We start from the raw sequence: 144,179 nt of genomic DNA, 5'->3' as shown, positions 1-144,179 counted from the left end.
TCCTCCATTTTCAGAATGATGTTGACATACCTCTCTCTGCATGGCACAAGGAACGACAATTTTTAAGAGTCTGGTAACCCACTGATGTACTTAAAAAACAGCTTTGAGAATTGATGTAACTGAAAGTGAAAATCTACTGTTCTGTAACACCTCGTTTGGTGTCAGGCAAGTTGAAAGAACACTTGACCACAAGTATGCTGCATTAAGCATAAACACACTGTAGACACACAAAACGTGTTTCTCGAAATGAGAACAGCTCCGGTGTTGATTCACACGTTTGTACACACACGTGGCATGGAGCGCAACTGTTTCTCTAGCCTCTAAATATAGACATAAGCCTGCAGCGGGGCACTGGTGTCCACGTCACGGGGAAAATAAATAGTTGCGCTAAGGAGCAGTGATGCAGACACACGCACATGGTGCCCATTGACTCACACCAGCCCCCAACAGATGGTTAATGGGGATTAATGCAAGTCACGTGACCAAAAAATCTGCTGTGGCCCCATTCTCAGCATTTTAAATTTAAATGACTACTGCCATAAAAGTTAGTTTTTATAGTCCCTCTTCTGGTGTGCCTTTTTATTGGGGGATTTACCAGCAGGCGTGATGTAATAGGTAAATGTTAATGGGGGTCAGGTGCCCATGTCTGCTTGAATATGACTTGGCTCAGAGCCTCAATAAAATGACCGGAATTAAGACCCCACTCAATACCCCCTTCATCCGGCTCGCTTCAGGTGTATTATCTGCCAGGTGTGTTTTCATGCCACGCAGGTTGCGACACTGCTGGATGTGGTCCAAATTACACCAATGGACTAGATGTTCTAGATGCTGCACTCACATGTGAATTTTGTACTTCGTGAAGTAGCACAATGCAATACAATGACAGAAGGCCTGGGCTACATGCCAGATGCAGTTAAGACGAAAAGTAAACGACGCACCCAAGCCCATCCTGATCCATTATGGGGTCATTTGATGCAAGAGAAGCACTGACTCCTCCCAAAGACGACATCATAGTCTTTGCACTGTCTAGCTAGAGAAAGACTAATCAATCGGATGATGGGCTACTTCCTCAAGGGAGCTGGGACATTTTTAACAACCTGCGTTTGAGTTCTATTCTTGTCCAAACACTTTTAGATTAGTGGTGGTAGGTCCTCTTTGACCAAGCATCATGCTGTGAGGCCATGTGTTTTTACATTTCCTTGACTCGTTCACTTACAGACTCAGAGCCAGACCAGAGGGCATAGAAGTCATTCGCAAGCGATGGGAGAATTCAACCTTGTCACTAATGTGATTCTGATTCTAAGGTGCATAAACACAAAGCACTGACACAAGATTCCCTCACAAGAAGTTGAAAGAGGATTGAGGTAGATTAAGTAAATCAGTGGTCTCAAACTCAATTCCTGGAGGGCCACAGCTCTGCAGAGTTTAGCTCCAACTCACACCTGCTTGGAAGTTTCTAGTAATCCTGAAGAGTTTGATTAGGGTTGGAGCTAAACTGTGGCCCTCCAGGAATTGAGTTTGAGACCAGTGAAGTAAATGGACACAACATCTATTCGATCGATCCGTGATGGAGTGCTGTGCGGACTAAAGCCCACCCTCAAGCCGGCCAAGAGTGAAAAAGAGGAGAAACAGCAGGAAACTCACCCCATGCAGGGATTCTGCAGGACCCCCATTATCCTCTGGATGCGGTCCATGGCCACACTCTCTTGGAAAGTGCTGAGGCCTGAAAAAAAAGAAGATGCAGCTTAAACTCTTCCTTTTACAAGCAATGCCAGCTTATTGCCTGTGACAGGCTTTGCTACGTCTACAAGGCAGATGGGTTCTTGTGAAGCACATTGGAGGACAGACTTGCAATCTCTGTGGCCAGGAAGTCCAGCGTCACCCAGAGCCCCTGCACTGACAGCAGTCCCAGACACAGCCCCTATAAACACTTCTGCCTAGTATGCAACCTGTTTTCTAGCGCATGTGGGGTTCTAGCCAATAAAAATTTTAAGTACCCAATATTGCTAATACCATCTGTTGGTGTTACAGCAATTTGTGTCCCAACCAGCCGCTATGCATCAGGATTTCAGTAACAAGTTATTTTTCTGTTCCACTTAAAGTACAAGCGCTGTGCAGTGTAACAGTCAATCAACCAGAATATTGCGTGGGTGGTTCTCGTTAGAAGGCGTAAAACTAATAACAGTACTGCCACACTTTTTCAGATGGATTCACTTTCACAGTTTTACATTTGACTTGACTTGAGGGATCCTTCAGATGTTTCTTAACTTCTACAATTAGTATCTCCCTGTCTACGTAGGTTTGATGTTTAATATGCATGGAGAGTGTGGTTTTAATGCTGTGTGGGCAGTGCTACATAAATGGGAAATGAAGTAACCTACAAAAAAAAAAAAAAAGTGTCCCTTGACTAGTTAACTAGTGACTTTTAATCACACTTTGTCATCTGTTTAGGACGCAGTGTGACGGTGCAGATTTTACAGTAGTTATTTGTAATAATAGCCACATAAAATGTTAGAATATTACCTCCCACTTGTCAGGCACACATAGGAGACAGCCAACCCAAACCCTTGAGCTTAGCTCTATAGTGCCTTTAGTATTTTAATCGAGGTCCTTGGGTATTTCTGGAGCTGTGCGGTTTGCACGGCTTAAGAGGTGCATATTTCAATCATACAAATTTTATTATGACTAAGCGAGGTAGAATTTGCCACCAGGAAATGACTGTGGTTGATATGAGAGCCTCATTTTATGTTTATTCATGACACATCTCAGTCCCAAATCTCATGACACACTTCTCGTACTAAGGCCCCCTGCCTCTAGTTTGGTTGTTCTCCTTGTACACTGATCTAACTAGGAAAGGTTTTAGATCAAGGCATATGCAGAAGACTAATACAAACGAATGAAGTATTACTCACGTTCTCTGTATCTGCCTGAGCGGAGGCCGTTGAGGATTGAGGAGAGTGGGTGAATGTAACACTGCAGCTCAAAGCACTGCAAAACAAAGAGCATCATTCAGCATTTCTCTCTTTTTTCAGTTATTTCATGATGAGCTTTTCACATTCTGTTTTTCTAGAGTTTTCCTTTTTAGGATGTTGACAGGACACTTTGTTGATTACCATAAACCAAAAATAACACGTTAGGACATTCCTTTGTACAGCTCATCATTTCCAGAAGAACAATTACACTGTGATACCAAACAAAGTGATTAATCTACTCTCTCACACATTTGAGCAAATGGAATGGAAAGATTTATCAATCGCAACTCTACAAGGTAGAAGAAAACATCAAATTTCTTCATTCAGTGGCCTCGTGTGACTCATTCACATTTCACCTAGTAAAAACACACAGAGGAGGGGTCTTCCTGGAAGTGGTTCTGCTTTGAGTCATTTTTTTTATTTATTCTGCTCGGGTGGAGATACTGTAGATCATGTTGTAGATAAGGGTGCTTTTCAGAACACCATGCCACTTCCCTGGCAAGCCGAAGATGAAAAAAGTGGCACATCTCACCTTGCATGCGAACAGCCGGTCTTTCTCCATTTGTTCAGGTGTGAGCTGCCTCTCCCTTTGCTCTGGCACCATGGGGCTCCGTGTTCTCTTCAGCGTCTGCCTCTTTTTGCCACCAGGGCTTTCAGGACACCGGCTGTAATTGGTCCGAGCCTCTTGTCCCAGATGAGAACGACCACCGTCCTCGCTGTAGTCGGTACTATCACAGCTGGAAGGAGAACTTCCCAAAGAGCTCATGTTCTCTTTGTCTATTACCTCCCCTCGATCTCCATTCCTCTTTGAGAATGACTGGCAAGTCTGGGCCCCCTGGGTGACCCTCGATGGTTTTGGCAAAGTGGTTTGTCCCTGCACTTTGGTACAGTCTGGTTCTAACTCACTATCGTTGTCCTCATCGTCACTGGCCAGCCAGTCAATGGAATAGTCCGAATCTGAAGCTGACATCTTAGGAAGCAGGGACTAACCAGCACGGACCATCACTGACCTGTGAGGGGGGAACAGAAAGTACTTTATTATCCAATTTCCATAAATGTTAAGACAATTTCCATGAAAACAAACACCGTTACACAATACGGCCTGAACTGCTGTGAAACTGTCTAAGAATGTTCTCTTTTTCACTGTATTCATTTGGCATGAACATAAAAACAAAAACTTAACCATCTGTTTCAGACTCATTTCCGAGGTTCATAATCTTGCAGATACCAGTGGTCCAAAATGACAACTTAAGAACACATCTCCAATCAAAACCTTTGGGATACTGAATTCATATAGGCTCAGACGTACTGCTGTTTCACAAACAGAGCAGAGAACTCATGAAACTGACATTTAGGATTAATTCTATCTAATTCTGTGCATTAACAGAACGAAAAAAAAAAAAGTTAACGTATACATGCTTTTGTAAAAATTAAATTAATGTTGTCGAAACAGGGGGAGACTGTCCTTTATTTATTATTCAAAGCTAAGATGTTAGAATGTGTTTTTTATTTTTGTTTTTTTGCAGTCTGTTTGGAATAAATGTGTGTCCTGTACAGCACATGCATTTGTTTGTTCTGATTGCACCTAATTACATAAGACTTGAAAATGTAGCCTTACAGGACTAGAATGCTGTGACAAAAAAATAACAATAAAAAGCCCTATACGTTTATTCAATAAGACCAGAACGCCAAAATCACGGTGACCACCAATTTATATGGAACAAAGGACCTAAAAATTAGCGTTTTAATAGTGCCAATTCCTTCTGTGGTCTTTTATTAATAAAATGCTAAGACTCATGAATTACCTAAATCCAGGTAGTGTTTGCTGATTACATCTAAAAGTAAATCATTTTATGGGCTTGCTTTTAAAAGAGGGTGATTTGAAAATAGTCCAATAACAGACAGCTGGGACCAGATCTTTTTTTCTGCTTGTATTATCAATTCCATCAGTTCTTGGGAATTCATAATAGACAGGCCTTGAGGAATACAGGAGTGTTTAGTCATCGTGTTAAACGAGGCAAGCCATGAATCTTAGTCACATGTCGTACAGAAGCAAATGGTTCTGATCACTCATCTTTTTAAAGTGGATGGCTTCTTATGAATCAACAGAATGTGTACAGATTTACATACTTATGACTAAATAAATTATAAAGTAAAAAATATATACATTATATAAACTGTATTGTCAGGAGACCTAAACCGTGCCTCAAGTTGTAACATATAAACTATTAATTTTTAAGGTTAAATACTAAAAATAGCAACACTGCATAACTGACCATAAATACTACAAGTACTTGAAACTATATCAATTCCTTGATTGTCACTGTACAGAACAAATAGATGTATACAGTCGTAGTGTTAAACCTAAATATATAGTTAGCCTATAGATAAATGTGCAATGCAATACATAAACTGTATATGCAACACTATATACATTAACAGTGTATAGACTCTCAGACTGCCAAAGCACATTCACATCGCTTGGGCATCAGTCCATCAGCTGCTCGGAATCATTGCAACACAAGGACTGCTGAGCCAGAGTTCTGCCCAGCCAATAAAGCCACATTATGTAATAACTCTACCTCAAGCACGCGACTTATTGGCTCCATAACGGTCGCAAAGATCAGCCTTTCCGAGTGGAGGTAACTGCTGAGCAGCTTTTTCTTCTCAATACCAGTTTCGCCAAAAAGTTTCATCAAATAAAACGACTGCTGTTGGCGAACACACTCTTCTTTCATATCGAAAAACTGCCTAACGTTACATCGGATACTTTATACAAGTTTTGCCGACAGCTGGGGACGCGGATGAAAAGGCCCTTTAATAAAATAAAAGGCCCGGTCATTTAACAAAACAATGAAAACCATTGAAAGCGTGCGTGTTTACGTTTTGCTACAAGTGTAAACGTAGACAAAGCGGGCACGCGCCCATTATTAAATAGCGACATTTAGCGCGACTACAAATGTAGGAAGTCGTGTAACAGAGACGTGTTTCTTGTAACGTTACGCCTGCCAGTAATATATGGGTTGCTATAGGCAACAGGGATATTAATATTAAAGCGACTGTGAAATAAAACAGAAGCCCTATGAATTAATGTACCTGTCTGATAACTGAGGGTGGGGCCCTGATGGTGACTAACACCTTAATACACCCTTCCAAGACAAGACCACCGCATTTAGTTTTTTTTTTTTTTTTTTTTTTTTTATATATAAACATGTTACATAAAACGAATACGGAGCGGATACAAACAAAGCCAAAAAAAATAAAATAATTGTAAATCTAATAAAAACAAATAAAAGTCCGAATCATGCATTTAAACTATAAATTATAGCATTTAACGTTATAAATACGTTAATGAGTAGCTATAAAATGATATTCAGATTAGAATAAGATGAAAAAATTGCTCCGTTTTACAATAATTCACGCAGCCGCATCTTAACATCTCATACATACAAATACATTGAACTTTATAATTAATAAACGCAACGGTGTTCCTTTATGTGTGATATTTTTACATCCCCAAAAATACAAAATTGAGAAGCGATCGCCGGGATTTAATCGTGAATCCTACCTCAAGCCGGATGGGACGAATGGTCGCACTGTCCTTTGTTTCAGCAGTATATCCAAACACAAGCGGAGCGCCGATCGAGCCTCTGTAGAGAGGTGTACGTGGTTTCAGTGATGCAGACCTGCAGTTGTGTGTGTGGCCCCGTGTTACTTCTCCCAAGGCAACGTGTCTGAGAGGGCGGGTGCAGAAACGCAGAGCTTTCCGATTTGTGCGTTCAGATCCGAATCTGACAAATAGAGTCATTGTTGGAAGCGAGCTTCGGCTGATTGGGGAGACGAGCTTACATATTAAAACGATATGCAAATTAACAAAACACGTGGACACGCGGATCGGTTTCATTCCAACAGCCGGACAGAATGTCAACTCCGAGCGCTTTTTTTTTGTTTGTTTGTTATTCACCGTTACTAACTTTTTTATACTTCATTGGCTCGGATGGGATGACGCCACAGATGCTCCTCCCTCTCGTATATTATAGGGTTGGGTCGCTCTTTAAAATGTAAGACGTTTTATCAGCATATGCTGCATCCCTGGTGTGAATAAGGGGGAGTTTGGGAGGGTCTGACCCCCCTAATTAAAGGGATCGCCCCCACGCCCCAAAATAAGTACAAGTTCATTTACGCGTAAAATTGTTTCAACAGGGTTTTCAAAGGTTTTGCATAGATTAGAGGGGAAATATTTCTTATACATTATACATATTATACATTCTGGAAATGGGAATTACAAAAAATAATAATAATAATAAAGTCAAGTAATTTCATGCTACATGAGAATTAAGGTGTGTGTGTGTATATACACACACACACATACACATATATATGCATACATACCTACATACATTGTTCCTTAAATAGCCTTCATTTCCATTTACAAGTATAATTATTTCTTTATTGGATTTTGATGTTTTTCATTATAATGACCTATGGACCAGGTATCTACGACTTCTAACCCATATTTAGGTCTGTTGATTGTTTCGCAACTGTAAACAGACCAGTGTGGAAACATTTGCATGTACCAGAAGCCAGTGGCACATGGGAGTGATTCAGTGTGTACATTGCTGGTGTCTCTCTCTGTATCACTGGATACGGAGCCCCACTGCGGGGCTTATCCTTATCTGCCCCTGACCGACTGCAATGTGCACAGCTGGTTGTACGTGGACCAAGTCGAATGAATGAATGAGACTCGATAAGACACCGCATTCTGTTTCGTGTTGGGTTGCACACGTGATGCCTTTACGCTCGGGCTGTTCTTGCATAGCTGGTGAAGTTACCCTGGTGAGGGGGGCAGGGCAGGAAAACATTCCAATGTAGTTCACTTGGTGTGTTAAGAATGTTGCACTCTAAAATGTTGCTTCTCTAAAAGCCCCACAGCAGGTGAGGTTTTGTGGCAGTATTCCATCACGCATTATTTGGTGCACTTTGGTCTTTTCAGACAGTGCGAATGAGAGAAAAAAAAACATGTCTGGTGGTCTGCGTCCACTGGTATTCTCACACTAATGCCGTAGTGCGGTGAGGAAGTTGGTGGCTGTGACGGTAAAGAGCAAGTAAGGACTCACAGTCACTCTCTCTCTCTTTGGGGGATGGGATCTCTGGTTGGGAGTCCAAACAAAGATTCAACGCCTGGAGCCAATGAGTCATATTCCTCCTCCCCGGAAAACGTGAGCGCATGTGAGAAAAAACCCCATCCATCTTCTGTCTCTCCTTTTGGCTTTGCACAACTGAAAATCATAATCGATGTCAACAGAGTGTTTCTTCCAGCTCTCTCCCTGTCTGTTCCTGCCGGTATTTGACAACCAGGAAAACATTAACAAAACATTGTGGGTTTTGAACTGAGTCAAAGAAGCCACCCAGATGGATTAGCAACATTGTACAAACCGGTCTGCTTTTAAATGCAGACTATCTTCTGGGAATGGACCCTGGCCAGTAATGGCATGTTCAGGTCAATTTGAAGGCCAGCATGATGTGACCGTTCCTTGATAAAGATCCATTCACATCAAGGACAATAACGACGTCTGTAACTATAAAGTTTTACTGATCGTTCTAATGCTACGAAAACAGTGAAGCTATAGATGCTTATATAGTTATTGTTATAGTTATCGTTATAATTATCTTTCAAGGTCCGTTCACACCAAGGGCGATAACTATAACGATAACTGTATATCTGCTGTTCTCACCCACTTACATTCTCCTTTCACATATATTTATACTAAGTTTTAATAAGCTTTCTAATTCTTTGAGAATAGTGACATTTACACATTTAACATTAGCGACAGAGAGGAACGATAACATTGGAGTCAGTTTCAAAACTGTTTTTCTCCAACTGATAAACGTTAAAAACATGGGCAGCCAATCAAAATCCAACAGACTTTAATGAGTCCAAGCGTTTAAAACAACAGATGAAAATTGCAGTGCATGCTTGTAATAAACAAAGTTATCGTCTGTTGGTGTGGATGCTAGTTGCCATTATAGTTAATATAGCTCTTAAGGCCCATTCGATAACAATAATGACAACTATAAAGTTTAAATACACTTTCCATTTCTATGAGAATAGTGACGTTCACTATAACTAACAATGACGACAGAGAGGGACAATATTGTTTTTTACATTGATAATGATACTGATCATTGGCAGCCAATCAGAATCAGAAAGAGCTTGAACATTTAATGAAAGTCAGCTGAAGTTATAATAAAGAGAATATCATCGTCCCTTGGCATCATTATCTCTAAAACGATTGTTCTTGGTGTGATTTCGTAGCTATTATACTTTAGGGGTTTATTATGCGCATGTCACAGATTTTTGTCTTATTTTTTACTGTCATTGCAAGGGGAAGGTGCAAGCGAGGCCATATCTGTGTCTCCGCTTTGGTGATTCTGTTTGAGGTTAAACTGAGAGGCAAGGAGTAATAACTCTATTTCACACCATCATCCCTTTTGGTTGCGAAGAAGGTGTGTCGCAAACACATGCTTCCCTTTTGGGAAGGAGACGACGACACTGATAACCTGCACAATTCATCTTCACTATCTAATACTTCTCTCATTGGTACACAGTGCAGTCACGCTCTACTCTAATGTCTGTGTGCACAAGTTCATATATAAACCCAGATATATGTGCACCTTCTTTACCCATACATTTAATATGTGTCCAAACCTCCCCGCAGATATTCTCATAGAAATGGAGAGCAAACAACTGGATGTTGTTTGAAGATGGGGTCTTCTCAGTGTACTCCGCTTGGCTGCTTTAGAATATGCAATATGATGAGAATATTTAGTCCAATGCTGAACCATCATGACAGGCTAAACAAAAGACACAGCTGTTTAAAAAAAAAAAAAGAAAGCATGAAACTTCAGAGCTGATTCCTATTCTCTCAGTCATTTCACAGTTAGGTCAGCGATGATATAATGTTTCTCCGAAATATTTATTGAAGACATGTTCTAGTTTCTAATTGACCTTATTAAAATATACATAGTGTTTATAGATAGCAAGAATACTTGTGGAAAACAAACTTATACTGGTGCATATGAGATTGCATATTCTGATTACCATAAAAATTTCTTATCCTGTATCTATTTTAATGCAAACAACAACTAAAATTGGTTTGTGTTGCCTTTAATTTGATTATTATTATTTATTTATATATGATAATATTTATAATTCATATTTGAATGAACTTTATGGTTTTCACTGGTCTCTCTGCTGTATGTTTTCATACAAGGCAATAATGCTCAGCCGCTCGTCCTTGTGTCAGGCCTGCGATGAGTCACAGGTGAAAATTGGCTCGGTGATTTGGAAGCACTGTCTGACAGACACTGATGATTCAGTGGAACGGAGGGTTGCGGGGGAATGCTGGATTTCTCACCGCTTTTCTTTATTCCATTCATAAAAAAAGAGACAATAACACTTGGGTGCCCACATCGCTTCCACCCTCGAATGTCATCTCCACAGGAGGCTAGAAATAATTGCTGCCCTCACTCTAGAGAGAAGAGTGACTTTGTGGATAAATATATGAGTGAATGTATATATATATATGATTTGATTAAGATGAAGATTTGTATATGTTTATTATCTATATCTAAATAAAAGTTACATTATAAAGTATTTAATTTGAATATTAATGTATAGGTTTCTGCACTGTGCTTAATTATTGTTGAAAATCAAAATATTTAATAATGTTTACAATTTACTAATACTAATAGTTACTATAATACTTAGGATTTTAAATTAAAATAATTGTTTTACAGTGATGACAATCACCATAATTAAAATATCTGTAAAATATATTTTTAAATAGCTAATTGGAATATTGAAAATGTGTGTGTGTGTAAAGTGTGTAAATAAACATCGATAATATATATTGTACATCTATTATATATAATATATAATATATATATATAATATATTAATATATAAAAAGTACTTCTTTTTTTTTTTTGAGTGAATTAGACATCTTGTTCTTGATGTATTGCTACATTATCCATGTGTTTGTGTCACCTATGGTGACCTCTCACTTCATTTGCTGTAGGGAGGTTGAAAAATAGCAGCTAGACTGCAGTAACTCTTACACATGAATTTTAAATATTATGAATATTTTTGGTTTTCAGTTGTGCATTTGATGTAGCAATGTGCCTTTGTAGCAAAAAAAAAAAGATGGTTAAACTGCATTGGCAGTTTAAGTGCGGAGGACTAAATTAAGTGTGATGTGTGTATCTCAGTAAAGCTCCTTTGAATATGGCCAGAACAGATGTTTCCGACCGTATCTGCTTTGTGTTTCATGTGTTACACACTGATCAAGAGACCTCTCTTTCACTCTCTCTCTTTATGTGTGTGTGTGTGTGTGTGTGTGTGTGTGTTTGTGCTTGTGTGAACGTGAGTGATGGCAGATGAGGACACAGCCCGTACCCCACATTACAAGCAATCCTAAAAAACACATTCAGCTCGTGCTTTCACAGAAATAGTGTGAGAAGCTGAAATCATGTTGAAGGGTAAGAGAACATGACGCTCCAAGCACAGAGTTTTGTGGTCAGCAACAGGCCGATTCTAAATCTAACAGGATTATTCCAGACAGAGACGTTGTTCGTGGTGGAAATCCATGTGCGGTGTTTATTGATTATGTAACTAAGTCAGCTGTACATAACAGGCTTTGAGATCTTCTGCTCTTCTGCTTTCAATCCTTCTATGTGTTTTCTGTTCTTCAGCTTTGGGCTCCTTTATATAGATTTTTCATACAAAGGTCATAATACAACTGCAAACTTGCCTCTCTTGTTTCCTTCTGAATGCCTTTTATATATTGTTTTATTGTTCGACCTTAGTCCCAGTCCCAGAAAAGCTTTAACTATTAAACGTACGTAATTTGAATAATTTATTAAAACATTTACTTAAAATTACTTCAACATAAAGTAGTTTTTACACAAAGTACATTTCCAAAATGACAAACAGCTTTGCCAACCTGAGTTCATGAGAAAACATAACTATTGTACATTTTGACAAATTAGTGATAAATTTGTATACTTTCAAATGATTTGATTCAAACCTAAAATTGTGATTTTTAGAAAAGACAAAAAACGTATACAAGGTCCACCCCTAAATCATATGAATGTGCCACCAATTCAGCAAAACTTACGTAAAAGTTTTTTTTTCAGTGTTTAGTTATCGTTTAGGGGGCAGGACACTTGGGATTCTAGCAAGCATTTGATTGGACCGAAAATCTGACGAGAAGCTGAAGTGCAGGGTGATGTCTTCAGAACCGCTGAACCATATTGCCGGAAATGAGAAACTGTAAGTTTTGAAAGCTTATCTCTTCTAAATGCGAATTCTGTCATGGTTTTATAGCATAATAGCTTACAGATAACCTTAAGGCTAACATACTCATAATAAAGCCCCCAAAACTTTTATTTAGGATTTTTAAGATGAAAATGCTAAAATTCTATCCATGAAATTACCTATAGCAAAGAAAACAAAATTCCTCTTGTTCCAGAAATGTTTTCACCACCATCATTTCCACCACAAACCACTATTAATTGTTTTAGATGTGGAACAAATGACACTGTTATGGAAAAGACCATCACTTTCAAAAACAAAGGAACAGTTTCCTTTTCTGAAGCATGTAGATTCATTGTCAGACACTGGAACACACAGGGCTGAATACACCGCACCCATAAATTAAATATTAAATACACTTGCATAATTGATAGATCTGACCATAGAATGACCAGGTGTTATAATGCAGCTGAATTGGTGATCAGGCTCATATTGTGCGACGGTTTGTGAGCTGCCCCAGATGGTGAGATTGCATCTTTTCAGACAGCGCCGGCCAGATGTACCCAGGCCATTATGTGGCTTTTAACGTCAACTCCGCTCCTTAAAGAGATCAGTCATGGTTGTCTTTCACCAGTCTGTTGAAGTTATGTTGAAAATGGTGGGACGACCTCGCCACCCATTAGCACCCTCAAAAACACACGGCCGCATTGCATTTGGAGTTGCATGTGCTCAGCAAGAAGTGAAACCCCGCACGCTTTCAGGAATCCTGTGCTGTGACTTTAAAGGGCTGGACGTCCTGCCCATCTTGTACCTCTTTTGTGTGTGTGAGTGTGTTTTCTCATAACGCTCCTCTGTGAAGACTCCACACAGTCACACGTGCTGGGAGGGAGAGCTCTTGGCTTATTTTTCCAAAAACAGTTCACATGCAGGCAGGGCACTGAACCTCTGGCAGCGAATCACGGTTGAATCTTTAATGGCTTTGTGTGTGTGTGTGTGTGTGTGTGTGTCTGAACAGCTGCCAGCACAGTCCTAGCGGCAGTAGGATATCTCTCCACAGGGCTGAATGCTACATGTGACTGGGGGAGTATTTTAACTGGATTATGTAAGCGCTCTGGCCGAGTTCTTGCACTGCGCATGGATAAAGATTGCTGTACATGATTCACAGGCTGCATGCTCTCTTACGCAGTGTTCATTTGCAAACAGATGAAGTGATTCCTGCACAGAACCGTCAGTTGCGGCAAACTTCGGTCCTTGTGTTTGTACACCTGCCCTTGTGCATGTGCACAAATTCTTTTTATATTTACGCTTTCTAGGAAAATCAACATAGAAGTGGTTTACTTGTAGTTGACTTACATACGGTTAGACAGTAGACTGGCGTAGCAGAAATGTTTTAACATCCCAAAAATGACAAGCTTTAACTTTAATGTCTGGTTTTTAGTGTTTGGAAATTGATAAATGAATCATTGTAAATGTATGGATTTGGTTTAAGCTTTTATTTGGGCTCTGTCATTTTACATTTATATTTTCTATTCTATTTTATTTTCTGTTGAGCTCGATTTCTAATGATATTGAATGTTTCCCCAGTATTAATAAGTATTAATAAGCTTAATAATTGAAGTTATTTTTGTAAATAAGTGTAATTTTATTCACATATATCAAATTTAATAAATGAAACTAATTTAATTTAGACTGGAGTTCATTTAATTGACACTTAATTTCAGTTATACACACACATGCCATTTCTGTTTCTATTTTTAGGCTTCATACCCCTATAATTATGTGGCAGGGCAGGGCTTGTCCTGTGGTGAGAAGGTTGTGAACTCTTGTGTGAAAACTGCAGAGTCAAGTGAAATGAGCCCAGATCAATTAGACGTGTTTCTGCTTGACTGGCTGCACCCTCATTCGCTCTGTCTCACCACGCAAAAGTGATGACTGAATGCTATCAGTGCACAGCACCAAGCTGATACCCCACAATCCTTCTGCAGCCTGAGCCAAAGGCCTCATTCATAGGTCTGGTGGACTGATGCTGTGGACACTAACTGTAGGAAGGCCTGTCACGTCAAGTCAAGTCATGGTTTTATGTAAAAATGAAGAAACAAACATTCTGAATGGGTTATTAGTTATACTGAATACTAAACAATATACACTGTAAGCCAGATATTACTAAATAGTAATACTGCTACAGTGTTTTCACATGATATTATTATGTTGCATGACATTTCAGTGTCGAGTTAAAAGTGGCATCCAGGTTAAAGTAAATTAAAATATTACATGGAAATTATGGTCAACTTAAAATTAAATTTAATTTAATATAAAATGTCTTGGCTTTGGAAGCCCTTTTCTATGAAAGTTTGTTTTTGGCATGGAATAATAATAATAAAAAAAAAATTATAACAGTAAGGAATAAACTCAAAATTCTGATTTTTCTTTTCTCACAATTCTGACGTTTTTTTTGCGAAAGCCTTGGAATAAAAAAGGAAATTGTGACTTTTTATCTCCCGATTTTTACTGTTTAAATGAAATGAAATTGTATTTATTATTGCATTAATTGTTTTATTTGTGTAAAAATTTATTTTATGTGGAAGTTTTTTTTCACCATGGGATTAAAAAAAAAGGTTATTGTGTTTTTTTAATTTTTTTTTGTTTGTCTTTGTTTTGTTTTCATTTTATTTGTTTTAAAACAAAATCTGTCCAAAATGTAAAAACAAAATGTGGATGAAATCACACTGTAAATGGAAATCGAGCATATTGTGTTTTGGTATAATTTTTTTTAATGCAGTGTCCAAAAAAACACACAAAAAAAACAAAAACAGTATGCTATAGTGCTATTCTGAACACATCCATTAGCATTTTAATATTTTCACCATCAGCACATACAGCCATTACTGTATCAATATTCTCACATGACATCTATTCATATTACGCACAAAAATGTTTCAGATTATACAAGAGCCAGTTCGATTTAGATTTATCTTTTTCAGTTCCCAAAGTTATTCTGTTCTCAGACAGGTCATCTGATCTGAACATCACAGACCTGTTTATAAATGCATTATGAAACAGGATGTGTACACACAGAGACTCGTGTACACCATATCTCACCAGTTCTTCCTCGACTCAGATCAGAGCTGAGCTGCACTGGTTTATCTGACACCAGCAGCATAAGGTTGCACCCTGTGTTCCCAGAACCCTGAGCTTCAGCAGCCTCCACAGGACGCAGAGTACACATTAAGGGCTCATGCTCATGATGCTTACTTGGGTTTACAGCCTGAGAGAGAGCGAGCCAGAGCGAGAGCAGCCTGCAGACTTTACAAAACTTTCCATATAGCTCGTAAAAAAGCATGTTCGTAAAAGAAATATGTCCCATGCTGTTTGAACTGGGAGGGTCGTTGTGGATAACAGAGGAGTCTGTGCCTCTTAAAGAATTTAAGAATTTAAACGTTATATGAAAATTCATTTCATATCAAGCCATTTTAACATTTAATGTCAAAATGGCTGCTCCTCTCCCTATTATAAAGGTCATGCATTCAAAAATTATTCAGCCATTTGAGAATAAATGTAATAATGAAGGTTTTTCTATTTATTTTAACATTATGAATACTCATGGTGAATCAGCTTCATTAAATCTTTCTTTTATAGTGACAGTTCAGAGTTATTTTGTGGCAAATATATAATTCTAACGACAAAATATATCAGTTAGTTATCACTGAAACACGTTTACAGCTTTTATTAATATTTAAAAACGTTATATTTGTAACTTTGAGTAAATGCATTGTTTTTGTTATATTGTTTTATTAATTATGTCAGTCTTGGTTTTATTTTAGGACTTCACATTAATCTAAATTAAAATGAGAAATGTTGCACTGACAACTACTGTAGCTAAAATATTTAAAAAGCTTTTTCATTTTGTAATTTTATTTAAGTTAATAGTGATTTTATTTAAATTTACAAAAAACTGTTTTATTGTTTTAGTTTGACTATAGTTTAGTTAACTATGATAACCTGGATATATTATAAAAATGTATATAAATGATTAAAGAAACAATTTAAATAGTCATCAAATTCTAAAATATCAATATTATAAAAAAGTTTTTTTCTTTACCTTTTAAATGAGAAGTTTATATAATCATTTTGAATTAATATATAGGTGGCATGGAATGCAAAGTCTGTTATCTAAAGCCATGTTAATGATCTTACTATAAAAAATTAATCAATAATTTTTTCTTTCTTTTTTTTTTTTTTACACATACTTTTTAAGCAAAATATCAGAACTCAGTCTTCCAGTAAAAAGACACTCTCTGGTGACGTATGCCAAACTTATCATCATTTTGTCCACTTAGTAAATTATACGTTTGTGTATAGATCTGCCTCTATTCAAGCAATCAACTGATTGATTGAACCCTACATTTTTTTTTTCTGACAATCTGTTTCACATTAATGTTCTTCCTTCTGTTACATTGTGATTTTGATCTGGTAAAATATTTAATTGCATATTTTACTTTTTAGTGCCTTGCTTTAAACTGTGGACACAAATGTCCCTCGTTCAATGAAACGTCAGGAGTCATTCAGCTCTAGTTGAAGAGCTCCACATCCCCTCTTCACTGGGCATGGCAACAATAATGAGAGCTTTACATAAGTTTCTACTATTTTTTTATTGGGCTGTTACTCTCATAGACTTGCATAACTTTAGGAGGCCCGCACCAGGGCTGTCTTTCTTTGTTTGGATTTCATCCCAAATTTCAGACATTAAAAACGGCCTGGCTCAGATCCAGTCCTGGGTTCTGTGGGATAGCCTTGAGACTTGGTGGCAGAGAAACCAAACAGGAGTTTTCTTTCAAACATTGGTCCTGCCGAGTGAATAAAAAAAGGAGAAAAAAACACATTTCATAAAAATCAATTAATTAATGTTTTGACTCACAATTCTAAGAAAAGAAGTCAGAATATACATCTTACAATTCTGACTTTTTTCTTCTTCTCAAAATTAGTTTAACATAAAAACTTGCAACTAAAAGCTCACAATTCTAACTGTATAGACTCGTAATTTTAACTTTACATCAGAATTTTGAGTTACATTTCATAATTTGTGTTCTGCTATGGAATAATTAAAAAAAAATACTTTTTTCCTCACAATTCCTAGTTTACATCAGAATTCAGAATTTACATCTTTACATGTTTTTTCTGCAATTGTGAGTTTTTATCCCACAATTCTAGAACTGTTTTCACAATCCTGAGAAAACATTTGGAACTGTGAGATAAAAACTCAAGATTATATTCTGTGTATATGCAGCAACTCTTTTTTTTATTATCTCGTATTATATCTAGTATGCATGTGTCGAGCACCTGTGTGTGTGCACACTATCAAATGTCGTGTACTTTGAAGGGCTATGCATTGGGCTGTACACATATACTAACGTGTAAAAAAAAAAAAAAAACACTCTGGCCTTTATGTATTGGAATATGTGCAATGTAAATGAGTAACAGCTGAGGAGGTGTTAATTAGCGTATTACTATTAACTTAACAACTTTGCACACAAGTCATATGACCAACTTTTATTGAGGGTTTGTGGAGCCCTTGTTTACTTTCACTTTATGGATAAGAGCATCGCTTTAGGAGAAACATCTGATTCCACAGTGATTTGCTGAAGTGATCTGATTAAGATGAAGCGTATCGGGGGAGGTGTTAGGACAGCGTGTGGAGAAACGCATGCGGAGAGACGTGACAGACGTGTCTGCTAGTTTGAATGCTGTGTCTAGGGACGGCCCTGTGAGGGGTTATGCACTTTCTCCAGATACACGTGACATGTGGTCCCTGTGTCAGTCATCCCCCCTCTCTTCCTCCCCATGCTCTCTCCTTCTTACCCCAGACGTCTCTCAGAGTTGATCTTTTCCCTCTGACTGAAAACAGTGCACACATGCATACATACAAACACACACACACACACACACACACACACACACACACACACACACACACACACACACACGCTATGCTAGCACCAGCACACTAGCCTCACTGGTGCCTAACTACAGTACATCAGAGGCTCGAGTGAAGCCAGGGAATGTTAAACTTGTACAGCTTGGAAGAAATTAGTTCACTTAATGTACAACACATTTGCTTTACCAGCCTGAGACGCCTGGCTTTGTTTTGCTAGTCTTTTAAATAGCCCAGATTATGAAGGTTTATAACATCGAAACGTGTCTCCACTTTATCATATATATATATATATATATATATATATATATATATATATATATATATATATATATATATATATATATATATATATATATATATATATATATATATATTATACAAGCATATATACATACAAACAGATGTATTCATTCTTTCATTCACACATTTCTATTCATAGACTTAATAGTTTTTTGTATTGAAAAGTTTATACACATTTATTTATTTTATAAATGTGTATAGTTTATACACACATACACACACACTCACCCAAGTTTGACCATGTGTGTGTATAAACTATCTGATCTGATGTAAAGTAGTCCCTATACATTTGCTTGTCAGCTGGAGTGTTTATTTATGACCCTGTTCGTACTCTTTCAGATCTGCAACCCAGCATTTCCCAAAACACTAACCTACTAGGTCAAGCTGACCCAGGAGTTGCAGACGGAGCATAAAAGGAAACTGAAGGTCAGTGGGGAGGGGATGCCGTTGCTGCTGGGGTCTGGTCTTGCTGCCCAAGGTAAGGACAAACTCTCTTCTTTGCGTCCCTAATTTTATCCTCGCCCTGCACCCTCCTTACATTAACCCTTCCATTAGTCACAAGTCAGCGTTCCCCAGTGGTTTTACTCTACCAATAAGGCATCCACAGACCAAGCAGAAATGTTTGAGCCCAAAGTTAATCATAGAGGACTTGAGCCGTTAACAAAGCTTTGGTTTTCCATCCTTATAAAGTTCAGGATCTGCTTAAGTTTGTTGTTCATCAGTCTGTATATCCTATTGAGGTTTGGTGTGGGGAGGATGATGACCGGTTGGTTTTGATGGACTGTGGTTCAGTCTGGCCCTAGACAAACCTCATTTCTGGAGAAGCGCTGCACCAGGAGAATGTGAGAGTTAGTCATGTGGGATTAGGACACATCTGTCTTCAGAGCGAGAAAGACACATTCATGCCAGTAAAAGCTTTGGTGGGCTGAATTAATTAAACCGCAAAAAATGTTAAAATTTTAAAGCACATTTCTAGTCATCAAATGAAAAAAAAAATTAAAAACTTCAAGGAATCATTTCAAAGATGTTTTCATCTCATAAAAAAAAAATGAAATATTTCGTAGTTGCAATAATGTTTTTAGTAATTGTGTCTATATCTTTATCTATCACACAGTGTGAGTTTTTAGTTCTCATAATGCTAACTTTTTTAGCAAATTGCGACTTTATAGCATGCTTTATGTCTTTATATATCATAATAACAACTTTCTTTGTAAATTGTTACTTTTTATCTTGTTTGTCTTTATATGTCATTATGGTAACTTTTTTTCTCGTAATTGCAACTTTGTTTCTCATAAATTGTGACTATATTTTACAATATGGCTTTTTACCTCATCTCATAATTTCAACTTTGTAGCTCACAATGTGACTTCAAATATCGCAATTTGCGAATTTGTTTCTTGTAAATTGCATCTGTTTATGTCAGAGTGTTTTTATATCTCATAATGACATCTTTTTTTTTCTTGGAACTGCGACAAATCTTACAATGTTACAATCTTACAAGTGCGACTGTATATCTCGCAATGTATCTTTATATCTCTTTAAAGAAACAATGTTTTTTTTTCGTAATTGCAACTTTATATTTCACAATTGTGACTTTGTTTCTTGTTAATTATGACTGTATATCTTACAATGTGTCTCTGTATCTCATAATGGCAACTTTTTCCTCATAATTGCAACTTTATATTTCACAATGTGACATTATATGTCACAACAATGTGCCTTTTCTTTTCCCAACTGACTTTACTTCTTATTTTAAACAATATCTTATATTTAACTTTTTATTCGAAAAAGGAAATGCTTTAATATTTACAAAATGGACTGATAAGGTTCCAGTTCTTAAAGGTGTAGTGTGGGTTTAGATACAGGTTTAGAAAGACTTGAGGTTAGCAAATAACATGAGATTATTTGGCCACTTCTTATGATTGAAAGAAGTTACGATGAAACATTTACTTAATGCAAACTGCTGAGTACTTTGTATCTAGTCTCCATCAGTTATCTTGAAGTGGCAAAGGGCTAAAATCATAAATCACGTGCAGTGGAAATTCCACACTTCAGTTCACTAAATGTTAGAAATGAAGTGTGAGAGAGAGGCTAAACTTTGACTTTGTAATCTGATTTTTTTCGCCTAATTGCAGGGGCCAGGTCAGCTGGGTCAGGGTCACTAGTTTTAAATCAACACATAAAGCTGCAGATGACCCAAATAGCCAGCATTGCTTTGTGAAGAATAGCAAATACTGAAGAAGTGATGGGGGATGGGGTTTCTGACGTCAATGAGCCCGTGCCAGAAATGTGCCTGTGCATGTGTGTGCAAGTGTGTGTACGTGGGTGTGTGTAGGCATAAACGCCTGAGTGTGTGTGTACTGTTTCCATGTGAGTGTCTGGGAGAGATAACACACATACGAGTCATTCTGTGACTCTGTGTGGTTCGTGCGTCTGTATTTGCTCCAGAAGCTGCAGCCTCAGCAGGAAACACAGTCAGATTGTAAGTACACCCTACAGGAATTTGAGTAGACAAAGCCTATTTTTCCTGCTCTAAACAAAACCTGCATGACGCAGGATTACACGAGACACCATTGGAGAATTCAGTTGTTCAGAGGGATTGTTGTTACACAGTTCGTCATAAGCGTAACTGTAATTGTACACCACTGTAACCTGTATAACTGCGTGATACAATCCATCTGATTACAAATGCACTTGACATCTCTTCTGTAAACGTCACCTCAAAAATGAAGCATATATATAATGTTTATTTATATAAACTTAAAACATTATATTTAAAATATACACTATATTAATAAATACTATAAATATCATTATTTATATAAATAATTATACATTTAATTTTAGATTTTAAATAAACTATATACACACACACACACACACACACACATATAAATATATATAAATATATGTATGTGTGTGTGTGTGTGTGTGTGTGTGTGTGTGTAGTTAATATATATATTGCATATATATACAGTATAGTGTGTGTATATATATATATATATATATATAGTGTGTGTGTGTGTGTATATATATATATATATCATTTCATATATTTACGATTTAACATTACTATTTAACTAATATTGTACATATAACTATATTATTTTATAATTTATGTTATGAATTTCTAAATTTTTATTTATTTATATTTTAGATAGAATTTTACGGTTTATAGACAACACAATACGAAGGCTATTTAAAAATATGTTATTTTGAAAATATGTTATTATCGCCAAATTCTTAAGCATCATTATATGACATTGCATCTAGTTTGGTAAGACATACTTTAAATATTTGTTTTAAATTGTATAACATATGATTATGTTGAAAATATATACACGTTTAAAATATACTAATATGTGATATTGTACATTTTTATAATCTTATAATCTTCATAAATGAAAATGTTTATATAATTTTAACTGAATGAATCATATAAATATGTAATTGCGTGAACATTTAAGATGCTAATGTAATGTTAAACATTATAAGTGGTAAACAAATATATATATATTTTTTAAAGGCCTGGACATTTATGATGCTAAATATTAAAATTATAAGTGTTTGTTATTTGCAAATGCACAGATTAGCGTGGGGGGAAAAAAGCACAGGAAGCGAGGAGATCTAATTACGTGGAGATAAGGAGTATCTCATTTCCAGAGGAAATGTGTGGAGGCTACTTGTGAAAGGATGTGTGCGTTCACACAAAGAAGAAAGAAGAAAAGGATTTAAACTAATCTGACTGCTGCGTCTTTCATGCATTGTAACCGTGCTTTTGTGTTCGTTAACTCTGCTAAATACAAAAAGTGTACAAAAGCATAGTCTACTAAAAGCATTTAACAGATCATGGTAAGAAAGCTGACTATTAGCACTCTTAAATGGTTTATGATCTGGAGGTCAAAGGTCGAGGACCTGCAAGTCTTACAACATCTAATACGATCCATTCAGCCTTTCAACAACATTAAAGTAGCACTTGTGCGACAGGAAGGCAGTTGTGGATCATGACTCACCTACGGCATCTGTGCCATAATACTCGGAATACACAATTGTTTAATCACAATAGAAGGAAAACTGACAAAAAAAATCTGTTTTTACCATGATATTAATAATTTACGACATTTTAAAGAAAACTCAGAAAGCTCTTCTGAAACAACCTTGGGTCAAATGCCTTGCTCACGTGATCGATAATGAAACACTGACTCTGTTCCAGATCTTAGTGAGCTGCCTATGTAGGCAGCACCATAGACACACTAACACAGTTAACTATAAAGCTCACTATAGCGAAAACTATATTATCATCTACACCAACAGAGTTTTCATTATAAGTGCATGCTGTCCACTGATTACTACTTTTTTATGTTGTGTGGATTCTGATTGGCTGTCAATGTTTTATCATTCATCAGCTGGAGAAAAAAATACAAATTCTCAAAGTGATTCTAATGATATCTTCCTCATTGCTGTTGTCATTGTAGTTGTAGGCGTCTCCACTCTAATGCAGAGTTCACAATGCACGATTTTCAAAGTGGTCGGACTGGAAGCAATCAGGCTTCTTTTAAAGCTTTAAAGCAACACCAAACCTGACAGATTGCATGTCCGAGAAATCTATTTTAGCCTCTCCTGACCTGACCTAAGACACCTCTGACAATCCCTGACATGTTAACAAGATACAGTTTGAGCTCTTGCAGCTTTTTGAGCTTACTTATATCAAGAACATGTTCTGGACATTTCACCAATTGACTAACTGGACCAGAACGGTTCCACTGGATTGTTCCAGTTCAGTTTGCGTGGCCTTGCTAAGATTTCATTGACTTAGCTGGTGCCACACTTCCTCTGCCCGGCCACTTCCTTTGCCATTAGCCATGAGCTTATGGGAATAGAGTGACGCAAGACTAAACAGAGCAGAGCTAAATGTTTTAACGTATCAGCCAGTCAGATGTATATCACATACAGATTCCTTATCTCTCCTCCCTACCTACCGACAGAAACATGTTCAGCCTTAGGCTTCAGAGACAGATGCAGAATCAACCCTTGCAAACCTCAGCAGCACAAAGCAGCTTTACAGTGGAAAGGGCTGACGATTGTGTCTGTGGGGCGGCACTTGGTTTTAGCTCTTGAAGGCTGATCGGATCGTGAGTCATTTGTTTGGAGTGAAAGCGTTGGTGACATCAAAGAAAAGTCATTTGATAAGCAGAGCACGTTATTAGATTTTGATGACAGATTTTGAAGACGTGTGACAATTTTGTATTTATTTTTTGTCTATACTTTGGAATAGTATGTGTTAATGAATTGTGCAGGAGGCCATGACCATGAAATGTAAAAAATGTATTTCATTTGACATTTAATTGTCAACTCTTTTTTTTTTTTTTTTTTTTTGCAATGAAAATATTACAATGCAACTGACCTTGTTTTTTTTTTTTTTTTTTTTTCTACACATCTTAAAGAGATTGCTTACATGTTCCAAACCTGTTCTTATGGCAAAAACAGAATATATTTTGACAAAACTCAACTTTGTCCATACAATGAAAGTCAATGGAGTCTAAAACAAAACATTGGACCCCATTATCTTTCACTGAAAAAAAATAAAAATAATTATGTGTTTTCAAAACTCCACATGCCATACTAACAAGAAACAATACTTCTAACCACAGGCAGAGAGCTTGTGTTATTACCACACAAGTCTACGATGCTGTTTGCAAATGCTTGGTGGAACCATGTTTTCGGGAAATGCAGAATGTTGGTAACAATGGAAATTGCAACCATAGTTTCACTAAGGAAAAGATGACTGTGAAATTGACTTATTACTTATTAGTCTTCTTAGAGACTGTTTACCCATTTCTTTTTTTTACCATCATGTTTTTTCGAAACTGTATGACTTTCTTTGTTCCTTGGAACACTAAAGAAGTCATTCTAAAGAATGTTGGTAACGAAAGTGTGTTTTTTTTTTGTCCATATAGAAATAAACTGAGACATTTCTCAAAATATCTTCTTTCATGTTCCGCAGAAGAAAGTAAGTCATTTGGAGAACAACATGAGAGACAGTAAATGATGTCAGAATTGACATTTCAATCATGAAATTGCGTGATGATATATTTTACTCAGTAGACCACAAGAACGTTTTAAGTAAAAATAGCTTTCTGTGAAGGGTTAAAGGGATAATTCACTAAAAAATGAAAAAGTCGGTCATCATTTACTCACCACCATGTTGTTCCCAACCTGTACGACTTTCTCTCTTCTTTGGAAAACAAAAAAAGAGATTTTGAAGAATATTGGTAACAAAACAGTTTACCATTTTGTGGACAAAGAGTGAGAGAGAGGGAAAAAAACATATCTTCTTTTATGTCATACAAGTTTGGAAAACGGCACAAGGGTGAATAAATGATGACAGAATTTTTCAGTCATTAAACTATTAAACTAAATATATTTTACTCAGTAAACATTTTAATGGAAGTTAATTTCCATTAAAGGGTTAAGTCTCATAACAGTTTCTCAAGAATAATAATGGTGTTCAGTCTCAGCATGGTTACCTTGACCCCCCGTCCCCCAGTAACCGTGTTTGTTGACGAGGCCCGGCCTTATCATTGCTTTTCATTACGTTCAGGATCCCATGTGCTTGTGGCGTCTTGGCCATGTGCACTTTGTACTTATCCTCCCACTCTCTTTTTCACATGGCATCTGCTCTGTCCTCCTCCTGCACCGATCGCGTCAGCAGCGCTCAGTCATCCGACCGGCATGAAGCACTGGAGGCGGTCACAGAGTACACCAAAACCCCTTTCACCCTCCTCTATCCTCCGCAAGCTCCTGCAACCATTCGTTTCTGTGCTAAAAGGCATTAGGCACCTGTTTGAAATCCTATGATGAATTGTTATTCATTTTTACTCTGTTCATTGGAAATCAGTATCTTTTGGTATGTTGTTCTTGCCGTAGTTTTATGAAGTCACTGTAACGCACAACCTTGAATGGCTTATTGCGATATTTTTTGGTTTAAACCCATCTGAACCGTCTGATCTGCATCTAGGCAGAAATTATGATGGAAGCAATAACAAACGGTTGGAGATAGAAACAGGTCCACAAATAAACCGTTTTCTGGATCCACAGGAGAATTCAAGTCCCATTTTATCACAAGCGTCTCTTATTTTGCTTGTGCCCCAAGCTAAAAAGGAACCACTGGGAAATTCAAACAGGAATTATTAGATCACTTACTAACACATGCAATGTAAAAATGAAAAAGTAAAAATAAATACGAATTGTTCAAAAAAAGTGACAAAAATAGGTTTATTCCATGTAAGTCATCTGGGAATGTATTCGTAAACTTGAATAGCAAGACAGAGACAAGATGTTTGTGAAGGTGGAAGACTCCTCATGTTGTTTCAAACCCGTGTGACGGTGTCTTTTGTGAACCACAAAAAGAGGATGTTTAGCAGATTGTCTTGGCTGCTCTTTTCCATGCAGTGAAAGTTAACATGGCAGATGTTGTTGAGCTCCAAACAAGCAAAAAATAATTCAAGTAGCATAAAAGTGCACAAGGATTTTTAGGCCAAATGATAATGAAAAAAGATTTGGAAAAAATGTAGCACTACTTCACTTGTTCACCAATGGATCCTCTGCAGTGAATGGGTGCCGTCAGAATGAGAGTCCAAAAAGCTGATAAAACATCATAATAACCCACAAGTAATCCACACCACTCCAGTCCATCAATTAGCGTGCATGTGCATAAGAAACAAATCCATAATTAAGGCTTTTAACTGTAAACCATCACTTCCAGCCAATATATGCATCCATAATCCATAAAAAGGAATAGTTTTATTTATTATTTTATTATTGATTTATGGATATTTCTCTCAGCCTTTTTCACTGGAGAAAGCAATATTATGGATAGATAATTCAATGAAATCTGGCTGACGTGTCTTTAAATTAGATATTCAAATGTGAACAAACATTTAATGAGATTTGTAAGTTGGGATGGATTTCAGTTTCAGCCTTTTTAGACTTCAGACATCTCGAAATGTAACAAACAAGTTTTACAGAAAGGTTTTTATATATATATATATATATATATATATATATATATATATATATATATATATATATATATATAAAATGACTAAAAGTGAGTCAGTTTTATTTTGAATCATTTTAATTTTTAGGTGCACTATTGCTTTAAATTCTATCTTTGTATAACAACAATACTAGTGAAATATATTCAATTTAATAATCCATCTTTTGCTCTGTAATCAAAATGACTGTTCATATTCAAAGTTTGGTTTGGTACACTATATCAGGCACACAATATACACGAAGTGCCAAGTGCAAGAAAAAAGTTCTCATGTGTTACAAAGCAGAGATTCAGCTACAAACAAAGATGAGGCCTCTGACTCCTCGAGTCTGTAGATAACAGAAAGCACTGAGATTACATTTCTACCCTCAGTTTCTCACAGGAAGCATCATGCGATATAGGCTGAACGTTTCCTAACCTAAATCTGCATTCTCACACAAAACACGGCTCAGATCACCACTCAAGTTAGGGATTAGTGCAGGTATAAGTTTTCCTAGTTCTAAGTATCCAACAGAAGCTTTCTTCATATAGATGTGGAAGACTGGTCGGGAATGACATATCAAAAGAGATTTAGTGGATTTCAGTATTGTGTACTACCTTGAGCTCGAATCAAATTGGAGTTTGCTGCTTTGTGCAGGAGAATAAAAACTATAATACCTCAGTCACACCGAGATAACACTGCTGAGGATGGATCTTATTCTTTTTTCCAATTTCATGAGTATATAAGCATTGTTTCTTTTTTGATGCAAGGAATAGTACACACAACGATGAAAATGATGTCAGTTTAATCAACTATAAGGCTTGACACTTGCATTCACATGTGTCAAAGGGCACCCGATCTCATGGGAAAATATTTTACGTTTTGGTGAATGGATGATGAATTAATTATACATATTTAAATTCATACAGAAAAGGCTTGAATATTTGGTAAAAACTTTTCTTTTGCCATTTTCTAGTAATGACATTTCATTGAATAAAATTAACAAAAAATATTTATGTAAAGAATTCTTTTTTTTTTTACTTTCCTTTCCTTTAAAGTTTGTTAAATGTAGCTTTATTTATAAATATAATAATTATTAGCCATGGTTCATTTTAGTTTTAGTAATTTTAGTACTTCAACTTAAACCTTGCTAAGGCATTCTTTTTTCATCCAATATTTATGTTTGATTTTATTTCAGCTTTATTCCAATAACCGAAAACTATTTTTCATAGTTTTAGTTTAACCCCACAATGTTTAAACCTTAATGATGGCAGAATTATTATTATTTTTTTGAGTGAGCTGTCCCTTTAAGATCTTCTGAGGTCATTCTGCTTATGAGTTTTATAAATTCCATTTGGTCTTGAGATGTAATGCTAGTTTTCAGAGAAATAAAAGGTGTGCGTGCCCGTGTCTGTGTTATGGTGATATGTGGGTGTTTGTGAGGGTGAATCACCGGGCCGTCTGTGTGTTTCTCCACTTGTTTTGTTTGGCAGGAGGATCAGGTTGTGGCAGACTGGCTTTTCTGCCTAGACGACGCAGCTGGCTTGTCCTTGAGACAACCTTGTGCTCACACACATACCTGTGTGTGTGCTTTGTCCACTGCTCGCCCACCATGTGACTCTGCTTGCTTAGTGTGAATGTAGTGTCTACAGTTAGATAGTGTCTGACTTCCACAAAGCAGCATCTGCTGTACAGGGGAGGATAAAGCGCATCGAGGGTCGCATCTCAGGTTACCATGAGCAGATTAAAAAAGAAACTCTGCATGAACTCGAGCCTGCTGCTCTTTCAGGGGATACAGACTTTGGCGAAGCTGACAATGCATCCTTAAGAAAGTCTGCAATGATACTGTGGAACAGTATCTAATTTAGCGCTAATACTTTATTAACTAGACATTATTAGCTTAGTGCTCTCTGTTTAGGTTCTCTGTCTAGTTTTCTTTCAATTTTTCTCCTTCAGTAGTGCATGTTTAATTTAATGTGTTATTAAAAGAAGCCCATTTCTGCCATGGAATAAAAAATAATTATAATAATTAATGGCAACTTTATATCTCAGAATTCAGACTTTTTTCTTGCAACTCTGAGTTTTTGTCTCACATTTCTGAGAACAAAAAAAAGTACTGAATTTTTGAGATACAAACTCTTAAATTGTGAGAAAAAAAGTGTAAATTGTGAGAAAAACTCAAAATTGCCTTTTTTTGTTCTGTGGCAAAAAATAAATTGTGAGATGTGAGAAATTAATTTTTTTTATCATTTACACACCCTCATGTCATTACACCATATAACTTTTTTACTTTCATCAAACACAAAAAGAAATGTTTTCGCAAGATGTCCTGACTGCCCTTTCCATACAGTGAAAGTCATTGTGGACGGACGTTGTCAGACTTATTATTATTTATTTTATTTTTTTAATCAGAAAAATTACAAGCCATTTGCTTTGTGTGTGGATGAGTGTTATTTTAGTATTATTTTTGTACAATTATAGTATGTATTAATGTTTTCAATTGCCTTTTTTGTAGGTGTGATTTTAATTAAAGTTTTAATCATTTTGTGCACTTTTGCTTTTTTTTTTTATCATTTTTTATATATATTTAGCTTTAATTTATTTTTATTTCAGTTTTTTAGTGATTGGAGAGAGAGAGAGAGAGAGAGACAGAGCAATTTATTATTATATTACTTATTAATATTTAGAATTAGCTTTCCTTTTATATTTTCAGGTCTTTTTTTCATTTTTGTTCGTTTTAGTCAGTTTGTTATGTGCTTTTGCCATTTTTTTAATCTCATTTTTGTATATATTATATATTTCAAATGCCAAAAATCATTTTAATAGTTTTTGTTTTAGGTAGCAACGACAAAACCGGTGTGAATAAGGTGAAAACTTATTATTCACTGAAAACATCTTTCCTTCTGTTTAGCTGTCAAATCTCATTTTCACTTGAGTACATTCAAAAGGTGCAAAAAGACATCAATATTCCAAAATAAAAATGCAAAAATGCACATATAAACAGACATTTAAATCACGTCATTTAAAATGGTTTTCACGGTTTCATTTTTAAGTCGCATCCCTATTTTGGAAGAAAACATGGGTGGACTGATGACCAGCATCAAACCAGTTTATTACATTCTGATGCAAAATATCTATTGCAAATAAACATTTTATAAACAAGAGCTCATGGCCGTGCGGGTTTTATATGGTATATAAGTGAATATGAAGTACACTGAATGCCCTGCTCTTTATTTCACACCCCGCGGTGTCTTAGTATTGCTTCATCAGGAGAGTGATTGACAGGAGAGCTGATAGCTGAGGTAACACGGCCCCGGGCAGAGAAACTGACAGGGAGATCCACGGGGAGCCAAGGAATATTGTGCACCAGGAGCAGTCGGCTTCAAAGCAGGCTTACTGTGCATTATTAAAAGCCTCCTCCACACCTGCACAGTCGGCAGGAGACACAACAGACGTGTGGTGAGGGCAGAAACACATTCATGTGGGCGAATGCATGAACATATACATCCATACCAGCACACACACACGTACACTCACAGCCGAGTGATTGACACACACTGTGCAGGTGCAAGATAAAGATGAAGCAAAGATAGAACTGAAGATGGAGCTGGAAGAAGACAGACACGCTAATTTAGTCTAGAATGCAGACACGACCTATTTCGCTTGCCAGTTCATAATGACTATATCATATAATTACTATATTTTGCACTAGGCGTCTAAATGAAGCACATGTTTATACTGCAAGGAATTATGGGGAATTATGATACGTTAGGATTTGGTAGTCTAGACATGGGGGAGTCCAAAGTCAGCCTGATGAATGTAGTCAAGAAGAGGAGTAAAGTTAAGTTCACTCTTGTGTTTGGGATCCAATTCGATTTTTGGTTGTTCTGAGTATTGCCATAAGGGGTGTGCGATATTTATCTTCTACGATAATATCATAATTGCTGTTTTAACAATGTGTGAGATGGCAATATAGAGTATGTATGAGTATATGAAAAAAAAATGCCTTGAGAGTCCTAAAGCATTGACTGCCTGATGAAACCTGTTAGGCAGTTATTTAATGCAAAAATATGAGAAATTATTTATAAAGTTATTTATGAAAGCAAAAATATCCTGGGTTTTCTGTTGTATATATTTATACGATATTATATTGTTAAGCAACATCACACACGTATTGTTAAGTAATATATTCAAAAAAGAATGTTATTTTCCTGAATATTGGCATACGAGCACAATTTTGAGTGTTTTATAAGTATAAATATAACTAGAAGTTCATATTGAGTATGGTCCATTTTATATACAGTATTGTCTTTTTTTCATCAATGAAAAAAGTTAGAATCATTTGAGCGTCTCAGTGCAACACTGCATTGTTTTGTTCATAAATTAGTTTGTTTTTGAATTAATCAGTCAGTGATTCAGTGATCCATTCATAAAGACAGTTGCTTGCTTCATTTTAAATGAGTCCGCTGTTTTGAACGAATCATTTGAATGAATGATTCAATAAATCACCCATTAAGACAGGGACTTTCCGCCACCTACTGGTGGATTTAGTTTCTTTTATTTGTCCAAGACGGGCCTCGCTGTCAAGGAACCAACACAAAAACATACTTGGCTTAATATTAAATTATGATTATCAGAAAAAATTTATAAATATCAAGATACCTTTTTTTTCCTCTTGTTGCTATATGGGTGCTAGGGTGTTCTGGTCGCCAAACACTAGATAGATTTTGTCATAATTTTGGAATTGACATTCTATATTCAACATCTGTTACTTTCAGAGAAGTAAATAATAATAAAAAAGAATATCCATTATAATTATCGATGTGTATATAAGACTGTATGTCATGCAACTCCCAGATCTGTCCTTTGAGAAAAGACTTAAGCCCTGTAGACAACAAGACATTATGCATTCAAGTAGGCTATTAGATGATATGTGGACCATCCTGTTCAGACAAAAGAAACGTCCTGGTATTGATGTTTCCTTCACTGTGGACATAAGAGATAACAGACAGATCAGATAACACACCCTTGCTCCATCCTCCACTCTGGCCCGAGAAACCACCACCAATCTCCATCCAGCAATCTCTCTGTATTTCTCTCAGACTGCCTTACAAATCCTCACAATGAAACCCAGCACTGCAGGAATTGAAGCAGAGCATAAAAAATGAAAAATTGAGGCTTGCTCACAATCAAACTCACTTCCCCATTAAGAAAATCTATAGCAGATGCTTGTATACTTTAACAAATGGACATTATGAATAAATCAGGAGGTGGCTCATCTTAATGGCTTAGATAGTTTTCATCATACTTTCCCGAAGTCCCTGGCAGTGTTGCATAAACACACATCTACACATACACACACTTCATCTCTCTGTTACCATCAACATCCTGTTCTTTGTCATTATCCACTGAAGGAGGGAAGCTGTTTTTGTTCAGCTGTGATAAAAACACATCTATACACGAATTTAGATTGCCTCAAAATCTATGGAAATGTATTTAAACCTGCACGGTGCTGTCATGCGAGTATGCTGATGCACATGAAATTACAAGACATCACACCCTTCAAAAAAAAAAAAAAAAACTTTCTCATATAGGGGCAGGCAAAGTGAGATCATCTGAAACCTGATCTTGGTAAGATTGGCAGCTCTTTGCGTTGTGAACATATAGAATTAACCACTATAGAGGAAAGCAAAACTGCTGGCCTAGATACCTGATCTAGCTCCACCATCATATATATATATATTTATATATGAGTCATAATCATTATGCAGTCTTCTTTGCATACTGTATAACAACTGATTTTGAGCGATTAGCCTTTTCATAATTCCCTAGCGCCTGGAGGCTTGCTGTCGCTCAATTTGATTTTCAAATGAAGAGCATGTTGTTGGAAGTAAGTTCTGTAAACTGAGCAGCCATGAACACGGCCAGGAGGCTTGAGCTGCCATTTCGTACAGAGGAAATCCAAGGGGGAAATGTACTTTGTGAAAAATGTGGCTGCCGTGGTAAAATGACCTCCATAAAAATCTTGAGTAAATTGGATAATGACTAGCTGTTGTCAAAACTTGTTTGCTTCAATTCATTTGCAAAAAAACAAGAGGTAGCCATTTCCGCCATCTGTGGAAGTGCAACCGTTTTATTTATTTTTTTCTTTTGGAGCTGCTCTTATAACTGACTAGTTGATGAACATGTATAAACTCCAATAAGGTAAAACCATTTACCTTGTTTTACAACTGCTGTGGATATGACTCCTGTTGCTTTATTGGCTTTTACTGATCTGTGCTTGACACGACATTAAAATTGACTTACTTTTATTTGGTCCCACTTTGTATTAAGTTTATAATTTATATTATACTATGTACTTTGTAAAACAAATAAGTACAATGTACTTATTGTCTGAACTTGGTTTAAGGGTGTAAAGGATGGGTCAACAGTGTAATAATAAATGTAATTACAGATGTAATAACATGCCGATATTTTTCAAATATAAGTACTGTATGTACACAGTAGGTGCATTGTACCAAATAATGAATTTAAATGTAAGTACACTTTTTCGTAATACACATTCCTGGTCTTATTGTGAATGATCCACAAACATAATGTTTCAAATGGAAATACATCCGTTTATGGTTTTTTATTTATTAAAAATCTCTATGTAAACATCTTAATCCATATAGATTACTCTGTAGCATATATATTTCAAAGAGGACGTGTCTGTGGAACTCTTGTTATGTTTGTATTGGCCAGCGAATAAACCTGCATAGAGCTAATGTGGAATGCGTCTTTAAGGACAGATAGACGCCTGTTTGATTTACATCAGTTTTTCCTCAACTGAAATGGAAAAGAAGGCAGAGCAGGCTCTAGTGGAAAAAACCTGCTGGCACCGCGAAGCTCCTTGATGTTTTTAAATAAATGAGATTCTTTCAAACCTGAATGCTGAACATTAAACACCTTTTTCAACGCTGTAGCTTTCTGAGAAGGCCATCTCAGTTCATGTGGTACTAAAACGCTCAACAATACGGCCTCCAGACTGCAGACATAACGCATGAAATAACACAGTCTGTCACTTAATTATCACATTTTACAAAAAATGTACTAACTAAACAACTAAAAGACATTTATGGTCGAACACTATATATAGCAAAGCTACTTGTGATGTGTTTGACAGTGTATATTATTATGAAGTAAACTTGCTTTGAACTCAGGCATCTGCTCCACTTTAAAATTAAGTGAAATTGTAAAGCTCTGTTTATTAAACGTGTCTCTTCGCACACATTTCAAAAACATCCTTATGTGATGACCTCTCACTGGGAAGTGAACTAAATGATTTCTGTTTCTATAAAAAGCCAAATCGTTGTGTGGCCAAATACTGTTTAACACTGTATACAGCACCAAGCCTAGTGTTTTAGTATGTCCATCATTCATGTTCTGCACTAAATCGCGAGACGGTGGGACCCACTCTATATTTTTTTAATGCCCACCCTCCCGTGAGATCTGCGATGGGTCCCACCATAGCGCCATTTTGGAGAATTTCCACTGAACGCATGCAGCTTAGGCTCTTCTGTGTCATCCATGCCACAAGGATGTGCTGTTTTCATTCAAATCAAAGCATAAATAAACATAGAAAACGTATCCTCTTGTTGCAGGCGGCAGAAAAGATCATGCGCAGTTTGCGTTCAGCTGATATCCTCCAAAATGTCGCTACAGTAATATGGAGAGACACAGAGGAGACGAATTGTTGAAGTTGTTATTTTTGTTTTATTCGCATACAAAAAGTAGCTTCATAACATTATGGTTGAACCACTGATGGACTATTCTGATGATGATTTTCTGGACCTTGACAGTGTAACTTACTTGGCCGTCAATGGGACAATCACAAGCCTCCCGGTTTTCATCCAAAATATCTTAAATTGTGTTCCGAAGACAAACATAGCTTTTACGTGTTCGGAACGACATGGGGTTTAGTGATTAATGACAAAATTCTTATTTTGGGATCGAGTAAACCTTTAAAAGTCTGAGAGAAAGTGTAAAATGTCCAAGGTGGAAACAAATCATGGAAATGTATTGTCCTTGTTATAGCAATGTATTAAGCATAGGTCACAAATAAAATCAGTTTCAAACCAAGCAGTATTCTGCTGGTCAATGCGGCGAAATTGCATGACTATCTTGAAACTGATGCAAAATGATGCTTTCACCCTCAAGTGAAATTCCCACATGCCTAGATTCCTGTTGAAATGACTCTGTTTGACCACAGAAATTCAGCTAATATGGGTAAATGTGGCTGAAGCTTAACACAGGTGAAGCACAGTGTCAAAAGTAAAATAAAATGATTAAAAATAAAATAATATAAAGTAGGAAATATATATATATATATACATATACATAAGTGCAACATGGCCTTTTTTTCAATGAAGTTCCTTTAGGCACAGCAGCTAAAAGCATATTTTACATTTTATGAGTTATAAAAGACCTGTAAAAATCCCAGGAAATGTGCAGTGCAGGACATGAGAGATGGCGTAGGAATTGCTACGGATGTGTGCTGGGGTCTAAAAGAGGAGCCAGCACACCAGCAAACATTCCTGGATGACATAAATCATCTCCCCCTCCCCTTCTTTTCTGCTCAGCCTGTGAATTTCACTACAACGTGACTTCCCTCCCACAGTTTTTACGAAACAGCTCGTGGCCTGAGCTGCCTTTGCATTCCTCCACCCAGAGGGAGAGAAAGTGAAGGAGAAATAGACAGTATGTTGTTCATGTAAGTGCAGATGTTATGTCACAACTTGCTCATGTGCTTCAGTCTAACCAATAAACATCCTCAATATAATTTATTACCTTTTGCAGTTTGGTTTATAGTTTTACTCATAACCTTATGTTTGGTTTACACGTCATATGAGGACTAGCATGTGAGGAGGCATATGTACAACATGTGATGTTCCCCAAGCAATGGGGAGATGTATAGGTGGTGCCATGGGTTTAAACACAAACATACATTACAGGCCCAAACTTAAAAAAAAAACAGAAGTCACCCGAGATTTTGCCAATATGCATCGATGCCACTGTTTGCAGCAACCATTCTTGCTGGTTTCCTGTCGAATGCATGTGTTTCTGGCTTACATATACTCAACTGTTGGTCAAGAACTGACACGTGGAGACACAAGTTAGGCTAATAATTCATTTCTATAAGCAGCCTGGAGGAAAGTGGCTCTTACATGGTTAAGCATCTGGGCCGACCTCATAATCCCACAAGAATGACTGCACCTGGCAAAAATGGCTGTGATGCATTTTAAGCGATTTGCTTTGAAGTTGATCTAAATTGCTGAAAAGCATTGAAGTTCTTGATCTGAGAGCAAATTCTGGTTTGGACTTTTTTTATTTGATGATGGAACTTAAAGTAACTTTTACAATTTATTTGATCATAATTGGACAAAGAAACAAGAGAAGTCCCTCATAGTACTGCTGTATCTTGCAAATATTTCTTGAGCATTTCTTCAGTATTTGACAATGAGGTGTTGATGTACAATATTGAGATTACCTTTTTATGAATGCATGACAAAATCTGGAATTAGATGATTTTTATTAATATCTCAATACCTTCCTTTCTCTTACGACCTTCTTACGAATGCCTTATAAAGGTTGCAAAAGAAAGAGACGATGTTAAGGTCTTTTGAACTTTGTCGCACATTTTTAAACAGCAAATTCTTGGGAAAACTATTTTTTGACCTTGCAACTTTGTCAAGCATTTTTTTTTTAACAAAGTTGTATGAGACAGCAACATATTGTGAGGGCAATGTTTCGGTCTTGCACACTTCATCTGGCATTTTTTAGAAGGTCATAAAAAAGGCAATGTTCAAAGACAGCAACGTTAGAAACTTACAAACTTCAGACATCTGTAAAAGATCATAAAAGATGGCAAATTATCGAGACCGCAATCTTTTGGCTTTGTGAACTTTCTCAGAAATTTCATAGAAGTTTGTAAAAGGAAGCAATACAAATACACCATTGTTAAAAACTTGTGAATTTCGGGTCTTTGTAAAACGATGGCAATGTATTAAATTGTCAACATTTTTGCCTTACCAGCTACATCAGGCATTCATACAAAGGGGTCTAAGACGCAGCCTTGAAGTATTGAGAAATCAAGATTTTGGTATTCTGAACTCCATTAGGCATTTGTACAGTCAAAATGGTGTAAGAGACAGCAACTTTCAGACTCACAACCTTCGTCAGGCATTCTCAAGAATGTCGCAAAAGATAGCAACATATTGAGACAGCTACATTTTGAAGGTCTTAAGACCTTGACCTTGTTGTCTTGTTGTCAGAATAGTCCATTTTACCTTGTTGTAAAATAATGAATATTTTGCCAGATCTAGCAACTTTTTGTCTGCCATTACTAACTTACCTGCTTACAACATTTCAAGTGGGTGATGGGTGTTTATTGTGTTTGATTGTATTCTATCAAAACAATATTATCTTTTTAAACTATGTTAAGCTAGCTGAAAACTAAAGAAGAACATTCTTAAAATATGCAGCATGTTTTAAGACCTCCTCAGAGATTGTGGTTGCCCATAGTAAACTACACAGTTCCAGTTTATAACTATAACCAGTGTATCTTCAGGCTGATCAGATACATTAGAGGCCCTTGCTGTCTACAGCCAACCAACACTAACCTTACTGTTGCCCCTGGGTGTTATCTAGTTCTCTGTTTTGGGAAAATACAAGGTCTAAACACTGGCATTAGTAACGTTAAAACTTTTTTTCCTTTGAAAGGCTACTGCAGTTTCTTGGCTTCAATGGCTAATTGCTTGCACGTTGCACATAAATAGTGTCTAATGTTTTCTGCCTTTCTAAATCTGTTTGCTGGACCCCTGACATTATGAAATACTTGGGAAACATTAACCAGATTACATAACCACTTGGAGTGGATTGACATCCACAACAAAGAAATGAATGGCAAAACATGATCAGCATGCCGTGATTGCCTAAATCCACTCTGCTCATTTGTCTTACGAAATGTCACGGCCAGTACCCTTTCTTGATTTCACAGGGCCGGGACGAAAGATTTATGGGTGGACCATGAGTCACATGCCCTCCTTGTTGTCCTGGTCATGGGAATTTTTATAGAGTATTGATCAGAAAGACGTTATCTCACAGTCTTCATTTCAAGTACAGGATAACAGACTTTTTCACAACAATAAGATGTTATATAATTAAAGACATTACTTGAGTTTTTTTCTTCAATCATTTGCTTACATAACTTGACAAGTACAAAACCTTGAGCAAAATAGATAGCGAGAGTTGGAAAGAGATACAGATAACAGAAATGAGAGGGAGGGAAAAAATAATCCCATTATTATTTCACCCTCCAACCTTCAATCCATCGAGGGGAACATCCTGTGGAGAACGTTGGCTTTAAAACAAGGGACTTTATGTTAAGACCCATTACAAATTATTTAGTTTTTCTAAGTTTAGTTCCAATAATGTTACAGACTATTTAGGGACAGAATGTGTGATTGTTCTTCATAAAGCCTTGATGATTCCCTCAGGGTTTGGGTGTTTGACTGAATTACTTGAATAAGGTCAAACAGGCATAGAACAAATTCTTTGACTCCAAGAGGCAAGAATATCTATTTTTGCTGCAATTACAATGCAAAATAGCATGGTCACATATACAACACAGACACTGGCAAAACCACTTCTACACTCCACAGCTCTTACATAATATGTTTCTAATCACAACGTTGGAAGATGTCCCAACATGGCCTCAAATAACTCTGTGCATGCTTCAGGTCAGAACTCTCCATTAAGACAAGATAGCCACAGCTCATTCTTGCATCCTCTAGAAAGACAATTATATTCGCTTTTAAATTTATATCCAAACCTCTGCATAAATTCTGCAAATAATGTTATCAATCACAAAGTTTCAGTCTTGATGCAGTGTTAAAGCTGTGATAAAATATAGCTATAAAATATTATTGCTGTTATAAAAAAGCAATATGATAAAATGCACCAGATTTTAATTTATTAATAGCTGCAATAACCTGTAAGTAGTTACTTTTTTTTTTTTTTGCCAAATTGCAATCCCTTTCATTTGAAGTATTTCAAATGAATTGGGATGTCAAAAAATGCATAATAGTTGAAAAATCCCCCACATTACCTTATGCATTCTCAGAGTTTATTGTATGGGTCAAATATCAATGCTAATATGCCATATAATATGTCCAAAAATGTATTTATATTACACATCTGATTATTCTAAAGTAACATTTTATTAAGCGAATTCATTAAGATATTGTGCTAGAAAATTCCTTTATGTAACTGTTTAATATTACGTCTCTACAGGTAGCTAGGTTTTCTTACACTAAAGAATGAATGAATATGCTTAATGAAATTATCTTTTGGATAAAACTATTCTATAAATGCATAAATGTAAATGCAATGAGGCACTTAATGCAATGGTGTATTGTGAATATTGTACCTTTGGTGTGTTGTCCCTATATATATTACATGATTTACAATATAGTACTGTACATCCTCTCACATGTTATTGCTTAATAAATGTAATGCAGCAAGGCTGTAAACCTGTCCTCTGTCAAATGTTGCTCTTGCATAACTAGGAGGAAGTCCAAAACCCGCAATGAGGATAACCATCCGTGAGTTGTTCCAGAACTAACCTAGATTATACAACCAAAACATGCTGTGCTTTTAATAAATACTGCCCTTCAGAGAATTTTCAAATGTTTTATTATCAAAACTTAAGATTTGGTTAAAGATTTGTAGACTGTGCTGCCCTGGATATTGAATACTTAGCTGTAGCACGTTAATAACATTGCCGTCCGTGATGTGCCCACATCCAGAAAGAGTCAGCGAGAGTAGATTTGGACGCCTAAAGAAACAAAAAGCAGAACTTTGTCATGCAAATAGACAGGAATAATAATTCAAAAGTTTAATATGCTGTGCATAGATGGTTGTTTGCTATTTGTGTAGACTGTACAGGTAAATTAACGAGTAACAAACAACTGTCTATTAAAGCGGACGTGTAATTTCTGTGCTGCTTGTTTTCAAACAGGTTTCCCAGAACCTGCCGTTTGAATGTCAGTGGTTGATTATACTGATAGCCCCACCACCAAACGCATGCCACTGGTTGAGTTAGTGTTGCTAGACAGACTGGTAAGGATAAAAAAGAGCAATGTTTTTAAAGACATTTGAAAATGTTGTAGGATTCGATATACAAGTGACTAACTTACGGATGTCTTTGCATTTTAGACTTGAATAGAATAATGTAATTATAAAACAATCCACATGTACAAAACGGTTACATTTGAAGGTAAGAATGAGGTGAGGACTCAAATGCAGAATGCACAGGTTTTATTAAAGAATAAAAGAAAACAAAAACAATCAAAAAAGCATCATGGGGGAAAACAACTGTGAAGCAAACACAAGGGAACATATGACAACGAACTAGCACAGGACAGAAAACACTGGGAGAATAAATAAGCAAACAAGGAGGGAAATGAGGGATGACAGGTGGAGCAAACAAAGTAATAATCAGGTAACAAGATGGATTGGGTTACACGATAAAACATGAGAACACATGGCACATAAAAACAGACCCATGTGCTCACACAAAACATAACAAGAACTCATGGTGAGGAAATGAACATTAAACGTGTGCTCACAACAAAGACAATACATAGATGAGAGCGCTCACAACCTGAGTGGACACGAACCACATGCTCACACAAAGACAAAAAGATACACAAGTGTCAGGGCTCTGTCATATAACCAAGAATAAACCAGACCAAAGTGACAGAACCCTGACACTACCCAACCCAGCTGAGGGCCAAGGTAGAGTTGGAGGGATGGACCAGGAAGGCTCAGATGTGTCTGGAGTCAGAGCCAGAGGGATACACAAGAAAGGCTTAGGCATGTCTGGAGCTGAAGGCTAGAGCAGAAGAAGGAGGGATTGAACAGGTAGGCCCTCGTGGAGCAGGAATGGAATGCCAGGGAAGAACCGGAGACTCTGGATGTTTGAGTGGCTCTTAGGCCAGAGCACACTCTGAAGCAAGCTTCTGGACTAGAGCAAGCTCTGGAGTGAACTCTTAGGGCTTCCAGACTGGAGCAGGCTCTGAAGTGAATAATTCTAAAGTAGACTCTGAGAACTCCTTGACTGAAGCAGGCTCTGTAGTGGACTCTGGGGCAGGCTCCTGGGAAGCTGGAGATGACTTTGAAGCAGCCCAGGCACACAGCCATGAGGTGAAAGGTGAAGATGGCCTTCTTGACTATAGCAGCAGCAGAGATCGGGCGGCTCTGTAGCAGCCTCTGTGGCCATGACAAGGTGAGCAGGTTGCTCAGTGATGGACTCTGTGGCAACAGCAGTGAGAGTGAGCTATTCTATGGCAGGCTGTTCTGGAGCGGCTTGCTTAGGGATCTTTCGGACCATCGAACTTGGTGTCACTGGAGTCAAGTCCTCCAGGACCACCAGACTTGGGACCAGCAGAGTCAGACATTCCTGGATCATTGGACTTGAGAGCATTGGAGTCGGATCTTCCAGGACCATCGGAATTGGGACCACTGGAGTTGGGTCCTTCAGGAACATCGAACAACTCATTATTAAAGGCCATGTTGTCATTTCAGGCTGGTTGGAATTCTCAAACAACAGAGAAATGTTATGAAAAACCCTTATAAATAGCCATTAGCCTTTTTAAAATTATTTTATATTATTTATTTATTTATTTAGAGATCAGTCAACAAGCAGCTTAGCTATAGTTGTCCCAGCATATTAATTTGGTATCAAAGAAAGTATTTTCATCAAGAAAAATACCTTTAAGTGATTAGACAGTGAGAAATAGGATATGATCTGCACATACGCTCTCCAGTAATTAACAGGTTAGAAAAGATGCTAGTTTACTGCATTATGAATGTTTTTTATTCATCGGAGGACACATCAAATGGAGGACTGTATCATAAACGTGCTGTCAATAGACAGTTATTGACACATATTGTAACATAGTAACTATAACCAAAGACTTTTTAGGAAGTAATTTATGTGGCTCCATCAGGCATTTGCATGGTATTACACTAAGCATAGCATAACAAAAACCATTCCCTAAGTCAGTGTTTGCTGTATCAGCTGTTTTTGCCACATAAACACAGCTGGTGCTCTTGCTAAAAGAAAGCCTAGCTGTTTCTCATGCCCTTACCAGCAAGATTGGGCAGCAGGAACCTTCCGTACTGGCTACTGGTGAGTCGCCCCCCTGTGTGTCCATGTTTCTCCTCTGCCGCAGCCTGCTGGTGGACTCACACAGGGTCAGCACTCACACACTCTCACACGGAGCGAGCTAATGGCTGTAGCTTTGAGATGTCGTTCACGTTTACTAATGCAGATTATATAAACTCTTACATAATCTTACCACTTAACCACATGTGAGACTGGCACATTCTAGCCGCCTGTAAGTGTTATGAGCACTGTCCCAATAACCCTGGCCATGGGGCGGATCTTAAACGACACGTGCTATTGCTTTTATTATCACAGATGGCCATCGGTGACATAGACGGTCTGATAAAGGGATCGGCAGCAGAGGAAGGATGAGAGAGGCTCACAAGAATTCAAAGTGGGAGGAGCTTTCAGAGCTGGCCAGATGAAGCAAACACGCCAAATATATGTGTCGCATCATCCCCGGTTACATAAGCATGCGTTCCTCTGGTAGCTCCGCCCTTCTTTGTGCAGATGTTTTGTTTGCTTTGTTTATTTTTAAAGGCATGTCCATTATGCAGGCTTAATGAAAAACTAACAAAGACTTAACTAAGTCTTATTTTACTTTGCCTCTGAGAATGAGGCTGGGTGTGGGGTCCAAACCCCTACTAATATTTTCCATAACACAACTTTGAAGGTTTCCCCATGTCGATATGGCCACTGTAGACATCCCACACGTGGCATGACGATCATTTACCAGGAATTCAATTCAGCTCTTTTTTCTTTGAACTCAGAGAGTCATCAAAGTGACGGTAGTCTTTCAAGAGACTAATGTCACTCTCGGGACGCTGTGAAGGATGTGTCTAGGGCCACAGCATTGAGTCTAGAGACTTCTTTTCCCTGAAGCGGCACTAATGACCAGTCTATGCCAAGAATGTCAACAGAAAAAGTTCTACACAGCAAATGGATGTAAAATATATATATATACTCTCACTAACTTATAATAATTATTGGGTAAACATAATTCATAATTTTATCATTTTATTTCTTTGTGGTATTTTTTTATTAGAAAATCAGGAAAATATTCTTGGTAGAAAACCATTATTTTTTTGTGCGCGTTCATTTTTGGCCATCAAATTTTCAGCTGAATTCATTTCTGAATTTTAATAGATGTCAAGAGTAAGTTGGCAAAAGGTGTTCAAGAAGGAATATAAAAGTTTTATTTGAAGAATAAAACTAGATCCCTATTTGAACTTAATGACACCATCTGAGACTGTCTCTTCCCCATGCGCTTAGTGTTTTATACATTTTCCTGCAGCTGAAATGTATTGCCACAATGACGTCAGTAAGTGTGTGTGTGTGTATGTGTGTGTGTCTTTGTAGGAAAGTGAGTGAGACACACACACGTGCACACACCACGCACATGTGCGTTCCACCCTCATCAACAAAGAACTGATTGTAGGCTCCACCTGCCAATGCAAATCACAAGAGGAGAGCTCACAAGGGAGGGACTTCACTCACAGGAACTCCTTTTCTGCTTCTCTCTAATGTCATCATCTGTTGCTCCAATTTACTCTGGTCAAAGGACAACTGTCACTATGCTGATGAACACAACCCTTAAAAGAACCCTCGACAAGTTGGATCTGGAGTTGGCTTTGGTTCTTTGGAGAATTTTGCACCTTGGTCATATCAGTACCTCTTCAAAGATCTTTGTATGCTCTAGGTCCTATCAGAAACTGACATATAATGAACATAAAGAATTTGGATATTCTTAAAAAAAAATTTTTTAAATATAATTTTTTGTCATCTTGGTTCCATGAAGAACCTTTAACATCCATGGAATCTTTCCATTTCACAGAAGGTCCATTCATGGTGGAAAAGGGTTCTTCAGATTATTAAAATGTTATTCACATTAAGAAATAAATATATTTTAAGAACTGTTCACTGAGAGGCAAAATGGTTCTTGAATGGCTGTGAAAAATACTTTTTGGTACAATTATTTTTTATTTGCCAACATTTAAATTGGCACCAAACATGTTTTGTGTTCTAAAAACAATTTCACTTGAGGATGGTTCTTGAGGAAACCATCAGTGCATTGTTTCATTAAAGAACCAACCAGTACCCTGACCCAAGGAACCCGTAATATAATCTCAAAAAACTTCAACCACCAACCACCAATTTGAGTTGCCTAAACAAGTTTCATAATACTTTCTTCAGTTCAGTCAATGTAGAGTTTGGCTCATATCTAAAGGGGATGCAAAGAACCACTGTAAAAAAAAAAAAAAAAGTTTTGCCAAATTTGCACAGTTTCTTTTTTTCTCATAAGTGAGTTTACAGTGCAAAACAGCAGCGGGAGAAACCGCTGAGCTCCATCATGTCTCCCGTTATTATTGGCTGCCTGGAAGAGGCTGTACAGATCTGCCTTAAAAACTCCAGAGGGTAATTCAGCTGTGCTCTGCGTGCTACTCCACAGACCTCGTGTCACTCAAAACTTGAGGCAGACTGCATTCCCAGCCTCAGCACGCTTCGAACACAAGCCGCATCTATCAGTGGAAGACTGTGATGACGTGCTTGCTTGAAGCTAAAATGTGTTTCGGATGAACTTAAACCTTTAAAAAACAAAGGTTTGAGCAGATCCCCATTAGTCAGACACTGGTGGAGTTAAATGGCTATGTGAGGGACGCTCATGCTGAAGCACTTTTAGGCTTTCCACCACTGACGTCTGTTCTTGAAAAAATATCACGCTACCTACTAAATGTCCGCGTTCCTCAAAAACAGATGTTTCTAATTGCTGAATGTTCTGTACTCATGTAAATCTTCTCAACTCGTTACAGAACCTGGTAAATGAGTAATGCTGCCACTCACAAAAACAAATCTTCTAATGAATGTAGTAAAACACATTCTGAGTCCATATGGGTGTTAGTCCCACAGAGACCTGTAGGCTGAGGGGTCTGCGGTGCGCCTGCTGTGGTGTAATGGACCAGTTGTTGCAAACAGTGTTTAAAATTGCAGTGCAGCGTCTTTGATTCAATTTACAATCTTTCATATAGGGATTTAATGAATTTATTTCACAGCCAAAGGCGTATTTGCTGCTTCCTAGACCAGAAAGAGTTCATAAACATTGAATTGTGACTTGTTTTCCCTTGGGTTTAAAACATTTTGATTATTTTGTGACTTGAAGAATTAGATCTTACAAAAATGTCTTTATTTTCTAACCCTAATGTTGTTCCAAACCTGTTTTACTTATTTCAGTTGGGGAACACAAAAGTTGATATTTTGAAGAATGTTTGTGCTGCTCTTTTCAACAAAAGCAGCTACCAGAGATTGTCTAGTAGTAAAGAAAACACACACAAAAAAATAATAGAAATAGTCAGTATGAAGTCTGTGTGAACAGGACATTGAACAGAAAATGTGAGTCTTTTCTTCCAAATTGTGATGTATATCTGAGCAAACCGCATCTCGAATGAGGAAAAAAGTGAGACTTGATTTTGTCTATTGGGAATTTATTTTATAATTTTAATTTGCAAATCGCTGCAATCTCAGGTAACAAGTTGCTGGAGGGGATGGATTTAAACACGTCAGGCTGTCAGTCAAACATGCCAGTTTACAAGTCATCAGAGATAAGACTTGATAGTTAAGCTGCAGTTGGTAAATTAATGAACTATGTTTTTGATTAAAGATGATTTCATGGTGACTTCAATTAGCTTTAAAATGGGCGGCAGTGGCTCAGTGGTTCATGTAGGTTGTCTACAAACCGGAAGGTTGGTGGTTCGATCCCCGGCTCCACCTGACCAAGTGTTGAGGTGTCCTTGAGCAAGACACCTAACCACAGCTGCTCCCGACGAGCTGGATGGCGCCTTGTATGGCAGACACCGCCGTGTGTGTGTGAATGTGAGGCAAATTGTAAAGCGCTTTGGATGGCCATGTGGTCTGTTGAAAGCGCTATATAAATGCAGTCCATTTAAAATCTAATTTGCTCTTGTGCATATCAACCTTGACAGGTCGTGATCAAAAATCTTATGTTATTTGGTTTCACCTAGAGTCAATACATCTTTATTCACATAAGCGCAAATTAGATTTAAGCACTATGGCAAAAACGACAAAGTTTTCAGTTTCTCACACAAATTTGTCATATTGCTTTTGGACAACATTCATGTTAATAATAGTTTTTGTTTTGTACTATTTTGAAAACCTACTGTTGCTTACAATGGGACAGATCTGTGTAAACATTCTTCTTTCAAGGTTTGGAAGAACACAAGGGTCAGTAAACGATGACAGAAACATAATATTGGAGCGATTCAATAGTCTAGTCTTCTAAAAATAAAAGGGGATGTGGGATTCATTAAGGTTACTTCGTCTGTCTAAATATCTCATGGTAGAAACATCTGCCTGTCCAAGATCAAACCAATGACAAAATCAATCTGGATGCCAAGACAAACCAGAAAAACTCACATGTGGCAAACACGCTCCAGGAAGTCACTGACGATGCTCTCGTGCTTCCTGCAGAGGTCCTTCTGGAATGTGGTCTTCATCCAGTCCTCAATGTTGCACACTTTGACCCCAGAACATAGTTGTCCCTCCTCAGCTCACACGGAGACCTGAAGTGAAGTAGGGACAGGTCAGGGACAGGCTGTTGCGACTGTCCATGTCAAGGTACGAAAAAAGGTGTAGCAAACACTCCTGATCTAGTTCTACGAGATTCATAGCAAGACGCAGGCCTGCTAACAACCACAAAGCAACAATTGGACAACGGCGTGTCTCGTGTGACCTGGATTTGTGATTCTCCCCCAGACTGTTGCCTCGCTGAGACCTTGCACATATAAAGTCGTGAGGACTGGGGGTTCTTTTGGGAGGACTGCTGCAGGCACGGTCAAAAATGGAAATGTGTAAGGCAAGTGGACTCTCCCGATCCATCTGTCTGAGACGCCTGGACAGGAGACAGTTTGAGGGATGTTTAGAGTGTGACAGTTTCTGTTTATCACTTGCAAGAGGCTTCACTTGGCAACCTGCATCTTGGGGGATGGGGAATGGCGAGACACACTGAAGTTTTTGTGCTATAAATGCAATGTGGTCACTTGAATTGTCAACCACCTTCAAATGCAGTCAAAAGTGGACAAGTGCAAATCAGTTTTTTTCTGGCAATTGAGACTCTGAAATAGTTGGATTTTGCCCGTTCAGACTGCTTGAGCTTTACTAAATTCACTGACACACATTTGATGGAGATTTACACAAAGCTATCTTGCAAAGAAAGAACATTTGTATACAGAAAAAAAAATGCAAATAAGAAGATAACCCTGGCTTCTAATTGGAATGATATCACAACCAAGGAGCTACTTGCCATCTAAACAAAGAGCAAAATGTATTCATCAGTTTTTGCGGTACCATATGCAAATGTTTAGATACCACAATGAATGAAAGAGGAGCTTATTTTATTTTGCTTCAACACACGTTTCACAGCATCAGATCTTCAAGGGTCTGATGCTATGAATTTTTGCATATTTTTTGCAAAAGTTTTTTGCCTTAGTTATGTAGAGACGGGAAGTGATACAAGAGAAGAGAGGGAATGGGGTCGGGAAAGGACTTTGAGGAAGGAGTTTAAGTTGCAACTAATGTCAAGTGCAACCCACAAGACTATGGCTCCAACTGGGATCCAGTTTTCCATGTTTCCACCTTGCATTTACACAAAAGGCTACCTGTGAACTTGTCAACGTTTTTTCAGAATCAAACCCATTGTAAATATGTAAAAATTTGTAAAGGCTGAAATGCACTGCACAACTTTTGCATAGATTTTTGCCCTGGTTTCAGTCTGGATGAGTCAACACTAGTTGCCTAGTGTTGTCAAAGTCAAAGCCAGTCTGCAGATTTTGGTCAGAGTTTCATGCAAGATTGCGTATTGCATGATGGGTGCAGATTCCAAAGTTTTTTACCTCAGACTATTGCTGTCTCATTTCAAAGCCCTCCAAAGATTGCAAAATAATTACATCCTTGATTTATGCTGCTGACAAATGTGATCTCTGAAGCTGTTTTCAAGCAGTTTTCCAGCTTATGATTCCAACCTGAGGATATCAAATGTGTTTGATTGGTCAGATTTTAAAAGTTGAGTAATCTATGCCTTAAATTGCCTTGCTTAGAGTTTTTCCAGTCGAAAGTTTGAACTTACCAAACTTTACTAAATAAATAAATTAATATATTTCTTGCAGTATTACAGATAGTGTTGGGGGTTAACGCATTACAAGTAATGTGAGTTACGTAATCTGATTACTTTTTTCAAGTAACTAGTAAAGTAACACGTTACTTTTAAATTTAAAAAGTTGTTTTTTGTAGTAAAAACATATAAGCAAGCCCAACACAGGTGACAAAACATAACTCAAAAGTATCTTATGCATTACTTTCCGTGAAAAGTAATGCAATTAGTTACTTTTATTTGGAGTAATGCAATTGTAATGCATTACTTGTAAAAGTAACTGATCACAGGTGAAGTGATCATTAAGCAGAACCAAACGCAATTACAAAAATCATGACACATCCCCTCATTTGCTATTGGTCAGCCAAACAGATAGCCACACCCCAATATTCTCACCATTGGTTGAGGCAGCATTGCTGTGTCAGGACCCTCAAACAAACAAACCAATGTTTTGGCATTAAACAGGGCATTCATTTTTGGCAGCCTGTTAAACTGAAGTGAAAGTAAAAACTGCAGTTCTGCACGACTTGTGCTCACTGAACAAAGTGTACTTCTAAATTAGCTAAGCTAGCATTCCTGCCTCCTTACAGGAACTATTCTAGACAACATCTACACTCGATATGCTATGGTAGCTGACAACAGCACCTGATATCATTAGATGACTCACGGCAGACCTGGCCAATCTTTCTTGGGTGAAGTGCGACTGTAGCTTGTACTATTTGAGTCACTCTCATCGAGTCATAACATGCCGCAATCGATGCAAGGACACTTGATAACACAAGCAACGTGATCTTTTTGGCAGCTGTGACCTATCTGGAGAGAGAAAGAATTAACTTTGTTGTCTTTTCTGAAGTATGACGACTTCAGACAGACACATATAAGCGAGCCGAGCAGCTGTTCCTCCTCGCCTGTTCTTCCTGCCTGTCAGGGACGAAACCTCAGGCACGTGGCGTAAGCCTCAGTGTTTATTTTGCCCCTGGGAGTTTGTGCGAGTGTGTGTGTGTGGGTGGCAGATAGATTGAGCGAGGGGGAAGGAAAATAAAAACTCACAATGGGAACGAAACACCCTTTTACGCTCTTGTTTTGGAGCGGTTTACGTCATTAAAAACCATTCAGCATTAATGTTTCACAGTGGGTGACTGTGGAATTAGTCCTTTGAAAAGGATTAGGGAACCAGTGTAGCTACTTGTCATTATTTCGAGCGGGGTTGAAGAGAGCGCTACTCCACCTGCAGCAATGACATGGGCAGAACAGAGGAAATACATGCGGTTGTGTAAATCGTGACACACTCTGACTGAACCCACACCCGTGTTTGAGAACAGCATGTACAGAAGCATTCAATTCAATGTCAGCACTTCATATTGAGCAACAGCATGTACTTTTGTATACAAAACACACCCAATATCGCTTTGAGATCCAAAATCCAAGGTGTTTAATATTAAGCAGTACAGTATGTACAGTATATACATAAAACCGTATAATTAAATATTTATTTAAAAAATATCTATAGTGCTTCATTTCGATTTAGACTTTCATATAATTGATAACACAAAAGGCGTGACATTGGCAATGAAAGACAGTGAACTGACATTTTTTTTTTCTGGCTGAATAGAGATCATTTTTACCCTATTTGCAATGTCTGATACAGAAGTGGGGCACAGCTAGCAGTGATCCTCGTGCTACTGCTCAGATGGCACACCCACGGACCATCTGATGCATATTTGAACACACACAAATGGCATGCACTTCCTCTATTTGGCAAGCCATAATCTGATTGGCTCGTTTTGCACAATTTTTGGAAACAAAATCAAGTTTACCAGGTAAAAGGTTGCAAGAATGAACAATTGTGAAGAAGAACAAATCACTGGATTTCAGCTTTACCTGGTCCTAAACAAACCAAGGTTGGTCCTCCGATATCTCAGTATGAATCAGTTATTATTAACTAAAACTAAAACCATGGAAGATAAAAAGAAAAAGAAAAACTAAACTTTTGTTCATAAAATTTAACTGACAAAATCTTTCAACTTCTTTGAATTCAGGCGACATTTCTTCTTTTCATTTGATGTACTAAAATAAAAAAATAAATAAAATAAAAATGCATTAAATGCAAAACGATTTTAAAATATAAAACAAAAAACTATATAAACATATTAAAAATAAAAACAAATAACAATGTTAAACAACAAAATATTAATAACTATACAAGATGATAAATGGACCAGTAAATACAATAAAGTATTATATATATGTTTTAATTTTGAGAGTATAATAAACACACAAATCAACTTTTGCACAATCTGCATTCCTTTAATTCTAAAAGGACAGAGAGTGTTCAAACGTTTTCAAGCGTAAAGGAAAAGAAACATGTGAGCTAATGGACCCTTCTTTCCAAAAGTCATTTTCACATTAGTGAGGTGATCTGAGTCAACCACTGCTTTGTGATACAAATTACATCTTGTTTTGTCACATAAAATCAATTGAATTCAAGTTTTAGATCAGCTATACCTCTGCATCATCCTCGATCAATGAACGGCTGGCTCAGAGGACAGGAATGAATTTCTGAGCTGAACAGAAATGATTTTTCCTGGAGCAGCGAGCGATCTTGGCGTGAGTTGGAGACGTCGGTGTCTGACACAGAAACGTGACAGCTGTCATCATTTCAGACCATGGAAAAATTTCAATGAGAGAAAAAAGCATTTTGTTTCTACAGTTAATTTGAGTTCACTTGGCAGGCGAAAAACTGGGACAGTCTATGAAACCAAAAGTCATCAAGCAGCTATTCGGTTTGTACTGAGGTTTTGTGACACACAAATCATAACTGGATAGCATAAGACGGGAGACAGAAGACGGCACACATATGAAAGTCCAACAACTGATCCGGAGGATGTCTTAAAGCTTGGCTGGACTCTCTTGATCGCTGTGCTCTGTGTAGAACAGAATGTAGGCCTTGGCTTTCAGCACAGCCTCCTCACTGACCAGAGTGACCCTGCTGTCGTTGAAGTGGCACAATCGGCCCTCGTGAAGCCCGTATGCTGTGTAATGTCCCGATCCGATGCTGTGGGAGAAGACAGAGGTGGAATATCGTATATATCTGATTCTCTGTATCGAGTGTGTATTGATTAAACTAGAAAGATCACCAGGGCTACTGATATAACATCCCCCTCTAGTGGAGGACAAAGAAACCCGACTTCATGCTTTTACAGTGAATGAGAAGCATACTACACAGAAGAACTTCCAAAATGAAACCTTTATCTATTAAAGAAGTGAAAAGCAATGTTATGGTGTTATTAATGGCACAAGGCAAGCATTTACTTACCTAGATCCATGATGAACCACTACTGCAGCAAGATCATACAGGCATCTGTCTGGCAAGCTGTTTTCAGGCTGAGATTAAAATTACATAATTTTTAACAAGATATCATATATAATAACAAAACATGTCATTTAATTATATAATATTGATATCATTATTTTAATCCTATACTCTATACGTAAAGGTATAAAATAACTTAATATTTACATTAAAAGGAATAAATGATTATTAAATTATACAATAATAAATCAAATTGTATATAATAGAGTTCTTTGAATAATTACTACATTTAAGTAAAAATACTTTATTATATTATTAGATATTGCATTTTATTATTATACTTTATATATTATACTTTAATATATATATATATATATATATATATATATATATATATATATATATATACATATATATATATATATATATATATATATATATATATATATATATATATATATTTATATTTATATATATATACTTTTTATAACATTTTATTTCATATTAATTATATGAAAGTTATATAGATTACATTATTACTGTATTATTACTTAATATTATCTTTAAAAATTTAATTATTATTAAATATTATATTAATATGTAGTTATTCAATTAATAGTAATATGAATATTTCATTTATATAAAATAATCAAACATTACAGATATTACTTTATATAAATTAATAAAATATTACAGTTATTTGAGTTTGTTTGTTTGTTTATTAAGTTTATTAATGTTAGCATCATGGCTGTTTACATGGCAAACAGGTTAAGTATCATCCATAAGATTTACATTATATAAAACATTTCAACTTAACATAAGATAGAACATCTAAAATACATTTAGGTGGTACATTTTCAAATATTCCATGCAAGCATGTTTCTGAATAAAAGCGTTTTCTAGCAGCATCATAAAAATTAAAATTCACAGTTATTTAAGTATTCAGTTACCAGTAAACTTGTTACAAAATGAACAAATGGTTAGCTCTCACCTCAAGCAAGAAGCTTTTCATGTCAAGGCCACGCATGGGAAACTCTATATAGGTGTCGATCTTCTTCCTCAGAAACGCTGTCCAGTGGAACCTCTTCAGATGCAAACAGAGCACCTGTACAGAGACAGCACAACATATAACCATTACAACCTAGATGAACAAAAACAATATCCTAAATATCTCTCACCTTGGGCAGTTGCTGGATCCAGAATTTCTTGGTTGACTTTTGTCGCTTTTTGCACCTGTGACACATGTAGAGCTCCGTTTCATCGAGTTCCTCGAGGTCTGTAAAACTCCGAAGGCAATCTGAGAGACAGAACATGTTGACTTAGTGAACAAAATTAGCCCAAATGCAGCCATGTAATAGTTTCAAACGACATCTCTTACCATTTAAAGTGCAAGTTGGCCCCGGCTCTTGGTCTTTTGTGAACTTGATTCTGAATTGGCTGGGAATGTCCAATGAGAGATCTGGAGGAGAGTGAGATTTAGTGTAACCGTAGCGCTCGAAGACGACAAAGCTTTTAGAGCTGATGGACAGAATTGATGGCTCACCTAGGAACGGATAAAATTTTCGAGACTCCGTGCCACATATCAAGCAGTAAACCTCGTTCTGCAGGACGCCACCAAACACAGATGTAACGATAGTGGAGGTCCCATTTCTGGAAAAAAGCTAAACCGTTCTATTAAATAAGCCTACACAAGTCCGATGAGCCAATTCCAGCCATCGCTACATTGTGAAAGCACGTCTAGTCCATCTATTCACAGCAAGATTAACCTGTCATTCTGTTCAGCGCAATCCACTGAGCACGCCACAACATTGCACTTCTTTTTCAATAACGCCGGCAAATCCAGTCAGGTCACCCTCACAGTTCTCGGCCGAGGGGCTTCCTCACTTGTCTGCAGCTATTAATACAAACACAACAGGGTGGCTCTGGCTCTAGCAGCAGGCAAATGTGGGAACAGCCGTGTCTGTGTACGAAAAAGACTTCCCTCTGTGCGCCGTAAAGAGTTATCTTTATCACCGCTGCCCACGTACTCGCTAAACTAGCAGGGGAGAAATGAAACGAGGGGCAGCCTGCTGAGATAGACCGACCTCAAATTAGAAATTTACCCCGAACCATCTGTGTAGGTCACTGAAGACAAGTTGTGCAGTTTAAAATTACTGTGGCGTTTTTGAAAAATGTGCCGTACGTTTTGGAAAGGAGATGGTCAAGAAGGTAACGCAGGAACTCGTGAGCATCCTGTTGTTGGTAACCCCTGCAAAATACATGAGATAGCAAGTCAAAATGCACTTTCTTAAAGACACTGTTCTTACTATTTAGAACAATTTGTCAGCACATTACTTTAAAGAAGAAAAAAAGTTAGATTTTTTATTAAGAAAAATCTGTTTTCTTTTCAGATGACATCACTTAGGCCATGAAGGCTATTAGATAACGTTAACCAATAGTCAAACAGATGTTTAAGCACTGGTTTAAGATATAAGCATGAACTTCATCCATCAAAAGAATCCATATCGACTGACCAATGTCACCAAAAATGTTCGAAATGCTTAAAAAATGAAACAAATTCCACGGAATTATGGTGAAATTTTTAGTGTATGTTATAAAATCTCAGGATGTCAAATCCAGGGAAAAACCGCAACAGATTATGTAACTGTGTGATTTTTATGATACCTGAAACTCGGCATGATTTTCCAGATGACATAAAAGAGAGCGTCTGTGCTGAAGGCAGTCTGACTCCCCTGCCAAAGTGAACAGACTGTTTTCCTGAACTCCTCGACCAGAGAACTGCACAACAGAGCAGAGAAATCCAGGCATTTTAATGGACATCACAGCAACACTTGTACAGTGATTATAAACTGATAGATCAGGCCTGTTCTGTGGGTGACGGATTGCAGAGAAGCACCATATTATTGTGAGTTTAAGATAACAAAATATATACACCGCCTTCATCTCCAAAAACCATAGACAAACTACAAAACAAGGTAACAACAACAAGACTCAGACTATTAAATATGGGTTGTAGTGAGGATAAACATGGATTGCGTCAATGGTCAACCACATGTTTTATATAGATTGATATGTTATTCATAATCACCATTTTCACATGTTTCTTAAGATATAATAATTTTTATAAGGAACAAAAACTATAACCATTCAGACTGGTATGTTATCGTTTATTTATGTGGCATATGTTACAGTAAGAGCTTATATTATTTAAAGTATGTTCTTCTTTTAAATAACAGGATTTCTTTCAAATAAAGGAGATCATTTTCAAACTCGGTGGAGAGGACCTTACACACTGCTGTCCCCCTGACTTCTGGTGTGGTACATTCTCCTTCCTGCGGTTTTCCCGCTTCGTAAGGCCACCGAGGGCAGCTCCTTAAAATAACAGCTGAACACCTGGATGTTACTGGAGACAGGGAACAGAAACCAGTGTTTTACTAAACAGAGATGCAAAATCCTTTTGAGTTATGACTGTTTGGTATTTCTTTCCAAATGCAAATTGAACATCAACAGTATGCCAGAATACTATAGTGCGCTTGCCAAGGCTTCCTTTAACATGGATCATGGCCAGCAGAAGTGCACAAATAGAAAGTTTGTTTTAGGTAGATTTAGTGTCTCACCCAGGCCTTAAAACCGATAACAGCTGAGCAATAAAGGACCCATGAAAGATTATATACAAAATTAAAATTATTAAAATTGTAATACTGTTTGATGACAAACTCTGATGTTGGCTTAACAAAGCCTTGTCTGAAAGTTTGCAATAACTTGGAAAAGAATGTTTTTAGTAGACAAAGAAAGTTACAAACGATTTTTAGCATGATTAAACATGTTACTTGCATGTCTCTAACATTATTTTAGATAGTGCTAGCATGTTTTAATATGTTGGTAATGTTTCTAGCTTGATTAACGTGATGCTAGCATGTTTCTAGCCTTTTTAAACATTGCTAGCATGATTTAGCATTTTGTTAACATTTTAACATACTAATGAATTAGCACATTGCTAATGTTTTAAAATGTTGCTAACATGATTTAACATTACTTGCAAGAATGTTGATAGCATGAATTGATAACATGCTACTAACATGATGTACCACACTGCTAGCATGATGTTAAAGTTACAAGCATGTTTAAATGATGCATATAAAACTAATTAGAATCAATACCTTGTTAACATGACTTATACCATGATTCAACACACTGCTAGCATGTTTAGCATGTTGATATCATTATTTAACAATGCAAGCCTGTTTCTAACATTATATAACCACCACTGGTATGTTCTTACTGCATGTTTTAACATGTTGCTAGCACAATTAAATACATTGCTAGCATATTCTAACATGAATTGGCATTAGCATGATTTAGCACAAGAAACATTTCATACTATTACTGATTACTTTTGAAAACAGTTGTGCTACTTAATATTTTTGTGAAAACCGTGATACATTTTGTTCAGGTTCTTGAAAAATATATATAAAGTTCAGAATGACAGCATATATTTCAAATAGATTTTTTGTGGTTATTAAATAAATTTAATGCATCCTTGCATTGTTTTGTTTAATCCTACTGACTATACACTTTTGAATGGTAGTGTAACTTCATTTCAATGAATTTTAGCCCTCAGTAGTTCGTAACAACGCAGGCTGAATGGTTTATGTGATATTTGGCATGAGCTGCTCACTGCGGTTTAGCCATCAGCCCAGCCAGAGTAAGGTTGGCTGCGGTGAACAGGCAGAAGGCCTAATCCTTCCCCTGGCTGCCCACCAACTCTCCTCCACCCAGCTCACTGGCCAATGAGGCACTGTTACCTGCCAACACATACTAGAGACTCTAGCAGAGCGCAAGGAGGCTTTCAACCTCCACCAGCCAGGCCACCCACACCCTGCCAGGCTACGCATCGCCGGCTGCCCTTGGCTCAGGGTCGTGAGGGTAGCTCTTACCTCAGGGACTGGAGAATGGCATTCATGAAGCAGGTGTTGCCCAAGTTGCGGAGGCCCGTGGCACATTGTGCTACAGTGCAGTCCTGTGTGGTGACATTAAAGAAAAATTATGAGATATCTGGATGGACATATTAAGTTATTCCGAACCATATCTTAGCACACCATGGTCTTTTACACACACATCTGAAATCCAGTTAAACTCACGCCGTCTTTCTTCTGCTTGCTGTCAGGAGAAGAACTGTCTGACCGTTTTCTCTTCCTCTGTCTGTCTGTATTAGACAAAGAGCTGAAGAGTATAAATAATTTTAAAGACAATAAAATAAACAATGTATTTATGAGATGATGATTGATGAATGGTTAAATACACTTCGATAAACACCAGACTTACTTTTCCAAACTCTGCAGATGTTCTCTGACCCTCTGCACATGCCCTAGTTTTGTGTCATTCACTACAAATTCGTCACATCTGTAACTACAAGTACAATTGGTATGATGGTCTAAAAGAGCATCATGAAAGATTAACCCTTAACATTGTTCACTGAATAATACTGTGTGTACTGTCCCTTTAAAACACTTTCATCTAACCTCTGTCCATTTAAAAGTATTTATGAAAAGAAATATAAAGAAAAAGTGGACTAATAGGGATGACACAGGGATGATGTTACAGTCCATACACACAGAGTGCTGCTGACTCTTCTCGCTTGACTTGTCTCGCTCCGGCTTCCTTTGACAGCATCCTGGTGCCTGAATCTCCTCAAAATGAATTTTGGCATGGCCGTTTACATACCTGCCACAGGAAACAGATGCAAAGTCATTTTAATATGTGAGAATTTTTCATTTTGTGCATTTTAATATATTAACACAGCTTATATATAATTCTAACTGATCCATTAGATTTACATCTAAATAATCATTTACGTGTAATATTTACTGTTTAAGTCATTAAAATATTTACTTAAGACTTAAGCACTCACCTTCCACAATGCACATTCAAACATGACAGGCAAACCCATGGGCTTTTGTTTGACCGGCAAACTACAAAACAGCAAAATATACGGTATATGAGTAACAACCACGTTTTTATTTGATTTATTTATTTATTTTTTATTTATGATTTTCCCTACACATGTAAGATAATCAGCTTCACGTGCGCTTAAAATTAAAGAATGAATATATAAATAAATAAGTAATTTTAAAAGTGTAAGTTATACACAATATGTATAGGGAAAATATAATAGACAATAAAAAATAAAAAAGACAATATATATATTTATTTTCATGCTAGGCCTACACAAAAAAATAATAAAATAATTAAATTATTGAGGCTGGGCTAAAAATATTATAATATGCTACAACATGTATAAAAAATGTATAAAGTGAAGTGACATTCAGCCAAGTATGGTGACCCATACTCAGAATTTGTGCTCTGCACAGATGATTACTGCTCTGGATGATTACTGTGGTGGTGGTGTACACTAAAAGTGCGTGTTAATTTACAAAAATAAATAAATAACGTGTTTTCGCTTTCCAGTTTAAAACGTTTAAATGGCGCGGCAGTGACGTTGGTCTGCTAAGTGATGTCATTGTGTTTGTTATTGTTGACATGCATGCTCAGACTCCGGCTGTCTCTAAATAGTCTAGCGTAATAGGGAGCGTACTGAACAGTCTAAGAAATCAATCATCTCAAATCTTGAGTTTGCTCAACTTTAATGGGACATTTAATGTATTAATCGAGGAAATACATGATTCATTCAGTATCAGGGCTGTATACTGCCTATAAACCTTTATTAGGGAGAGAATGAATGCTAGAGAGAGGAAGTGGAAATATGAGCAAATGGTGACATCACATAGTGTGACTGTTTTACAAGTCATAATATTGGAGATGCTCCGAATAAAACTATGAATAGAAATATAATAGCATATATTCTGTTAACTTGTATTTATTTAATTTGTATACATAAATAAAAGAATACACATATTTGATATAATATAACAATTATTCAACATTTTGTATAGTTTTATATTATTTCTGAAGTAAAGCCCTATATGACTAACAGTATAATAACAATACTGTAAATGTTGACTTATTTTGTGTTTAATATTGCAATTATTTATCAGTTTTGTAGAGAAACATAAAACTATGACAAGCAATATGATAACATTAATTCTGTAAATTGGCTTGTTTAATATATTTAAAAATTGTATGCTATTTTTTATTTTATTTTAAACCATCTTCTTTATCATCATCCACTGATGTTCTCTCACTATGATATTATATATACCTGGCCCGGGATTCATTTTCCAAGCACCGATAGGCAAACAGTGTCACACATACAGACATTTCTAATTTATATGTTTATTATAATATGACCAGTTTAGAGGACTTATAAAACAATGCAAATTAGAAATGGACTTCCAAACACATAAATACATAGGTAAATAAGCAACAGAAATATTATATGCAAGCAGATTTACCTGCACTTCTTTTCAAACAAAAGTTTTAATGTACATTTGTGGTTTAAAATGTTAAGTTTAAGAGATGGTAGAGACTTCAAGAGTGGCAGGCTGTGCTTCTCCCCTCCCATCTCGATGGACTGCTCTTTCAGAGGCTGCTCTGCTGACTTTCCATCTTTTTTGCCACGTTTCTTTGAGCTAGGCCTAGAAAATTCCACGTTAAAAATGTATTTACGAAAAAGAAAATGAAAAAAGCCAGTAACAAACAATAAACACACACACACACACTATATATATATATATATATATATATATATAGTAATGACTTACTTATTTTTGACAGCAAAGACAATCACCACAATGAAAATGATGGCACCAATAAGACCAAACACAACACCCAAGTTAATTCCTGATGGGATAATAACACATTAATATCACTGAATAAAAAACTAAAATGTGTTGAAAACATCATTAAGTTTAACTTACCAACTGGTACATCAGATTCACCTGAATGGTCCTTGAGGCCTTGATCTATTCAAACAAATACACATTAACATGTGCTTTCCCATATAGATCTCTGGGTAAAGTCACTATTAGCCACATACCTACTGCATTGTGACATGTGGCATTGCACGTTTAGTGAGAGGAATCGGTTTCCGTTGCCCTCACAGCCGGTCCAGTAGAAAGACTTGCATGTGTGATGCTCAGGACTGTAGTAATAACGCAGATAGTGACCAACACATTCCCCTGGCTTTTTTGGAAGATAGCAAGCTTGTCTTGCTGTTAAAAACAGTGAAATGAAAAATAAATAAATAAATATTGTTTCTACCACACGGTGGCAGTATTTTCTTGTCAAGCATTGTTTCTTAAGCAGAATGAGCAGGATTGAATAGATTGAATTGAATTGAATCAATCAATCATAATGTGTATTTCATATATAAAAGCAGTGATGCTGCATTAATTTAGACAAATGTGTGTAGAATAATTACCGTCCATAGGAAACAGTGCTTCAGCTCTGTGCGAACATTTCCTCATGCACTGCTTCTCTGTTATGAATCGGTTTGCATTCCCGCCACTCCCAGAGTATCGGAACGGATAACAGTTGTCTTTTTCTGCATTGTAGTACATATAAACTCTCATATCGGCTTTAGATCCAGTCCCTTCATCTGAATTTAGACTGCAGGCCTCTAGAGTAGATAAAAAGTGTTTTGCACTGCATTACATATTTGTCAAAAAAAATCACAGTTTAAAAAAGCATCATAATGATGCTGCATTATGCAAAACTAATAGAAGCAACCATGGGAGTTATCTTTTTATTTTGAATGAGTCATATGTAACTAGTGTGTAACAGTCCACACCTAGTTTTTTATGAGGGTTGTAAATCTCTTTTTTTTCCCCTTTTTTTACAGTTGTTAACGATTACTAGGGTTTTACATCTAGCCAGTGGCCTACAAAAACTCAAGACAATGGTTTCATTTCTACCTGTTACAGTTAAATATTCTCTTTAAATACATGTGGAGCAAATCCAAGGAAATTTGCAATTCTAAACAAAGACAAAAATCAGTTGCCTGAGTCTCTTTAATAACATCAATTGCAATACCCAGTGTCATGTCATTATATAGTTTACATCGTTTTTCATGAGTGAAATCTATTCACTCTGTATATATTCCGTATGTGACTGACACTCCTGTAAATAGTATGCAAATTCCGTAGAATATAAACTGCGATTCTGCATAAACGTTCTGCTTAAATACACACACACATATATATACATACATATATAGCCTATTCTCTCCCATTTGCTGAAAATAATGGCGAAATTACTTAATGGTGTGACTGTCAACTAAAAGTTCAAAGAAAATTTTTTTCTCATGCTTATATATATATTTCACTTTACCTCATTTCATCTCATCTCATGTGATTTTGTTCCAAATGACTCAATTACCAGAGACTGTTATTCAGCAGTAAAATGAATCTTTATTATTTGGCATTCTTTATTTAAAAGCAGTACTTAATTAATGGCATTTAAACCATGTGTTTGTAATCCATAATCCATAGTAATGCTTTCTCCAGTGAAAAAGCCCATCCCATGTGGTTGTCTCTCACATCAAAATCCACCCAAATATTTGTTTAGAGCCGTTTTGGAATGTTTTTGTTTGTAAACTTTGCATATTTCTCTCCCAATTCAGATGAGACGCCTTTTTTTCACTGGAGAAAGCAATAATTCAGTGCCTTAATGTTGGATTTTTCACTTCATAAGACATTAATTGTTGAAGGGGAGTTGTGTGAATTATTTGTGGATGATTGTGATGTTTCTGTCAGCTGTTTGCACTCATGTTCTGACGACACCCATTCACTGCAGAGGATTCCATTTTTGACCAAGTAATGTAATGCCAAAATTCTCCAAATCTGTTCTGATGAAGACCTGAGCGTGAGTACATTTTCAGTAATTTAAATGTTTTTCAGGATTTAATTATTTTTACCACATGATGACAGTATTTGAATCTCCTACAAAATTCATTTCATACTAAAAGAAAACCTTATTTTGTGTTCACAGGTAAACTACCATCCATAAGAAACAATATCATCTCTCTGTGAACAGTTTCTCATGCACTGCATCTCTGTTATGAAACAGACTGTACAAAGAAAAAATAGACGGTGAAAATTATTCACACTGCATTACAGCTGTGTTCAAGCTAAAATTGTAAACTATTAAACTATCAAGTAAAATCTAAACTATTCATCCTATATTACATGATAGACACATCCACGGAAATGTTGTCATGGAAACTGAATGTTTATACAGAAACTGTATTTTTAGCATTTCTTGTTGCATAGTTTCAGTATACAGAATAGTTTGTACGACATGTTTCAAACGCTGCCACCTCTGCCTTACAGAATTTGTTCTGGATTTGTCTTGGAGGAACACGGGTGCCCATTTGTGTCCATGTGCTGCCTGAAGTGACTTATGTGCACATGCTTCATTTGACTCTTGCAGTCTCCCTGGCTTGGACTATTCTCCATAAATTGTTATATTTCACATTCGCTACTGAATCCTCCTTTGTGTTCATGAAAAGTGAAGCCCATACCACAAGAAGTCTCTTGCATCAAAATGAATTCTCACTAAATTTCACAAATTTGGTGAAAAGCTTAATGGTTTCCTAGCATTTTACCTTTGGTCAACCAGTAACTACAGGTGCATCTCAATAAATTTGGTGAGGCATGGAGGTGATCAGTTTGTGGCACTGCTGAGGTGGTATGGAAGCCCAGGTTTCTTTTCTTTGACAGCTCATCTGCATTTTTTGGTCTCTTGTTTCTCATCTTCCTCTTGACGATAGCCCATAGATTCTCTATGGGGTTCAGGCCTGGAGAGTTTGCTGGCCAGTCAAGCACACCAACACCATGGTCATTTAACCAACTTTTGGTGCTTTTGGCAGTGTGGGCAGGTGCCAAATCCTGCTGGAATATGAAATCAGCATCTTCAAAAAGCTGGTCAGCAAGGAAGCATGAAGTGCTCCAAAATATCTTGGTAAACAGGTGCAGTGACTTTGGTTTTCAAAAAACTGAATGGACCAACACCTGCAGATGATTTGCACCCCAAATCATCACAGACTGTGGAAACTTAACATTGGACTTCAAGCAACTTGGGCTATGAGCTTCTCCAGCCTTCCTCCAGACTCTGGGACATTGGTTTCCAGATTAATTAAAAAACTTGATCTCATCTGTAAAGAGGACTTTGGACCCACTGGACAACAGTCCAGTTCTTCTCCTTAGCCAAGGTAAGATACCTCTGGCGTTGTCTGCGGTTCAGCAATTTCCTTGACACGTCTGTGTGTAGTGGCTCTTAATGCCTTGACCCCAGCCTCAGTCCATTCCTTGTGAAGTTCACTCAAATTCTTGAATCGATTTTACATAATCGGCATAAGGCTGGGGTTCTCTCAGCTGGTTGTGCATCTTTTTCTCCCAAATTTTTTCCTCCCACTCAACTTTCTGTTAACATGCTTGGATACAGCACTCTGTGAGCAGCCAGCTTCTTTGGCAATGAATGTTTGTGGCTCCTTGTGAAGGGAGTCGATGATTGTCTTCTGTACAACTGTCAGATCAGCAGTCTTCCCCATGATTGTGTAGCCTAGTGAACCAAACTGAGAGACCATTTTGAAAGCTCAGGAAATGTTTGCTGTTTTTTTAAGTTTATTAGCTGATTGGCATGTCACCATTTTCTAATTTGTGAGATCGTGAATTGGTGGGTTTTTGTTGCCTTTGCAGGTGTTTTGAGCTGATTAGCTGATTGACATGTCACCGTATTCTAATTTGTTTAAATTTGTTGATTGAATTGGTGGGTTTGTGTTAAATGTTTTTTATTCATTTATTTATTTTTATATATAATTTTGATTAAATAGAATGCTATTTTAGTATATAAAATAACAGTTACGGTTCAAGATGTGACCACACCTTAATACAAATTTTCCCAAAAAATTTTTGTTCTACAAATTTCCACAATAAACTGCCCATCTTCTGTTCTTTTCATTAGATCTAACACTGAAGAACAAAAAGAGAAAACCAATGGGTATAATATGGCTGAGAAAAAAGAAAACATTTCCATCTGATGAAACCTGAGCAATCCACTTTTCCATCATTTACGATTATGTCCTTGGTTCACAGGCCTAGTCGCTAAGAAACCATCTGGTTGCATGCAATATTTCGATCAAAATGTTTATTCAATGATCTGTTGTTTTTCAAACACATTCTAATCCAACAGAATCCGAAAACCCTTTGATGACACGAGAGGAGAATAAAAATGTAGGCTTTTTGGCATACAGTATGTAATTCACCACATTTGTATAACCCACCAGTCGACATCAAACCTGGTGCTTTGTGCAGCAGGAACCGTATACAATGATCTGCCAGGGTGCGTCAACCAGCTTGTGACATGTCTCCATGCATTGCCAGGCAGACGTGGTGGGAAAAGCAGCTTCTGCCCAAGGCAACGAGGACGTTCTGGTTCAGTATGGATATGTGGTGGCCTGAGATGGGTAGTGATGATGTCCCCACCCTTTATTTACTATTGTGACCGATTAGAGTAATGAAAGGGTATGTGCAGAGCCACGCTCTCGGTTCCCACTGAACACACCACAGAACTGGCCTATTGTTCCCCAGCTTGTGTGTAGGTTGACCTTTGACCTCTCGTTGCCTGAGCAATCATAAGACTTAACGCCCATGCAAACCCTTTAAACCTAACAAATATAATGTACCGAAACTTGAAGCTTTGAATTCTGAATGACATCAAGCAAAAACTCTAAATGAAAAAAATCAGTTGCTGAATATTGAGAATGGAAAATGAGAATAGAAGGCAGGCAGAATGTGATTTTGCACGTTTGCTGTACACTGCATATATTTGTTATGTAGGTGTTAGGTATTATTTTTAATATTTAAATTTTTATTTTAAAAAATTGTTTTGGTGTAGTGAATCTTTGCATTGTGATGTTGTTTTATTTGTGATGCCATTAAATTGACCTGTCAAAAGCACAAATTGTAGTATTTTTTAGTATTTTTAGTACTAAAAATTTAATTTGATATACTTTGGTTTTGAAATTAGTTTAGTTGGCAAACTTCATTTGCTATATACATAAAGTAATATCTGATTATATATAACAAATTAGACTATAAATATAATTTTATAGCATTTATGTGTCACAAATAACAATAATTAATATTTTAAACTTTTTGTATTCTATGAAATCCAAAACACATTTTGGAAATAGAATAAAAACAGGACAAAGATTAAAACAAGTTCTAAAAAGTTATCACTTTTGCTGTGATGTAAAGTAGCTAAAACAATCAAATGAAATATATAGAAGCAGAAGACAAATAAATTAATAATAAATATATGTATACTATTTGAGGATTATGAACGTTTTTTGTTTGTTTTCTGATATAAACTTTATTCATAAATAGTCCAATATATTAATATTATTTAATATTTTATATTAAGGCTTACTAATTACTAATTTTATATAAGTTTACAAATTATATAACTTTCCAATTAGTTAATAATATAATATATATTAATTTTATAAGTTGGGTTAGTTTACAAACTGCTATTCTTTACATGAAATTATACTCAATTATATTAAATTAAGTTGGCTATAATTCAATAGCATTTATATTTCCTAAATAACTACTAATGAAATAAGTGCACAAAGTAGGCTACAAAGTACATGAAATTATATCAAATCCAACTACAACCAAAATACAATTTAGAAATACAATTAAAACATTTGGACAAAGATATTTCTTATCTTTGTCTTTGTTTCTTGTCAATACAAGCACACCATATAACTTTTGAACAATTTAACGGGTAAAATAACTGTAGGACAAACGATTTTCACACATTAAATGTTAAGATGGTTTGTGCTAATTGTACTTTTTGATCATCATAGTTTTTCAGTTCGGTTTCATGAACCATTTAAAATCTGAACTGGGTGAAACAATGCAAAGGTTAAGCAGAAAATACCATAAAGAAAAGACATTTGAAACAAATCATGAAGGCACGATATGTTTCCAAGATATTATTATTTGTCCAAGATATGAAATATTTGTAATAAATATCCACTGTAACTAGAAAAAACTAACGAATATTGAAGAATACAAATACCTTGCGCCTTGAACTTTTGAACAAAACGGAATAAAAATACAGAAAGCAACAGGTGACGTGACGGAAGATCATGGTACTATATTTTGGATTGTGTGAAACATAAAGCAATGGCGCCCTCCAGTGTTCATTAACCGAAGCACTCGGCGTTTACAGCTGATTGTTATTATCAATGTACTTCCGGTTACAAGTGCAGAGATGCGTCTTGGATGTTCATTCTTAATAGACACATATTTGGACAGATACTAGGATAGGATACAGTTCATTTGCTGCTGCTCGAAGTCTAGCCCAGAAGTTTTTTTGCCCAGAAAAATGGGGAGTCAACACGTGGCACATGCCACTCAGGTAATACTCACGTGTCTTCTAAAATATTAATCAAGCTCTGCACCACAGAAATAAATGCTATTTTAAAATATAGGCTATTTAAATAAAAACTATTTTACTATATTACATTTTTACTGTATTTTTGGTCAAATAAATTCTGCCTAGGTAAGCATAAGAGGCTTCTTTCAAAAACATTAAATAAGTCTTACGAACCCTAACATTTTGAATTGTAGGGAGCATTGGCAATGTTAGGTCTTGTTGAATGTGTTCAGTGCTTATGAAGAGACAACAGGAAGTGTGTTCACAGCTGGGTCAGACTGATGGAGAAGAACCCAGATTTTGTCTTTACATGTTCACAAGTAAGTTTATGACCATGCTTACAGATTTTCGTTCTTTTTAGGCACAGTGAGAAAGAATCCCCTTCACCATGGCCGTAAGCCAATGGAAAATGCTTAATAAATGTACAAAATATTGGGTTAATTCACTATGACACAATACAGTTTGTATATTTGTTCTACTTTATTATCATTGTTGATGCAGGTGAGTGCAAGTGACTCATGGGCACAGTCGCCCAGATCTTGGATTCTCTTTAATAAAATCTGCAGTTTACTGGGAAAGAACAGATTAAGAAAGAAAAACAGTGCAATCTTCTTTCCGCCAAAGCGGAGGAGGTCTTCAGAACCTGAAAGGAGGGCACACAAGGCTGTATATCTGTTAGACACTACCCAAAGAGGGGCCTTGAGAAGAGATAAAGAAACAGCACAATGACAGAAAATAAACTAACTTAATTAATAAAACTTTTAAAAGAATTTGGAACAGATGTAGTTACGAAATCTGTTATTACATTACACATTTTGGATATTATAATTTAACTAATGATTCATTACAGAATAAGGCTGAATATTTTGTTTACCTTCACGTCATGTGAGCATTAACCAAGAACCCTGACCATTCAAAAGTGTTGTAAAATTCATGAATTATTAATTTAAATCTCAGGAGGTACTTCATTTTAATATATTAGAACCATAATTTGTGTATTTGTAATGTGATGGAAAGACAAAAGCCTTCTAGTAATACATGGGTGAATGACTCACTGAGTAATAATTCAAATGTGTGTATCAGAAGTTGATTAAATATGCAGTATTCCAATGTTGATGATTTCTGCAAATCCAGTCAGAGCTCTGTCATTTTATGTCATTTTATTATACGATAATTCTACACATTCATGAATTGTGCTAGTCACTGTTTTAACACACACACACACATTTCCATTTCTAAATCACTTTCTACTGTTATCTCACACAGTTCTGGCTGCCGGACACATTTGTCTACTCAGCACAGCTGCCTCAAATCACAAAGGATGTAGGATCTTGTTTTCTTGTGAACACATTTCCGGTATGTACCAAGTTCACATCCATCCATACATTTAAAAAAAAAACTTATTACGGATGTTTAAAAGCTCATAAATCCTCTTTCCGTCAACATAACACATTCTTTTGGGAAGGTATTGATGGGACGCAGGTTCTCACTTAATTTCCTCTGGGTAACTCCTATGAGATGAGATGAAGGGAAAAGTGGAAGATGTGTATCATCATGTGATTTGTCATTTGAGAGCTTCCTCTAATGAATGGCCATCTCATTTCTCCTTTCTTTGGCTCAACACAGCAGATCAACACTATGGAGAACAATAAAGACAAGGGATGAGCCAATCACATTTTTGTTTGGTTTTGGAGATGGGGAGATGGCGGTGGCCCAATACAGCTAATGCTGGACCGTGACACTTATTGTATGTCAAAGCCAGTTTCCCGTACATCTCTCTGAGGGTGTAACACAAAAACATTAATTTCCTGCTGTTGAGAAAATATATAGGCACATGCACTATGCACTTGCCTGTGATACAAGTGCATGACGTCAATGAATGACAATTCATAAATCAGTCTTCTTTATTTAGTAATGATTTGAGATCAATGTGATTGTGTCATCCAGAGTTCAGAGGTCAAGCCCCATTCTCTCTGCTGGAATCGGACTTAACCCTCCTGTGTACTCGGGTTGGGGAGCTCTTTCTTGAGCTACAAACACTACACAAGCAAAGGTGTGTTTCCATCTTTCAAAACCCAATATAGTGCACATCCAAAATGATTAAATTAGTGAACTTGCATCTGCATAAATTTTCATTATACAGTGCATGATTTGATAAAATAGATAAACATTTTCCATTTAAAGCATTTCATTTTGTTTCACATTAACATTTTTCATTTCTCTGACATAAGTAAACAGGCTGTTTTTGGTTAAGTGCATAAATTACCTCAGTCATGACTGGCTAACCCACTTAAAGGCGTAGTCCACAACAGTATTCATCAGTTGTATATAGGGAGTGATCAACGTCAACACAGTCACTTTCTGAGTGATCATCTTGCATGGGAAGCTTTTTATTAGATTATGTTTAAATTGGACTATTTTAACAAACAACACTATGAAATGCCCCATTTTTATTTATTTTTTTGCGGTTAAAATTAGGAAACTGCCCATGTGAAGCTCTGGTTCAAGTGACTGTGTTTTTATTTTAGATTACTTCTGAACCCTATGCCCATACTACTGTCTGCATATTTTCTTCTAACCATTGATTTTAGAAGAAGTAGTATTCAATGTATAGTTTATAATTCAGTTTTTGCATTGCTCGCCCTCATGTTGTTCCACCTCTGAATTAATCTCATAAAAGTATACCAAAAAGTAATCCATACATCCTGCATTGAATTTCAAGCCTTCAAATGTCATTTGATAGCATTTTGTGGTCAGTATATTGAAATTTATGTCATCAAAAAGTGTTGCCCTTCAGCAATCTCAGTAACACTTCTGCTCAGTGTAATTTGAGACTCATGAGAGCGAGCGGCACTCGGTATCACTGACCGCAAAACTATTGTAATGTATCCTTATATGGCATATTTGAGTACTTAAACCAGTTTTGAGAGCTATGGTGTAGGAATAAGGACTTAGGCTATATTATGAAATATTTATCTATATTACTAACTACTAGCAGATTTCTCCATCTGTGCATAAAATCTTAAAATACACGTTACAACAGAAACAAAACATATTCCCTCAAATCAGACAATCACATTTATTAAATGAATTCTCTGATGTGCGCAAAAAAAAAAAAAAAAAAACTTCAGATGACCCAATGAACTTCACTTTAGTGAAGGGTGCAGGATCCAGTATGTTTGGGTTGAATTCTTTACCTTGGGAGAGAACTGTAGTCATATCACTGCTAGCTGAGGGCGTTCAAACAAGATTAGGTACTTTCCACAGACAAAATACAGCATTGTTCAGATTACCTTATTTTGGGTGAACCTCGAAGCTCTCTCCTACTCATAATAGGGTATCATCTAATGATAGGGTAAGATTTCATTAACCACATCTACTATTATGGTCCCTACCTGCTTTTGCAGTCTTGATTAATGTCCCTAGCATGGGAAAAGCTCAAGTCACAGAGACTGCAGAGGCGATTCTGTTTCCGTCACAATAATGGTAATTGATTCCCTTGGAAATTTTCCATCATTACATGATTTTCTACGACCCACTCATCTTTTTTCGTTATTCAGTGGGTGCCCCTTTTGAAGGACACAATAGACCAAAGGGGTCGTTTGATGTCCTTGCCTTTACTTCAAACAAACAGGTGGGTCATAATGTAGGGCCTTCAAGAAAAGTGCAAAATCTTATAGGGCAGTTTTGAGTACTTCTACAGTACTTATCGCAAGAAACTGTTATAACTCAAGGAAAACTATTTTCGAGGGTTGCCTCAGAAACCAGTTTACTTTGTTTGATGTGCCTCTGTATTGGGATCCCTGGGATGTGATGGACTACCACCTTCAGACAAGGTGAGACTGTAAGGATGTGAGTCTGAACCAGTGTGAATCCAGCTTTGCACTCTGTATCTACCAAAGTTAATGTCATAATCTTGGCAATAACTCTTCCTTCTCAGGAGACCTGTAATTGAGGTCACTGAGCCTGCCAAGGTGGTGAGATCAGGGACAAATCAGGCCAGCGTCTCCTTCTCACTAAGTATTAGCGGAAAAAGCACTATTAGACAGGAAATTGTTCTGGATGTTTGTTGCCCCTAGATAAATTTCAACACCCAGGTAACAAAGATATTTTATGCTTGATATTTAATCAACTGATTGATCAAGACACTTGGTGAAACGCAATGGATAACTTGTTTCCAGGTGGACTGGGAAGAGTCACATAAGTTTCTGAAGGTGGAGTTTCCTGTGCAGGAAAAGCTACCTATGAGATCCGGTTTGGACACTTGCAGAGGCCCACTCTTAGAATACACCTCCTGGGACTGGGCTTGCTTTGAGGTAGTGAATACTTGTATACTAGTGTATATCCCATTCTCGAAACATCATGGCCAACTATTTTCAGGTCAAAGATATACAGCCCCAATCTTCCTGAATCGAAACCTTCAAAAGTGGTCCAATCCAAAATGTCACCCTCGATCATTGTAGTTCTACTCAAGCTTCCACAGGCTGGTAGTCTCTCGTCATGTTTCGAGGCGTGGAAATGTTGCCGTAATAACAGGCCGCTGTGAAAAACTCTCCGACGTATTTTAAAGATTTTATGCCACGAACTTTAAATATTTCACATACTTTTGAAAATCACAGTGTTTAGTTGATCTTGATAACCGCTTTAGTCACTGTTGTAAACACGGCAGCCTTCGTCTTTCTTAAGGGGATTTGGCGCCATGTCATCCTTGTTTCCAGGCGGAACGTTAAAGAAAGTGACACACACGTCTCGCGGAAATCCTGTAGAATTCAACCAATCTGATGACGACTTCGACACTCGTGAAGTTTCCACTTTTGTGTCCCATTTCATCAGACGTTTAGCCAACGGTCCATGGGTGTGACGTCTGAGGCTGAGGCAAACATGCTGGTAACTTTGTAGTAGTAGAGTAGTAGTCTACTGTGTCCTCACTATTGTGGGTGTGGCAAAAGGGCACAACAATGGAGCCTGTTGGTTGAAAAGAGGTGGTTTTTAAAAAACAAAATGATAAATGGGACACCTTCCAGCAGGGTTGGGCAACTCTGGCCCTCAAGGTCAACTGCCCTGCAGAGGTCATCTCCAACCCTAATCAAGTCTGCAGGACAGTGGAGGAGCTAGAGTTTCCCAGACCTGCCCTATGGTCTGTAATCTTGATGGACTTAGTATAGCTAATACTTTTGTCAAGTGTCCCAAACAGAGTACTTGTTGACTTTGAAACTGAATCAGAAGAAAAAGAAAAGGTAAATCTTTTGATTCTAGCCCAAATCAGGCTAAAAACTGCATTTTTTCTAGTTGGTCCGATGAATGGCCATGCACGTTCTAGGCCAAAAAACAAGAAAAATGTCCTCACCAATAGGACATTTAGCTCTTTTAATTTGACTTAACTAAGAAGACTTTACAACACCCCAATACTGAATACTGCAGTTTTTCCTATGGTTTTATCTGCCATTTATCATAACATCTGTGGTTTTATGTTCTTTTTGAGAACTTACATCATGTATGAACTTATGTTTTAAATAATAGGTGTGGGGACACAAATTGGCTGTGGTGTGGCTCTAATTAATGACTCAAAATATGGCTACACGATCCATGAAAACATCATGACCATCTCTCTGTAAGCTACCCACACAGAATGAACAAACACAGTGTCTTTCTAACACAAGTACAGAGAGGTCATTAAAATGTGTTATGATTTTGCTAAAATCACAATTTTTTTTTCCCACAGATTGCGGGCTGCACAAACAGATTGGTACATCTTGAATTTTTTAATTATTTTAAATCATTTTCAGACAACCATATATAAAAGCAATGCATTTGTTAAGGCCCCTTCCAGGATGCTTTAGTTATCCAGTATGCCTACAACCTGAACTTCCCACTCCATGTCTTTCATGGCGTCATTTCTGAACCCTGGAGTGTGTTCTCTGTAAATTCCCCTCATGTAACCTGGAGACCATAAAACATGTACCCATTCATTAAAAATGTCAGATTTTGCACACTGTGTCTAGCACAAAGTCTGTTTCCTTTTTCCCCATGCTAGAGACAATGCCCTTCTTGTTCGCTTCATGGAAGCAGCGTGACTATGACTTTGTCACCTTCCCTTCTAATGCATAAAGAATGACAATGAGTTATCAATCAGCACCAGTGTACTCTTGTTGAACTGTTAAGAACACTATTCTCATAGCCAACTGTCTTTAGAGTTGTGATCTCCTGGAGCTTCTAGTTCCATTATTTCATTATTAAAGACCACCTCTGGAATGTCCTTAACATTCAAACCCTTTCAGATCAGATCTCTCCTCTTAATTATACAGTGATTTATTCAATTGCATATCGATTATGATGCGGGTACCTAAGTAGCTGCTTTCACTTTGGAAAATTGTGGTTTATGATATTCATACAAGTTTTCACTTTTAAACTGTTTCGTTGAAGTTTTTTCATACAAACTTTTTTTTTTGTAAAAATTACAAATACAAAATAAAAACCTTTCAATATAAGATGTAAAATTGATTACTTAGTTGTTGTTTTTTTCCAACTCTTGATATTGAAATCTTATGAAAAAGGTAGTTAAGGCCAAATGCAGGCATTTTATACAACAAAAATAAATATATTTCTTATTTACTTTTAAAATAAGGATTATGTAATCAGTACTGAATATAAAAAGTCTGGGTGGTCCTTAACAGTAGCTTTTGCGATAATTTAGTCTGAGTGACATCATTTGGAACGGCTTCATCTTGTGAAACTACTTTTCTGCTTTGACTTTGCTACAATAAAATCCAGAGAATGATTAACATCACAAGACACAGCAACTGACTGAGCACAGTCGCTTCTGTATTTTTACCTTTTGTTGTGCTTTTCCTGCAGGTTACAGAATTTATTTTGGTTTAATCACTTCCTCCACACATTAGCATTTGATTGTGTTAGTTCCAGCTTTTGGAGGAACTTAAAAAGAAAACCTCTGCAATGTAATCAGGATCTGAATACTAATGATACTTCAAGTAGCTATAAAAAAGGTGAATGTGATATTCTGACCTTTTGAGCTTCTCTTTCCTTGTGTTTTCGGCTTGTTCTTGTCTGCAGGTTCTGCATTGACCTTCTCTGTGCCTTTTCTGTTTCTTTTTGAAGTATTTTGTGTTGTAGGTGGCATTTTCTTTCTTTACCTTTATGTTGTCCTTTTTCTTAGTAGACTTTTCTTTTGCAATGCTGTCGGTGCGTGTCTTTCTGGCTTTCTAGAGTGAAGCAGATGTTCAATGTTCTTGCATTTGTTCATGAACCCAAGTATCAGAAATGCACCGGCATCTCACTTTTGAATCAGTGTAATCCTGATCACCTTTCTCCCTTTTCCACTTGATTTTGTGAGGTTTGGTACCAAATGCAGGAATGTTTTTAGTTACATGGGACATTTTTAAGGTAAAAAAAAAAAAGTACAAAAGCAGATGCATTTTTAAAACTAAAAATGAAATGTCTGGTATTTTGTACAATCAGGTCGTGATGAGTATGCAAGTAACATCTTAGCATGCATGTACAACTCACTCAGTTAATAAATCCCAGCTGGATTCAGTGTAAACCAACCCAATTTCACCATCTCCAAGGGAACAGTGTGTCACAAAGAAAGAAGGTCGGGAATCTCAGCCTTCGCCCTCTTCTTCCTGGTTTTATCTGTTGACTGGATGAAACAGAACAAAGCCATGATTTATTCCAAAGTGCCTATTAATACACTGACTCAGACAAGAGGGTTGTAATCCTTTATCTCTACAACAGTAATCTTCTTTCTGACCTTCATTTTATCCCCGTCTTTCAGCACAAGACTCTAGAATTGTCTGTGCCTTCACAAACGAAGCGCAATTGTAATCTGAAAAGATTAGATAATTAGATTTAGATTGACACGACAGTAGGCCATCAAAGAGGAAATGTTCAAGGGCTTCAAGTACAATTATTACGTAAAATAATGGCAGATTTTTCTTCTAAACAATGTGATTTTATTCTTAAAGTTGAAATACATTTTAATTTAGAAATGCACCCGTTCATGATTTTTAGCAAATCGGGCTTACTGCGATAGCGGCTTCCTTTAAGCAACAGACAAAAAAGAATGAAAGCGTATATGAACAAAAAATGCAATTAGAAATAGTTTTTGTTGTTTTGTTGTAATTTGAGCAAAAAACATAAACAGAATGGTTTGACTTCAGCTTTGTAGTATTACATTCAATTAAAATATATGAAATCCTTTAAAATATGTTATGCAATCAATTTATGTAATGAGTAAAACAAAGGCTACGACAGTATTTTTTTTTAATCAAATTATGTCAATGTAATTTTACCACAAAAGGACATTGACATTCTCTTTTCAGACAAGATATCTTGCCCCCTTTACTAAGTAAACTTAAGTAAAGTTCAAGTATATTTTTAAGTGTACTTTATGTAGCAAGTAAACATATATCAGTGTTTTAGTAGTATACTTGTAAGTGTACTGTTTCAATACTCCAAAGGACTAAATTGGCCCATTTTCTAGTATATAAAAGTATACTTTTATACTTTAAGTGTAACAGTAGCAAACTTTGAGTACACAACTATTTTACCTCTAAATCGAGGGAACTCAATAATCGTGTGCACGTTTTAGTACATTGAAGGAATGAATAAGTAAATCATGCGCTCAATTTATTTATTTTTTCTTGCATGTCATGTGCAGGGCTCCGTAAAAAAGCTAAAAAAGACTCAGAATGTCAAGTCGATCAACACCCCAAAACTTAACTGTTAAAATTACCTCTTCATCGGTCGACATTTTATTCCATAAAGTTACAGATTTGGTGCTGTTTCATGTCAGATGATCATGTTACATGTGTTAGTATCTGGTGTTTCTTTTTTATTCTTCACTTGTGTTTTTTTGGAAATTCTGTACAGATGTGTACTAGCGCCCTCTACTGTATAATAATGAAAAAAAACAGATTCTAGGAGTATAGCTCTAATACATTTAGACTTTTTGTAGGTATAAGTCAAGTTTACTTAAATGTCATTTTAAGTATATTTCTGAGGAGTACATAAAAAGTAATACTAAAAAAACACTTTTCCTATTTTTAGTTTAAAATAAGTATATTAATAGCACACTTGAATAAACATAGTTTTCGTAAGGGGCATTTTGGGTAATTATAAAGACTGGACAAAATAAAGCAAAAAAGAATGCATGTTAGGAGCAAAAAACAGCCGTTTTCAATTGATGGCCAGTGGACCGTTGCATCTCTAGTGATTGAAATCTGGAAAACATTAGAAAGTAAGTTACCTGAACAAAATCTCTGCTCGAAGATTTTTGCGAATCCTGTTGAAATACTTCTGATTTAAGAGCACCTCACAGGTGGGTTTGTCAAATGCCTTGTCAGACAGATTTGAAAGAACACTCTCCCTGAAAGAGATAAATATGCCGTTTAAGGGATCACAGATAAGCCAATAGCACTGTAAACTTACACTTTCATATAAATTCCAACACCACTGAGAACAATGTAACCTATAAAACCTGTGTCGCATTTTGCCCAATAACAGCACTGACCTTAATTCCCATGACATAACATTATATGAGTGGCGCCGGTCAAACTAAGAGATTATATATATTAATATCTAAAAATAAAACACAACTTTTTAAAACTATTTTTTACAAATTTATATGGAATATTTGATGTTTACAATATGACTGTGGTCACAGCATGCATGCATGGGTCCATAGTCTCTTGTCAACAGTGTAGCTATGAAGCATAGTACATGAAGAGTTCACTTTCAAACAAAGCAGCTTTCTGTTGGTCAGGGTGGTGCATTCAAGTGAAAATGGGCAAAGTCTTAGGGTAGCTGAGGTCTTTCACACTGATAGGAAACTCCCGATCCCTATTGGAATGAAGCAATGGTAAACATGACTGCCTCTTTACAGTTTAATGCACTGTAAAACACTGTCACAGTTAATAGTTCTCCCTCACCTAAAGCTTTCATACTCAAACATGACACAAGGCCCTCTGTCTTTTTGCCAGATCCCATTTGACTGCCAGCCACCAAATTTGAGGGGTGTCCTTAAAACTCAACACTGCGTGGGCTGCAGATGGGCATGTTTCGGAAGGTCATCTACTGAGGTGGAGTGGAAAAACACTGACATACAGGCTGGCCAAATGAATTCATGGCCTTCTGGCATTCTTGAACAGGAAATGAAGATAGGGAATTAAAAACCTTAATACAAGAAAGCAAGGGTTCAGTTGTCGTTACAGAAAATCATGTACAAAATAACACTTTTTTTCAACAGGTGACAAGTGGACAGAGGTGCTTAACCTTCAGATTTTAAACCTCAGAATGTCAAACTAAATTGTTTTCAAACTAAATGTCGAACCCCAATTTGTCTAAAAGTCTAAATGCATTTCAATACATTTTTTTCTAGGAATAATCTTTACATAAACATCCAATATGAATAGACATAAATTATAAAAAGACTGAAAGGAACGCTTTTATGACCAAATTGGTAACAGCCTCAATCTTTATGAGTTTGTTGAGTTCACTTGTTTGGGAGAAAAGGATTGTTAGTAACTAATATATTTATATTTTCTATAGGTTTATGAGGGGAAATTGAGCTTAATTCACCTCTACAGCCTGTAAATATTTAGAAAAATTGATTGATTTTCTTCCCGCATTTTTCTAATAGGTGTCTCAGCTGCGTGGCGTGTCTGTTTTTAATTCGGCTCCCATGTTAACAGGTTAGAGCTTGCAGACTGCCTGCGTGAGACGCGCGGAAAACACGTGCATGCTAGAAATAGAACCGACGCCTATTTTTCACGCGGCACGCGTGCGTGTTGGAAGCGTTTCCAGGCAAAATATAATAGGAAAATATGTTTATATTTCACTTTGTACACAAATACATATTAATTCATGACATTTTGATGTTTGAAAGTCCATAGGTTGACATAAATTCAGATATAAATGTAATTAAAAAAATAAATAAATAATTATCGATTTTCAAATATTGCACCTGTCAAACAGTCTATTTTGCCGTCAATACTGTTGACGGTGTCCTTTATCAGTAGGCGTAGGTGTAGGTGTGTAAAAAAAAAAGAAGTTTATATTGTTGTCATGAAGAAGTTTTGACAGCAAAATAGACTGTTTGACAGGTGCAATATTTGAAAATCGATAATTAGTTTTTAAATTACATTTATATCTGAATTTATGTCAACCTATAGACTTTCAAACATCAAAATGTCATGAATTAATATGTATTTGTGTACAAAATGACATATAAACATATTTTCCTAGAATATTTTGCCTGGAAAAAGCGCGTCGCGTGAAAAATAGGCGTCGGTTCTATTTCTATCATGCACGCGTTTTCCGTGTGGCTCGAGCCTATGTGAGGACTGCCTATGTATAGGGCCCAGGATCTTGTGCAGCGCCCCTTCACGCAACTGACACGCAGAAGAAACGCCACGCTCGCGCCACGCAGCCATTGTGTAACCGGCCTCAGTAATAAGTGGATAATAATCACATTTATACTCATACATACATATATGTGTGAAAACTAATGAAAAGAATCTGACAGGCGTTCTGTGCTAGATTTCAGGAAATCTTTCCCTCATGCTGAACAATGCTGTTATGAAAAGTCTGCTGCAAGTGCTAAGCAAGTAAATGCATAGGTTGCTACATGCAAAGTTCATAAATTGATGCTTAATTGATGATTAAATGAACTGAAGCGAATCGTACACCAACCTTTGCTCCTCAAGCTTGTTTTATAATCTGGCTACTCATGCTACTCTTTATGAAACTGACACAGGAGGTTCATGGGATTTTTTTCAGTTTATTTATAGGTATTTCTTACTCTGGGAACCCGTGAACAGTCTTAATATTTGTGACCCTGGAATACAAAACCAGCCTTAAATGTAAATTTGGGATTTTGAACTTAGATTTATTTATTTCGAAATTGAGATTTAAACATCATCTTAAAGCTTAATCTTGTCAGATCCTAATAAACCATACATCAATTATTTATTTAACTTTCAGAATAAAAAATCTTTCCATTGATGTATGGTTTATTAGGATCGGACAATATTTGGTCAAGATACAACTATTTGAAGATCTGGAATCTGAGGATGCAAAAAAATTAAGATACTGAGAAAATTGCCTTTGAAATTTTCCACATGCTTTCTTAATGCATATTAATAATCCAACAATTATGTTTTGATATATTCACTGTAGGAAATTTACAAAATATCTTCATTGAACTTTACTTAATATCCTAATGATTTTTGGTATAAAAGAAATATAAATCATTTTGACCCATACAATGTTTTTTGTTTTTTTTTGGCTATTGCTAAAAATATACCCCAATGACTTAAGACTGGTTTTGTTGTTTTATTCAAATGGAATAAACTCTAAATAGCATTTACATTTTAAAGATAGGCTATCCCATAGTATTCTCATTTTATTCATTAGTAGAAAAAAAAACACTAAATCAAATAAATCATAAGTATCTTCGAGGGTCCAGAAATATGCAGCAATATGATAAAAATACACAATTTTAATTATGACTTTATTAGTATTTTCATTTTAATAATACATGTGTAAAAATGCACATTATATTAACATATTTAATTCAAATACATGAGGTGAGATGAATCACTAATAGCAGTTTATTCGCTGGATGACACAGATAAACAAGTGACACATTCCATTTACAAGATTCAACAAGATTCCATTTATAGTGACATTTGGACCCCCCCAAAAAAAGGTTGCTCAATTTGAGCAACAACATTAGTCAACATTTTATGTGAAGAGCTTACAAAATGCATAAATGTTAAGATTTTTTTTTTTTTTTTTTTTTTTAGAAGCACAGTTTATAAACACGAACAGATTCTGTACACATTTCAGCAATATAATTCAACAAATGCTGACTGGTTCACTGTAGTGCATTCATCATAGTCTGTGCTTGTTTGAGTTCTGGAAAACAAAAACAAGGACATTTACAATATGCATAATACAATATACACTCAAAAACATTTAAGTCTAAATTAAAGATTTATGCATTTGAATTGAACACAAAATTTCCATCCAAACATGCAGCTTTCACGTCTTTGATTACGTTTTTTTTTTTTTTTTTATCACTACCTGTTTGGACTCTCATCCTGACAGCACCCATTCACTGCAGAGAATCCGTTTGTGAGCAAGTGATGAAATGTGAAGTGATTACACCGAATGGATGGAAATGTTAAATGCAATTCAAATATATAAATCTTACTGATTCCACAAGGAGAAAGACTCCGTCACCTGTTAGCAGTACTCTGAACTTGTCAGCGGTGATGGAGACAGTGGTGGTCTGCGTGGAGTCTGTCTCGGGGTCCTGAGCCTGAAGTCTGAGCTGAACTGTGGGTTCATTCACTTGCTTCAGTTCACTGGAGCTCAAGGTGTAATCGACCCGCCAGTTCACTGCTTCCAGACGACCCACTAACATGGATCACAATATTACATTTCAGAGAATGATCTGGACTGTATTTCTGTTTTCTTCCATTTTTCAGTAATACTCACAGCGCAAACTGATCTCCCTTAACTTTTCCTGTAGAGCGCCGTGTTTATCCTCATATGATTTACACAGTCCAGTGGTGTGCTCTAAAAACAGATATGTAAATGTCTTAAGTTTTAAGTATAACTTTGCAGCTTGAAATGGAGATGGACACCGTTTTTGTTTTATCCAGCTGTATTTACTCAGTGTAACTGATAACATTCAATTGAAAGATATTACACCAACACGTTTCACAATATTTGTCCACTCTTCTTTGCAGAACTGCTCAAGTTCAGTATTTGATGGTGTCCATTTGTGGACTGCAGTCTTCAGATCATTTCACAGATTTTGAAAGGAGGTTTAAGTCTTGGCTCTGACTAGACCATGCAATGACATTCACCTTTTTCTCCTTCAACCACTGTGTGCTCAGGTTTGCTTTGGGTCATTGTCATGTTTGAAAGGTAAACCACCTTCCTGTTGACAACTATCTGACAAGTACTCCAGTCCCTGCTGCAGAGAAACACCTCATTACAGGAGATCACCACCTCCATGCTTTACTGCAGGAATGCTGTCATTTGGATGCTGAGCTTTCAAGAGTTCGTGCTTACATATAATTAGCTGAGGTATGGTATGCGTATTTAGCGTGCGGTCCGGGGAAGGGCTCCGAGCTCGGGAATGGCCGGAACCTAGAGTACCCCCCCTTCCCCATCTATTTATAAAGTGAACTCGAAGTGAGGAGATGGGGTGGAGGAGGGATGCTGATAAACTGTCAATAGATAGAGGTAAGTCAGCGATATTTATACTATGGTATTGATTACTAGATTGTGGTCCATCTTTTTTGTTTAGGCTAAGTATCTGATGCGCTCCTCCCTTCTTGTTACTAGAACATAATTTCACGAGTACATGCTTACATATAATTGGCTTAGGTATGTTATACGTATTTGGCGTGCTGTCCAGGGAAGGGCTCTGAGCTCGGGAATGGCCCGAACCTAGAGTACCCCCCAAAAGGCAAATGAACAAGGAAGACATCCGCCAGATTAAGAAAGCCCCCCAAAATAGCATTGAGTACTAGCGGGGGCTGATTTTATTTTTCTGAGAAGTCATCTTGTTGGCAGGCCGGAAGAGCCTACGTACTCCAGTGGGAGCGACTTAAGCGTTGAAGGGTAGGCCCTACAGGTTGCAGGTACTGGACTATGTGGTTAGAGGCGCCCAGTCAGTAGGGCTCGAGCCAATGCTCAATGGTAGCTCACAGCGTTGGAACAGTGAGCCCTACGGGCCGATGAGGAGGAGCAGCATGGTTGTATAGCCCGACCGAGAGGGCCCGAGTTGCCTCGACTGGAATAGGTCACGGTGTCGGCGTACAGGCCCTATTGGCTGATAAGCTCCTGCTATTCAGAGGGCGAAGGGCAAATGGCTGACCGAGAAAGCCCATGAAGCCTCCGACTGGAGATTAAGACTCAGGACAACGGACGTCTGGGTCCTCTCGGTTTGGCAGATAAGGTTTTTTGGGCTGACCATCAAGGAGACTCTTGCGACATCCGACAGGAGGTTGATACTCACGGCATCGGATGGATGAGACTCGCTTGCAGGCAGCAAGTGTGGAACCCGACTGGGAGAACTCTTGCTGATATCTGAGGGGAGCACACGCATCAGACAGGTAAGCCTCACCAGACGGGGAGAGGAAAAGAAAACCAGTGCGGAGAGGCTCTCGCTGCATCCGATGGGGTATCATCTCAGAACATCGAACGGCTAAGCCTCGCCAGGCGAGGGGAAAAGATGTGAGGAGCTGGATAGCCCACAATGGAAAAGTCGGCTGTAAAAAGGAAAGGTTGTCTGACTATGAGGTTCTCACCGGCATCCATTGGGAGCACACGCATTGAATGGGTAAGCCTCGCTGGCCGAAGGATGGAAAGGTAAGTTTGTCTAGCCGGGAGGTTCTCACCGACATCCGATGGGAGCTTCCTACTCACAGCTACTCAAATTAGTAAACCTCTCCGGGCGTAGAAGGAAAGGTAAACGTTTTGTGGCCGCGGTGAAAAGGCTGAGTGACGACGGGAAGCGAGAGAGGCTTGCTGCGGTGAGAACTGGGGTGCGGCCCAGGCTGGTTGAAAGCCTGTTGCTGCTGCGATCCAGCGCTCAAGGAGAGCCCGGTCTTGAGCGGGAAGATCGTGGGCTCAGGGCTTTGCGCGGTCTATTGGCCACAACGTGTGGCTTGGCGAGAAGAGCAGCTGTTGTGATAATGCTTAATGGTGCTGGGCGGCTGTGTTTGGCGAGGTAGGAGTGATCATGGGTCCGGCAAAAAGTGGCAGATCTGAAAAAAAATCCCCGGTATAGATCTCTTCGTTGGAAGGAAAATTGGGTCTGTGATAAGATGACAGACAGAGCGAACCAGCTGATAAACTGTAAATGGATAGAGGTAAGTCAGCAATATTTATACCGTGGTTTTGATTACTAGATTGTGGTCCACCTATGTTGATTAAGTATCTGACGCGGTCCTCTCGAATCTTGTTACTAGAACATCATGTATTGGATTTCTGCCAGACATATCGTTTGGTGTTGAGGTTTCTTATAAACCATCCCATACAAGCCAGATTTGTGGAGGATTTGTGATATTGTTGTCATATGCACACAAAGAACACTCTTTGTCATTAAATTGTTGAGTTGCTGTAGGTCTCTTGTTCTCCTCTCTGATCAGTTTCCTACGGCTCTTTCATCCAGTTTGGAGCAACATCTTGATCAAAGCAGGGTCTGTGTTGTACCAGACACCTTTCACTTCTTAATAACGGACTTCATTGTTCTTCTAGGCATTGATTAAGTATTTTGTTCGTATCCATCTCCTGACTTGTGCCTGTCCCCGGCTTTATCCAGGAGATTTTCTGACATCCATAGTTGATTGTTTGCTTCAGTTGCAGTTACCAAGGACTGAAATGCTCCAGAAAAGCTGTTTTCATGCTGAGCAAATCAAAATTACCACAGCTGATCTAAGCTGAAAGTCAGATGCCCCTGTGTACAATTTTTAGGAGGAGGCTGATCCTTTTTCCAACTCAGCGATTCTGTTTTTTTTTTGTTTTTTTTTCTGACATGTTAGTGTTATATATTTCACTTAGTGAATACAGCTGGGTAAAAAAACTGTGTCCTTCATTTCAGGCTGTAAAACAACAAAATGTTATAATTTTAAAAGGGGGTGATTCTTTTCTATACCCACTGTATCTTTACCTTTAGGGAGGCCGAGCTGCTGAAGCTCACTGGAGAGAGATTCACTGTCCACGTCATGCTTAGCAGCACTGGACAGAATGAAACTCAGCACTGCTATACTGGCTTTAATGTCTCCGCTTTCTGGAAAAAAAAAGAAAAAATAGACAAATTAGCAAGATATAAAGCATAAAATACCAACAGACAAGACATTTATGTAAGAATGCATAAAATATTGGTACCATTTCAGTTATCAGCCAAAATTAAAGAAGTTATCGTAATTATCAATAAATTATTCATTTACCTATTTTATTTATAAATCACTTTTAAAAGTTATATCATGGATATTTAATTGTGCTGCTCATTTCCTTAATTTTTACATTTAAATTACCTTTGACATTATCTAATGTTCACTTAACACTAATAATTTAATAACATTGTTCAATGTGTCTTTAGCAAATCTCAAATATCCTTTTTTCACAGTGTACATTATAATTTTGTGATTAAATTCACTTTTAGACTGACTGATTGATTAACTGATTGATTGATTGACATCAACGTCAAATAATTCATGGCAAACTCAACAATAATAAGATTTAAAATAGTCTTAACAGTATTATTTCACCAATAAACAAAACTAAAATAAACAATTCAATAAAAAATATATTTTCCCAGGAGTCATTTTTCTTTAAAAAAAAATAAAATAAAAATCCATTAATGTACTTGGATTATAAATGTTTCCTAGTATTATTTAAAACATGACACTCTAATATAATTCTTTAGTATTAAAAACTACTCATTTTAGTTTTTATATTTGATTTCATATTTCATTATTTAATATATATAATATAAAATTTTGGTATCAGCCATAACAAAAAAAGGTAAGCTAATCAGTTCTGGCCAGAAACATATTGTGAATACCTAACTTGATTTATAGTCATACATTTTATTTCCAACTGAGATCCCATGAACACTGAGATCACATGAACCTAAAACTGTGATTCACTCACCAAACTTTGCGTCTGAGGTTAGCTTTGAAACTTTGTCATACTGGAAACAGATAATTATAGGTCAGTTAGAGTAATATCTATTTAGAAGACATTATAACACGAGTGCTGTCTTACATCGATGTCTTCATCGAGCAGATCTTTAATGACTTGCACGCACAGAAGTTTCATCTTTACGCTCGACTGTGAAGAAAATGACTTGCATTACGTTTTGCACACAAAGTATCAAGACAAACAAAATTACAGATATTAAAGTTAGACTTACCATCCTAGCTAAGGTGCTCATTTCTGCAAGGACCCAGTCAGGACAGTCGAGATCTCCACAAAAGCGGAACCTCTGAAATAAAAGAAAGCAGCGAAATGAATTCATTATGAATGTTTACGTCTATAGAACTGCCTCACTAATCACAGAGGACACATATTATCACTGTAATGGCTTCAAACTTGAAACCAGAATAAACAGCGCTATAGTTCAAAAAAATGAATAATACCATTTTTACATATATCCAGTCAGTCAGCTGCTCTTCTTCTTCTTCTGTGGTAAGTAACGGCGGCAAACTAGCTTGCGGTGCACCTACTGGACTGGCTGTAATAGTGTTGCAGTGTAGCATATTATTATATTATATAGTATACTTTTTATAATTACAATTGTTGGAAAATATGTATATAATGATGATATTTAAAAGCAAACCGCTACGTTTGTATATGGGTCATCAAGTTAACGTTACGATTAAGTCTCACTTACCTTTTGAAATCGCGCAGCAAAACAGTTTACAACAATAAATCACAATTTAAAACATTCAAACAGAAAATGATTATTTCAAAAAACGATTTTCACTGACAGTCGTTCAAGCACTCTAGAAAACTACCATTAATACCACTGAAGCTGTTTACACTCTGAAATAAATATCTTACAGCTTCATACACGCATCTGCTGTTTGTTGTTTATAACGAGAGAATTCGCCATGTATTCCGTCAGCGAGCAATTGAAGAGAATAAACACAGGTGTTGTGCATTATTTTGACCCCCTGCCAAATTATTACCCCCTAGGGCACAACACCGGCATTTAGCGATGACAAAGCAGGGGGGGCGTGGTTTACTTCTGATAGATGGGAAGCGCTCAGAACCTGGAGGATACGAGAAGAGATTACATCGTATTGTTCTGCGCAGATGAAATTCAGGACTATGATCCTAAAACGACAATATTTCTCTGTCCACATCAAAAGGATTTTGGCGTATCCTTGGTTTATTTATGGAGCGTGCTTCCATTGCGTCTTTTGCTCTTATAATCCGAGATTAACTCTAAAACAAGGTAAGATGATTTAAGATAAAATAAACAGTGTTGAGGAGGAACTAGTTAGGAAGGATGTTATGCTACATCTGAATATTTTCACACACACACAAATGCAAATTTAATTGATTTCTTTCATAAATTACATGGACTGCTCTAAATTTGACAGCAGTGTTTCAGGAGTTTGGTATAAAAAACAGGACTCATGCTTATTCGATACATTTGATTTCCTATTTGGGTTTATGCATATGCAAACTATTTATTGTCGTTTTTAAATCTGTATTTTACCTAAAAATCTGATTTTGTGGTGGCTGTGCTTTAAATTCAAATTATTAAAATCTTAATTCGAGTGATGAAGGGTTTCTAAAGTCAGACAGTAATCAGTGTTGAGTAGCCTACTACTGTAAGGTTAAGCCTACCTGATTTTAAAAATAATTTAAATAAATAAATAACAGTTAAAAACATTAGAAACTAAAAAAAGGTAATCAGTTACATTATAAATAGTTTTTACATTTTAGATAGGGTAACTTGTAATCTGTAACCTATTATATTTCCAAAGTAACCTTTCCAACATTGAAAATAAACTAGACATCCTCTGTAATCAGACTTTTATTTTAATTATTTACTCTAGTCATTTACACTTTTTGATAGTAGTCTATTCAGAAATGCATGTACTGTATATAGTAGACTTTAATTGTTTTAAATAATCAATTAAAACAATATCTCTAAACATTAGATCTTTCTAAACAACATAACTTTTTTTTTCTTTCTCAGATGATGCACTTTTATACAACAGAAATTACAGTCATACAGTCTTATTTAATCAGGAAGGATCAAAGCGTCTGTTTGTTGGAGGAATAAACGATGTTCTACATTTTGATGTAGACAGTCGTCAGATTGTGGAGGTAATTATTAAACTGGAACTGGTTATTATGTCTGTACATTATATGGGACATTTCACAATGCATTTATAATTATTGATTATAAATATTGATCATGATTTTATTTCAAATAAATAAATATATAAAGTTGGGGTGTAAACCATTGAATATCATAAATTGGAGAAGTAACTCAGCATTGCCCAAACTGATATTCTAACCCTGCCCTTTCTGGATGAAATTAGTAAGTCTAGACTACGTTAAATTATATATTTCAGTAACTGTAGGCTGTGACGCACACAGACAGCTGTATCCATATTGAACGTCTATTTCTAAAGGTCTATTTCAGGTGTCGATGAAAGATTTATTTCCATAGACAAGTCCAATCTGTTGCTATAGTTGCAATAAATAATTAAAATGTTTATTGTGTAATTGATAAGTGATTAAAAGTAATCTCCATGGTTGCTTTATACACATTTAGGTAAATAATTGTGTACATATAGTATTATATTTTGAATTTAAAATAACCTTAAAATAAATATTGCAGAGAGTTCAGATTTTGTGACCAAGATAATAATAAAATATTAACATTTTTATGTATTTCATTTATTTTTTAGAACTTTACTCTGAATCCAAACGTAAGGTGTGGTGAGGTAAGTTTTATAATTCTTTTGAAGAAGAGAAACAAAAGAAATAACAAATTGAGTTATTGATATCCCTTATCTTATTGATATCCCTCCATCTATACAGAGCTCCTGTGAAAATGTTGTCACAGTAATTGAGAGGTTCCAGAACTACACATTTGTATGTGGAACAAATGGAGAGCAGCCAATGTGTTGGAAACTGGTAAGAAATAAATATACAGAGCAACATCTTTGGCTGAGTGTCTGCTAACGCAAATATTCTTCTAAACATTGCCTGGAGGTTTTCTTTTTTTTTAGTAAGAGAAAAAGCGTAGATCTGTTAGAATTCTGAGTTCTATTTTGAATAACGCTTTATGTGTAATTTTGTGCCTGCTCACAACATGCCTCATTCATTAATATTTCATAAATCACCACCAGATTCACAACAGACAGAAAACATGTGCTCATTAGATACTCACATTGTAGATAAAACTGAAAAGTTACTGGTAATTTACTGCCATGACGTTATTTGGTAAGTTTACAAACATTTCCCTTACCTAAAACACACACACAAAAATGCAAAACCTGAGAAAAATCTAAACACAACTCTCAAAAATTTGCACTTTCTCAAAACAAAACACAGCAAACCGTTTTTTATACACGCTTAGACTATATGTAATCATGTTTCATACCTCGCATTTGCCTATTTTACAGGTTGCATTTTTGCAGGTGTATAGTCTCAGATTGTACTTTTTAGTGTAAGTTTATAATAAAATTTTGTGAAAACTGTAATTAATAATCATTTATGTGTGACTGTTTGCATTTGTACATACAAATTAGGGCTGTCACTTTTCAGAAAAATCAAATTCGAACAGATATCGAATATCATGCAATGTATTCGAATATATTCGAATATCTACGTGCCCCCCAAGCGCATAAAAAAGAAACGCCATAGCCTAAGGGGCCGTTCACATATCGCACCTAAAAACCTGTGGAAAACGCTAGGCGCGCCTCTTTCTCCTTCTCCAAAGCGCTCGGGCAGTTGCACTCCTGAGGCGTCTGCTGTTGCTAAGCAACCATGACCCGCTCTCTCCATGAAGATGCGGAAATTTCAGCAAATAATAAATGGTTTTGCAGCACTGATAATCTCTTGCAGTAGCTCTGCTACTAAATTTATTTCAAAATGGTAATCCAAATATAGCTATGGTCAGCTGTTCCTTCATCTTGGCTGAGCTTTCAACATTGTTACAGGAAAGGATGAGGCTGATTGGTTAGTTCTTATCACATGACCTGTGGCTCTCTGAAAAGTTTAGATGTTTTTAACTTGATGCGGTGCGGACGCGCCTGGAAAAAATGAGTACGTCGCACCGTGTGCGCATCGCAACCGCGCCACTTTCATTATGAGCGCGCATACCGCGCACCTACATTGGAAATAACGAACATGAGCGCGCAAATGTTCATCATCAAATTCAATCACAAATGTTTAACAGTGAGTCATAAACAGGACTATCTGGAATAATTTTTATTATTTACTTAATGTTTGAAACAGCAGGTTATCAATTTAGAATATCAATTTATATGAAGTGCCACTATGCATATCCCACAACATAAGGCTAAATGAAAAAAGAAAAGAAAAAATGATTCAGAACAGGCACAAACAATAACGTGACAACTTACAACAGCAGCAGGAGTAAGGTATATAGCCTAGCCTAATTCATTTCTTAATATTGTTTGCAAGAAACACCAGTCTATCAACTTGATCTGGATTAACTGCGGCTCTCTTTTTATTTACAATGTACAACACAGACGTGCCTGGCTCAAGTTACTAGCTTTTATTCCCTTTTTTTGGTCATGGGCCTACGCTAAAACAAACGGTCTAATCACAGACTGTAAAAAATGTGCTACACATGCCATTTTAAAGGGGGGGTGAAATGCTATTTCATGCATACTGAGTTTTCTACATTGTTAAAGAGTTGGATTCCCATGCTAAACATGGCCAAATTTTCAAAAATTAAGTTGTACATTTGAAGGAGTATTTTTGTTCCAAAAATACTCCTTCCGGTTTGTCACAAGTTTTGGAAAGTTTTTTTGAGTATGGCTCTGTGGAGCGGAATTTCCTTATATGGGTCCTAGGGCACGTCTGCCGGAAGAGCGCACGCTCCCGTATAGCAGAGCACTGAGAGGCTGAGCACAGACTCACTGATCAGAGCGAGAGCGTCGCGAAATGTCACCAAAAGGAGTGTGTTTTTGGTTGCCAGGGCAAGACAACCCTGCACAGATTACCAAAAGAGAAACAGCATTAAGGGACCAGTGGATGGAGTTTATTTTTACAGAGCATCAACAGAGTTGTGCAAGTGTTTTTGTTTGTTCCCTGCATTTCGAAGATGCTTGTTTTACAAACAAGGCTCAGTTTGACGCCGGATTTGCACATCGTTTATTTCTTAAGGATGATGCAGTCCCAACGAAAAAGGGTCACGGTCTTGTGTTGGAACCGCATGCGGTGAGTAAAACTGCTTAAAATATCTCTGCCTCCTTGTTAGTGCGTCCGCCTCCCATGCGAAGACCCGGGTTCGAGCCCCGCTCGGAGCGAGTCGTTGCTGCTGCTGCTCTCGTTCAGTTTCAGCCTTCACAGCTGTCACAGCTTCCACATGCTCTCAACACAAAAGCCTACTCGCTCGTGCTCGTGATTCTTTAGCTCCGCCCACACGTCACGCCTCAAGACGCTCGTGTTTTTCCGGGAAAAATCGGTACACGCTATCTTTCTCTTATGAATATAATAAAACTAAATACTTTTTGGAGTTATGAAGGATGCAGTACTACTCTATAGGTACTCAAGATTAACAGGATATTGAGTGAAAATGAGCATTTCACCCCCCCCTTTAAAAACCGGATATTTTATCTATAGTTCGATTACAGATATTTCACGTCATGTTCGAATTCATATTCAAATATCGAATAAAAAGTGACAGCCCTAATACAAATATGTGCATAAGAACCAATGTCTGGATTGCAAGATGATTTTAGTTATAGTTATACCCAGAATATGAATATTGTTAATTAACAGTTTGATCTGGAATATACTTTTTTGCTAGTAAAATATCAGATTCTAAATATCAGTAATTGCATTTCCAATAGTACAAATGGGAATTTTTGATGTAAACAATTGCATAATTATTCACATACATACTAATTCTTGATATCTGTAATTACATTTTCAGTTGTGGCCATCTATCGTTCATATCTTGCAAGTGAATAAATGTTAAAATGGCTTGCCATATCTCTGTTCTTTAATCATGTCTCTTCCCAAAGTTTCCCAGAGAAAGCAATCATTCCACAGAGGTTATAGATGGCACAGGAATCTCACCTTTTAAAGGTTCACAAAACTCCTTGTCACTGTTGGCAGGTGTGTGGAAGCCCAAGCAGCTTGAAGTTTTGATCTGTTCAGACTATTTGAACAAGCTGGAAGATTGTAGTTGCTTATTTAACGTAACATCTAGGCTTTTTTTGGTTATAAACAGATGGAGATCTCTATGTGGCAGCTCCTTTATACAATGATGGCACCCTGCTGCAGTTTCGCAGGAAATATGGACAACGAACCAACGTATGGATGCATGATCAATGGGTCTCAGGTTGGTTGAATTACACAATATTCACTGAAATTAGGAAAAGAAAACTTGTTTTATGTCTATACACGAATACTTTATTTATGTATAAATTGTTTTTTTTTCTCTAATTGAGAACATCTCCAAATATCCCCAAAGAAAGTTTAGATCGGACTTAAAAGGATAATTCGCCCAAATATTAAAATTTGGTGATTATTTGGTCATTACTTCTGCACCGACCCAGCGTTTACAAAGTAAATGTGCAAAGAAAGTCAAATGTCCTTTACAAAAAATGGTAAAACGACAATGTCAGTCGATTTTAAAGTTAGAGGAGAAAATTAGATTTTTCACCCTACCCTACCTTTCTGAACCGGAGTACACAGATGAAGAACTAACCGCATGTGACCTTTCCAACATGATTACATAATGCATGAATTTGCATTTTAAGTCCATTATATGGAGAAAAACCCTGGAATGTTTTCCAAAAAAACTATAATTTCTTTGCGACTATCGAAAGGAATACATGAACAAGTTGGATGACAAGTTAGATTAAATTTTTTATTCTGGAAGTGAACTTATTCTTTAATACAGGTTTGGAATAACTTAATGATGACCAAATTTTGGGATTAATTATCCCTTTAAGTTACTCGTAGATATAACTTTGCATAACTCTGCATAAGCTCTAATTAGTAAACTTACTTTAGTATGCATTCTAGTGAATGTGAAGACTGTTAGTGCACAGTGTGGGCTGAGCAAGAGACATTTAATCAGTTGCTGATCTTGCCTCTGCTGATTACTTCTCCAAGCTGCAGCTATCAAAAACAGCCTAGTCATATGCTTCTCATGAATCAGGCTTCGAATTTCAAAGTAAGGTTGAGGTTCACTGATATGAGTAAAAGTGTGGAATGAGTAAATAAATAATTCATGTCTTATCCCCACCCCACCCAGGACCTACTTTTATTTCCAGTTTTTTGGCCAAGCGCAGGAATGACCCCCTGAATGAGAAGATATATGTCCTATTTCGTGAGAAAAACTCAGACACGAGTCCAGAAGCGGATCCTTGGATATCTAGAGTGGCCAGAGTATGTAAGGTATGTTTCTCACTTACGTATGAAAGGTGCGGCAGTTCTTTGTGAGGCTTCCTACATGATCCCACCAAGTCTTGGGAGAACCATTGTCAGGGAAAAGTGACCTTCAACATCAGTTTGATCATCCTACACATTTCAAGGAGGATGAATGGTTTTATCTTGTAATGTCATCAGACTGTCACGGATTGGTTACCATGAACTATTCAAGAGGTGGAGAACTTTGAGGGGCTCACGTATAGGTTCAAATTCAGCACTTGAAAGCAATTACAGCAGAAAACAAGAATGCAGGACAGAGATCAGATTCTGGAAACCAAGCATGAGCAACAGAAGATGTGTTTTTGAAATGAAGTGCAGTAAAATGTAGAAGCCTTCCAAGGCTTGTGAATGAAAACATCAGCCTAATACATACAACAGAACATTGTCCAACTGTAAAAACATCAATCTCTCATAGGTGGATGAGGGCGGGCCCAAGCAGTTACTCCAGAACATATGGACCTCTTTTCTGAAAGCACGACTTGTGTGTGGGATTCCAAGAGAGTCGCTGTATTTTAACCGTCTGCAGGATGTTTACATCCAGCATGCTGACGACTGGAGGGATTCACGAGTGTATGCGCTCTTCTCCAGCGGCTGGTAAACACTGCATTACCTTCTGACATTTCAAAAATAAATAATTATGGACTACATGCTTGTGTTCATGCTGCACAAGCTACTGAGCCTATAAGCTTTCCTAAAGCAAAATCGTCTTCTTGTTGTTGAGTTTTGTTTGTATACAGCGCACAAGGTTTATGTGCATGCTCCGTCTTCTCCATTTTTAGTGTTTCTCTGTGGCAGAATTACAGCGCCACATACTGGCCTGGCATTTATACTACATCGTTTTGAGCCGGGTTCAGTGGTTTCATGTGTACTATCTATCCTTAACTGTCACTCACATTTTTGAACATTGACTTTGTAGTGCACGTGTATAACTGGAGTTATAATTTAGATTTTTGAGGTTGCACTCTTGTCATAAATTAATCGATTACTTTTCCTACATAATTTTTAGCAAGCAACATTGGTAAGATATATATTTGGGAGTCTTAGACCTTTCCAACGATATATAGTTTGTCAAGATTAGATTAGATTTAATTGTAATATAGTGAAGTAAATGTAGGCGTCCCACAGAGTGGACAGGTGACAGTTAACAGGCTAAGCCTAGCAACTAGCCAAAGACACACTATTAAGGTTCTAATTAATGCAAACAATATGCTAATCATGCTAACAGTGTGCTATAAGCTATAATGCATTAAATCATAATAATATCATGTTAAAACATGCTGGCAATGTGTTAAATCATGCTAGAAACATGTTAAAACAGTAACGAAATGTGAAATAACGATCAAACATGACGTCAATGTGTAAGATAATACTAGAAATATGCTAGCAAAATGTTAAAACATGGTAGCAGCAAAATGATAAATATAGTAACAAAATTTGAAATCATGTTAGAACATGCTTGATCATGCTAGAAACATGCAAGCAACATGGTATCAACATGCTGATAATGCTATACACATGGTAACTACATGCTAGAAACATGATTAGCAACATGGTAATCGTGCTAAAACATGCTAGAAACATACTAACAACATGTAAAATCATGTTAACAACATGTTAAAACAAGTTTGCAACGTGCTAGCAACAAGGTAATTATGTAAAAAACATGTCAGCAACATGCTTACCACATGCTAATCATGCTAGCAACATATTAGCAACAAGTTAAACATGTTAAAAACATGCTGAAACTTGTAGCAATGTGCTAGAAACATTTATGCTAGAAACATAATCATGCTAAAACATGTTAACAGCATGCTAATCATGTTAAATTATGCTAGTAACGTTAAAACATGTTAGAAATGTGTTAAATCTTGGTAGCAGCATGCTATCAACATTTATCTAATTTGTAAGTCCAAACTTTCAAACTTCAAGCTTTTACAAAGGCTTCAAACTTTCAGGCTAGGCGTTCAAAAACTTTATTCATCTAGTTACTTCAGATGGTTTTTGCAATTTCTTTGCTGCCACTGATCAGAAATTACATTCAGAAATACATTCCCACTGATCAGAGATACATTCCCACACCTTATTTGTATATGTATTGTATATAGTTTCTTTTATTTGCCATAGGAACTCTACTGCTGTGTGCATTTATTCGTTGGCGGAGCTTGATATTGTTTTTGAGAATTCCACCTTCAAAGGTTATTCTGAGGCCATTCCCACCCCAAGACCAGGAACGGTGAGCCAAAAAAAAAAAAAAAAACTCAGTCAAACAAAGTTCTGTTTGTTTGGCTTTTTTTGGTTTTATACTACACTTCACTACACTACAAATGTACCACTATGATTGAAACAGATGTTTTCTCAGTTTAGTATTCAACAACACCACAAATAGACTTTTCCATGAGCATGACTGTATTCCTAGTATTGTTTCCAGATTTGTGTTGTTTCCAGAAGTGTTGAGTAGCTCCACTGGTACTGTGGTACCGTTTTTAAAATAACTATGATCAAACTGTGGTCTGGGGTCTGTTGTAAAGTTCAGAGAAACACTTAATTCAGAAAATACTCAAAATAAATTATTAATTAAAATACATTTTCAATAAAAACAAATTAACAGAGTAACACCTGATTAAAGTGAAGCGTTTTCAGTTCAAAATTACATTCAACACACATTTTATCAAGCTTTATTTTTCTATATTGTTAATGCCCAACAACTTCCTCAATCATTTTACTCTTGACCCAAAAGTGAATTACTCAGGCGTATTATTATAGCCATTGTTTGTGAAGCAAGGCTATTGTTTCCTCACAATAGCTATTTTAAATGTCCTCTTATACTTGAGGAAATGAGCACTCATTTTACAAAAGCCATGGCCTTTGTAACAATGGGATGGTTGCAACTTCACTTGTGCCCTCACTGTGTTGTAACTGGTGACCTTAATGCTGACTGAAATTATATTATAACAAATATAACTTTATACATATAATCTTTTCCAGTGTGTCAAACAAAGCAGTTCCATTCCAATTTCTACCCTTCAAATCATTAAAGACCACCCAGAGATGAAGGAATGGATTCATCCCATTCAAAAAGACACACCTTTCTTCACAAGTAGTAAGAACTTCACCAAGATAGCTGTTGACCGAGTCCAAGCTTCGGATGACAGCAAACACAGTGTGCTGCTGCTTGCAACAGGTATACGGTGTATTGGTTAAAGATGTCTTCATACTGATGTTTGCTCTGTGACTTCCCATCGACAGAAATAGCAGTACTTCTGAAAAAAAAAAAAAAACTTCCCTTCTTACCCATTTTTGTTCGTTTTCTTTTCTCACTGAAGTCTGCTTATAACATTAATAAAGAAAGATACTGTATGCTGAAACATTTATAAACTTAAACCACTGTTGTATGACAATGGGATCCTTAAGAATGATAGACCTCTGCAGAGCAGTAGGTGCTACACACAACCAGAAACCACATTCCTTTTGGACTTCGGAGGAAGTTTTATGTTCCGAAACGAACTAAAACATCACACTTTGCGAAAATAATACATTATTTTATTTCAAAAGATCATGGTAAATTTGTTTCTTGATGGTATGACCACTTTATAATCCATTACATGACTTTTAAACACTACACATCATACACTTGCTGACATTGTAAATGGTTACAGAAAAGAACTTCATTGCCCATCATACATCATGCGAGCTAAAAAGTTTTCCATTAGTTGCACTTAGTATTGTACTGCAAAAGCTTTCATTAGTTCTTTTAGACTTACTCAGCCATTTGGCTTCTTGGTTCCTGCTAGACGATGGAGTGATCGTTAAGATCCTGGAGGATGGCTCCAAAGCATTCATCATCTCCGAAACGCATCTGTGCAATGGTTCAGCACCTGTACACTCAATGAAACTTGACTCTGAGAAGGTAATCAAGCAGTCTTGTGCATCACTTTAAACTGACTCTTCCATTCAGTTTCTCTTGCACATTCACACATTGCTGATTTTGCCTGCAGAGGAAGCTCTTTGTAGGATATCCGGGACAGATTTCTGTGTTAGATCTGCAGAGATGTCAAGATTACAATGCTTCCTGTGAAGAATGTGTCCTTTCCCGTGATCCATACTGCGCTTGGACTGAACAAGGATGCACATCACAAACTAAGTAGGCTTTTATATTGTTTGGTTCAGGAGTATATTTATATTTACAGATTTGGTCTTTTTTGGGTATTGTACACCCTAGCTTAGTTTTTAATATTTTTCTGTATGGAATGTTTTCCAGAGGAGGAATACAAAACATCGCTGATGGCCTAACTAGAGTATGTCACCAAAAATCAGGTATATGATTAATCTAATTGTTTTGTGTATCATTTTTCGCTCTATTTCATTGACAAACACATCTTCATAATGCATCTATCTTTAACGAATGTCTTTTAAGGGGGAAGATTGAGAAGAGATGTGCAACAAGCATCGACAGCTCCATTAAGGATTCAACTCTCTGTGCCCACTGGCATCCCCTTCTACCTCTCTTGTCCTGTTGAATCCAATCATGCTACTTACAAATGGGAACACGATCAAAAGATCATGCCATGCCAGCAGACCCAAACAGAATGTCTCCTACTCATCCCAACCATGACGACTGACATACATGGCAATTACAAATGTACATCCCATGAACTTGATTACACCAAAACTGTGAGGGAATACCAACTCTCAAATGATGCTTCTAAGGATGCTTCTAAGGATGCTTCTAATAATGCTTTTAATGATGCTTTCAAGCTCAGAGCACAGGACTGGGTAATGGCTGCATTTGTCACTAGTGCTTTCTATCAGCTCTCGCTTTAAGGTCAAGGTAGTTATGTAAATGTCAGTGCTTCTGTCTTCTGTCGGATGACCTCTAAGCTGATTAAAACCATCTGTCACATGTTGCCATGTGGCAGTAGTCGGTCTTATCAAGTGAAGTTTATAGGGAAGTAAATACTGAAGTAAAAGAAAGCACTTGTCTTAGCAGATTACTAGCAATTACATGCTTGCCATCTGTTGAGTGGCTGTTGAATGTATACAATGAGGTCCAAAGTCTGAAACCACAATGAAAACTTGGGCTTTCATCTTTGGAAACTAGAAAAACTCATCTTTGGAGACTTGAAATGTAAGGATTTCGGATTGTTTATGAAGTAAAATTAAGTTCTATTTCAGTTGCACTATTTCTAGGTCACAAGACACTTTTTAAAACATTTACCAGCATTGTTACATACACCAGTAGATAGCAACAAGTTAACTCTTTTCACAAGGGATTTCATTAAAACATAATTCTTTCAGGAACAGAACAACTACTGTCTTTATGAGTGAGTCATTGAATCATTCACTCAACTGATTCATTCAAAAGCACTAATTTAAAACATTCAAAAACTCAGTGTTGCTCAGAGACGCACATCAGTTTAGCTGTGGCTTCTTTTGGAAACTTTTTCATTCGTGGAGCAAAAATGCATACACTTGTTTATCAAATTATTATAGCAAATTTCCACTCGCAGATGTGCTATTAACATCATCATTTTTTTTTTACATTAGTATTAGAAAGCTGCGATTTAAACAACTGCTCTTTTGTTCACTTTTACATTCCACTGTATAGAAAGCACTTTATATTGCTCCGATTCGTGGACTCATTGTCTTAACTGGTTTGGCATTTTGTTCAAGAACTGTGGCTTGTGTGTGCAGACACTATATCAGTATGTGATGAGATGATCAGGGCTGCACCCGAAATGGGCAAATGTGTGTCTGTTTACTGATAAACAACTTCCTCTCATTAGTCTCGTCTAGACATTGCATCTGTTCATACACAGATTATGTCTGGCACTCTTGTTTGCACATGCTTACTTTCGTAATTAAGTTACTTTCTTTCATTTGTCTCATTTCAAGCAATTGTTCCTCGAACATATATAGTGCTAGTTGTGCATGAGTTTGCTTTTATTAAGAGAAAGAGAAATATATGCCTGTTATCCAATCCATAGTTGTTCAGGAAGTATGTTAAATTGTTGGTTGTAGTTATAGTCAAGGAAACCTTGGGTGTGGTGAACAAAAGCATGGATACTACTGGGATTCAGTGCTTTTGGCTGCTGCGTAGTTTATTGAAAATTGTTGTGTGTTCTTTGCACACAATGTTCAAAGAGTTGAAACATTTTCTAGATGTGGGATTCCAAAATAAATATGCAATGAGTCAATTACAGCTGTCAAAATATGCAGCAAATATATGTTCTAAAATAATTCTCTTATTTTTAAATTATATATACATATGTAGGGAACAATATAATGCACCTTATATTTTTAATTCATTACAACTATAAATTGAGTTATAAAGTAAGTTTGGATGCCTGTTGTTTTAGTAGAGAATGAAAAAGGAGTGCATTAAGCTATAGATTTATGAAAATGAAAGGAAGATTTGTATATTCTTTGACATGTTCACTCAAATGTGTTTCCATAGAATAGTTTTATGCTAAACCATATATTTGTCTGGTAGACCTTTAATATTGGCTTTATTGTTTTCTATGCTATTGATCGCATGAAGGTATTGCCTGTAATGTTCTCTTTAATTTTTCACTTATTGTCTTAACACATTAATTATTAAGAGAGACTCATAAATGTAAAAGCTAGAATTGCCAACATGCAAAAAAAAGTGTCAGCTGTGGACCGGCTTCTTGATTCCAGTGTATTTCCCGTCAATATTAAACTAAATTTAATTATTTATCATACTAAGGGACACTTGACTTTATTCTTATCTTTATTCTTGTAATTTGATATATATATATATATATATATATATATATATATATATATATATATATATATAATATTATATTATATTATATTATATTTTAGAATGAATATTTTTGTACACTCTCTGAATCATGCTGACCTAGAGCTAAAAACCTCCCAGTATGTCTTTTAAGCTTAAAACTGTTATGTTGTACTTTATAATTATTTTTATGCATAACTTATATATTTCCTTTTAACATGTCCATTAAGCAAAAACTAATAAATTATATATATATATATATATATATTTAGCACTTGAAATCTCTTTTATTCTTATGCACAATCACACCTAAGCACACTTGGAAGACGCATAACTTTAATGGTTCACTCAGATTAAAAACATATAACAATAGAAATAGTCATAGATTTGCTAAATAATAATAATAATAAAAATAATAATGGACTTCACTGATAATTTAATGTTCTGAAAGGCACATTTCTTGTTCTAAAATCCAGGAAGGGGAATATTTTCATCATCTCAAGCTGATCTCAATGCTCTAGGTTTATAAGCGTCTGGTCTCTTGTTGCTTTTGAAGCTCCTTTGATGTATGGAGCAAGACTGAGCCAGTCTTTGAAGTCCTGCAGAACACCTGTTGTCCATTAGAGAGAGAGAGAGAGAGAGAGAACGAACATGATTAAATAATTAATAATTAGTATAGTTTTTTTTATATTAGCCTACATACTAATTCTTTTTTTTTTTTTTTATTGGTGGCGCTGAAATTAGTAGGTGAGCTATTACTTGCTATTAAGACAGTTATGTTACTCTTTTATTCATTAGTGATAATTGCATTGTTTGTTCGGACAAAAGTTCATAAAAAGATGATCATACGTAATCTTTGCATTTTGCATGACTCATTGCGCCTTGTGCTTACACGCTGCTTCGAGTTTCCACAGAAAACATAAAATATCACACAAAACTCTTTTTTTAATTAACCACACACACGAAAATAGTGCTGAAATGTAACAAGGGAGTTGCTGTTATTGTCACTACTCTGAACGCCCTAAGGCTGTAAAAATGCACTGGAAAGTAGTATATTACCATTGTTTGTGGCCATGACTCGTTTTATGTGACTTGGACAAGGGGATTTCATATGACATTTTTATTTAGCAGGTCTAGACAGTGGTGTCACTATGTTTTTTGGTGTCCACCCTATTGTGAATTAAGTTTAGGCATTTTGTTCCGGATATTATTCACTACCACAGTTTTTTGGTAAATAGGCCTATGTAATATTAGGATTTAGGATTTAACTTCTACACGTTTAACAGCTATGTTCAAAACTTGAATGGAAAGACAGACAGTTACAAATGGTCATGCATATGGAAAACATTAAGATGAACCTGTTTTGTGTGAATGAAAACCATTGTCATGCAAGCTAGGGAACCGAAACTGGTTCAGAATAAAGCACAAAGAGAAACAGAGCTATTTAAAACAGCTGAACTAAAATTAAACACTGACCGTAACCTTAACAGGAGGTCACACATTTCTCGCACTCTACGTTTACCGTCAATCCGTATTAGCTAATTAGATTGAGCTTCTTTGGTGTGTAATCTTCAAGGGTCAATAGCTCTCAGAAACCATCAAATAGCCTTTTACAGCATAACATATAATGCTTCACTTTACATTGCTGTTTGTCTATAAATATTTCCAGCAATGAAACCAGATCACTGATCATTATGTGGGTTCAGTGGAGATAATAAGTAGATAGATCAATTCCTGAAAGCATTTTATATTTAGCTTTATGTGGACACTTGAAATAGAACAGAAATTTAATCTAGCATCAGAGGGATGGAAAAACATATTTTCATTTTCCAATTTGTGCATTACAGAGTCTAAAATAATAGCCTATATATTTGGTTTTGTACGGAGCAGGTACACTCCCTAGCAATCATAATCGCAGAAACATGTATTTTCCAAATTAAATACAAAAATATGCATGTTTAGGAGAATATAAATAAACATGTTTTGGGTGTTTTACAACTGCTCTTTGGTGTTTAACCATTTTTTGAATTATGCATAACCTTAACAGATGTCCTGGCAGAATAATTGTTGACTGCGTAGATTAATAGTGGCACATATTTTATTCATAAATTTTTGTTTTAGCTTAATAAACTGCTTAGATGTGATTTTTAATCAAAACTCTTTTAACTCTCAAAAGTCTAATTCAATGATACTTATAAAAAATGTTGTTAATATTATTAATACTTTTATCATAATTAATATTATCAACTTGAATTCTAAAAATGAATCAGGCTGGAAACAACAGGTAAGTGCAAACAGCAGGGTTTATTGACCGGTATTGCAGATGGATGAACTTGAAGTGAATGCAGGTGAGGAATAACACAATGAAGGTTTCTGGTGTGCTTATATTTAATATAATGAATTGTTAGCTTTTTATCAGCTTATGGGCCCCTGCAGAAAGCTGATCTAAACTGAGAAAACAAAAGTAAGTTATGAACTAAGTGTTTAGTAAATGTAATGAAACAGGAAGAAAGGGTGCTAAAATGTCAAACAGTGTGTTGACAGTTACATTTCATCTGTTAAACAGTGCAGCAAAAATACCAGCAGTAACAACAATCTCCCTACTGACCTTTGTTGAGAAATAAAACTAGAAGCTGTGGTTGACTATGAATGGGAGACGAGTGAAATGTGAAATACTTGCATGTCTAAATGTCTGTGTTGTAAGCTGTAGACTTAAGTTAGTATTTTTCAACTCCTGCACTAATATTAATGGAATAGTTTACTTAAAAAATGAATATTTGCTGAATGTAAAATGAAAAAACGTTTCACTGGAGAAAGAAAGCAACAAAAGAGCTGATATTTTAGCAATGGTTTAAAATGAAAGGCTAGTGCACCCAAAAATTAAAATTCTGTCATTAAAGGGATAGCTCCCCCAAAAATGAAAAATTTATGTTTATCTGTTTACCCCCAGGGCATCCAAGATGTAGGTGACTTCGTTTCTTCAGTCGAGACAGAAACTGAGATATTTAAGTCAAACTGTTGCAGTCTATCACTCTTATAATGTAAATGTATCGGAATCATAGGTAAAACATACAGTAAAAATTTAAAATAATAATAAAATTAAACCCCGTGGCTCGTGAAGATATATTGATATGTAAAGACGCTAAACAATAGGTCTGTGCAAGAAACTGAACAGTATATATATATATATATATATATATATATATATATATATATATATATATATATATATATTATTTTACCTCTGATTCACGCAATTTCAGAACCGCTAGAACTTTCCTGTGTGCGTTCTTAGCAGCAGGAGTGTGAGACGTCTTCTTGCTTTATGGCGGATCTTCTTGAATGTGGTAGTTCTGTGGCTGTCTATAGCCCCTTTCACACTGAGATTCCATCTGAAGGACATCACTGGACCCTAACTGGACCCCCTCCAGTTTGCTTACCGTGCAATTAACATGGGATTGCACTTCATCCTGCAACATCTAGACAAAACAGGGACTTATGTGAGGATCCTATTTGTGGACTTTAGTTCGGCATTCAACACCATCATCCCAACAGCCCTTCAGACCAAACTGACCCAGCTCTCTGTTCCTAGCTCTATCTGTGAGTGGATCACCAGCTTTCTGACAGATAGGCAACAGTTAGTGAGACTGGGGAAATTCACATCAAACAGCTGCTCCACCAACACTGGCGCCCCTCAGGGATGTGTTCTCTCCCCTCTGCTCTTCTCCCTTTACACCAACACCTGCACCTCTAATGACTCCTCTGTCAAGCTCCTGAAGTTTGCAGATGACACTACAGTCATCGGCCTCATCCAGGACGGTGATGAGTCTGCTTAAAGACAAGAAGTTGAGCAGCTGGCTGGCTGGTGCAGTCTTAACAACCTGGAGCTGAACACGCTCAAAACAGTGGAGATGATCGTGGACTTTAGGAGAAACCCACCTGCACTTTCCCCACTCACCATCATGAACAGCCCTGTGACTGCAGTGGAGTCATTCAGATTCCTGGGAACCACCATCTCTCAGGATCTGAAGTGGGACAATCACATTGACTCCATTGTAAAAAAGGCCCAGCAAAGGTTGTATTTCCTTCACCAGCTGAGGAAGTTTAACCTGCCACAGGAGCTGCTGAAACAGTTCTACTCGGCCGTCATTGAGTCTGTCTTCTGTACTTCAATAACTGTCTGGTTTGGTTCAGCAACAAAATCAGACATCAGACGACTACACAGAACTGTTCGGACTGCTGAAAGGATTATTGGTGCTCCCCTGCCCACCCTTCAAAAACTGTATACATCCAGAGTGAGGAAAAGGGCTCAGAAAATCACTCTGGATCCCTCACATCCAAGTCACCCCATCTTTGAACTTTTGCCATCTGGCCGGCGCCTCAGAGCCGCAATCACCAGAACAGCAAGACACAAGAACAGTTTCTTCCCCCAGGCAATCTACCTCATGAACAGTTAAATGTTCCCTACTTATGCTTATAAACGTGCAATATCCTTATATTTATTTTTTAACCCTCCATCCTAGAACATTCCTGCATCTCACTCAATCCTATTCCATTATCATTTATAGCACAATTGTTTATACACTTATTTATTTGCCAATTTGTAAATCTCTTTTTTTTTTCTGTGTGTTGTCGTCTCTGTGTACTGGAAGCTTATGTCACTAAAACAAATTCCTTGTATGCGTAAGCATACTTGGCAATAAAGCTCTTTCTGATTCTGATTCTGATAATACACGGGTAATGTTTTCCGGCACTTGTTTCCAGATCATTGGAATTTGGTTCATTCACAATAACAGTGATTTCGCAGATTTCCCTGATTTCCTGGATTTTCAGCTCAGATAATGAGGAATTACCTGATCTCTGCTTCATTACAGTTCTCACTTTTTTTTTTGTCGCAAATGTTGATTTGCCTCCAAAACACCCGGTAAAAGTGTTGCACGATGAGGTGCGTCATCACTGCGACTATGGCATTGGTTCTGGCTTTGTTCACACAGAGCTCATTCCGGGACTGAACCCAGCAATGTTACTAGGTCCCCAACCCTGGATTGATCCTGGATTCAATCCCAGCACGTGTTTGCGTTCACACAGAAAGCACTCCAGCAATTTGGGACCAATGTTCAGTGTATAAGGGGGCTTATGCAGGGTGAGAAAGCTCTCGGATTTCTTCAAAATTATCTTGATCTTTTCATTTATGGGTGAACTATCCCTTTAATGATGGATTTGTTTATTGCAAACACAAGTAAATGGGAGTCATGTGCATTACTTGTGGATTGTTGTGATGTTTTTATCATCTGTTTGGATATCAGCATATTCCATTCTGATGGCACCCATTCACTGCAGAGGATTCATTGCTGAGCAATTGATGTAATACTAAATTTCTCCAAATCTGTTACAATGAAGAAATAAACTCCTCTACATCGTGAAAGACCAGAGGGTGAGTACATTTTCAGCAGATCACAAATTTTGGGGTGAACTATTCCTTTAAGGATAACATTTTTCTAACCCAATATGTTGATTTTTTAGACCTTGAAAGGAGGACAGAGACCTGCGTTCAGGAAGAACAGGCTATACGTCCAAAAGCCTCCCATCCTTCCTGCTTTCGTCCACAGCAGCTTCCACTTTCTAAAACATGAAGGTCTCAGCGGAAATTATTCAGTAAGTTCATCCAAACTGATCAAAGCTGTTAGTAATTTTTAATATAAAAACTATTATAAACAAAGCGTGTATAAATGTGTTTATATAGTAGTGTGTGTGTGTATATATATATATATATATATATATATATATATATATATATATATATATATATATATATAAAATTCTAAAAACAAATGTAAATGTTATAAAAAATAATATTAATAATAATCACACACTTTACACACAAACTGAGTAATTTGTACCATTGTTAATTGTGACAGACTGCACGAGTGGTGTTGTAATTTTGGAGGTGGATATACTGTGAAATTTCTTAGCCTATATACATATATATTGCATAAAATTTGAAAGCATAACAACTGAAAGTCTGAAACATAATTTAGTCAGTAAAGCATTTTTTTTTATATAATAATAATTTGAACTATAAGGTTCTTGCAGCCATTTACCTAAGAATGAATAAAAATGCATATTTTTGTTTAATGTGAACTTATGAATCTGTGCTGCTTTTACTGCTTGAATTTGTGCTTCAATAATGAGATACACCAGAAGTGAAAGATGTCTTCCCTCAGGTAGACCTCACCATGTTTTCTTGGCTTGCTGGATGTTTGGTTTATGATCAATAATCACATTGTTTGCATTCACCTAATCTAACATTATCTTGTTACGCTATCATCGATTCAAAAGTGCTTTGTGCAGATTTACGTTTTATTTGTATTATTTTTTAATTTACAAGTAATGAATACTGTACATTATTATGGCCACTTAAACCTGCTCTACCCATGTTAGGGTCCTAATGGTTAGAGAGCCGGACTAGTTACCAGAAGGTAACCGGTTCGAGTCTCGGAGCTGGCAGGAGTTGTAGGTGGAGGGAGTGAATGAACAGCGCTCTCTTCCACCCTCAATACCCATGGGTGAAGTGCCCTTGAGCAAGGCACTGAACCCCCAGTTGCTGGATCTATAGCTGCCCACTGCTCCCGGTGTGTGTTCATCTCTCACTGCTGTGTGTGTTTGCACGTGGATGGGTTAGATGCTGAGGACCAATTCTGAGCATGGGTAACCATACTTGGCAAAATGTCACGACTTTACTTAAAATTTCACGACCTAATACAATCAGGTTTAAATCTCAGAGTGGGAGATGGTAGTAAAAGGTAATTTATTATTTGAATATATTATTATTTATTAAATCTGTGTTCGTTTTCAAATCGGACAAGAGCATAGCGGAAGTGATGTCTTCGGGAGTACTAGAGAGAGAGAGAGAGAGAGAGAGAGAGAGAGAGAGGGAATTTTTTGTGACATATCAGCACTCTGTATAATGACATGGGTATGACGCAGATATTACAAGGAGAGGGTGACCTATGAGGACATAACCCATGTCCCCATTTTTCAAAATGCTTATAAACCATACAGAATGAGTTTTTTTTTTTTTTTTGAGAATGTAAAAATGCACAAAGTTTCCTGTGAGGGTTAGGGTTGGTGAAGGGCGATAGAATATACAGTTTGTACAGTACAAAAACCATTACGCCTATGGGATGAACGGAACCAACTTTTCACAAAAACAAACGTGCGCGCGCACTGTGCAGGAGACATTGACCTCTGGTGGCCTGAAAGATGGAACTGCAGTTGAACCTATGCATTTGCTCTATGATCACAATCATGTTCATATTATTATCAGCACATAATTCCATCAAATCCTGTCTTATCTTATGCTCTTAACATAAACTATATATAATTATTTGCTGACAATGCAAACACTAGGCTGATAAAAATGTTTAAATGCAAACAAGGGAAGGCAAATATTGTACTTTTTTGATGGGAACTCTGCAAAATAAAATTAAATGCAAGATTACGGTAAACCCTAAAAATACATTCATGTTTACTTCCCTATAAAAAAAAAGAAATGACTTCTGCAGTTACTGATCTTCAAAGTTCAGTTCTTCACGCATTCTCGGTTTAAATAGTCATAAACTATCAATGAGGATAGTAAAATTCTATAAAAAAAATTTTTAAGTATTTGATTGATAATACATTCATGCAAAAAAGTTTTTGAAATATTTTAATACTCATTCTTTATTATAATTTTTGTTATAACAGTAGTTTTAAAGGGTTTTGTGATATTTTTTATCCTGGTCTAACCTGACTGATATTAAAGTTGGTTGGCAAATTAGAAATGCACAATTAATTTGCAGTTACATTTTTAGAAAGTCTGAAAAATATATGTCTGATTAATAATGCGGACACTAAACTGCATCATCCCTCAGTTTGTGCTAACAATTTTGCCATAGATTCTCACTCTGAGTAAATTTTTGTTTTACCTTCATAAAACTGATGGACGAGTCGAACTTATTTTCAGTGCTAAACTGACAACATGCCACAAAAGATTTTGATAGATATATTGAACCTGAAACTACCCACCACAAACTGCATTAAATAATCTTTTCAAAACTTCACACATCTTACACTCTCTTAATGAATGCAAGAATTATAACTACATAATGATGTTCTTCTTTATTCATCTCCTGGGTGTTTCAGTACAGCCAAAGTCAATTTTCCCCACCGTCAAAATTATTACTTTGATGTTCAGGAGACTATTTATGACCAACAGTATGAAATGTGTTACATATAACCCAACAGTAATCAACACTGATTTATAAAATCCAAATCATATTCTTAGTCAGGCGAAGTTCAACATAAGACCCAAACTCTTTAATTAGGACCTTTAAATAACAGACTAAGTGTTTTACAGGGTTGTTCTAGATGTATGCAAGCATACATCTGAAAGCTCAGAGACTGAAGAACTCCAGATCTGTTTGAAAAAAAAAAAAAAAAAAAAAACTGCAGCAGATACTTTAATTATATACAAGTGTTTGTGAAGAAAATCTAAAAGTTGATAGCTTTTCCAAACGAAGCAGCAAGGTTAGCTTCTCTGAAGGCCTCTGATACAGTCTGGGGAAAGAGGAAAAGTTTGATAAACACTGATGTTTACAAAAAAATTATATATATATATATATATATATATATATATATATATATATATATATATATATATATATATAATTATTTTTATATATATATATATATATATATATATATATATATATATACACATATACACACACACACACATATATATACATATATAATTATTTTTATATATATATATACATATATAATTACATATATATATAATTACATATATATATATATATATATATATATATGTTGAGATTACATAAACATTTTTATTAATAAAAATAATACATGTTTTAAAATTAAACTTAAAGAAAATCCCTAAATTAGTGAGCTCATTATTCAGAATGTATATTAGTAGTAATAGTAATTTAACAGCAGAGAAAATAAAGTAGTGAGAGAGAGAGAGAGAGAGAGAGAGAGAGAGAGAGAGAGAGGACAACATTCAGAGACACTGAATGGACCAAAAAAAAAAAAGTAGGTTGGCTAACATAAAAAAATAAAAATGTATACAAATAATATACATTTTTCTGCACTGCTTTGCATTAAAATTCTCTAAATACACATTTGTAATAATAATACATATTAACATTTTTGCAAGAAATGTTCAACAAAAAGGGTAAAATGTCTAACAAATTTGAATAAAAATATAATTTTTTTTAATTATTATTAATCCTGATATTTTATTTATTATGTTCTTATTAAATATTTTACAATTAAAAAACATTAGAAAAAAAGTATAAATAACTTTAATAAGTCACTTACAGGGTGAGCGTGACACACTCTTGCAACATCCTCACATGATGCTCCATACTCCATAGCTAATGCAGCCTCGTTAATCATCTCTCCTGCCCCCTGTCAAATGAAAATTGAGTATGAATTATACAGATAAAAATGTCCTCCTATAGCAGAAAAGCAAAAGCAGACGGATCATTACCGATCCCAGAATGTGCGCTCCCAGCATCCTGTCTGTGTCCTTGTGGCTGAGGATCTTTACCAGTCCGTCTGTATCAGCATTCGTCTTAGCTCTGCTGTTGGCTGCGAAGGGGAATTTGCCTATCTTATACGGCACGCCCTGGAAAAATATCGTGATACATACAAGAAGAAAATGTTTGATATGACATGCAATTTAAATAGAAAGGTGTGCTAAAATAAAAAGGAGTCTGCTCACTTCCTCTTTGAGCTGTTCCTCGGTCTTGCCGACCCAGGCGACCTCAGGGTGTGTGTATATAACGGAGGGCACACAGTTGTAGTCGATATGGACGGCTCCTCCAGCCATTCCCTCGACACAAATGATACCTTCATCTTCTGCTTTATGGGCCAACATGGGTCCAGCTACAACATCTCCGATGGCATGGATACTAGAAGAGATTTGCAAAGCGTATTAGGACTTGTCTGTTGCAACGCAAAAAAAAAAGAAAATCTCCATACTTGGGCACTTTGGTCTGGAAGCGGCCGTTGACAGGGATTCTCCCGCGGTTATCCATTTCGATACCGACAGTCTCAAGCCCGAGGTTACTGGTGAAGGGACGACGGCCGATGCACACCAGCAGAACGTCACAGGTGAGCGTCTCGCTCTTGCCGCCGGCTGCAGCTTCCACACTAGCCAGCGGAAACAACAAAACAGTCAAAAGCACTAAATGAATTAGCTCCCAAACAGCAGCTGGAGAAACGGCACACTCACGCCACATCGATCTTGCCGTCAGGTCTCCTGGTGGCACCCATGACCTTAGTGCTCAGTTTGAACTTCAACCCCTGCTTCTGGAGAATTCGCTGGAAGTTCTTGGAGATCTCCATGTCGATGCCCATTCCACCGACGTGGCCGAGGAACTCCACCGCTGTGACTTTGGCACCCAGCCTCTGCCACACGGACCCCTGGGAACAAACAACATGGATTCAGCCTTTAAAGTTACAAAAATGCAGTTTCATTACAAAAATCAACCCTTTAGATTAGTGCTATGATGAAGAGAGACTGAAACACCTCGAATCATCCAGTCACTCACCAACTCGACGCCGATGACTCCAGCTCCGATCACGATCAGCTCCTCAGGAACCTTCTGGAGGGACAAAGCGCCGGTGGACGAGACAATAGTGTCTTCATCGATCTAGCAAAAGGGGACCATAATTATACAAGATGGCAAACCAAGCAGGAAAACTGTGAAAGGTGAATAATCTTTTGTGTTACTAATCAAAAAATGTAAAATAAAATAAAAAACTGAATTTGCAATTATCAAATCACAAAAGAATGTAGTTTAATTAATGAGAAGAAACGCCAATAAACGGTCAGTTCTCAACTAAAGAGAAGCTTTAAGGGCTCCCTCTGGTGTTCAAAAATAAAAAATACAAGCTTGATGGTTTAACGTCTGAAAATTAAGAAATAAAATTAATATTACGACTGTAATTATACAGCTGTACTATAAAATAATTATAATTCTTAAATACCCATTGTCTTGTACGGAGTGAAATATTAAAATTGCACCATTTGTAGCAATAGTTTATTTAGCAATTACATCTTTGTCCCCGAAATCATGCAACTCTGACACAGTAAAAAAAACGATATATATATATATATATATATATAAATCGTTTTTTTACTGTATATATATATATATATATATATATATATATATATATATATATATATATATATATATATAGAGACAGAAATCAATATGAATTATTATACCAATTAGGAATTTGCCATTTTACCAGATATTTCTGTATGTTATGTATTTTATCCTTATTACAGTTTTGTGCATTTAGCAAGCTGTTAACTGACTAACTCTACTGATATCAGATGTGATTTGATGTTTCTGTGGGAGGGTTCCTTATCGATTAGGATGCTCACGTAAACTCAAAGTACACTTCAAACGTCCGCATTCCATAATGATCCACACACTGTCAGTGTGACAGTTTTCATTAAAAAACAACAACAAAAACACCTGGACGGCCGTGCAAACTGAGCCAGAAATAAGCAATTTTTGTGACCATGTGGATGGTCTGCGCACAACCGTGCAGAAACAAGGTGAATGTTATGACAGAATTAGTTGACTAAGTGATCATGTGTCGATTACATCGATCTGTGCTCATCCATGGCTGAGTGTACTTTAAAGGAGGCAGCTGTTTGTGTAGGCTTCTGTTCTTGTCTATCGCTGATGTACCTCAATGCCTGGGAAGGGGGTGACCTCTGATCCAGTAGCGATGAGGATGTTCTTGGTGTTTATGACTTGTTCTCCATCCGCAGTCTTTGCAGTTACTTGATTCTTGCCAGTTATCAGTCCAAAACCGTTGACGTGAGTTACCTAGGGATTGCAACATCATTTTGTATGGCTCGGAGAAAGAGTGTATTGAACATTTAACACTTTATAAACAGATAAAACAAATGGGAAAATGAATAGTGAATCTCACTTTGTTCTGTTTAAATAAGTGTGCGATTCCTCCTGTCAGAGCTTTGACAGCCCCACTCTTCTGTGCCATCATCTTCTCCAGATTCAACGAGATGCCTTGAACTAATGCAAAATAAATCATTATAATATAGATTTACTAGCAGACTTAAAAAGACACCATTCAAGATATGATGCAGACTTAATAAGACATGATACCCCAAATCCACTATCATTTATTACAGTTAAAATAGCCTCATTTGAATCTTCTTCTGCATGCTTCTGCATATCCTTGAAGTACAGGACATAATAAATGATGATTTCACACGTTTACACTTGAACTTACTTTCAATGCCTCTGCTTTCTAAATCTTTCCCGTGTGCCAAGTGATACAGGTACGAGTTGTTCAGCAGAGCCTTAAATAAGCAAAGCAAAAAAACTAAAGTTAAGCATAAGTTAAAAGCATTTTGGAAAGGCCTTTTTAAATGCACAAACCTTTGACGGGATGCAGCCCACGTTCAAGCACGTCCCCCCGAGGGTCGCGTTCTTTTCCACACATACTGTCTGTGAAAGAAAGTTGCATGTTAGCAATGCAGTCAAAGAAACGCTGATGGCATCTGTGATCCGTGTGTCTAAATGATACCTTAAAGCCAAGCTGAGCTGCTTTGATGGCGGCGACGTATCCCCCCGGCCCAGAGCCCACAACTGTGACATCAGCATCAACTTTGACAAGACAGATTATTATTTGAATATGGATTTACATATTAGTGCATTTAAATAAAGATCATCACTGAATGTTTATGAATATAGCCGCACTCATGTGACTAAAGTTCTCTTACTTGGTGATATATCAGCATATGTTCTCACAGACAAGACTGTGGCTCCATGCAGCTTGTTGGGGAGGTGCTGACCTCGCTGTTTTGTACGATAGAAATAGAAACAGCGACATTGCATTTTATTATTCAGATATTGCTTCTCCATACTCTAACGCTATATATATATATATGTGTGTGTGTGTTTTTTCACTTTAGTTTTGATTTGCATCCAGTGTTTCCAGTTTGCAGATTGTTTTTGCACTGTCTATTACAGATTTAGAAAGATAGCACATGCATGACCAGAAACATTATTTTAAAATAGGTTGTCACTCATTTTTTCTAAACTTAATATTCCCTAAATGTCTCTCTCTCAAAAACTAGTGTTCTGTCCACCTAGACTGCACTTTTTGTGCATCACTGGTATATTTTAAGTAGGCGGCCGAATAAGTATTGTATCTGAACACGCTTTATGATGTCTAAAAGGGAAATACTTGTGTGCCTGGATCAGTAGGTGGCCAAGTTATCAAAAAGCTCAATGTTACAGATTCGGTTAACGAGGCGCATCTACAAGTTTAACAAGTGATCAAATTCACAGTTCAGTAAATATGCATTAGCACTATTAATAAATTACACACAAAAGTAATTTGTGTGTATAAGTACTTAAACTCTTCGTTAAACTGCTTCGTTCGTGTTAATGGCATGACAACTGTTCACGATGACACGCGAGTATGTGGGGCCTACGCTGTAATAACATTGCATTTATGTCATAGACTGTATACAATGCTCTCTTTTCATTCTAACAGAGTATGGATATCCCATATAATTATACTGTACTGGGACAAATAAACAGTCTTTACCGTGACAAGTGCGCGGTATAGATGGTTCCAGGTCTGCATTTTGACTGTACGCCTCTTCCGAGACCGCTTCACCTACAGTGCTCACAGTGACCGAGGACTCGTCGATTTACGCATGCGCTGTACGGAAAGGGTCGCTGCCTGATGATGTCATTCGATTCAACCAGGAGAAACCCAAGTATAGGTCTCTGCAGGAAAGTAATGGGAGTTACGAGATCAAGGTGTTTTTACACCATGATACCTGATTAGTTGATGTAATAGTGACGTTAGGTTTAGGGGTGGGGTTGGGTAAGGGGGATCATTTAGATTGCATGATTCAGAAACACCCAGCAGTTTTAAAACACCCACATGGTGATAAACGCCCACTTTTACTCTGCAGAGACCTAAGTCTCGGAGAAACTTCAAAACGTCAAAAATAAAAGTCCGAAACAAGTGTACGCAAACGCTTTTCTGATATGTTATTTTGGTACATATTTTAAAAAGTGCCTTATTGTATGAAATGTTTTAGCAACAATGTTGCTGTTTTTTAATGCTCATTTATTTTATACAGCTTTGTATGTAACTTCTCATTAATATTAATTAGTATATTGGTGATTTTTATTTTCTAATTATTTACGTAATTTACGTACCGTCTCTTACTTTTACTGTCTATGGTCTCTTACACACTGAAAATGCATAATATAAAGCATGCAGAAATTGCAAACCGGAGGACAGCAGCGGAGGATACCTGAGAAACACAACATCACTGAGCTGAAGGATAAATTAACTAGTATTCTCTTCTACTACAGACCAGATGAATATTTTTTCTCGAAGTAGATTTGGTAGATTACTTTAATCAATAGTTAAATGTTGTATTTAACGTTACAATATCCAAAATAACGTAAATGTGAAACTGAGAGTTTGATGACATATTAAAGACAGCCTTTAGTACGTTAGTCTCTAGAGAATTTTTGAGCCACCAGCTCGAAAAGCTCAATGTTTCCAATGTTCGTCCGAGAAACCCTCCGTGTGTCTTCATCGAGTCCGACATCAAGGCTTTATAAAATAGTCAATACGAAGTGGGTAACGTTAGAACTGACATAATGTTGCAGAGGTGGACATTGTCATTTTGGGAAAACTGTGCTGTAACTACACCTAGTAAAAACAATTGTGGTCAGTTAAATGCAAATGAGTTCGTTTGAATAAAAGTGAACAAACATTGTTATTATTTTAAGTAGGCTTCATAGCTGATGATTGAGCTAAATACCAGTGGATAAATACCAGCAAATAGTGCTTGTTAGTTAAAGAAAAATCATGCCAATTATCCATGAAAATGTAAAGATTTATTGATTGATTTATTTCATTAAATTAAATGTTTACAGAGTGGTGCATGTGTAAATAATCTCTACCTAATCACTACAGGCAGTGAAAACATGATATTTCCATTTTACAAATAGCACAAAAATATATTCTACATGTAAATAAGCCTGCTTAAAAAGGGGGGGGGGGGTGCTCGTTTTCACTCAATATCCTGTTAATCTTGAGTACCTATAGAGTAGTACTGCATCCTTCATAACTCCAAAAAGTCTTTAGTTTTATTATATTCATAAGAGAAAGATAGTCCGTACCGATTTTTCCCGGAAAAACATGAGCGTCTGTAGGCGTGACATGTGGGCGGAGCTAAAGAATCACGAGCGCGAGTAAGCTTTTGCGTTGAGAACGTTTGGAAGCTGTGACATTACCTTGAGGAAAAAAACATCATCCAAAACAAACCATGGCTTACAGTCAGATTCAGCGTATATTTATGATCCAGAATCAGATCCAGAGGCTGAAATTTAACAAGAGCAGCAGCATCAATGACTACAGCAGGACGTCTCTATGTGGTATGTATTGAAACTGTATATATTTGCTTAGCGGTTTTGGAAAATGACTAAGTTCCACTTTATGTCATCTTTTTTTTTTTTTTAAGGTGTACATGTGGAAAGTGCAGTTTGATGACAACATCGCATGTTGTTTACTTGATGTGCTTACACGCTGATAGCTAAGTTAATAACACCGAGATATTTGAAGCAGTTTTACTCACCGCATGCAGTTCCAACACACAATCCTGACCCTTTTTCGTTAGGACTGCATCATCCTTAAGAAATAAACAATGTGCAAATCCGGCGTCAGACTGGGCCTTGTTTGTAAAACAAGCATCTTCGAAATGCAGGGAACAAACAAAAACACTTGCACAACTCCGTTGATGCTCTGTAAAAATAAACTCCATCCACTGGTCCCTTAATGCTGTTTCTCTTTTGGTAATCTGTGCAGGGTTGTCTTGCCCTGGCAATCAAAAACACACTTCTTTTGTGACATTTCGCTCTCGCTCTGATCAGTGAATGCCTCTGCTCTCAGTGCTCTGCTCTATGGGAGCGCGCGCTCTTCCGGCAGACGTGCCCTTAGGACCCATATGAGGAAATTCCGCTCCATCTAACGTCACACAGACCCATACTCGAAAAAAACTTTCTGAAACTTGTGACAAACCGGAAGAGGTATTTTTGGAACAAAAATACTCCTTCAAACATACAACTGAATTTTTTAAACTTTGTCCATGTTTAGCATGGGAATCCAACTCTTTAACAGTGTAAAAAACTCAGTATGCATGAAATAGCATTTCACCCCCCCTTTAAGGCATTTTAACTTTGAACTGTTGCTTCTGGCCAAACGTCCAATCCACAATCAAAAATACAGCTTCCTTTATATAAAAAAAATCTGTGTTACATTTATCTGACGCTTTTATCCAAAGCGACTTACAATTGCTATATATGTCAGAGGTCGCACGCCTCTGGAGCAAGTAGAGGTTAAGTGTCTTGCTCAGGGACACATTGGTGTCGCACAGTGGATTTGAACCCAGGTCTCTCCAACCAATGGCATGCGTCTTATCCACTGCGCCATCACTGTGTTCTCTGATCACATCAAAATCCATTGACATTGAGTGTTTTTGCTTGTGAACAGTAATTAATCTGTGCTTATTTCTCTCTTTTTTTCTTTTCCCTGTAGAAAGCAATATGATTTATTTAGCTGGATTTTGATGGCACCCATTCACTGCAGAGTATCCATTGATGAGCAAGTGATGTAATGCTAAATTGCACCAAATCTGTTCTGATGAAGAAACAAACACATCTACTTTTTGGATGGCTCGTGGTCACTGAACTTTTAGCAAATTTAAATTTAAATGTAGGCTAACTGCGTTCAGTATCCTGTTTATTGTCTAAGTATTAAGTCATGGTGAAACAACTGACCCTAAATGACCTGAATGCACTGTGACTTTAACAGGCCATTTCCCTGAATACTTCCATTAAATTGTTTTGTTTACAATTCATGAGTATAAGAATTAGACTAAGGTATTACTCTGTATATGCACAACATGGCTTCCCAACAGCACTAAAGACACGTGGCATCAAGAATTTCAATGAGTTCCCAGAAGGAGCCAGTGATGACAGAATATCACAAGAGACATTCATAACAGAGGCGGAAGTATAACCACCGCTTGAGTGATATGGCATCATCTGAAGAGGCGAAGACTCTGAATTCAGACCTAATACCTAATGCATCTATTATCCCCATGTATTATTTGTTAATAATGTTATACCCTTGAATACGACAGATTAGTGTATGTGCATTTTATTCATGGTTTATCTAGACCTCTCTAATTCTCTGTTTCGAACAGAAGGGCTTGTCAGATGTACAGCAACAGGAGAACTCAACATCTCCGTCCCAAGTATCTTTAAAACTGCTTTTTTAATAATTTATATGAAACAGTTCATATGTATGCATCTATAAATAAATGGTTTTAAACAAGTAGCTAATGCTAACTGAGCATCTTCACACATTTCACCATTTCATTTCATGTCTTGCCCTTTCAGTTTGAACCCGTCCTATGTGTGTGGGTCAGATTTTGTGAAGACCAAATATCCCTAGAGTTAAATCTTAAAGGGACAGTTCACCCAGAAATGAAAAATCTGTCATTAGTCAGCCTCAAGTTGTTTCAAACCTCTATGAATTAATTTCTTCTGTTGAACACAAAAGAATATATTTTGAAGAATGTTGGTACAAATTTTTTTGTACAAATTTTCACCTTAAATTGCCAAGAATAAGTAACAATGCTAAATGTTTTCCCCACCTTGACACAAAAATAAAAGTGTTTTATGTGAGATTCTGTGAAATACAGAATTCTAAATTTATTTTTACATTTTTATTATTTATAAGAAATATATTTTAATTATAATATATATATATATATGTTTAAAATTTGTTCAACTATTTTTCTCTAATATATCAAAATACCAGCAAACAACTGTAATAAAATTAAAATCTAAACAAATCAACAAAGCAGAAATACATTTTGTAACACACACAGTAGGCCTACATATTAATGCAGTTATGCTGAATAATTCATGACAGATTCAGTATTACAGTTTGAGTGAGTTGACCTCACATATGAAAGCTCTTGATGCAATTATACATTTTACCACTTATTGACCTTGTGACTTATTTCATACATTATGAACATGGGTTTTATTTTTACATGAGCTTTTATGTGAGTTTTTTTAGCCTTTACAGAACCGAAATGATTCCATCCCATTATATCACAATTATTTTAAACATTTTTTAAAGGTGATTACAACACACAATAAAAAAACAATTATATTGGCCCCATGTTGTCTAGGTGTAATGTTAAAGCTATTTAGATACTGGATGGTCAAGGAAAATCTGGTACGCAGTATGTTCAAGTGAAGGTGACATTCACCCCAAAATCAACATTCTGTGTCAAATACAACTTTAGAAAAATAATATGTATATGTCACATGGCATTCCTACCTATACTGAAAGTACACTGAATATAGTGAATGAATGTACTAAAATGTACAAAACTTAATTTCTGTGAAATAATTTCTGTTGCTTTAACAGTTATAAATAGCATGGTCAAGATATTTCTGATAATCAGACTGACTGTGTAAGCCACAAACTCGGTATAGGTTTAAAATGATAAATCAACAAATATGCAGTGCAAGGTAAACATCTAAAGTATAGTGACACTATGTTGTTGACATCAGTGCACTTCTAAAACATAAGCTTCTTTATTGTTATCTGGTTCAGTGAAGAACCTTTACAATCCATGAAACCTTTCCATGGACCTTTCAATGGGTTCTTTATAGTGGAAATAAAGTTCTTTAGATTATTAAAATGTTCTTCACTCTAAGAAACAAACAAAAAAAATGTTATTTTAAAACTGTTAACTGACAGGGAACCAAAAATGTGGGTAACCAAAAATGCTTCTTCAATGACATTGCTGAGAATACACACTTTTAAATCCATTTCTTTTTGAGAGTGTGGATCATGATGATGAACTACACCTATCTAAACTGATTTCACACATCCATTAAAAATCACTTAGTGTTTAAATTGAAAATATACTACAGTAAAAGTGAAGTTAATGATAAGCAGTACTTCCTTGCAGATGCCGTTTGGTTTGATACCTTTAAATAGTCTACATTTATCATTGGACACCAGTCTGCCCAAACAAACCTGTTAGTAATTACACTAACAGAATGCAGATGCGCAGTGGAGATAGTGACGGAGAACTGCTTACATTAACAGTTCAATGGGAAGAACAGTGTCATGCTAATTCTGCTGGCAACAGTTGAAGTTTGGGAACACATGAAGGTGTGCTCGCTCAGTTATGAATAGTTGTAATGTCCTTTCAGTGTTACTTTTACAGTGTCACAATGAGTAGGCCACTGCTAAGTTATATTTATGACTTAATTCTTGTAAATGCTAAAATTGTAAAATGTCATGACATACAATTAATTGATAATAAAAACTATAAAGGTAATTCTTCGTTTAGGAATAATATTCTGTGCCTAATGGTTTTAAATAATAATAATGGGGGGGGGGGGGAAACTATTTGAATAGAATTATACTTTAAAATTACAGAATATTCTGTATTTTGCTTCTTTAATTTTTCCTAATTTTTTAGATCATTGAAATGCTCCAGTTGCCAGTTTCTCTATTTGGCCATGTTTCTTACCCAGACATCATAACTTACCTTCTAAATTGTACGCTTTTTCTTAATAACATATACTTAAAAACTTAAATTCATATGTACAATTTAATTATCAAGAAACCAAAAAATAAACTGGGTTATGATGTTAATAAATGACATAAATTTAGGAGATCAGAAATGCCATAAATTGTAACCTTTTACAAAAATACGTAAGAGTAGATTTATCTTCAGATTTATCTGAATTTACCTTCACCAGATTTCATCATCACCAAAAACTGATTAATATTTCAGTATTTTAATTCAGAAACAATCAATTTGCTTACTCATTCAAAAATCCAAAGCTGCTTACTCACTTATTGTGCTAGCAAGTATTATTTGATTTATTTTTATTCGATTTCTTTGACAAAAACTGAAAAATGTCTTATCATCACAACAATATAAAAAATCAACACCAACAAAATATGCTTGATCAAGGCCTGACTTTATTTCAGGACCTTCATTCCAGTTATATATATTTTTAACAAACATACTTTGAAGAAGTTTTTCAAGATTTCAAGTAGCAAAAAGTTTCTGTAATTAAATAATCCCTAATAAATTAATTAAAAAAAAAGTTAAAATATCATTATAATATTATTTGGGAAAGATATCGGTGTAAAGTCTTTTTAATATTTTCCATAAATTGCCTCGCCGTCTTAATCTCCAAAAGAAAGACTCGTTTGGCTTACGCATTTGCAACGGTTTCATTTGGGTGTGCGAAATAAAAACGGATCGTTAATTTCCTCATTTAGTGGCACGGGTTGCGTGGGGTCAGATGTGAAGCACCAACCCGGCGACAACATCGGGTGCCACATTTCGGTGGTCTTGAACATCCATTGCACCTTTGCGCAACAGCCGCTTCTCCGCCGAGAGGTTCTCGCGGTGCACAAAGGCAGCTTCCGAGAGGGCAGCGTCAGCGCGAGAGACGAGAGGAACCACCTCCGGACCGCGTCCGACCATCTTAACTCGAAAATCTACGTTGTTTTTCCAAAAGGTAAGAGCTCCGAGAACACATCTCGGTTGATTTCGACCGCGGGAGTTGCCCACTCAGGCCCGGAATCGTGCAGCGGACCAGTCTCGTTTCCTATCCTGCGCGAGCGTGGTTGTTCTTAACAGAAAATGGCGTCACCGTTCGTGCTGGCTGTGCAACCGGGGAAAACGCACTTGTTCCGAGCGCCTACATTAGAACGAGAGTTGATTCGGACTCGCCACGACTGTCCGCAGGGATAGAGCAGTCCACGGGCCTACTTGAGAGTGAATATGGCACTTCATAACAAAACCCCGAAGAGGAGCGAACGCGTAAAGGCGGAAGGGTCACCAGACTTGTGCGCCAAAGCGGCTTCGGGAAGATGGCACAGCGCCGCAAAGCGCAGCACTTTCTCATTCAGACGTGCCCTGTGTTCGCGCAAACCCTCTCGAATGTGTTCGGTTTGTCACTCTTTTTGGACGCGATTTCATTTTTTGTTGGGTTTGGGCTCGGAAAGCAGTGCAAGTTAGTGGCAACGTCGTCTTTTGTATCAGACTCTCGCGTCAGCCCGCCTTTACGCTGTACACTCCCTGGTAAGCATCAGTCCTTATGTCGCTTTAAAGCTCCATTCTGCATATGAGCTCTCCTTCTCCATCAAGTTAATCTGGGCCATTGTGGTCCGCGATAGAGGAGATTTGGCCTGACAATGTAACCGTGTAAAAGAGATTTACAGAATAATGGAGCGATGCAAATTGCTTCACGAAAACGCTAAATAGCTTGAATATCCGAGAAGATCCTGGCGATATAACCTGCACTTACATTTAAAAACAGTTTGGCCAAATGAACCGTGTATGCGCCACGAGGTGTCTAGATTGCGCATAGTGGGGAACGCAAACCATGGCTTTTCCAACAGGTTTGAGAACCACGCAGATAGACACGAATAAAGCAAACGCACGGTTTTCGGTGTTATCCGAGGGATAGTCCAGGATTCAGTCTCTCTTTAGTGGTCACATGCCTCTTTTTAGCAACTGGACTTGGTGATGCTCGTGCTGGCGATGGCTTCGCGCGTTCGCGCACACATGCATCCTCAATCTTCCATCATAAGTCAGTCTAACGTGTGTACCGGTGTTAAAATATATCATTGATAACCAGACGTCCGAGTTGGATATATTCGCTTCAGCCTGGAGGCTGTCACTGTTGGATTTGGGTATCAACTTTTTACGTTGTTCTTTCACATTTGGCCCCTTGTGGTCCCCGTGTGTTTTGAAGGTGACTTGTGATTTTTTTAAATGTATTTTTTAAGTTTAAGAAGTTTAGGTACATTTTTATACTCTAAAAGTGCGAATTTATTCTTTAACTATATGTTAATGGATATCTTTGTAAAAGCGTGATATAAAATGATGATGTTTTTGTTTGGCGAATTCGCTTGACCACGTAATTCTAAACAACCGTACGATCTAGATTTTAGTGCATTATTATCTAAAAGATCATTAATAATTATTTTAATTGCTATAACGCGTTTAATTACAAAGCTTTAGGAGGGACCGGCACATATCGTGTGTCTATCATTTTAAAATATTATTTTTCCGGTCACGTGGCCAAATGTCTGTGATGCTTTCGGGTGGTGATGGTCATTTCAAGTCGTTCTCTGTTGATACGCGTGCACTCGCACTCAGAACTCACGCTGTAGTGTTATCGCTATTTCTTCAATTGTTATGAAGTTTGCAAAGTACTTGTTCACGAGTCTACACGGATAAGACGTACGCGAGACTTATTGATTTGCTAACCACAGTATGACTCGTCTCGAACACATTTGCCTGCCATCAGCTGGACTGCGTCATATAAAAGCACGAACGAAGGCGGTTATTGTGAAGTATAATTATGTTTATTTGTACGATTGGCCACGGACACGTGCTCTCTCGTGCACCGCTCGCTACTTCCTGCCTCTTGAATGTTTGGGCATGACACTGGCAGCGTGGTCAGGTGTATGCCCTTCACAATCACAACAAACCTTTTAAATATGCGCTTTTAGGAGCAAACGGGTTCCATTAAAACAACGGAACACACCGAAGCACATCAGTGAAAACCTTTTACCATGGTAACTTCAAGTTTCCGCCCAAATACCAGTTTCCTACAGCTGCTACTTACAGATACGACTGTAAAGAGATGGCTGACACGAAAAGTCAAGCACTTGTCCCACCGATATGCTATTTCAATGAATGCAAAAACTAAAATATATATATATATATATATATATATATATATATATATATATATATATATATATATATATTTAAAAGAAACTAAATATTAAAATGTTAATGTATGTAAATGTTAAGCTACAGTCTGTTACATTTATAAATTTTTTATGCATTAATTTTTAAGGCACAGTTTTACTGTAGTGACGTACTAACTATAGTATGTTGATACAGTATTTTGCCACAAGCTATAGTGACCATTGTACTTTTTTGTAAGTAAATGAGGATCATTTGCTTCTTTCCATTCAGGCATGTGTAGTTGTCCGTTTTTGCTGGTTTGAATTTAAAGGGTTTTGTAGAAGTCACTGCCCTGACAGGCATTTATTTGACGTCTGCATTTACTTCTGCAAGATGTATTTCTTTAGAGTGTTCGCTCATCTGCAGTACAGGTCTATAGGACAATTTTTATCAGATGTTAAATATTAGACCATAAGAAAATTTCAGATTCACATTGTATGTTAAACTGAACAGATCTATCAGATGTTTGTACACAACGGCTGGTTTCCTGATGAATGGGTCTTTAACATACATCTTGCAGTCATACGTCTGCTATTTGGGAGTAATCTACATTTTATGTAGTTATACTAATTTGATTAACATTTCAGTATTTCATGATGACATGATTTAGTAAAATGTCCAATATAGTAAAAAAAAAAACGCTGTGATGCTATCTCATTTCAGTTTGTCCTGTTGTCTCACATTCTCCTTTCCATTACATCTGGGTGATTACATTTGATGCATGACAGACATTTCCATGATTCATGTTTTGTCCTTTTTAGCACATAGCAGTTATGCCTCATCTTGACATTTATTTCCTTGGTAAATGTGCGGCTGAAAGGTCTTCATCATCACACGGTCATCACAGCGACAGTAATGTCTGTCTGTCTTTGTCAACACCTGCATAAACGACCATTGCGGACTTATTACTAGCAAATATTTCTAGTTCTGTGTATACAATTTTTACATTTCTACTTGTGTTGATGGAGAACTTGTTGCCATTTCGGGAGGTATGTGGGAGTGAAATCATTGCTCTATCAAAAGCATTGAGAAGAAACAGCTCCACTGATTAACTTTGTGATTTGTCTTTTAAGTTCATAAAAGAGGCCTCTGAGATGGAGGCTACTAACAGCGAAGATCAGGGAAGCCGGACTAGTGACAAATGCTGCCAGACTGAGACACTTCAGGCCTGCTGTTGCCAAACAACAGAAACCCCTCAAGAGCCTTGTGGCAAAAATCCAGGTAGGAGCTCAGCACCTTGAAGTCAAGTTTAAAGTTTCCTTTTTAAATACACATTCCTAGCCTTATTGTGCAAGATTTTTTCAGTGCAAGTTAATCCAAAGTGGATAAAACATCTTTCCTTTCAGGCTGATTTTACAAATCACTCTTATTTTTGGCTGAATTTTGGTATGCAGCATCCACTTTTCAATATCCAATCAATCCCAAATGGATAACATCAAATAAACTATTTTTTTTCTTGTTGAATATCCTGTTGCACTCAGAAATACATCTCATTACAAAAGTAAAATTAGTTGCGAAAGCTGGTTTCATGTTGACTTTCATGGTTTGGATGTATTTTGATAATCCGCTGTTATCCACTTTTGCCGATATCTGTTCATAATCAGAGGTAGTTGCCAACCCATGTGCATTGTGAAATGCCTTCTTTATGCATTTATTGCCGAGATATATCAATGTAGTTCGATTGAAATGAAATATGACTTGGTTGTTAATGTAACAATCACATTCCAATGTGTTTACCACATATTTTCCATAATTATCAATGCTGGAATATGATTTCTAGCTCAGCGGGTTGTTATTTGTGTTCTACAGGCCTGCTAATTTCAGAGACCTGGAGTTGTTTGTCTTTATAGTAATTTATGGGCATAAATAAAGACAAGCTGTTCTGAAGCAGAGAGGGTCACATATACTGGCTGATAGTGAGATGCAGACCAGATAAAAGTTGAAAGCAGTAAAATCCTGCTTGTAGAAAAGAATCAGGATGGATTTTTAATGCAAAAAGATTAGTTTGAGCTGCATTGTATTGTTTTAGCTTTGTGGTGTAAAAACAAGAGGAAATAAATGAGTAAATGGCTATTTGGGGTATTAAAAAAAAAGTCAAATATTCTATAAGCAATTGTTGTCTATAAGTGTAACATTTTCTTTAATTTAACCTGATAACTGTCACTCACATTTTTGAAGATAGACTTGAATTGTGCATGATACAAACCAAAATTTTTATATTTCATGACTGAAAACATTTTGTAACATGATTTTGATGTGCCATTTACATGATAATGCAATGTCTGATTTTAAAATGGGTTTTGGAGGATGAATTTTGAGATTTTATGTTTTCAAGTGATATATAACTTCTGATGATTTCTAAAATGTGATGCAACGAGGAAGTCTTTTTTTTAAACAAAGGTCAAAGCTCCTTTTGTAATGTAGATTTCTGAGGGTGCACTCTTGTCATAAATTGATCTATTACTTTATTATAATAACAAAATATTGGTATAATATATATTTGGGAGTCTTAGACCTTTCCAACGATATATAGTTTGTCAAGATTAGATTAGATTTGATTGTAATATAGTATAGTCAACGTAGGCGTCCCGTATACGGGCATTTACTAACTTGTCTACTTTCCACTTTGACAAAACTAAAATGTATTATAGTAAAATTTCCGCTCTAATGTGAAATGTGGGAAGTATTTAAATATTTAAATGTGAAGTTAATTTAAATTGGGGAAAAAACACAAATATGTTAATAGCTTGTTTAATTTGAATGTAAAGTGTCATATTCTCACATATTATCACTAGCTGGGTTTCCATCCAAAGTTGCGAATTTAAATTGTGTGCAAAATTGGAATATCACACAAAACATTTGCGAACAAACAAGCGTTCCCATTCCAACGAGTGAAAGAGAACAAAATCATCACTTTCTGATAAACTGACACTATACATCACTAAGAAAAGTAGGAGAAGCTTCTGAATATAATACTTTTCCTATATAATAAATTACTTTATTAAAATTACATCTCAGTAACCCCAATTATACGTGGTTATTGCTTTTGGAGGTGGATGCTGCTGTTTGGGAACGTAGTTGTTTAACAGTGCAATTATACAGAAATACTTTGATGACAGACTTTGCTCGGACATATCCAAATGACCATATAACAACATTTCAGATGCTGTGGAATGAGATCGGTCCGCTGGTTAGTCAGGATTTACTGCACAGTCACATTACTTTTTCGATGCGCTTGGAGGAGTTTATTTGCGAAATGCATTTCCATCTCCCATTATTCGCATTAGCCCTTTTTCGCACAAGTCAAAAACCACCTCAAGTGAGCATAAACACTTTTTTTTTATTCAAAATTCTGCGTTTCCATCACTCGATTCTGGTGAGTAAAATGCTCATTAACTTTCAGACACCTTGTATCAGATGAGAAGGTGTTACTTGCAGTCCCCTTAGATTTAACGGTTTTACCAGGTGCAGATCATTTGGTAGATGTTCATGGAAAAAATAACAAAGTTGAGATCGCTACTTATCAGGATAGTGTAGAGTTGCCTGAAGGAACAATGATTGTCTGCAGCTATCCAAAAGAATGATGAAGTGTTGCAAACCAAAAACTGCTTGTGTTGTGTCCATGGGGAAATAGATCTACTATTAATTTTTTTCCTGGCCACGGTTCTGGTCTCACTTCCTTCTGGTCTTTGTTGGACACGTCTCTGATAACTTAACACTGAGTAGTTTCATGTAGACAAAGTTTTTTTTTTTTTTTTGATTTACACAATTCTGGTTTATTTGAAAGCCTTAAGGCAAGAATGCCATACATAGATTCATTGCTGTTATGGACTAGCTATGAGTGCTTTATTTATTTGTTTATTCATTGGAATTATATACAATTATCTTTGTAAAAATTAATAGGAACTCTATTTTCAGTTTATTTATTTTTATATTAAAAGAATTCCTCAAGATTCAACTGCCTTTACATTATAATTCTACTTTATTTTTATTTTTTTGCATTAATGCAATTTAAAATGCAATTATTCAAGCATTGCTTTCATTCTTATAATTATTATCCAGGGTCTGTATGTGTGTAATCCATCCTGCTGTCATGCACTAAAGTAGGTATCATCTGTAGGCGAGCAAAGAGTAGAGTTGGAGTAGTGTAGGTTTAATTAAATTTAAAATGTAAATGAAAGATAGAAATGCATCCCAGTTGCAATTGTAAAGTTCTTGGGGTGTGAAACCAAAAGGAGACATGGTGTCCTCTTTGTGATGGAGGAAGTAGAGTTCAGGCTGTGCAGGAGGGTCAGTATTTCCATGGCTTGGCAGTCCCCTTTATTTCTGACCAGCTACCATGGGGTTGCTTTCCCTACTTTCACCCCTTATTTTACACAGCAGATTGAAACCATTTGCTGTCCTCATTCCCAAATGTTGGAACTTAAACAGGAGATTTATGTGAGAACTGTTTTACATAAAGCATAATCTGAAGTGTTGTTTTCTGTTTTAGTTTGTTCAGTTGAGCCTGGTGATCCACCCCTGCTTCAGCAGCAGCTCCAGACCTCCAAGTCAGGAATTCACCAAATCATTGAGTGTTTTCGCTCAGGTACTTTAATCCCAGAACTTAGATTATTCAGTAAACACATTTCATGTAGACTTCTTTTATTCACCAGGTATGAAGCCATTTTCTGTTCTTACTCAAAGCAAAAGGCTATGCCAAAAAAATATATACAAATTTCATTATTTCCTAATGATGACTGCTTGCTTTCAATATGTGCTGTTCTTGCAGGCACAGCTCAACTCAAACACATGCTGCTAAAGGAGGTTGACACCATATTTGAGTGCAAAATCTGTCGAAGTCTGTTCCGTGGTCTTCCAAATCTAGTCACTCACAAGGAGCTCTACTGCTTTTCCCGACCACCTCATCCAGATGGTTTGTATATCCATTTAAGCGATCTGATTTTTAAAGTGATAAGACATATGATTCCTGGTGAACAATGAAATGTAGACTTCAGGCATATAAGTAAGTCTTTGCTTACCTTGGTGTTGTTCAAAGCCTGCAAGGCTTTATTTTTCCTGCAGAAAACAAAAGGAAGATATTTTGAAGAATCTATTGTCCATATTGTCTCTCACTGTATGGACAAAAAAGAGTGACATTTTTCAAAATATGTCGCACAGAAGAAGAAAAATAGAACACACAAGAGTCTACCTATCAATGGCCTAGTAACTTCTTAGCAATACCCTGGAAATCACCACAATACCATAGTTTTGTGACAATGGGTTCTGCATGGACCAGCACAACACACATTTTTCTGTAGTTCAAATTTGTACTCAGTTGGGACCATGAATAAAATAATGCTATTAATAAGATTATTATTTTGTGATGCTATTACTTTCTGCAGAGCCATCACAAGGTGGGCAGAGCCAAGCCATCAAAGATCTTCTTCAAGCCATTTATCCACAGAAAGAACAAGAAAAACATGTTATTCAGCTGGAGCCCATTGAGACCAACCCCAATGCAGTGTTCCAACATGTGGCACTGGTGGAAATTCAGGACATGCCAGAAAACCCTGCCCATACACCCCAGACTATGAACCCGGTACCTGAGAAGAAAAATCGCCACAAATCTATTTTGGCACCCAAAAAGATCCAACAGTCCGATTTTGAAGACGAGATGGAAACAGAACCTGAAGAACCAGTTGCTAAAGAAGGTCAGAGCTGCGAAGAGCAAATAAAGATTGAGCCGGTAGAAGGGGAGGAAGAAGAGGAGAGTGCTGCCTCTGAGGTGAAGGAGATGAGGATCTCTTGCTGCCTCTGTGGAAAAGACTTCAGCTCCAGACGCAGCGTACGGCGCCACTGCCGGAAGATGCACTGGCAGAGGATGGAGGAGTTACGCAAATTTACAGAGACGCGCACAGTGCCTACCAGCCTGCTGTCTATGGTGAAGGACAAGCATCCCATTGAACCGCCAACTTCTCCTGGGAAGAGTTGCCCAGTGTGCAAAAAGTCCTTCGCCACCAAGGCCAATGTTCGTCGCCACTTTGACGAGGTCCACCGTGGTTTGAAGCGGGATTTGATCACGCCGGACATTGCCACAAGACCAGGCCAGCCACTTTTACTTGACACTCATCCTCCTTCACCAGCGAAAGCACCAAGCTCTCCTCTGAAGCAAGATAAGACAAAGTACAACCTGACAAATTGTCGCTGCAAGCTGTGCAAACGCAAGTACAGCTCCCAACTAATGCTTAGACGGCACATGCGAATCGTCCATAAGATGCCCATTCTAGAAAACGGCTCCCAGAAGGCCAAAATGAAGCACGAGAGAAGAGATAAGGTTTACCCAAAGAAAGAGTCTATCTCGAAAGCTTCAGAAGATGATGGAAACCACGGTGTGAGTTTTGACTTTAAGAGGATCTACTGCTGGTTGTGTAAACGTCAGTTCAGTACCAGTCAGAACCTGGGCAAGCACATTGCCGAACTGCACACCGATGGAAACGACAGCATCTACATCAAGTTTTACCGATGCCCCATCTGCAGATATGAGTCACGCCGAAAGCGCGACGTCATCCGCCATATCACAGTGGTGCACAAGAAGTCATCACGCTATCTGGCTAAGGTTATGCCTGCCTTGGAGAACCATGCAGTCAAGAAACCAGCGGATGCAGTCTTGAACAATGCAAACAAGAAAACAAAAGAAGAGGGTAATGGGAAGCATGAAATGCAAGACTCTCCGCCTTCTCCTAAAAGCTGTCAACAAGATCCTCTTGTATCTTCCAAAGCAAAGAAACAAGAATCCCCAACATCTCCTAACACTCGAAAGCATTCAGCTCTAACATCACTTAACACAGTCAAACTCGAGTCTCCGCTTACACAAAACAGACAAGACAAGAACCTTCAAGCATCCAAGAACCCGCATGTCACTCGCAGTCATAATGTTATCAAGGGGCCGCCCATCACCAGAAGCCAGGAGACCTGCACGGAGGTTAGGGTAACGAAAAACTTTTCCCTTCACGCATGCGATATGTGTGGCCGGGCATTTGCCAAAAAGGTCTACCTTGAGACGCACAGGCGGAGACACAGGACTGCCATCGCAAGTGGGGACAAATTACAAGGAAGAAGCACTCGATCAAAGGCCCTCATTTGGTAGGTTGCACCTCTGTAATGGCATTTTAAAGGAACACTCTACTTTTTTTTTGAAAATCGGCTCCCCTAGAGTTAATCAGTAAAGCTTTACCGTTTTCGAATCGATTCAGCTGATCTCCAGGTCTGGCGGCAGCACTTTTAGCTTAACTTAGCATAGATCATTGAATCTGATTAGATCGGTAACATCTCGCTCAAAAATGATCAGAGTTTTTATATTTTTCTTATTTAAAACTTGACTCTTCTGTAGTTATATTGTGTAATTAGAGGGAAAATGGCTAGGAATTATACTCTAATTCCGGCGTAATAATAATGAACTTATGCCATATCATGGGTGCAGCAAGCACAATGATATTATGCAGCGTCTGAAAATAGTCCCCAACAAATCTGCTTTTGCTGCAGCTACACAAACCAGCTGGGGACTATTTTTAGGTGCTGCATAATATCACCCATGGTATGGTAGCGAATCCTTGATTATTACACTGGAATAAGTGTATAGTTCCTAGCCATATCAGCCAAGAAAATCACAATTTTTAATTTTCCGTCTTTTTTAAATAGGAAAAACATTGAACATCTTTGGTTATTTTTTAAGTGAGATGCTAACGTCTAATCCGATTCAGTGATCTATGCAAAGCTAAGCTAAAAGTGCTGCCGCCAGACCTGGAGATCGGCTGAATGGATTTGAAAATGATAAAACTCAACTGTTTAACTCTAGGGGAGTTGGAAAAATAGACTATTTTCAAAAAAAGTGGAGTGTTTCTTATAGATATTAGAAAGTATAGATATTATATATAAATATATTAAGATGATTATCATTGCTTGCTAAGACAAGCCTAACTCTAAGCATTAAACTTTTGGTTGTAACTCTCTTTGCATTATTGGACTCCCACATTGCGTGTTGTTTTGTGGTGTGTTATTACTTTTTAAATCTATTAGGCTTATAAAAAAGGCGGGAAAAATTCCCTTAGACTTGTATTGAAAAAGGGACCTGAGCCATACCTAAGGACCAGGGTATCATACAGATTTGAAGTTGTTGTTGACTTGGACAAGTAAGTAGCCTCTTAGTAAGACCATATTAAGCACCCAGAGTCACATTTGAGGAACTCTGCTTTAAACCATAGTATTAAGACTAAGTTTGGCCAGTAAGCAACCACTCAAATTCAACCTAGCATTACTACGGCAGGTTTTGCATTGGCAAGCAGTACTGACATTTTCTTCAGAAAATATAAAGTTTTAGTTTCATTTCTTAAACTTGGTCTCTAGGGATCCAAATTGGGCACATTTGGTTTCAGATATTATTTTTGTTATCTATGCTAGTGCTTCTTTTTCTCATCACATGCTCAGACAAAGTCTCTAAGGTCACTGTATTTGGAATTACTCTGTAATTTAAATTCACTTGGTACAGATAATATCTGAGAGGGGTTCCCCATCTTCTGCTTTCTGTAACAGATATGTAGATGAGGTGAACTTTTACATGTTTTGGCCTGAACTTTTACACTTCTGGCAGCCTCCAGTGGTTATGTCCACAGAATAGGGATGCTTGCGAGTTTTTGTAAATGCCCATTTCCTTAAAGTGATGGTTCACCTACAAATAAAAACACACTCCTGTTATTCCAAACCTTTAATCTCAGTAAAGGACAATTGTTTGAAGAATGTAGAAGGAAATACAGTCATACAGGTTTTGAACATGACATTAAACCCAACTATCTCTTTAACATCTTCAACTTTATAGAAAGTACACAGACTTTTTCCTTTAAAGACTACAGTATGGTATATAATTAATAATGAATGACATTTTGTTCTCTCCAATGTTTTTTTGTTTTCTTTCTGTCCATTTAGACTGTTTTTCTGAATACGTAGCACATTTGCACGGGACTCCATGGATGACTTTATCTCCATGTGAAAGAAGAGGAAGTGATATGGACATTTGTGGGTAGAAGACGGAGGATAACCTTTTCATAAAGGGGTTGAATAAGACGTGCACCAAAAATGTTATTCCAGCTTTTTACTCTGGAGGGCGCTGTTGTAAAATACATGGTATGCACCCCATAAAAGGTGATTGGTTTTTGATTGATTTTGAATGAGTTTGACTGATTACAAAAAAAAAAAAAAAAAAACTCTCTAAACGAATTTTGATTAATTTGTAAATGGAATATACCACTATTTTTTGTATTCTCTGTTTAAAAATACACAATGAATGTTTCATAAATGGACAATGGACAGACATATGAGGTTGCTTTGTATACGTACAGCATGTCTAACTAATGTTAAATATTCATAAGTAGATACATTAATGTAACTCTGCTTCATATTTTCCTGCCATGTGATCACCTCTCTAATCAACTATGGATTGAAATGCTGCTATTTGTTAGAAATGTTAGAAATGTACTTCTATTTCTTCTACCCTTTAAGTCGAAGCCTACATATTAAGCTGCTCAGGATGTGTCTTAATTGAGAGCCCAGATTATTATTATTATTTTTTAAACCGCTTAAACTTTGTGTTTGTCTTTAATGAAAGGTTGCAACTGTGACTAAAATAAAATAGAATACTACTGTATTTGTTTAGTTTGGTAGCTAACTAAAGCTAATGAGAAAATAATTTAAGTTTTAGTAGATGGCTCTCATCGTTGCTTTCAAGTATAAATAGTTCTAATGAAGCTTTTGAGCAAGTAAAGAATACAATTTATTTTAATTGGGGTGCATGCAGAATGCCTTGATTAAACCTTTTGTTTGTGTACAATAGGGCTTTATCCAAATTCCAAAACCTAGATCCATTCTGATAATGCACACTCCTTTTTATTTGCAAAATCCTGGTATATCCTTGCTTGCAGTAGGATTTTTTTGTTTAAATAAAGATAACAAAAACATTTTTGTCAACTTTCCTTGTATATAATATATTTCCTATTTATCTAGTGACATGCCGTCATCATACGCCATCCTCTCTGAACTGCTTTCATGTACAACTGTTGGCACAAGCTACATTAAATTGATTTTTAAGTTTTGAATATGGATATTTTTCTAACAAAAATGCATCGATTCACTACAGAAGGCCTTTGCTCACCCCCCAGAGCTGTGTGAGACACTTATAATAATAATAATAAGTTATGGATGGGTGCTTTTTATTTAACTTCTTTTGGACTGATGCATGCAACACCTGCTGAGTGGCATTTAACCGCTTGAAAGATAAAAGACAATTTTTTTTTATAACTGCGACTGGATTTGTGTGAAAGAAGAAAGTCACAGGATGACTTGAGGGTGAGTAATTTGTGGTCTAATTTTCATTTTTGAGTTAAATAACCCTTAAGTTGTTTATAGATGTTCATCCAGGTGTTAGGGGCAGAATTCTGCCATCTGCTGGTTACATAAAAATCTGTAGCATTATGGTAGATTTGTTTATTATTTCTTCTTTTTTTCTTCTTTTTTTTGTATGTTGCCTGCAGGCCTCTATAGACTTAGCCTTTCAGTAAGACTATACAAAATATCAAACAATGTCTTCACATACAAGATAAAATATGAATCACTCACAATTAAATTAACATAAATCAGTTTTAGATACTTTTATTAATTTGTTCCGATTGGCTATTTTGGATTGTAAAAGTGCATGTTATTATTTTTTATAATATATTATTATTTAAACTATTATAGCATTAATGTATTTTGTAAATTCTCTTATTTTGATTTTAGTTCGTTTTATTAATGTTTTGTATATTTTTGTTTAGCTTTCGTTTTTATTTAAGTTATAATTTAAGTACTTCAGTTTTAGTATAACATTAATTTTAGTCCATCAACTTATTTCAATTAATTTTCACGGAAGAATTTCTAATTTTTATTATTATTATTTTATTCTATTACTCTTATTGAGTTTCAATAGTTTTATTTTTAACAATAATATTGTAGACAGAGTACCTGCATGCAGGAATGCTATGTGTAAGTAAACAGTGTTCACACTAGATGGTGCAGTGGGATAATTCACAGCAATGACTGTTGGACAACTTGATCTCTTCAAACCAGCTGTCAAGCCCCAGTGAACTGGTATTTATACGTACAGTTATCAGTCTGACCAGTAACAAACATTTATTCCAACAATACTGTCATATAGCATCGCGCGCACCTTTTCGATTATAAAGAATAAATGATCTTAACTTGAATGTCATAGTCTTTAAAAGGCTTCTACATAATAAATTATTTTATTTTTGGGTATTTCTTAACATCTCCGATGCATGGTTCGCAGTTGCTTGATTTCACTTTGTCTTGAATCAGCTCGGGGCGCAGAAAGTGTCCGAATTGTCAGACCAATCATAACGCAGTGGGATTATTTGCGCGTGAAATGATGCGCTCATGCGCGCTGTCCCTCCCTCCCAGGAGCATCAAAGCAGCAGCAGCGACCAGCGCACGAGCACAGCGCAGGCATCTGCAGGTATGAACGCATTCAAAATGTTATTTCTTTATGTTCGCAAAAGCGATAGAGTGAGTTTTGCTGCTCTATAATATGGTGTTTTGTGTTTGTTTAAATGTTGCAATGCTGTTTGTGTGCAGCTATGGTCTGATGAAATGCTGATTGCATTTAATTGATTTCAATTATTTGAGATCTTAGGACATTTTTATGCAAGTTAAAATATTTTAAAGGTGTTTTTCTTTTTTCTTGCAATACCAACAGTATGTTCAAAGCATTTTCTTCATTGAAGGCATTTAATGAGTTCTTATGCAACAGGGTTGACCGTTTGCTCTATTTGTTATTAACTATAAATAGCAATAATTACAATTATATTTGATAGAGTTGAATGTATTGCCCATACTTTTTACCGAAGAGGTAGGCTACTTAAAGTTTGCAGAAAATTTATATTCTATCATCATTTACTCACTTTAATGTTATCAGACCTGCAGGACTTTTTCTTCTTCTTCTGTGGAGCACAAAAAGAGACCCTTTCAGTCACATTCACATTCATGGTATGGAATAAGATGCATTGAATGTGACACCTGAAAAAGACTGACAGTCTCCAGCCATCTCCATTTGTCATCCATGGAAGAAATGAATGCATTCACAATAACACCAGGGTCAGTAAATGAACTGGCCCTTTAAGATTTTTATCAGTGACGGAATTAACTTATTCTACATTGGTTTTGACTCACTTGTTGTATAAAGATATTCAAAACTACTGTGTTAGACAGGCTAATTATACATGCATATTTATGCATAAACACATGCATGTTTTAAAAGTCGATTGTCAGATTAGATGTGTTTAGCAAATACACAAATGAACTGATCGCTCTCGATTTTTCACACTTAGAGCCTCCCTACTGTGCAGTGCATATGTGTGTTCTGATAAATAATGTGCCCAATCTATGCTAATGAAGGCATATTCCTCTGCTGTTCCCCCTCACACAGGGTTTTAATGGTTTGGGACCTCTGTTATTAAGGAGCTAACAACTATGTGACTGCCTCACATTCCATCATCTATCACATTTGTGAGACGCCCTTCCTCATTTGCCCCCCCCCCCAAAACTTCCAGGTGAATCCAATGGTCTCCTTGTCGTCAGATTCCATTATCTGAGAGGGCACTGATGACCCCGTTCGGTTATTGTGCTCTGTCCCTGCTGGCTTCCCATCTTTGTAACCACTTCCCCACTGCTGCTTGTGCGTCTGGATCCACCTTATGCCGCAATGGTGATTACCTTTGAATGGTATGGGTGTCTTCTTCTGCTGACAGGGATGGCTGGATCCGTCAGCCAGCGTATGGATCCACTGATGCCCCCTGCTCCTGAATATGCCCACTCTATACGACTGGATGGTGATATCATCTTGGGAGGTCTCTTCCCGGTGCATTCTAGGGGTGAACGTGGTGCCCCCTGCGGGGAACTGAAGAAGGAGAAGGGTATACATAGGTTAGAGGCCATGCTCTTTGCCATTGACCTTATCAACAAAGACCCCGACCTGCTGCCCAACGTGACCCTGGGGGCGCGTATATTGGACACCTGCTCACGCGACACCTACGCCTTGGAACAGTCACTTACCTTTGTGCAGGCACTCATAGAGCGGGATTCTACTGATGTGCGATGCGCTAGTGGCGAGCAGCCCATCTTTGCCAAGCCGGACAAGATTGTTGGCGTGATAGGCGCAGCTGCAAGCTCCGTCTCCATCATGGTGGCCAACATCCTACGCCTGTTTAAGGTAATTCCTGTCTATATGCTACACTAGAAGACGTGACTTTCCGCCAGGAACCACAGAACCCTTATTTAATGTTGTACAGGGTGTATTTTCTAGAACTTTGCATAGCTTTAATGATGGTTTTCAAGGTTGAGGGCATGTCATCCAACCTGCCATATTGGCCTCTGCTTGATTTGTTGTAGTCTTAAACAAGTGTGAGTAAATTTGTGCTAAAATAACAAAGTTTGATTGGAGCGCAACCTAAGCCTGTTTAAGATAATTTCTGTTTATGTTACACTATATTTCTGTGAGTAGTGCATCAATCCATCATAAAAAGTGCCCCATGTGGCTCCAGGGGGTTAATAAAGGCCTTCTAAAGTTAAGTGATGCTTTTGTGTATGAAGAATATTGATATTTAAAACGTAATAAACCATAATCTCTAGCTTCCGCTAACTGTTGTACGCATGTTCAGAAGATAGTGGCATTCCAGCGGATGACGTAGGATTTTTAAAAATGATTTATAAGCATACCTTGCTCAGTTTAACTATGCATGATTTTATGGCTAGTTACATTTTATAATTTGCATTTATCATCGTTTTCACAATGCTGTCCATGTCCCACTGCTATAAATATGAAATAAGGAAGTGGTAGCTTCTTGAATCTCATGGAGTAATTAAAATGCATTCTCAGGAGGCGTTCATTTGCATACACTTTTTTGGTTGGTGTGCTGGCATTTAGTGGATATAGTAGCCTGTAACTGAATCTGTTTTGAGGGCTAATCAATAATCATTTGGGTCTCTTGAGCACCAAACAGGAACCGCTGATGATTATAAATGAATAGAAATGTGACTTTTCAGAAGCATCTCCAATAGTGTTGAATCACTGGCTCTGTAAATTAAATATTTTTCCGGATTGTCCTAAACTGATTTATTTGCTGCTATCAGTGTTTGATGCTGATTTTCTCAAAAATACTGCCGTTGGGTTATCTTATGTTCCATGTCTCATTAATAATTGAGTATTAGTTACAGATACTAAATATAGCTGTCTTGTAATTGGATCCAATAATGGGTGTCATGTTTATCTGAAGAAATCATTCAACTTTTCAACTGCAAAAGAGATCAGACACACCATTACTTCATCTGAGTATGAGAGTAGAACTACAGAATTGTTTGGCCTCTCCAGTTACAGATTGTGAGTTACAAAAAAAAGTTGCATTTATTTTGTGATGTAATCATCAGAGTGGACTTTTCTTTATTGAGCTTGTTGACTGGCTACTGCATTGTTACTTAGCTTGAGCATTAGTCATTTAAATCAGATATCAATTGTGGATTATTTTTTTATTTCATTTGTTTCTTTGTACAATCACACGCATTCAGTAGTAGTAGTAGCACTTTATTGTCACTAGTCATAAGTACCAGCAAAATTAGCCATTCACTGATCAACTGAAGCTGAGGCAGTAGATGCTTGATTCCTTTTCCTGTTTTTCAAAAAATTTTAGCATCCCTGACAGCGTAGAAAATATGTAATTGGATTACTCTGAAATTTCATCATAGCGTCTTTACTCTTTCCTCTGCTCCTGCCTCTCATTGATCTGCAGAGACTGGCCATTTGATATGTGTCTGGAAGTCTTAAAACAGGATGTGATTGGACAAGTCATCAAGTTTGTTTCTGCCTTGAATTGAATGTAGCTCAAGGTTAGCAATCCGTTTAGTAAGAGAAAGTGAAGTAGATGTAGCACGTAGATTAGTAGATTATATATTGATTTTTTAAAGAAATTCTGACAGGAAGTAGTGAGATGAGGTTGATTTTGTGCAACCCAATTATCTTTTGCTGCTTCTAGCATAGTTAGCTAACAGTCTTAAACACATTTGGAACAAAATGCTAATGGTTTTTACTATATTTGTGTTGTGTCAATAAATGTTTACAAAGATGTGATAATCCTATTGCTAATGTTTTCTGATGTAGCCTTATGTTGCAATGCTAATATCCTCTAGTAAGCGTGACTTGTTTGCTAGCTTCTAATTAGCACATTCTGTCAAACTTTTTGGTTTCTTAAATGTTGTTTGATCTGCTGTTTATAAGTATATTGAATGTGTGATTAGTTTTACAAGCAAAGAGTTTAGCCAATCACGTTGAACGTCATTTGCATAGTCTTAAAGGTACAGCACCACAAACAACTAGTTTATTTCTGAAGATGTGGTCACATTTACTGCTGTTTCATGAATTTTCGAGGTCAAAATAAAGTGATTTAAATAACAATCTGCAGAGTTTCTCTTCAGGTTTGTGTCAGGTTGGTCAATTAAGCAGAAAGCTACAGTACATAGTTTGAAAGTGACTTCTGTGTGAACTGTGGTTTGTATGTCGCTACACTACTAAAAACAGACAAATAGCAAAATATTTGCTAATATGGTCATGTAACTCTAAATTGCTACTGTTTGGTTCAAGAAATGTATAACTGCCATTGCATTTAATTACATAATAGGCCTTCTGCAGTGCTTGATTTCACATGAAGTCATCACAAAATAAAAAAAGTAGCTGATGATAAGATAAATTCCGTATTCCCTACACTTAAACAAATGTCCAAACAGCAATTGAGATCAGTGATGAAGCACTTTATCACAGTCAGGTAAATGGGAAGTTAAGAATAATTCAGACAGTCACATTGACTGCATGTATATTTTAGCAGCTCATCCACTCAGAAGTGTAAAATATGTTCATGCATATTTCATGAAGGGGAAGAATAAAGGAGACATCACAGTCCGGTTCAGATAATGACTCTATTGGTCACCAGTTGCAGACCGTGTCGGGGCAGAGGTAATGCCCGTCTCATCCATCTAGCATGTAACACAGATGTAAGACTAGAAACAATTTGACCGCTACTTACCTGAGATCACGGCAGAACAGACAGAGGTGATGTTGGGTGGGTTGGGGGGGGGGGGTTACTTGTTTGCTTTCTTTGTTTACCAGCGCTGAGATTGAATCATTCAAAATCTACACACTTTTGTAGTGTCTTGTCTTGTTTTTACAATAGCATAGATTAAATCTAATTTTGTTAAAAGTGCAGTTGCTTCACACATAAATGATCTGAATAAATAAATAATGCAAAAAATAAATAAATGAGCCTCCATAAGCTCAAAGTACAATTCACCAAGTTTGTAGAATAAACCCTGAATGCAGATCATGTTTGTAAATGTGAATTTCTCAACTTAAGAAATATACATTTTACAAATAAGATGCCTTGAAAAGATAGCTTCATACATGGATGATCTGTATGCATGAATAGATAAGTAATACAATGAAATAAATACTTTCTCACAGAATAAATTGGCTGAAAAGTGTGATTTCAGTTCAAAATAAATGTGATTTGTCTTAAGAAAAATTTAAACCTGTAGATGCATGCTATTGAATGAATGCAAATTTGCATGTGTGTGAATGTGTATTTTTTTTCCAGTTTAGGAAATAATGAGTTTACTAATAAGGAATTGCTTCATACATGAATGATCTGAATAAATAAATAATGAAATAACATAACAGCCTTCTCTCAGAACAAATTAGCTGAAAGTACAATTTTATTTAGGAAACACATTTATATATTGTCTCATAAAAAAAAAAACTGTAAATACATGTTTTTTTTTAAACCAAAGTGATCAGTTTGTAAAATCAATGATGAATGAATACAGATGTGCATGTGTGCAAATGTGTTTTTCCAATTTATGAAATAATGATTTCACTAATAATTTACTCTTCATACTTGAATGATATGAATGAATAATGAAATAAAAGAACTGCTTTTCACAAAATAAATTAGCTGATGAGTACCATTTCAGTTTGGTAAATTGTATTTGTCTTAAAAAATTTATACAAAAATAAATAAAACCTGTAAATACATTTAAAAACAAAGTGATCAGTTTGTAGGATGAACCTTGAAAGTATGAATGCGGATGTGCAGGTGTGTAAATCGGCTTGATTTGTTTGGCATTCAGGATATGATTGCCACCTCCTGGTCCCAAATTATGGCATTAGATTAGGTGAAGCGTCGCACTGCAGTCTTAATCAATACACAGCCTTAGCACAGTCAGAGAAACGGAGGAGGTAAGATATTCATTCTTTCCTGTAGCTGAGGCTGTGAAAAAAACATCTTTGTTTTCATGCCAGCCTCCTACGCAAACTCTCTTACACTGAGATGAAATGTGATCGGTGCACTGGTGTGACTGTAGCCCTGTATTGACTCAGTGTAGAGATATGAGTGGGGCCAGTCCACCTTAAAGCATATGTTTCAGCACAAGACAGGAAATGAGGTCATAGTGCATAAAACTATGTTTCTTATTCATCATTTTATCATTTGTCAATGGAATTTTATTTCTTTTTTCTAAATATTTCTTCCTCAAAAGAATCATTAATAAAGAGGAATCAGAACTGGAATCATTAAATAGGTTCAAAGTACTACATAAATATTCATGAATTATACCACTATTTGCACCTGGACAAGTGAAAAAACGCATTTAGATGCTATTTATATGCCTGCTTTGTGTGCTATTCTTGCAATATGGTCTATTTAGTTCTATCTCCAGCTTGTAGATTTGCTAAACTGCAGACTATGGGTGTTTTAGGCCTCTGCTCTGCTCGAAGCCCCAAACTGCACTTGTGTAAGATTCTGCCGTGTGCTGGAAACATCCACATCATCAAATTGCTGATTACACCACAGTAATTGGGCTAATCAACCGCAGTTATGAACCTCCGCAGAGAAATAATTTAGAAAAAAGCCACTTTGAAAGTAGTATCTTAGCAAATTTGGGGTTTGCAAAATGTTGCAAACGTATAGGAAAGTATCCCATAGAGTTTTCACACTGGTTGCATCAAGTTCTCATGAATTTAAGGGCAGGACAGGAAGAACCCTGAGGGGTGAATTCACTAAGTGCTGCAGTATTTCAGCCAAACAACTTCCATCTTATTAAGCTCATTATAGATTGCACTGTATTCAAAATTCATTTCTATTTGGTGCAATTAATGTCGTAGTGTTACTGTGTGCAGAGACCAGGTGGTAAGCACAATTTAATTTAGATTTAGATGATCACAGCATCAGTTATTCATCAAATGATGGAGACAAGCATTGTAAATTGCCATAAATCCAGGCTTGCAATGTAGATGAGCCTATTTTTGCATTTTAAAGAGCCTGGATCGCAGTGATCAAGCGATACTGCACAGTATTAAAATATGCCAGATTTCATAGTCTGCTGCATCCTTCAAAACCAAGAGTTCACAACAAACCTGAAAGATATTTTACCAATCCGTATGAACAGCTAATTATGAAAGGTAATTGCAACTTTGTCTCACAATTCAAACTTTCAACATTACATCCCACAATTAATATCTCACAATTAAGACTTTTTTTCTTCTGTCAATTCCGAGCTTGCAATTCTGTTTTTTTTTTCCTAAAACAGAATAAATAAATGATAATAATAATAAATAAAAAGGTAATTATAATCGTGCAGTTCTGAGTGTGTATATTTTATAATCGTCTTGTAATTGTGAGTTTCTTTCAATGGTTCAGTTATATTTAACAATTCTGAATTTGCGAATAAAAAAGTCAGAGTTGTACGGATGTCAGTGGCTCTTTGTCAAGCCTCTTAAAAAAAATAAATATCTAGATTTGTTCAAAGCATATCTAGCTTTTGCTGTCATATCCATATTAAATAATTCGCTAAATCATTTTTGGGAATTGACTTTTAAATCTCTCAGCTCAACCAAACCGATATTGTTCCCGCCAGCAGACCTTGTTATTTCAGGTCAGTATTGAAAAGACATCAACATGATTATCTAAACAACAAAACCGTTCATTACAAAACACATTATTAGCAATGAATCACCCTGTGAATCATGCCTTATTGTCCCAAAGTAATCCCCAAAAGTTATTTTTGCCTTATTTTTAACAAAACCATTTCACCATTTAATTTGTATATGTGATCTAATATTCTCTTTAGTTGTGTGAAGTACCCTGATGAATCCAGTGCTTTACAGTTGAAGGTGGTCATTTTTAGAAAATGAACAATATAACCAATTCAACATATCAATTACTAGTTTTTTAGGTTATTTAAAATCATTTTCATTTTAATCACGCTTGATTTTATATTTTATCACCATTTAATTCACAGTCTCGAGCACTGCAGTGGAATGGTTAGGGAAACCTGTTTGAATACATACATTATTTTTGCAATATTGGTTGTTCAGGAGGTGCTGTCTTATTTAAATGTACTTGTGATTTAATAGTAATTATTGATATTTTAGTGTTTAATAGGAATTGAAAATTTTGGTGGAGCTGATTTTTTTTAGAATAGAAACCAGCAAGAAATATAATGAAAATAAGACCCGGCTTTGGGAGTTTCTCTACTGGGACATTCTGATCTGAAGAACTGTGATGGATTTTAAATGGATCAATTCTGGCTGTGTTTCAGCTTTCATTTAAGCCGTTGACAGGATAGGTATGAACTGGTATGTTTAAATGGCCTGTTTAGTCATGAATTTATCACTTATTCCTGGTTATTATGCAGTTATTTTTGTATGAATGCAATAGTTCACCTAAAAAATTGAAATGTGCTGAAAATCACCCACAGGCCATCCAAGATACAGATGTGTTTGTTCCTTCATGTGAATAAATTTGGAGAAATTAAGCATTAAATCACTTGCTTACCAATGGATCCTCTGCAGTGAATGGGTGCTGTCAGAATGAGAGTCCAAACAGCCGATAAAAACATTGTAATGTAATGCCTATTTTCTCCAAATCTGCTCTAATTAAGAAACCCAATGTTTTTGGCTGTACTACTTTTTTTAATGTGTCACAGTCCTTCAGTTTAATGTCTGGAATAGGATGCCAAATTAATTATAGTCCCACAGCAATCTCTCTCTTCATTTGTCCCCAGAGACCCCAGTAATGAGAGCTCTCGCCTCTAATCGGTTAAGCACACTCAAACATATAACAACAGTTGAATAAAACTCACCTTCAGTGACGGGGGCATGTGAATCATTACCCCTGACCCCACTCACATGCTCCAATCGATCACTTCACTCGCAAAAGCCTGTGGTTGAGCATCCATATGTATGAAAAGGATCCCACAAGTGGATGCAGTCGATTGAGCTCCCACATTCTTGCAAGTACTGCCATTTTTATTCATTTTTTTTTAATGCACGCTCTTTCACAATTAGCATATTCCCCACCAGTGAAATACAGCTACGCATTTTTTGTGTCCAGGAACGCAGTGGAATATTCTGGTCTACTTTCTCAGGTTTGGCTTCAGTACCTATTGCATAAATGCAAAAAAGACTAGTAGGCCATATGCCTCACAATAAATTTTAAATAATGTGTGTCTACCAAAGAGTTTACACACAGGTGAAAGAATGTCAGATGCTCTTCTTAAAACAACCGACTGGTGCCGCTTAAAAACGCTTTGGGGGGACAGCGTTTTTTCCAACTGATATGCTTTAGTTGCTATGATTTTGAATATCCACTGCGGCAACGTATTAGGCTACTAGTACCTCAATTTTCAGGATTACTAAATATTAAAAAGCAGTTGGCTAACCAGTAATATTGACTTCTTTATTGTTGTAGGCAGACGTTGTACAAGTTGGGTGGTAGGTCGCTATTTGTCCCACCCATCCTCTATTTGCGGCTGGGTAATATAAATAAAAAAAATAAGGAAAAATGTAAAAAGAGGGCAAGGGCAAATGAACTTGTAATCATTATGGCAGTGCATCAAAATTCAGTGCCATCAGTTTGCCAAAAATAACATGGAGTGCTTTATGCACCATTTACACAAAAATCTTTCTGCTCGTGTTCCATGAATTAGAGGCCTATTCTGTTTAAAAAAAAAAACAAAAAAAAACCTTCTGTCTGTTGGCATGCCTGATAATAAAGATATAATTACATTTAGATGTAGAGAATATTCAGATTTGCATTTATATATTCAGGATTTTTAAATATATATTCGGATTTACAATTATATTTTCAGAATTATATCTGTATATTCACTAGACGGTACTGACCAGGCTTAACCCTGCTTCGCTTCAGTGGGCAACCTGTCTTGGCCTGCAGGGTGATATGACTGCTTTCCACATTAATTTGGTTTTGTGTTTATTTTTATATCTTCTAAGAAGTTTTAAAAGAAACTTATATGAGAAAAAAAAGAAAACATTTCCTGCGAGCTCCATTTATTCTCCAGAAATATGACAGAGCAACCTTTGGGTGACAAAAAAGGGTACAATATTTTTTCCCTATCCACTTCCGTCAAAAGATATAGATGGCTTGATATAAAATATACTGAAATGAAGTTAAGTTACTCCCCAAACAATACAGCAGTACTACAGCGGATCCTCCATTCTGTAATATAGAGCAATAATCTCTCCTCTCCTGCAATGTCTGGTTTGATTTGGAGAGATCTTACTGCCTCTCAGTCCGTAAAACATGCTGATGGGAGGTGAATTATCTGAAGTGTTTGCTTATGGAGAACAGTGTGTGAATGAGGGATTAGACTAGCACAAACGAGGTCTGAAATTCAATTTTAAAGAACATAGTCTGTTTTATGCTTCTCATCACTCCAGATGCTTTTTGTCCTTGCAGCTGAGGCGAACAGTGATCACAAAAGACATCTTCCTTTACTTAAGAGGAAATGATCAGTCCTGCATACTTCATATTTAAGTAATATGTACAATGAGGAACTAATATGAGACCAGTGGAGGAGATATTTGTTGCATTAAACTATATCAGCAAGCTTGCTCACAGTCAACTCTTTCACTAAACTAGTAGCTGCTATACCTAGACAGCCTAAGGTTCTCATTGCATCATTTTTATCTGTTTTTATGTATTTTTTTAAGTGTGCACTGCATGTACTGTATCTTTCAGAAAAGGCAGCAATCCCAGAATACACTGGGTGAAACGTAGTTGTAAAATAAAGTGTAAATATGTTAATGTGTACAAACCCGATTCCAGAAAAGTTTGGAAACGGTACCAATTGTAAAAAAACAACAACAACAACAAAAAAAAACAGAATGCAATGGTGTGGAAGTTTCGAAGTTTCAATATTTTATTCAGAATACAACCTAGATGACATATCAAATGTTTAAATGTATCATTTTAAGGGAAAAATAAGTTGATTTTAAATTTCATGGCATCAACACATCTCAAAAAAGTTGGGACAAGGCCATGTTTACCACTGTGTGGCATCCTCTCTTCTTTTTCTAACAGTCTGCAAACGTCTGGGGACTGAGGAGAAAAGTTGCTCAAGTTTAGGAATAGGAATGTTGTCCCATTCTTGTCTAACACAGGCTTCTAGTTGCTCAACTCTCTTAGGTCTTCTTTGTCTCATCTTCCTCTTTATGATGTGCCAAATGTTTTCTATGGGTGAAAGATCTGGACTGTAGGCTGGCCATTTCAGTACCCGGATCCTTCTTCTACGCAGCCATGATGTTGTAATTGATGCAGTATGTGGTCTGGCATTGTCAAGTTGGAAAATGCAAGGTCTTCCCTGAAAGAGACAACGTCTGGTTGGGAGCATATGCTGTTCTAGAACTTGGATATACCTTTCAGCATTGATGGTGGTGCCTTTCCGTAGATGCAAGCTTCTGAACAGAGCGCTGATAACAACTTGGGTTGTCCTTGTCCTCTTTAGTCCGGATGACATGGTGTCCAGTTTTCCAAAAAGAACTTCAAATTTGGATTCATCTGACCACAGAACAGTTTTCCACTTTGTCACAGTCCATTTTAAATGAGCCTTGGCCCAGAGAAAACACCTGCACTTCTGGATCATGTTTAGATATGGCTTCTTTTTTGACCTACAGTATAAATTATAATTTGTGCTAACAGCTTCATTACCCATGATGCTGTGCTCAAAATTCCACCAGTCAGAGAATCACAGACAGCAAATCATGCCAAAAGAGTGTTTTATATATTTAATATGTATTACTAACAAATACAGTTGACTACAAATGTAATCAACAACTTTGATTTGAGTCTCCATCATTTTTAATTTATGTCATTTGCAGTGCTTCATGGGATTGTAGTTTTTGCACTAACTAAGGCCCTGTCCCAAATGGCACAACTAATTGTTGCAGACTAACAATGGCCACCGTGTTCGTATGCCCGTTAAGTACATGAAACCAAAGGGTGTCCCATTCGTCATATTAGCTTTTAGAAGGGTGATTGCGAATGACCCTTTTGTGGCTGCTATGTGCCCTCCACAGCAGACTTTTACCCGACAGTCAAAGCGACATAACGTCATGAAAGTGTGGACACAAGGGTTTTGGGTGTGGTCTTGGAC

General features: G+C 36.7%; 7 protein-coding genes, 1 long non-coding RNA gene and 1 pseudogene across 12 annotated transcripts in view; 4 read left to right on the top strand and 5 right to left on the bottom strand.

The window, feature by feature from the left end:
• Positions 1–6,901, bottom strand: part of LOC127946632 (circadian-associated transcriptional repressor) — a 9,029-nt gene extending 2,128 nt beyond the window's left edge. Inside the window, exons 1-5 of the mRNA XM_052543321.1 lie at positions 6,541–6,901; positions 3,505–3,982; positions 2,913–2,988; positions 1,645–1,723; positions 1–36 (exon numbers count right to left, since the gene is read on the bottom strand). The exon at positions 1–36 is cut by the window's left edge and continues 100 nt beyond it. Coding sequence (XP_052399281.1) covers positions 1–36; positions 1,645–1,723; positions 2,913–2,988; positions 3,505–3,942 — 629 coding nt within the window. The 5' untranslated portion in view covers positions 3,943–3,982; positions 6,541–6,901. The remainder of the gene's footprint in view (positions 37–1,644; positions 1,724–2,912; positions 2,989–3,504; positions 3,983–6,540) is intronic.
• A 42,439-nt stretch (positions 6,902–49,340) lies between these two features.
• On the bottom strand, positions 49,341–58,475 carry LOC127946898 (ubiquitin carboxyl-terminal hydrolase 3-like). The gene is made up of 15 exons (XM_052543715.1): positions 58,460–58,475; positions 57,152–57,212; positions 56,822–56,964; positions 56,566–56,650; positions 56,382–56,463; positions 56,178–56,260; positions 54,530–54,643; positions 53,905–54,018; positions 53,423–53,488; positions 52,784–52,890; positions 52,619–52,699; positions 52,419–52,537; positions 52,232–52,345; positions 51,244–51,311; positions 49,341–50,982 (listed from the first exon to the last, which is right to left on the bottom strand). Exons 1-15 carry the CDS (start codon positions 58,473–58,475, stop codon positions 50,817–50,819), a joined length of 1,419 nt encoding a protein of 472 aa, XP_052399675.1. The 3' UTR covers positions 49,341–50,816.
• On the bottom strand, positions 57,892–59,849 carry LOC127946634 (kunitz-type U19-barytoxin-Tl1a-like; annotated as a pseudogene).
• A 5,563-nt stretch (positions 59,850–65,412) lies between these two features.
• LOC127946635 (uncharacterized) lies at positions 65,413–72,110 on the top strand. Its single transcript, XR_008151128.1, has 6 exons — positions 65,413–65,628; positions 65,841–65,966; positions 66,913–67,002; positions 67,594–67,699; positions 71,167–71,257; positions 71,369–72,110. It is a non-coding gene; the product is annotated as an uncharacterized LOC127946635 (long non-coding RNA).
• A 6,046-nt stretch (positions 72,111–78,156) lies between these two features.
• LOC127946633 (COMM domain-containing protein 4) lies at positions 78,157–84,306 on the bottom strand. The gene is made up of 9 exons (XM_052543322.1): positions 84,086–84,306; positions 83,832–83,926; positions 83,606–83,677; positions 83,458–83,523; positions 83,344–83,383; positions 82,358–82,477; positions 79,168–79,248; positions 78,910–79,086; positions 78,157–78,582 (listed from the first exon to the last, which is right to left on the bottom strand). Exons 2-9 carry the CDS (start codon positions 83,832–83,834, stop codon positions 78,542–78,544), a joined length of 600 nt encoding a protein of 199 aa, XP_052399282.1. The 5' UTR covers positions 83,835–83,926; positions 84,086–84,306; the 3' UTR covers positions 78,157–78,541.
• A 145-nt stretch (positions 84,307–84,451) lies between these two features.
• On the top strand, positions 84,452–97,586 carry LOC127946631 (semaphorin-7A). The gene is made up of 14 exons (XM_052543320.1): positions 84,452–84,652; positions 85,406–85,536; positions 86,127–86,162; positions 86,260–86,355; positions 89,442–89,535; positions 89,651–89,761; positions 90,683–90,825; positions 91,274–91,452; positions 92,983–93,091; positions 93,844–94,039; positions 94,650–94,765; positions 94,854–94,999; positions 95,117–95,172; positions 95,273–97,586. The coding sequence occupies exons 1-14, from the start codon at positions 84,511–84,513 to the stop codon at positions 95,677–95,679; spliced, it is 1,962 nt and encodes a 653-aa protein (XP_052399280.1). The 5' UTR covers positions 84,452–84,510; the 3' UTR covers positions 95,680–97,586.
• Positions 97,587–105,769: 8,183 nt separating this feature from the next.
• LOC127947448 (dihydrolipoyl dehydrogenase, mitochondrial) lies at positions 105,770–111,461 on the bottom strand. The gene is made up of 14 exons (XM_052544569.1): positions 111,302–111,461; positions 110,469–110,544; positions 110,273–110,352; positions 110,125–110,193; positions 109,976–110,045; positions 109,655–109,755; positions 109,408–109,548; positions 108,250–108,351; positions 107,931–108,121; positions 107,678–107,848; positions 107,418–107,607; positions 107,184–107,321; positions 107,012–107,101; positions 105,770–106,222 (listed from the first exon to the last, which is right to left on the bottom strand). Exons 1-14 carry the CDS (start codon positions 111,338–111,340, stop codon positions 106,157–106,159), a joined length of 1,524 nt encoding a protein of 507 aa, XP_052400529.1. The 5' UTR covers positions 111,341–111,461; the 3' UTR covers positions 105,770–106,156.
• A 6,713-nt stretch (positions 111,462–118,174) lies between these two features.
• On the top strand, positions 118,175–130,594 carry LOC127947011 (zinc finger protein 800). 5 transcript variants are annotated; one of them, XM_052543903.1, is made up of 6 exons: positions 118,175–118,356; positions 121,679–121,826; positions 125,098–125,193; positions 125,377–125,520; positions 125,990–127,730; positions 129,567–130,594. In XM_052543903.1, coding segments are annotated over exons 2-6 (2,109 nt in total). In that variant the 5' UTR covers positions 118,175–118,356; positions 121,679–121,699; the 3' UTR covers positions 129,568–130,594. The 5 variants fall into 5 exon arrangements, with proteins under 5 accessions (XP_052399863.1, XP_052399860.1, XP_052399861.1 ...); XM_052543900.1 differs by lacking the exon at positions 129,567–130,594 and having other exon boundaries at positions 125,990–127,734; XM_052543901.1 differs by lacking the exons at positions 118,175–118,356; positions 129,567–130,594 and adding an exon at positions 118,398–118,922 and having other exon boundaries at positions 125,990–127,734.
• Positions 130,595–132,013: 1,419 nt separating this feature from the next.
• LOC127947010 (metabotropic glutamate receptor 8-like) overlaps positions 132,014–144,179 on the top strand; it is a 142,628-nt gene continuing 130,462 nt past the window's right edge. Inside the window, exons 1-2 of the mRNA XM_052543898.1 lie at positions 132,014–132,144; positions 133,114–133,896. Of these exons, the coding sequence (XP_052399858.1) occupies positions 133,390–133,896 (507 nt within the window). The 5' untranslated portion in view covers positions 132,014–132,144; positions 133,114–133,389. The remainder of the gene's footprint in view (positions 132,145–133,113; positions 133,897–144,179) is intronic.

This window comes from Carassius gibelio, chromosome A25 (genome assembly GCF_023724105.1).
Source record: "Carassius gibelio isolate Cgi1373 ecotype wild population from Czech Republic chromosome A25, carGib1.2-hapl.c, whole genome shotgun sequence".
NCBI lineage: Eukaryota > Metazoa > Chordata > Actinopteri > Cypriniformes > Cyprinidae > Carassius > Carassius gibelio.
The sequence above is the reverse complement of the archived record's forward strand: the minus strand, read 5'-3'. Positions and strand labels throughout refer to the sequence as shown.

Excerpts from the sequence above, each read along its gene's own strand:
- LOC127946633 (XM_052543322.1), bottom strand. Across the intron at positions 79,249-82,357 it reads GCAGCTCGGCCTCCCTAAAG|AGCACACCACTGGACTGTGT; the intron begins GTAAAGATACAG and ends ATCTGTTTTTAG. Across the intron at positions 79,087-79,167 it reads AAGGGAGATCAGTTTGCGCT|TGGGTCGTCTGGAAGCAGTG; the intron begins GTGAGTATTACT and ends GATCCATGTTAG.
- LOC127947448 (XM_052544569.1), bottom strand. The coding sequence starts at position 111,340 with ATGCAGACCTGGAACCATCTATACCGCGCACTTGTCACG. Across the intron at positions 110,545-111,301 it reads TATACCGCGCACTTGTCACG|CGAGGTCAGCACCTCCCCAA; the intron begins GTAAAGACTGTT and ends CGTACAAAACAG. Across the intron at positions 107,849-107,930 it reads GACGGCAAGATCGATGTGGC|TGTGGAAGCTGCAGCCGGCG; the intron begins GTGAGTGTGCCG and ends TCCGCTGGCTAG.
- LOC127946898 (XM_052543715.1), bottom strand. Across the intron at positions 56,651-56,821 it reads TAACATCATCCCTGTGTCAT|GTTACAGATGTGACGAATTT; the intron begins CCCTATTAGTCC and ends ATTGTACTTGTA. Across the intron at positions 51,312-52,231 it reads TGAAAAGCTTCTTGCTTGAG|CCTGAAAACAGCTTGCCAGA; the intron begins GTGAGAGCTAAC and ends TTTTAATCTCAG.
- LOC127947011 (XM_052543900.1), top strand. The coding sequence starts at position 121,700 with ATGGAGGCTACTAACAGCGAAGATCAGGGAAGCCGGACTAGTGACAAA. Across the intron at positions 121,827-125,097 it reads GCCTTGTGGCAAAAATCCAG|TTTGTTCAGTTGAGCCTGGT; the intron begins GTAGGAGCTCAG and ends TTTCTGTTTTAG. Across the intron at positions 125,194-125,376 it reads CATTGAGTGTTTTCGCTCAG|GCACAGCTCAACTCAAACAC; the intron begins GTACTTTAATCC and ends CTGTTCTTGCAG.
- LOC127946631 (XM_052543320.1), top strand. The coding sequence starts at position 84,511 with ATGAAATTCAGGACTATGATCCTAAAACGACAATATTTCTCTGTCCAC. Across the intron at positions 89,536-89,650 it reads CTCCTTGTCACTGTTGGCAG|ATGGAGATCTCTATGTGGCA; the intron begins GTGTGTGGAAGC and ends GGTTATAAACAG. Across the intron at positions 95,173-95,272 it reads AGTATGTCACCAAAAATCAG|GGGGAAGATTGAGAAGAGAT; the intron begins GTATATGATTAA and ends ATGTCTTTTAAG.